The sequence below is a fragment of the Saccoglossus kowalevskii genome, chromosome 21 (assembly GCF_978046115.1).
Source record: "Saccoglossus kowalevskii chromosome 21, keSacKowa6.1, whole genome shotgun sequence".
In the NCBI taxonomy this organism is placed as follows: domain Eukaryota; kingdom Metazoa; phylum Hemichordata; class Enteropneusta; family Harrimaniidae; genus Saccoglossus; species Saccoglossus kowalevskii.
The window spans coordinates 11539463-11683641 of record NC_140661.1 but is presented as its reverse complement, the minus strand read 5'-3'; the positions used below and the strand labels follow the sequence as shown (position 1 = coordinate 11683641).

The 144179-nt window shown below is 35.7% G+C and overlaps 8 protein-coding genes, 2 long non-coding RNA genes and 1 other non-coding gene across 11 annotated transcripts in view; 3 read left to right on the top strand and 8 right to left on the bottom strand.

Moving 5' to 3' along the window:
- The window catches only part of LOC102807735 (disintegrin and metalloproteinase domain-containing protein 10-like), a 21731-nt gene extending 19484 nt beyond the window's left edge, over positions 1 to 2247 (bottom strand). Inside the window, exons 1-2 of the mRNA XM_078011197.2 lie at positions 2076 to 2247; positions 896 to 1037 (exon numbers count right to left, since the gene is read on the bottom strand). Of these exons, the coding sequence (XP_077867323.2) occupies positions 896 to 1037; positions 2076 to 2166 (233 nt within the window). The 5' untranslated portion in view covers positions 2167 to 2247. The remainder of the gene's footprint in view (positions 1 to 895; positions 1038 to 2075) is intronic.
- Positions 2248 to 10039: 7792 nt separating this feature from the next.
- On the bottom strand, positions 10040 to 19172 carry LOC100367376 (transmembrane emp24 domain-containing protein 3-like). Its single transcript, XM_002737060.4, has 3 exons — positions 18886 to 19172; positions 14309 to 14557; positions 10040 to 10470 (listed from the first exon to the last, which is right to left on the bottom strand). Exons 1-3 carry the CDS (start codon positions 19036 to 19038, stop codon positions 10237 to 10239), a joined length of 636 nt encoding a protein of 211 aa, XP_002737106.2. The 5' UTR covers positions 19039 to 19172; the 3' UTR covers positions 10040 to 10236.
- An 8120-nt stretch (positions 19173 to 27292) lies between these two features.
- LOC100367224 (cysteine dioxygenase type 1-like) lies at positions 27293 to 47909 on the bottom strand. The gene is made up of 5 exons (XM_002737059.4): positions 47617 to 47909; positions 41124 to 41201; positions 38535 to 38695; positions 37623 to 37789; positions 27293 to 27487 (listed from the first exon to the last, which is right to left on the bottom strand). The coding sequence occupies exons 1-5, from the start codon at positions 47799 to 47801 to the stop codon at positions 27440 to 27442; spliced, it is 639 nt and encodes a 212-aa protein (XP_002737105.1). The 5' UTR covers positions 47802 to 47909; the 3' UTR covers positions 27293 to 27439.
- Positions 47910 to 52069: 4160 nt separating this feature from the next.
- LOC100367076 (AP-3 complex subunit sigma-1-like) lies at positions 52070 to 57887 on the top strand. Its single transcript, XM_002737058.4, has 6 exons — positions 52070 to 52249; positions 53448 to 53539; positions 54017 to 54128; positions 54353 to 54424; positions 55239 to 55346; positions 55915 to 57887. The coding sequence occupies exons 1-6, from the start codon at positions 52181 to 52183 to the stop codon at positions 56020 to 56022; spliced, it is 561 nt and encodes a 186-aa protein (XP_002737104.1). The 5' UTR covers positions 52070 to 52180; the 3' UTR covers positions 56023 to 57887.
- A 2498-nt stretch (positions 57888 to 60385) lies between these two features.
- LOC102807625 (UBX domain-containing protein 6-like) lies at positions 60386 to 82425 on the top strand. Its single transcript, XM_085495200.1, has 10 exons — positions 60386 to 60587; positions 62737 to 62891; positions 63238 to 63302; positions 63969 to 64103; positions 64494 to 64591; positions 66115 to 66269; positions 73379 to 73598; positions 74350 to 74480; positions 76061 to 76206; positions 78505 to 82425. Exons 1-10 carry the CDS (start codon positions 60496 to 60498, stop codon positions 78637 to 78639), a joined length of 1332 nt encoding a protein of 443 aa, XP_085351326.1. The 5' UTR covers positions 60386 to 60495; the 3' UTR covers positions 78640 to 82425.
- A 537-nt stretch (positions 82426 to 82962) lies between these two features.
- On the bottom strand, positions 82963 to 83044 carry TRNAL-AAG (transfer RNA leucine (anticodon AAG)). The gene has a single exon. It is a non-coding gene; the product is annotated as a tRNA-Leu (tRNA).
- A 7578-nt stretch (positions 83045 to 90622) lies between these two features.
- Positions 90623 to 92211, top strand: LOC146729626 (uncharacterized). The gene is made up of 2 exons (XR_014928078.1): positions 90623 to 90708; positions 91695 to 92211. It is a non-coding gene; the product is annotated as an uncharacterized LOC146729626 (long non-coding RNA).
- A 5940-nt stretch (positions 92212 to 98151) lies between these two features.
- On the bottom strand, positions 98152 to 100336 carry LOC144356498 (uncharacterized). The gene is made up of 2 exons (XR_013421437.2): positions 100139 to 100336; positions 98152 to 98455 (listed from the first exon to the last, which is right to left on the bottom strand). It is a non-coding gene; the product is annotated as an uncharacterized LOC144356498 (long non-coding RNA).
- A 1931-nt stretch (positions 100337 to 102267) lies between these two features.
- Positions 102268 to 111846, bottom strand: LOC102807488 (ribitol 5-phosphate transferase FKRP-like). The gene is made up of 3 exons (XM_085494855.1): positions 111712 to 111846; positions 105663 to 105986; positions 102268 to 103634 (listed from the first exon to the last, which is right to left on the bottom strand). The coding sequence occupies exons 2-3, from the start codon at positions 105935 to 105937 to the stop codon at positions 103199 to 103201; spliced, it is 711 nt and encodes a 236-aa protein (XP_085350981.1). The 5' UTR covers positions 105938 to 105986; positions 111712 to 111846; the 3' UTR covers positions 102268 to 103198.
- Positions 111847 to 113053: 1207 nt separating this feature from the next.
- LOC102807363 (uncharacterized) lies at positions 113054 to 130165 on the bottom strand. Its single transcript, XM_085495439.1, has 14 exons — positions 130032 to 130165; positions 124626 to 124730; positions 123150 to 123188; positions 122677 to 122768; positions 121435 to 121533; positions 119843 to 120831; positions 119598 to 119695; positions 119252 to 119400; positions 118349 to 118602; positions 117900 to 118032; positions 117383 to 117550; positions 116650 to 116927; positions 115025 to 115210; positions 113054 to 114471 (listed from the first exon to the last, which is right to left on the bottom strand). The coding sequence occupies exons 1-14, from the start codon at positions 130034 to 130036 to the stop codon at positions 114337 to 114339; spliced, it is 2730 nt and encodes a 909-aa protein (XP_085351565.1). The 5' UTR covers positions 130037 to 130165; the 3' UTR covers positions 113054 to 114336.
- An 8476-nt stretch (positions 130166 to 138641) lies between these two features.
- On the bottom strand, positions 138642 to 143960 carry LOC144356497 (uncharacterized). Its single transcript, XM_078011190.2, has 4 exons — positions 143942 to 143960; positions 143488 to 143709; positions 141092 to 141160; positions 138642 to 140899 (listed from the first exon to the last, which is right to left on the bottom strand). Exons 2-4 carry the CDS (start codon positions 143633 to 143635, stop codon positions 139053 to 139055), a joined length of 2064 nt encoding a protein of 687 aa, XP_077867316.1. The 5' UTR covers positions 143636 to 143709; positions 143942 to 143960; the 3' UTR covers positions 138642 to 139052.
- Between the last annotated feature and the right edge of the window lie 219 nt (positions 143961 to 144179).

Genomic DNA, 144179 nt, shown 5'->3' with positions numbered 1-144179 from the left:
TAATACCCTATAATTTACATGTAGATTGCATGTTATATTATGAAGTACCGGTACAGCCACAACATACAACGTATACTGATATACTTTTGAAATCACCTACTGAGAGTTTGATTTGGGAGCAGCCTATGCCATGGCAGAGTGTGCTTTGGCCTGAAGTTGCAATCTCAGAACATTCACAGCTTTATAGGGAACCTTTATTGCATGAAATATTTGATGGTCTGAATTTACGCAAACATTGTGGAAAAAAATAAAACATAAAAATTTCAATGCTTTTAAGTACGTCTGAATGCTGGTGCTAGCTTCCCACTCGGCTGTGCGTACCTTGATTCACAATGATTCATTTCTGTTCTGAGCCATTCAATAAGGGGCAGTCTATCATTACAACCAACGCCTAGAAACACAGGTAGTTTAATTTTGGGGAAGGGTAAAAGTTAATTTTGTATTGCATGTGTCATAATTGCAATACAATACTATGCAAACAGACATGTTCATGTGTCATAGTCATCACATACCTATAACACTAACATGTATTTAGGTTCTGAAGATGATAAATAAGTAGGGAGCTTGACATGATGAATGCCATAAGTTGGAAAAACACAGCAGAAAAGTTCATTTCTGCTACGGAGAAGCCTAAAAAGAGGTATTTTTGATCTTTTCACAAGGATTTTCTTGGAAAGTATGTTGGATATTTGAACACAGCAATTTATACCACTAAACATGTAACATGCCCTGGCATATTTACCCCAGTCTAATTACATGTTTTTTTCCTTTAAAGTTGTGTACCAGACTTCGAGTTGAGTGGCCTTCCCAGAGTTTGCAACTAGCTGACATTTGTTTGAATATATGTTGAAAAGACAAAACAAACTCTTCTGAGTCTGACTGCTTTTAAACTTACCTACTGAAAGCAGTGAATTGCACTTTTATCACAGAATCCCTTGCTGTGTCTCTCTTGTGTCGCGCCAGATTGGATGGGGTATGTATGTTCTTGTAGTTGACAGGTTCATAGTATTTTATGTAAGGATGAATTCTATTATTATCTGTATGAATATAATATGATAAAAGTATTACATATTTTCAATGTCTACGAAAGGAGCCTTGACTGTTGCAGCAACTTTTCAACACTGCCTGGGAATGATGGCCAGTTTATCGTATTAGCCATGCGCAAATATATACACAAAATTGATGGTCTCAGATTCGGATTCAAGTTACTAGTATTTTCCTTGTTAGGGTTAACATAAACTAAAAGTAATGTTTCTAATTTTGGAATGCTTTAGAAGGAAAAACACGCCCGAGGCGCATAGTTCAAAATGATGCGCGCGGAAACGAGAAACAGAGATATTTTTTTCTCAGCTTTAGTCATTGATTTTTTTTTCCATACTCAAAAATCAGAATTCTAGTATCATCATTATTTATATGCTTAAAACGGGTGGGTCGTCACCTGCGCACACACGGGAATTGAGTTCCAAGCGACGATAACAACACACGCTAAAAACACAAAGGCTCATGGGTAGACGCTTGTTTGTAAACAATGATACGCTATGGCCATCTGACGCATGCGCAGATGACGACTCTCCCGCTTTAATACTACACACCATCACTATTAATGATTGTTTTAGCTTATTGTTATTAATTTGTACCAAACGCCAGTGGTTTGACCACAAAAAACTGCAGTGTTTTTGGTTTGTTGAGTATATATTGATTAGTTTTGATGTAGTTAATAATTGTCATCTCTCATATTCTAGATACCTGGACAGTTAGTAGATTATAATAATTTATAACAATATAGAGTGTTACTAATGGTAACCAGAGTGTTCTCCCTCTCAATATTGTAATTTTCAACGTTGTTTTGTTTGGAGTCATGAAGTGAAGCAGATAAACATAGCAACAATAGCTCGCCGACAATTTGACGTAACGTACACATCCTCATCACGCGCCTGTGACGGTGGATGTTACACATCATCCTAGGCTGGCGATTGTATATCGTCTGTAACGTAAGCCGTAACGTAGAGCCGGTGACGGTACTGCTATTTATGTAAAATAAACCCAACATGAACACGGTTCGCTCGTTTACTAACCTTGTGACTTCACTACACTGCAGAACAGGAGCAGGACTGTGTACAGGGAAATGTCACAAACAAAACTATGGTTTGAAGTGCGGAAAAGCATAGTTATCAATGAAGTAATATGACAGACGACTAACACAAAACAAAATCGAAGGTAGTGACCGGTGTCAAAGACGAAATTTTGTGCATAAGTAGAATAATTTTTGGATCCAAAGCTATCCAACAACTGTTGCTCAATATTGTAACACTCTGTACGATACTAGAGTAGAGCAATACATGAAAACCGTCGATATTTGAGCAATCATCTGTTTGCTTCGGTTTTAAAAATCATATCACAAGTGCACGCATGCGCATCTCGGTTACCCAGAATCCAGTGCAAAAAGATTAACTTGTACAAAAATAACTGAGGTGAGGGCGGTAATCTACGTTTTCTGTCAAACTCAACGCCGAACGGGTTTGTGAATAGAGGATAGGTGTAACGGATTCCATATTTTCACCCAAAATTGCATTGATAATTTCAAAAAGCCACTAAAAGTAAGAAAGTAAACCGTTGCTGTACAGACAGGTGACTTATTAGTAAAACGGGAACTAAAAGGCCCACAAAACGGCCGTTTTTCCGCTAAGACTAGCCACTAAAATAATAATTTTGCTCACTAAAATAATAGCTACAAATCATTGTTAATGAAACAGTCCCCGTCCAAAATTGTGTGATCTGACATATCAATTTGATGCTGATGAAGTCATTGAGATTACATTGAAATAGGAGATGGATTTGTAAAAAATTGTGATTTAGTGCTTTTACACGAGAATCTATTGGTATACTGTCTTTGTACAAAATTTAAACAGAAATGTTCATTGCACTCATAGGAAAATAGGCAGGAGTATCATGAAAAACAAAATGGCCACCAGTCAGCCATATTAGTTTGAATCACAGGAAAAATATGACATGCAACTATAACCCAATATGTATGATCAACATACCAACTTTGATCCAAATTAGCCTAGTCATATCTGAGAAACAGCTCCGGACATGTAAAATAACGATTTATAGTTCTTTTACATGACTAAAAATAAGACAGGGTGGATTTTCACGTACTTTCAGTAAGCTTTCCTATAAATCGCGCCCTCAAGTGACAAAGCATCCCGATGACATAAATGCGAGACACGAATGACGTTCAAAGCATTGATATCATAGGTAGTCAATGAACGTTATGTTTTTGAAAGATTTCACTATGTTCTAGGTGAAAAATGACTACAAAACCAATTACTGCCTTCACCCATGTCCTTTTGACATCATTGAAGTAGAGGGCGCAATTTATTTATTATCATCAGTAATAACCCAGGATAATGTATTTGATCATTTACTTTTGATGTGTTTGTGTACAATATATGTAAAAGGTTGAGTAGCAACTAATTGTTCCAAAAATCTAGTGCTCACAAACATAAGAAATTGACTTTTTTTTTAATAAATAAGATAGATCACCTACTTTTCAGTACTAATATGTTGTTACATACTATAATAGACTATAGGTGTTTGTACAAATCCATGCAGGCTGGGGAAGCAGTTCACTGCAGTGACTATCCATATGCAATATTAAGTATCAGTATCCTTTAAAACATTCATAGCCACAGCATAGGGGCAACCATTTAAAATGGGAGTGGCTGGAATAATCTCAAGGGCATTTTTTTTTATTCATGGTATCTCGTCTGTGTTGAATGTGCCAACCATATTTTCTCTACAACACCTCACACGCATCTTTTTCTCTTAGTGTCTAGCCAGCATGTCCAACCAGCCTTACGATTTCAAATGGTGAACCCTAATAACATTACCGTCACCTTCATCATTTTATGTTAAATCACTGAATTACATGTGTTGAAATTGGACTAAAATAATATGTTGACCCACGACCTGTATCATACTGCACATCAGACTACGATTCGGTGTTATAAAACATATCAATACTCAATAACAACCCACATAAATGATCATGTTGCACTTCAGTTTATTTACTTTACAAAACTGAAATAAATAGGGCCTGAAAACAACCATTACACACAAAGTAAAATTTCTTCCTCCAATTATTACAACCATGTTTCACATACATATTTTATAACAATTCACAAATACAGAAATAATGTGCATCTACTGCTTTTCATATCACAGAAACAAACCATCAAAAAAAGAGGGATAATATATTGAAGATAATATTTGGTAATCGTAGTCCTAAATAACTATTAAAAATAAAAATAGCTAGACGTTTCGAGCATAGAAGCAAGTGATAAAGAGCCATTGCTCGAAACGTCTAGCTATTTTTAATAGTTATTTAGGACTACGATTACCAAATATTATCTTCAATATATCATACTTATCAGTCCGAGCAGCGTTTATTTATTTAAAAAAAAGAGGGGTTAGATTTGTCGACTACTGAAAGAGCGTAGCACGAGTGTAAAGACCGCTTCATATGCAAAACTGTGTATAGTTGTTATAAGGAAATCACTGTTTTGGCAGTCACTGAGCCAGATATAACTATAGTGGTGTGCTCTCAACTGTTTCTAATTTGTTCTAGTAATGACCATTTTCCGTACACTGCGAGAATCACGCGTTATGCGTGAAATCGAACGTAAAAACAGGACAAACAAAGGTCATAGCGTCGTAGTCGCGTCAAACATCGCGTGGGATTCGACAAACGCGAAAGTATTTCGGGGACATTTCCATGCTTAATAATGTGCTGTCCACATTTGATGATAGGCAATTTCGATTAAGTGGGGGTATTCGGAAGCAATATTCCTCTGTCGAAGATCGGCCGGTCAATGTAAGCTACGAAATTAAGAAATTCTAGTTCAAAATCAAATCGGTCTATTTTTGCGGCAGACGTTCGACGCGCGTCTTTCATGCATCTCGCGAGATCTCGCAATTGTTTGGAAAATCACCAATTGTCATTGGTAACGAGGCTCGTCACAATAATGCACCTATCCACAGCTCTGTGATAAAGGCGAAGGAGTGCGGGCTGAATAGGAGAATTTGACATATGTTACTTTGCATATCGAATTCCACCAAACAAGGGTTATTCTCCTACACAGGCAAATAAACGCTCTATGAATCCCAACTATAGAACACCATTTTGTAGCCAATTTCCCCCCCCCCCCTGTAGCCTCGCACTGGTGTGAAAGTAAACATCATAAACCAGTCGTAAACTATGTGGTTGATAACAAAACAAATCATGAACACTATCGCCTGGTCTGCTCTCACAGATCAAGTTAAAGTTCTAAGCTAACAACTAGATATGACAAGAAACTCGAATACTCAAAAATACTAGAATGAATGTTACATACTTTTTTTAGTTGCAAACATATAAAAATAGTTGTCCAAGTCGTCACAATAAATTGCTACTGGAAATACCAATTTCATCATATGCATTTCAAACAAATATAAACAGCTTGATAGCAATAAATTACATCTAGAATGAAATAAATTACATCTAGAATGAAATAAATTACATCTAGAATGAAAAACTGTTACATAGGATGGGCATTAACATTGTTTTTTTTTTTTCTTTTGAAAATGTACTTAAAGGCTGCCATCTTGTCATGTTCGATACAGTTTCAACGCGACATATTACACATGCAGGAAATACACTGTCTTACACAAACGAACTGATACAGCATGACGACCACAGGCTTTTAAATGAATTGAATGAACGTAAGCCTAAACTTGGGCAACCACACAGCTTTAGTCAATATACTACAGAAGATATTTCATGTAATTTGTTTTATAAAAAAAAACTGCTGGAATACCAATCCCTTGTAAATTTCTCATATAAAACTCTGCACAAACCAATGCAATACTGCAACCCACTAACATTTGCAATTTCAAAATTTGAGAGCAATTATGATAATCAATTTTCTCAACCTTTTCACCACCAGACTTTCTCACCCACATTTTTCTTATATATTTTTAAAAATTTCTAGTAATGAATCCTAATTTTGGAGCCAACTGACAAAATTAGAGTCAATTCTTTTTTAGTTTTTACAAAAAAAGTTTGGTAATTTTTATTCCAATCTTCTGAAGGAAAGTGCAGACTATAAACAGGACTATTTTGTGAATTTGTGATGAAAAGAGGGAACTGGTGGTGAAAAGGGTAGTCGCAGACTCGTTTGGTGCACAATGATAGCAACCACGACTCCCTCGAACCAATGAAATCGCAGAGTCCCAGTTATTACCCAAGTGCAAACTGAATTCCTACAGTATCTCCTAACACACCTCCAAAAAAAAATCTTAAAAATTGTCTGCTTCAAAATGAACAATCAAAAATACAACTACTGGTACAGCTCAGATATTCTACTCTATTTGAACATCTCTTCTGAACACCCAATGCAAGCCAAACAGTTTAATGCTAACATATCCTTACATAGATATATGCAATTCTTAGATATGGCGTTTCTGTTATGAAAAATTACAACAAATAAAGGTCTCTAAGAAAATGTTATGTTATCACATTTCAATATATTACCTTTAGCATACCCATCTGAAGAGATTGACCATAGTGTCAACAATAATTCTAATAAACAGGCGAGAGTCATTAGATGTATAGTTAACCTTGTGATTCACACACAAAACTGTTTCAACATGTGCCCAATGTATGCATACTACACTATCGCAATTACAGCTTATGAAATCCAACCCAACTAATCCAACACACAATGGTATGACTTTAGTGAAAGCATGTCAACTTTTGTAGTCCCCAAATGGATACAATTCCAGTCAGTCAACTGGGCTTAATGATCAATGCGCAGCAAACATTTTAAATGCATCTGGAAATGTACCTATCACTTTGGAAATTAAAACAAATTTTGTTTTCAAATATTGTTCACATAGTTTACGCCTACTTGCAGGGATGACCAGAAAGTAAACAGTTTAATTTTTGCTTCTAGGAATTGGCCAAATTTGCAGATTTCATGGCATTCGAGAAGACAAAATGTTGCGAAGATCAATGACATAAGTGTTGAAGGACACAAGGGAAATTTTCGCTGAAGGAACGATTCAGTGAAAATAAAATTCAGCGAACATACCTTTTTTTTTTCTACATCTTACATTAAAATCGATGAAAATTAAATAAAGTATTGTACAGTATACTTAATGTTATACCTGGCATACCATGATAGGGGAAGGTAATGTTCCATTATCTTTTATGCCATGAGCGACTGAACCAGATTAATTAAATAATAAAATGTGAAAATTTGAGAAAGTAGAAAATTGGACCACATATAAAGGTACCACAATATGTTTGTAACTTTAGTTTCTACCTGTCAATCCATTAATCACTCAGGTACGTCTGCACTGTGAATAACACATTGATAGAATTATTTTAATTCAGACATATTTAAACACTACACGTTCATGGAATACAGCAAGTAAACATTATAGCCAGTCTTAAACAAACAATTCCATCCAAAGCTTAGTAAGAGTGCAGTATTATGGTTTCCCAGAGTTAGAAAATACACGCGATATACAGTATCGCAGGATTTACGAACCCTAAAAATACCAGCAATCAAGCAACGGCAGACATTGCTCATCATGTATACGGTACTCATACGAACATCAGTTTATGAACGAAAAGTGTCAACCAAATAATCACTGTTGCTATTTAATAAATTTATTTTGCACATCGGAACTGAATCAAAATAAATATTTCATACAACTGTGAATATGAATTGGCTTCATAACAATTACATCACATTGTTCAAAACTCCCCTCTTATTATTACACATTTAATTTGGATTTAATGCTATTACTAAAAAAATATTGTGCATACTAAGACATTCATATGAATTCTACGGCAGAAAAATACATTTCAGTTTTTCAATGTCAAACAGTGATGGCTTTACTTTGGAGTTTCATTTCTACAGTTAATGCAAACTCTACAGACATCTTTTAATATGGCTAGACAAATATCTAGACTGCTCCACGACTAATAAATATGAAGACAAAGCTACAATACAAGCAGCATGATAAACATGTATGCAAGGGGCAGAGTTCAATGCAAAATGAGAAAAGTTTGAACGAATAGAGTGTTTCTGTAACGTTTAGTACTACCAGTTGGGTGGGTTTCACAGATTTCATTTTTATCATACAGTATAGCGACTTGACCCTGTCATGTTCACATTCCATCATACATAGATCAATTTCACGTCTCGTCTCAATTGCATTTGAGTTGTGTATTTAATTTCTTTCCATTCTGTTTGCATCACATAGATGGGATAGTGGCGATTTAAGCTTGCATAGGGATACACAAATATTGCCGCCTGACAGGTCTAAGGCCACCCAAGTCTTCCAGATCACTTCTTTGAAATAAATTATCAACAATTAAATTCCCGGGGTTGAGCCAGTCTGTTCTATCCACAGGATTCAGGGGTAAAATATGTAATGAATATGTTCAAAGTAAGTACAACAGATGAATCAATAATGAATACAATAAATGCAGACGAATGGTTGGCCCACTTGTTTAAACTAATCTTGATAAATGTTATATTGTCCAATGACTTTGCAGCTTCTCAGCTGATAAGCAAACACGTTGCTGACGGTGAATATTGTTCTGTATAGGAGCATTTCTCAAAACTTTCCCCAAGTGCACGAAGAATTGGTCTAGCAACTAGAAAAGTAAAGTGAACATCACTTTGTAGTTCGAACATACAACGGATCTGGTCAGCACTAGCAATCTGGTTACTATGGTTACCAGAAACGAACCATTTATTTCATACGACATAATTTTCATACACTACATTACTAAATTATACATAAAACCAGTTATTAAATAAAATACCTATCTACAACAAAACCGTCTTGACACTGGTTATAAATGCGGCATACGGATTTTGCCAGTAAAGGAAAATCTAAATTTGGCATCAGAAAACATTTCACAGGAATAGTTGCACTAATCCTTGTGAATGCCATAAAATTATTAATTCTACAATGCATCTGATTGGTTCAAATTAGACACATGGTGTATTTTGCATATGTATTGTGCAGAATATTCAAAATAACTGCACGGTTGTATCGTATAAATTATCACATTCAAATGAAGCCCATCCAACCAAAAAACAGGTCAAGCAGATTTAAAGTAAACGAACTCTATACACCAACTATTCACAAATTGTACACACAAAAAATACCTTTTATACAATTGCAGACAGAAAGAAAACGAGTAGATGAGCAAAGTGAAAAATTGTAAAACAAAGATTATAAATTCTGACACAACACGCCAATAGTCAAATGTCAAAGTGATGAGATACAGTGAAGAGATTGGTCAAACTTAACAGATCTGGCACAGAATGGTAGGCACTGTACTCTCAAGGTAACTGGAAATACTAGTTACCCGTAACTTGGGAATCTGGTCCCTTGTATCGTTGGAATAACTAGTTATTTTTACCGGCTGTGCACGAGTCAGCAGTCCATCGCAAAAGAGTTTGAAGGGCGAATCAAAAAGTTAGATGACCGTTTTAAGGGTCATCACAGACCATGCATGCCAAGGAATTGGCAGTACATTGTATTTTACAATGTGCATCACATTCCCGTAGACTAGATTGGGTTTACACGCATACATTTAATAATATAGAACAGATATGTCAAACATTATAGCGTTAACACCCAACTTGTATTAATGCTCAACTTTCTTATGGCAAGCTCACCAAGAATATGCTTTTGATCAAATCGCAACCATATTTGCTCTATTAGAAGCACAACTCAAAAAAAGTGCAAGGCCAAAATACTGTTTTTTTTTGTTTGTTTTTTGTTTGTTAGTAGCATGAGAAAAAACTTACGATACTAGAGTAGAGCAATACAGGAAAACCGTCGATATTTGAGCAATCATCTGTTTGCTTCGGTTTTAAAAATCATATCACAAGTGCACGCATAGGTCAAATGGTGGCGTATTCAACATGGTATTTACATTAGCGCATACACTTGCCAATAGAGCAAATACGGTATTTGAACATTTATTTTTAAATACTAGATAATAAAAACTATTTTAATAGCGGTGACCGATTATGGAATCTAGTTTGCGCTATGCCATACCATACCATCTGATTACATCATGTTGATTGAAACTCGGATGCATATGAAAATAACGTTTTTTCAACAAGTAAAAAAAATATGTCAAAAAAGTTTGTATTTTTTTTAAATCTTTCCTGATGAACTAGGCCTCTTCTCTGTGAAAAAACTTCTTAAAATAAGAATTTGTCCTAGTGAAGTAACGAGGATCACCACTGCCTGGCCTACCGACCAGTATTGTATACGTTCATTCATGTGTTCCGCTCGCACACGGCTCTGTGCTTCTCGTAACCTAAAATGTGTTTGATAGTCTATGACAACTTTCAGTGCTTCATGTACTCCAACACAGGATGTCTCCATCTGAAAGAAATTAAATAAATAATTCAATAAATACATGATTGGAGAAATTATATTTTCATTTCAGAAATATACACACTTCCTACCATATTATTACAGTGCCGTAAAATCTGTATTAGAAACCGCATCCCTAATATAAGTTGCACCCATTCTTTTTGAATAATTGAGAATCAAAAATTCATCATTTGTCATATGTGCACATTGCTCTAATAGAAGCCACATCCCCTCTGTTGCATTGTACGATTTTAGTAGAAGCCGCGGCTTTTAATACAGATTTTACAGTAATATGGGAGAAGTTTTGCAACTTCCCTGTGGCGTGTAGTTGACTGGAACATTACATGTGTATAACATTATATTATCATCAATGGACCCAAATGTTGGCCAATGAACACTTTCACAGTTACCACAGAAACACAAACACATTGACACCCAAACAAAATCAGCTGAGGCATCCCAGATAACTGACTCAGAGCAGATGCACGGAACAGTATTAAAAGATAGGAATGAGAAGCACTGTTACTACAAAGTGCCTACTATAATACGAACATGTACTAAATTAACTTAAGTTCGCAATTCTAGTTGTTGGATGACATCATCACTTACTGCATGCAGGGATCGAAATTAGCAAAATTTCAAAGGTTGGTGGTCACATGTTGTATTGGGTAGAAAGGTTGGTGGTCACATGTTGTATTGGGTAGAAAGGTTGGTGGTCACATGTTGTATTGGGTAGAAAGGTTGGTGGTCACATGTTGTATTGGGTAGAAAGGTTGGTGGTCACATGTTGTATTGGGTAGTCCATTGGTGGTCACATGTTGTATTGGGTAGTCCATTGGTGGTCACATGGTGTATTGGGTAGTCCATTGCTGGTCACATGTTGTATTGGGTAGTCCATTGGTGGTCACATGTTGTATTGGGTAGTCCATTGCTGGTCACATGTTGTATTGGGTAGTCCATTGCTGGTCACATGTTGTATTGGGTAGTCCATTGCTGGTCACATGTTGTATTGGGTAGTCCATTGCTGGTCACATGTTGTATTGGGTAGTCCATTGCTGGTCACATGTTGTATTGGGTAGTCCATTAGCCATGAACATTTTTTTTAATAAACTTTAATAGCTAAACAGAAACATAGGTTTATGTAAAATCAAATTGTAAATTGTACATTTTTTTTGTAAATTTCTATAGCTAATTTTGAAAATGACACAGTCCCTGTTAAGTTCTCTTTGTGCTTGTCATATTAAAGCAGAGGGGTTGTCGCGTGCGTGTCCTTGAAACTTGAGTTCCAAGTGGCGTATACAACAGATTGTTTATTTACATCAAAACATGTGTTCTGTGTAGTAGTAATATGGGCAAAAATAAAAACAGCCGTTATTCGGTCATCTTTGATCTGATTATGAAACACACTGATATGTATGATGTATGAGCCAAATACGAATGAAAATAGTACATAAATTGTGGAAATATAGTAGTAAGGCCAAAAAGTCAGATGGCTGTCAATCAAATTGTCATGGACATGCATCCTAACATGTATAAAGTACATGTATGTGCCAAATTTGAATGAAAACTGACAGAGCACTTCCAAGATACCGCATAAAAAAAAAACAAGATGCCTGCCAGTCGACCATCTTTGATCCAACTGCGAAATAAATCGTCATGGACATGTATTCTAACATGTATAATCTATGTACCAAGTTTGAATGACAACTGACAAAGCATGACCAAAATACAACATTTTCAAAAAACAAGATGGCTGCCAGTCTGCCATTTTGAATCGAATCGCTAAACCACTGCATGTGCATATGTCCCACATAAGGTACTAGACAAATGCAAAAAATGAACGGAATCGGTCTAGTGGATTCTGAAATATGACTCTGGACAGACTGACGCACTTCGTCCGAACGGGGACTAACAAGCAGACTTTCGGCCAACATAGCTCCGCTGATAGCAATGCACATTTCAATTCAAAGAAATCATCACAAAATAAGAAAAATCTAAGAGAGGTCCACCTGCAGTACCTATATGTACCGTTAAAGTCATAATATAAACCGCGGTTTATATTACAATGTATCAATTTAAAAATTGGGATCAAAAGCTCAAGTTCGGGGTGCGGTTTCTATTACGTACATATTGCAATCACTAAATGGGCGTGGTCATTTTTTGTCCACAACACATGCACAAAACAAACAATACACCGTACAATCTCTTGAATAGGCGTCGGGGAAGAACGAGAGGCTTTACTTTGGTTCTAAAATAGGCGTTACGAAATGTTACAGTTACAGTCAATCAAAAAAACTGTACACATGATAAAAAAATACTCACTATATTTAATGTAATAATTTTTTTTTTTAATTTTCTTGTTAACGAAAAGTATATTCTAACAGAAGTTTCAAGTAAAAACAAACACGAATGCACTGCTTAGTAGCACATGATCACAGAACGGTAGCGCAATCCGGCCATGCTGTGGTTCACAAGTGAATAACTTACTTGTTTTCGAAGTGTTTAAATTGGCAATTATTATTCATTAGTGATTACAATAACGCACGAAAAATAAATCCGTTGAATTGTTATGAAATGCAAGTAGTTTCACCGTAAACGAATGATTTCAGTCATATGTAAACGGTCGATACGATACCGACCATGTTTTTGAATGCACACGTGACGTTTTATTGACCAAATAGGTCATGTCGCTAATTTAACCAATCAAAATGCTGGATGGTGCCCACGTGTCTAAATTACATAGTCATTTAAATATGTTAATGAAAGTTCAGCGACCTCATGGTGAACACGGAAGAGATTTACCGATAATGTAGTGCGATGTCTTGGCTTTGATTTCCATGGGAAAACAACACGATTTTTTTTGTAAATCAAGAAATTATTTGTTTTCGAAAGATAAACTGAGCATTGAAGAAGAATTTAACACTTTTACGGTGATAACAGCTCATTGTCGAAAACTTACGAAACACAGACGTATTCAGAAAGAGTATTGACAGAGGTTGCCGCCGGGGGTTGCCGCCAGAACAAAAGCAGTTTCATTGCGTGTCTGACATCCTATCACCGCTGAACAATCAATAGGTGTGAATATTTTTAGGCACGTTGTCGAAACAAATGAATAGGTTTAGGAACAATGCCGTTTTGGACCAGCTGGTTGAAACAATGAAGTCAGTCACGGTCTTGTTGAATTGGGGGTGCGGTTAGTAATAGGTACTTTTCAAGTTTTCAATTTTTGTTAAGAACTCTTCAACCCTGAAGCCGGAATTGGGGGTGCGGTTACTATTACGTATGCGGTTTATATTAGGACTTTAACGGTACAATGTATAATATCAAAGCAATCAGACTTGCTATTTTTAACAAGTCAAGAATATTACATTTTTTCAAAAATTTTCAAAAATATTCACCAAAAGTAGGGAATTGTACATATAAACTAATTATCAAAGCAATATGGCTTGTAGCAGTTGGAAAAGTAAAAAGTTGATGCCGCCGATGGACAAGGACAGACAATCACTCATATGATAAGCTCCATTCGACAAAGTCAACAGTGAAACTAAAAAGTTGGTAGATTGGAGACTTATTTCGTCCAGTGAGAAGACAAGGCTAACAACATAATCCTCCCAGATAAAAGAGCTCGACAAATGTAAGAACACGCAATTTACAGTTTTTTACCCATAATCCTTTGCTTGAGAATCAAGATGGCTGACTACATAGTACTGATGAACGGTTGGATATCGAGAGAATGAAAAGTGTAAAAAAAAAAACTGTAAATTGCATTCTCCTACATTTGTGGAGCTTTTTCTTGAGGGGTCATTATGTTGTTTGGTTTGACTTTTCCTTTGAACAATGCACTTACCAATGTTAATGCAGTTGCATGTTTTCCCACTTCATTTGAAAGAAGATCGTCATCACCGACCATAAAATCAAAATACACAACTTTATGTGCAAAAGTTGAAAATTCATTACTAAAACAGAATTTATAAACTCCTTTTCTGTCCGTTTTCCAAGTAAAACTGTCATATTGTTTCTTGGTTTCTTTGTACAAAATGCCTCCTTGGGGAGATTCTACAATAGCATCTACATCATAACGACCACCTGTCACAACCTGGTAAAGAGAAGATAAGTAACCATCAGTTTATTTGAAGACAATGTTTAGCGTAGACTTGCATACAGTCTCTTGTTTATTTTTTCGGTGTTTTTTTAGTAAAATTAAATATGGGAGTGAATAAATGGTGAAAGCCGGATTACCACAAAATAAATAAACAAGGGTTCCCATGCTATTAATATTAATGAAAGTTTCAGTGACGTCACAGGATTTGATGGTTGGAGCATGCATACATACAAGTTTACATTCATTCAAGATGGCCAAAAACCGGGCAAACGATCGCAAGCACGCCAACAATGTTGATGACTGCATGACATTTTGTTGAATACTTGAGCAGAAAGGTGAAAAAAATGATGTCACAGTGTGCTGGCCTAGTACATGTTGAGATTGTCATCAATGATGTCACCAGTTGCAAGAACCAATCAAATTACTGGGATATATATTACATTGTTCAAGCTCTGTCATTTGTCAAGGTATAAACTGCAGTTGAGTCAAAGCATATTTTACAAGGAAGAATTTGATTGGTCAACAAACCTGTCAAAAGAACAGCCCTCCGATTGGTCTGACTTAGTTTTTAGGATTGGGTAAATCAAGACTCTTTCAAAATTTACGAAATCTTAAGATGATTTAGCAAAAATGACATTATGATGTGATTAGAAAATGTTTGCCATTCATTGTTTTTTTTTCAAAATTATCATATTTACTACCCCGCTGAAAAAAAAACAGCCTTATTACTCAGAAAAGCATTGATATGTAGGATATACATGTCTAAAAATTTGGTTAATATAATACATGCAAGTATGAATACTAGAGTGAAAATATTCTTCATTTATTAAGGATGTCTCAGTGAAAATATAATCCCGTGAATATACCTTAATTCCTATATTTTACATTCAACTTGTCAAAGATTGGTAAAAATAAATTCCATACAAAACACCCCAAATGCTCTTTTAGCAAAAAATTCACACCAGCTAAAACATCAATGATCAAACAAAAGACAGTGACCACCCCAATCAACCTCCAATACCTCTAATACCACCACGACCACCACAACAACCTTGGGTGAGAGAGATGTGTTGGAGGTTTACAATTCAAGGTAAATAAATAATATAGCAACTGATTTTGATAATACAGTATTTACTCTAATAGAAGTGCACAAAATGTAAGAGTAACACCTCAGTCATACAAGTGTATGCACTAGTAATAGTGTAAATATGGCACTGCCTTGTACATGTACCAGTAAATTGTGCACATGTACGTGTTGTTTTCCTTTGTACATATAATAATAAACACATTTACTAAGGTTTACACAGCATTTTATGAAACAGAACAACTACTACTACTACATGTGTTTGTCAATTAACAGAAGATTATCTCATTTTGTTTATTTGGTTTTGGCCGAAGTTGGTTCTGATTTAGAGCAGAGCTGGAAAAGCTCCCTTGACTGCGGTTTCTTATTTAGTCGGTCTGAGGTCATGTCAGGGGTCAGTCCTATTGGAGTTCAACCCGAGGGTTTATTTATAGCAAACTCGGCTCAAGCTTTCGAGTAAACAAATACTGCTTGTATATTATATAACAACAATACTAATGATAATTCCACTGATAATTCAAAAGCACAAATTTTGGAGAGGCATATTAGCGAACTAGTAAACACAAACTGGGGACTGAATAACTGCTAGTACTAAAACTGATTGGCAGGTGTCTTGTCTCCATCTCAAAGGATGTTCAGTTTGTGCGTGCTGAGATCAGTATTCAGTGATTCATAAATGCTTGCTAAAAGTAAAAGTAAACTATTGTACACTAACAAGATCTAATCAGTGTGCGGTATTACACAAAAAAGACATTTTACCGTATTAATGGAATTTCCTACAATAGGGGTCTTGTGAACATAAAGAACTCCATGTTTATTTAAAATCAAAGTTGTCAATTAGACTATGTTGCTTTGTTAATTTCGTAGTATATCAGACTCACTGCAAGGATTTGATAAGTAAGCTATACAGAGCCTGGTACTAATTACTTGTGCATCTCAGTGATTCAGATGCTCACTGGACATCAGCAAATTTTTTTACAAAGCGTTCAGTTAAATTTGTTGTTGTACATGTACACCCAAAATATGGTGAATAATAAAAAAATGCCTCATGCCACATGTAGTTTCCATTTCCCCCCCCCCCCCCGAGTTAATTTTGAGATGACTAAATCCTTGGTACATTTGTATCTACAATCCTATTCTAAGTGATAAGGACAACATGTACAGGATATTTTTCACAATATTGAGTAAAAAGTCTAGGTGAAAAATTAAAAATGTATTGAAAGTGAAAAAAACAATTACATGGACAAGAAGTGAAACAAGTATATTTTCGACTTGTGCCAGAGCGTTCAGGCAAGGATTTTGATACATGCTATTCAAAAGGCGCCAAGAGAATACCAGGGGTACATTCTGTGTTTTATTTCCATGTCCTCCAACATGAACAAAATATTTATTTATAATGCTATCACATGATCACAATTTAGACAACAATCTACAGTCATAACATCACAGAATTAATATAATTGTAATATCAAAACACAAAGCAAAGATTGCCATTGAGTGTATCACTTTGTTCAATTAGTCTTTCCAATTTTTGAATCAACATGTTTGGGATAATGACACATGTACCTAAATCCGTCTGTTCGCCGTTCATTTTTGTCTGTATGTTTTTAGCATTTCTACATACTTTTTTGTGTTACTCCAATCATTGTTGCATCTTTAGATCATATTTTTGCATTAACACATTGCCTGCGTACGCCTCACTGATTTTGGTATGTATGCACTGTTAGTTAATTAACGTTATATCTCTGTATAACATCCATTGGGTGCACAGTCTCAACGTATGAATTATAGTATTGTTAAAACTCAGCATTATGACAATTTACTGTAAATCCCTTTACTATAAATGCTACCACAATAATAGCATCTCCCACACAATATAGTACATTATATTTGGAACAATGCATAATTATGGATACCTTTTGATTGTGAATTTTAAGCAGGCATTGTTGTTCTCGTTCTAGGAGTTATGGGTTAATATTTGCCACATGCACGTACCAGCAACTTAGTTAAGACTGTGTACACTATACACTATAATTTCACTACACAGAGCATCTAAATTTGCAATTAGAACAGTCAGTCAGTCAGTCAGTCAGTTAGAATGAAATCTTATGCATGTTTAGCTGAATAAGGTATCACTTATCATAAGTAGAGCAGTTTTCCTGATATTTGCTTTATATGTAAGCTTTAATTTTTTAGGTGTGCGAATAAAACACAAGAAGAAATACAGTATTCTCTGTGTTTTGGAGAAAACAGTACAATTGTTTAAATTTGATTATTCACCAGGTTTTAATTTTGTGCATTTAGCTATTGGAAAAATAAATGAAAATTAAATAATATTAACATCATGAATGTTATTATTTGAACACAGGGTTTGACGTTGACTCTAGTCTATATATTTACTACTGCCCATTGAAGCAAGCGAGTTACTATTCAGTTTTCCGAATGACAATTCTACTTGTTCTGGGCTCCAGAACTACTATTTGTGTCTAGACGTAGAGCAACATTTCCCTTCAATTTCATTCAATTTGCAAAATTTTATAATTCTCACAATGAAATATATATGTGGGGCAACAATATTCCATCAAGCCAGAAAAGATGAAACATGAAGGCAGAAACATGAAGTACTTGTATTTTGTTCCTCTTGTAATGGATATAGTATCCTGAAATGTTTAATATGAAAACAGGTTTGAATTTTTATTTCATTTTTATTACTGGTAACTGTTACTTGTATTTCCAAACATTTCTGTTAGATAAACCCGATACAAAATATCCATCATGAGGCGAATATCTCATGTCCGGTGAGAAAACAGAGTGTGCAAACATTTAATTTGATTTTGAGAAAATGGTGAGTTGCTCAGCTCATGGAGGTAATGCTCAGCTAAATCATTGATGTGCTCAGTGCTAAATTTGCCGAGACATGCGGGATAGTCCAGGAGTATGTTTGAATGAACATAAACAGTGCTCGACTGGTCATGCAGACTTGGGATATGGAGTAGTGATAAAAGATCTATTTGCGGAAATTTTAGAAAATGAATAACCTCTTCTGACATTACTATTGTATTGTAGTAATAGGGTATGCAAATCGAGGACGCTGCTGCAATCAAGACACTAAATCTGAACAGCTGTGTTGAACAATAATACGGCAATCGACACTGTGTCCGTCGTCACCAAGGACACGTAGCGCGACACGTGGTTCTCTTGGTGGAGTTGTACACACGTTGGAACAGGACAGACTTACCTGGAATTCTAATCTGACTTTGACACCTTCGTCTATTTCTTCGTGAAAACATTGTCTTGCATTGTCTGGCAACTCGAATGTCAGCTCGACTGCTCGCGAGAAGGCACACGCAAGCAGCAGTACCAATAACCAAATACTGCAATTCCTAAGCATTGTCTACTACGTTTGCCCCGATCACGCAATACCAAAGAGCACAACTCGAATCATATACGATGATCAATCTCGTAAACCATTCACACGAATCAATTTCCACCGGTGTTTTCCATTCAAAATGGCGGTGAACGCAACGTGGCAGGTGAGAAAGATACCCGGATGTTGACCTCAAAGGTCATGACCTAAATTTGCTTGTTATAGGTCTCACTCTATGAATAATTCTGTGGTATTATGATTTTTTCCGATTTCGATAAATGCTTGAATTTTTTACACGGTTATCGCATTTTTACTGACATGGGATAACTAGAACAGGCGGCGAAAACCCATAACATCATGGTGATTAGTATTTCGTTCGTTTTCACGGGTGAAAACTCATATCTCAGAGAACCAATGGTGGTATGTTTTTGTTGATTCTCAAAAGCGTTTGATATGACAAATCATTCAATAATAAAGTGTAGATATTAGTGAAAACGTGCTTTGTATTTCTCCTTTGTTTCAAATTATTTTGACGATTTCTTTGCCAGTGCTGCATACTAAGCCCAATTTTATTTAGTTTTTGCTTTCAAAGGTACAGGACACATGCTCATTACTTTTATGAGTATGGAGGAATCTAAATACTGTTGGAGATTTCGAATCATTTTGTATTTCTATAATGTTGACGGTGTTAGTATTTTTGGTTACTCTGTTTTAAGCAATTTAAAAAGTTGTGTATTCAAATTAATCTATGAAAATTGACAAAATGAAAAGTGTATCAACACAAGTAAAACTTGATTTTAGAGGTCGATTATTAAAAAAGGGAAGATGGTGGAATTTTTTCTTTAGTTTTTGGATTTTCGGAAACAATATTGCGGTGCTTTCCTCGGTCCGGTGTGTGCGAATTTGCTCATGATACAGGGAGTGCATGTTTAGAATAGACTTGGAACCCGACACCACCACCAGTCTACAGCGGTTTGACCAACTCGAAGATCCGGGTGCAGACTAGGCTCGACACTAAGTCTGACGTAATTTTGTGATGTTTGTTGTTTCTGGAGAGGGGACTAAAAGCCAGGTAAATTTAATTCAGTTTTAGAGGAATTGTACAAATTATTCTGTAATTTTTAACCAATTTCAAAATAGTATCACAGAATGTGACGATAAAAGTGATGTCTCCCTCTACCGAGAGAATGGTTAACTCATTCATTTGTGTGAATGTGCATGTGTGATAACACTTCCTCGTTCAAAATATGGATGGGGTAAAGGAATTTTTGCAAATATTGTATTTACATATTTGAGATACAATTAATATATAATTTGCCACATTTGGTGAATCATTGCTCATATTTTGTATACAATGTACCCACCCACATTAATTAACGAAATGAAACAATTGAAAGGTAAGATGGCAATTGGATTGATAAAATATATGGCCCGGATGATGAAAGTAATAAATTTAGAGAAGGTACCAACACAAATGAGAATCCCTCTTGAATGAATGCTCAACGAGACTGCATATTAAAAGGACAGTTAAGATGACATAAATTATTAGTTCCCAGAATATAACAGAGAATCAAACCTGTCCGAAGGGAACATTATTTCGTCTCCGAAGTATCTCCCAAACCAGTTATCGTAAAATTCATTAACATATAAATATAAAATTAAAACTAAACAACGCCGGAAGAAATTTGGTTACACGGATAAATTTCGAGTTTCAGAGGACTACCAAACCATTCGGACTAGGGATTCACTGTTCGATCAACAAGGTGCACTATACACTATATTATAAAAGATAAGTCTGAAATGCACTCCATGTCCTTGATACTTATAGTATATAGCAAGTGGTAGTTGGTAATTGTAGTTTCTGACAATTATTAAATATAACCATATGTTTTGAACATAGTTTTTTTTCTCAGCCGAAATTTCTAGAAGTTTCGGTTCTAGTAAATATAGACGTTACGGTCCAAAACAGGTTGTTCGTTACGACCCTGGTATACGTCAGTGATCATATCTCGTGTTAACGCATAACGAACGTTTGGCTTTGTTGTTCACCTCATATCGCTTTGTTTGTCTTTTGTAGGACATTTTTTCAGACTTCATGGAATTAACACTTATATTTTAGTACAATGCAAGAGTCGCACATACGAATGTAATTTATATCAGTGCCAATATGTTTAGGGTCGTAACGTCTTTTATTCACCAGGCCCGAAACGCCCAGCAACCGTGCTTGAACGATGCTTGAAATCCAATTAATCACAACCGAATCACCGGAACTGCTCGGAAAAGTTTGGCTATTGGCAAGAAACTTCTGATGCGGATATCCTGGGAATAAATGGGCAAAGTTCAATTTTTTTAGTTGATGAAATTGTACAATTATTCAATATACGGTCAGGAATACTTGTAATGTCGCCCTCTACAGGACGACTGGTAAACTCGTTCGTTTTTGTGTAGGACTGTCGAGACATTGCAGGAGAAACCAGTTCATACCAGTAATCTATACTAATAAAAAATCAAATACGACGAATTGAAAACAAAAATACTATTATGATTGTATCAACACTCATTCTAAGCTCAACTTTGTAGCGTATATCTAAATCCCGGGGGAGGGGGGGTACTTGCAAAAAATACTGACAGGGATGTGTAGCTGGTTGTTTGAAACCCCTACCCCTTATCAGACAAAAATAAACTCAAATTGCCTACTCCTTTTCAGACAAACTGTGGATATTTGACAGCCCTTTCCAGACAGTAAGCATACAAGTTACCAAGGGAAAAGCAGGTGGACTCCCGGGGATGGACTTCAGGGACTTCGACTATTGAAATGAAGTTACAGAAAGAGAAAATCAGCTTCATTCTCCCGATTGTTGGAACACTTAAGCTCTAGAGACAGTCTTTGGAATATATGGCCCCCTTTTCAGACAGAAATAATGAAAAAGGATACCCCTTTTCAGACAGACAGGGTAAAATAACATACCCCTTTTCAGATAAAAATGGTGAAATGGTGAGTAACCCCCCCCCCCCCGATCTAAATACTGATTACAGGTGTTTGTGTTCGACCGGGCCTGGTTGACGCCAGGATAGCGCATTACAAATTGCCATTTGACAGAGAGATGGCCATACAGCCCTGTCATGTAGTCCCAAACATGAATATGACTTCTGTGGCAAAATGCACTATGTGTCGTCACTAGCACTTGCAATTTGCACATACAGAAAAAAAAATAATTGATTACATCGAATAATTTAATTTCATGTCAATACAAGGTGAAAGGTGAATAAATTAATAACCCATGCTATATTGATATTGCAGAGAAAGTCACCATGTCAAATTTCCTATCAACACCCCTATACTAACTGGTTACTAAATCACAGGGGGCAAAAATTGGGCACTCAAATTTGAAAACCAACGCTGGATGGTACTGTAAACCCTAAAATATTGTTAGCGCTAATTTTTACCAAATCTACCTCCCCTAGTGTTTTTAATGGTGAAGTTGCGTAAACTGCTAGCCTATTCAAGATACCCGTTTTTTTTTAAAAGCATATGATTTATTCATAACAGAAAAGCTGCAATGACAACTACAATAAGTTGACACAATGACACATTCTCGTGATACACAGCTGTTGTAATAAAGAGACAAAAAAACAGGAATAAATTATTTATTTAGTACAATCGTACCTGTGCACATCACCGAAATACAAGCATTGTCAATTGCCAAAGTGAGACAAAATACATAGCATTGGATTTTATAATCCAAAAATAATAAATGTATGCCATTTCAATATTTACAATGTAATTACTTAATTAACATATATAGGCAGCCTGATCGACCATCACATTGAAATGTACATTATCCTAGCATTTTTAAAATTGGGAATCCATCAGTTGTTTGTATAGCAGTCATTGCTTGATATTAGTAAAAGACACCTGTTTTATAAAACAGATTGGTTTAACATCGATTTGTAAATAATGTATAAATTTGGTGTTAATCTCTAATTGTTTATTGTTACCGGTAATTTAGAACAATGGTAGCCCTACGACAAGATTTTAGCTATAATCCAGTTTGAGCTCTGTCATGCAGATGATGGTCATGCATATTTTAGTCATATGATATGTAAATTTTACTAACTAACAACTTCAAGAAATTTTTAGGATTTGTGAATTAATTATATCCCAGTATAATTTTTTGCAATATTTATGCATTTTTCATTGTTTTTTTGGATCAAATAGATTTCATTTTCATTTGCCTGCAGATTGTGGACAAAACAGTAATTATGTAGTTTTATTTTGTGAATGGCATCAAGAATTGACTTTTTGCACTCAAAGCGTGCACATCACACATTCAAATTTCATAGAAATGAACAATGCATTAAAGACATGTTTTGTGCATCTAAACATGTCAAGCACAATAATGCGTTGTGACATCTGTGGTTTGATACCATGTAAAACAACATACAGGTTATTTATTTATTTCTACAACTTGTATGTGATATAATGAACTATCATAAAACAGATTAAATAAACAAATTGACATAGATATAGCCACATTATGCAGAACATGATGAATAGTTCTATAGGGCACCCTGATTACTTCTAATAGTACTATTTACAATGATCGAAGCAGATTAAACTTTACAATCTGCAAAAAATAACAGAACCGTAAAAACTGTATTAGAAGCGGTATTCCTAATAAAAGTCGCACCCATTCTTTTTAAACAATTGAGAACCAAAAATTCATCATTTCTCATATGTGTAGATGCTCTAATAGAAGCCGCATCTGTTGCATTGTACCATTTTAATAGTAGCCGCGGTTTCTAATACAGATTTTACAGTACTACACAAGAACAAAATTTATACATACTGGGTATTCAATTCAGCTGCATCAAAAGTTCAAGCAGAGTTTAAAATTTTTATAATCTAACTGGGGATCAAATGGTGTCAGCATACTTGTACTTGCTCTCAATAGCAGCACATATAAACCAAATATGACATTTTCTGTATGGTGAAAACATTATTTTGACCATAAAAACATCACTGTAATTTACACAAGTGCAAGCACTATTTATAGAGCATATGTGAACAGGCTCGGTATTGCATGTAATGATAATTACAGTCCCAGAAATCTATATCTACTAGAGAAAAATGTATTTGACATTAAATTCAGAAGCAAGACCTCGTAAAACAAATCATGTTGTGCTACAGAGAGAATATTAAACCACTCGCAGTAAAGAAAGAAATTAAAGACACTTAATAGCCATTTTAAATTTTCTGAGCATGGTACCATAAAAACGGTACAATTATTTTGTTAAGGAATACTGTACTTTCGATATTAAAGGTCACACATCCTGGTTTTATCAAAGGTGGTGTGTCCTGTAGCATGTCAACGACTTTTTCCAACCTCAGAAAGTACCAGGATGTACAAACTTTAGGGGTCATGCACAGGTCACATTGTATTTAACTTGCATGTATATCAATCACAGTGTACACAGCAATTTGATTGGCTGAAACCTTAAATTTGCAACAGCCATTTCATTTGTTACCTTACATACATCGCGACACTCACACTTGTGTTTTAAATGCTGTAAACATCACATGATCACAATTTAATAAGTATGTAACATATTAAAGACTTAAACTCATCAGAGTCACTGTGCAGCAGTCTGAATTTTGTGAAAACACGCAATCTATGATAGCAAAGTCGCAATTGTCAATTTGAAAGCATTCCCTACATGCATCATGTACATTCGTCAAAAAATAATTTTTTTAAATATACACAGTACAGTTTTAGGTAATTAAAAGTTGATGTTCACAGAAAATAACATGTTCGAATTTTAATTTGCACACGCATCGCATATATAATGGCAGTAACGCAAGGAGAACTGGAAGACATCTTTCCATTACAGTAGAATAGTTATTCGCTGGGTTTAATTTTAATATTGTGGAATACTTTATTTTCGCTGGAATTAATTTTCGCTGAAAAGGCTTTTCGGCGTTTTGTATGGAATTTATTTTCACTGATTTTTGATGAGTTTAATGTGAAATATAGGAAAAAAAGTATATTCGCTGAATTTTATTTTCACGGAATCATCTTTTCAGCGAAAATAGCGAAAATAAATTCCAAGCGAAAATAAAGTATTCTACAGTAGATTTGATGTTGCAGTGCAGTGATATTCACTAGGTTTTAAATTCATTGGTTAGTAAAGAAAATATTATATTCTATGGCTCACTTTGCATATTCACTGTGCTAGCACATTTAGTTATCAGCAGAAATAAAACCCAACAAATTAACCCAGAGAGTGCCAAATAGTATTTTCATCACCCATCAGAAGTTTTTTTTCAAAATGTGAAGGCAATAAAATTGTTAAAAACATTTAATGGCACTGATAGGGTACAATATTTATATTACTGTAGAATACTTTATTTTCGCTTGGAATTTATTTTCGCTGAAAGGATGATTCCGTGAAAATAAAATCCAGCGAATATACTTTTTTCCCTATATTTCACATTCAACTCGTCAAAATTAGTGAAAATAAATTCCATACAAAACGCCCGAAATGCCTTTTCAGCGAAAATTAATTCCAGCTAAAATAAAGTATTTCACAGTATTTAAGATTTATTTTATAAGATGTCCTGTAATTATGTAATATGGTTTTATTTTTTTTTATTAGAGTCGAGGGACATTAAAATTGCATGCAAACAACACATTTTCCAGATTCCTATATGACACATGGCACCCTTATTTAACGCTATGTAGAGTGAAACTTCAACTATATTTGTTTTTAATTCAAATTTTGTGCAAGAGCTATACTTTTGATACAATGTACACATATATTCATAAAATGTTACCGTAATTTATAAACAAATATTTATGGCAATAATCAAAGTCAAATAATATCTGAAATCATATCAACAGTAGATAAATGGTAAAAACCAGTCAGATGAAGACCCATTGATAACCTGTTTGATAAAGAAGTTTAGCACACATGTTAGTAAACTATAAGCATGGAGGTATAAATAGAAGGAGTTACAACTGGTTTAAGATCAAAGGTTCCATGATCATTTCCGTCGTTTACTAAGTGATTGTAACGTTTGCTTGTTAATCTAGCAGCAAACAATAAGTTATCGAATTAACATACTGTAAGACGAGGAATTTTCACGCAATAAAATTTTCGTGTGAAAGAAAATTGCGTTACCTCCATGCTATAAGTAATCAATAGTTCACCCATGTTATCAGTACACTAAGGGACGACGTCAAAAGATCAATGACGGATAAAAAAACTTAATTCCTTTAGTTTTTTTCCAAACCCCCCACCCCCCACTGAAACTTAATTGATAAATATTGGTCATGGCGTCAGACTACATTCACCATTAAATACAAATTGATAATCGGACAGTGGTATTGCATAGCAGTTGGTTGTCGGGTGGGTGTAAAAAGATTTTACAAATGCACCTCATTTGACGCACAGATTTACAGTCAAACCAAACCATTTTTCTGTTATTTTCCCTTTTCGGTTATTTCTGTCCATGATTGGATAGAAAAAAAACGAACTACAAATACTCCAAGATTGTTTTGACTTCATTAAAAAAATAAAATCGTTTTTGTCGGATGGAAACTTTTTGAGGTCAAACCCCCCCCCCCCCCACCCCCAAACTAAAGGAAATAAGTTTTTTATCCGACATCGATCTTTTGACGTCGTCCCTAATAAAACAATGTTAAAGGCACCTTCATTAGTAGCCATGTAAACACTTTAAATTCGTCAGAGAAAAATTGCCGTCACTTGATCAGCTACCAAGAGGGACCTATACAATTACATTTAGGGTTTTAGGGTTAGAGTTTAGGTTAGGGGTGGGGGGGGGGAGGGCCTTAAATTAAAGTCTTCCTAACACAAATGCTACAAAATTCTGTGATTTTTTTAATTGTAACCGAGAAAATAATTTAATTTTCAGTTAATAGCTGATTTTAGATTTGAAACTATTGAGGACTTTATATGCTTGGTATTTCTCAAGGGTTTGAAAAACAAAAACATCACCAAAAAACACACATGTTGGTATTAAAGGGTGGTGGACGTTGCGTCGCATCATGTTTGATATGGGACTCAGTGATGTATACATTGTGTGTGGGATACATTGATTGTTTACACGAAATTCAAAACACTGCTTGACGGCCACCGTCCTTTAACCCATCCTGATTAGCATAGAGTATAAAGTGACGAGACTAGTGTGTATTAAAGGAAGTATTGGTTCTGTGTAAATAAAACTCGTGTAAAGCTAAATAACCATTTCAGATCATTTCATTTATACCCAGATTGGGTATAAAACTGATTTAATTACAAATTAGTCTACAGCCATCCACAGGTATCGCTAATCAACAACCAAAATCCCAGGTTTTCGATATGGAATTATTTTAGCCAATGTTTATAGTTGTGGTCAAGTGGACTAGTTGTTCTCTGGCTGGTACACAGCAGACTTGCACGCACCGACTCCCTACAAGATAAAAGAACAAAACATTAATGCTATTATTATAATCTGAAGATACTAAAACAAAGATTTAGATGGGTATGCCACTGGTTGCGACATATGCGACAAAGATCTCATTTGAAGTCGTGCAAATTTCAAGATGAACACACAATCAACAAATGTGCATATTTTTGGACAAAAAAACAGGTACATGTATTTGAGAAAAAAAATGGCTGCCAGACGGCCATTTTGATCCAACAGTGACATAAATCATCGTGGACATGTATCCCAACGTGTGTAATGTATATACCAAATTTGAAGAAGAACAAACAAAGTATGTCAGAGATACGATGAACGAACAGACAGACAGACAGACAGATGGATGGATGGATGGACAGACAGATAAATAAAGATTGAATTATAAGTCCCTGTTTTGAACTTTTTTCAAAAGGGCCCTAATAAAATCAGGAACAAGAAATTTTGTTTAGTGCTTAAAATTATCTATACAGTCAAATACAATTTAATTTTTTTTTTTGAAGACAATAAAGCTGACTCAACTTGATTTTGTGAAATTGATTTTGGCTCAGAATCCCTACAAAAACAGTCCCGTTAGAAAACATACTGATGGTTTGAATGACTAATAAAGATGTGCTACAAATGAGGTACCAGTAACTATAAATAGAAACTCATTTATAAATTGGCACAATGACAACCATCTTGTTAAATGTCAACATTTAGGTCACAGTGTCTCCTGCCCTTTTACGATGAAAAGACAGCAAGGGAATTAAATTAACATGAGTATTTGACCAAAGGTCACGTTATTGTCATACAATCGACCCAGTTATACTGGTAAACAAGATATTTGGCACAAGACCAGTTCCATAACCTTTCAAGCAAAACAACATTGTTGGGCTCAAAACTTGTTTGCTCTAAGCTATTGTATGTTTGGTTTCACACTACAACCATATGTTACATGTAGCTGTTCTTAAAAGTGTATGCATCATGCCCACTTTCAGGAGGAAATTTTGGAAATATATTTCACAGAAATATACAGCTTGGACAATGTACCCCGGTATTACAGTTAGTGCATGGAGGTAAAAAGAGAAGGAGTCACAGCCAAAATAATCCTCCTAAACTTCTTTTGTTTTAACTAAGTTTAATCCTATAATTCCCTTTGTCTTATCGTCCTTTCACCCCAGGATCGTCGCCGACGCGTCATTTCTCTCAAGCGTTGCTGCGTACAGTACGCACTCCAAGGTCTTGTTTTACGGTGTCGCAGTAAAAGCCAAATGACACAAAGCATGTGCAGATCTTTTATACGTAGAGGAATCGTGTTTGTGAGAACGGGAAAGTTAGAATTTTGAAAATCGGAGAATTTCTTGTTAAGTTTATGTAATTTTTCGTTTTTCAGCACATTTTCCGTTGTATTTTTGAATCGGTAATATTGTAATGTTTCGAAACCTTGCTAGTACTATTTTTTAGTCCAAAATAAAGATCGTTTAATGTTCCTTGCAATGGTGCATGACATGGACCGCACCGCGTTGTACCAGAGACTGAATTTTGAGGTTCGAAATGACACCTTTTGAAGTTTATATCCCGTGTATGTCCTACTTCCTACGGCAGTGCGTCAACAAGAAAATCGCTGCATTTTTTGTTTTCGAGCAATCATTTCGTTCACAGCATATGCAAAACAATTCTTCGTCTATAATATGCTCTTCGATTTCGTTTACGTCTTCTGAATTTAAGGACATAACAGTTTCAGCATCGTAGTCAAACTCGTGCGCGTTATCGATCGTCGCCATATTTGTTTATAAGAATTTGACTAGAATTGTCACGAAAATCGCCGAGTGCTGCCGAAGGCGTCCGTAGTATGCTAATACGTAGTAATCCTCACTGCGCTAAGAGGAAACTGTCCTCCTTGATCCGTTCGGCAAATATACTCCCTGATCTATGTACAAACAGCGGCGACCATCCTGGTACCTCTGATCTAAGCTTGGCTGTGACTCCTTCTCTTTTTACCTCCATGGTTAGCGTGAGCATGATGTAGATAACACTGATTCACATCTACCGGTAATTAATATTAATTAGTGACTCTGAACAGGAAGGGCTTCCTGTTTATAATATAAAGGTCAAAATCTCAAAGTCTCGTCAGAGTGGACACAATAGACAGTTTTGACCATTTTTTAGTTCAAAATGACCACCAGAGAAATGTTTGAGAAATCGCCTGCTTGTGCAGTTTTTCATTTTTCCAACATTTTATCCATACAGCGAAAATTAATTCCAGCGAAAATATAGTATTTTACAGTATGTTAAAACTATAGAGGAAAGTTAATGTTTCTACATGTACGGAAACAAGCTCATTGGCAGCATAGTGGTTGCGCATCTAGGTTCATCTAGGTTGAACATTAATTAAATAGGTCAACCCCTACCCTACAGACTCAATAGGCTGAAAAGAAATATACCGCCGCCAATAGGATGGCAAAAGCCACTAGCCAGGATTCACTCTGTAACAAATGTGACTTTGGAGGAGGAAGTGCTTGTGTTTGACCCTGGCTGGTCGACGCCAGGATAGCAAATTAAATTACAAAACATGGAGTATGGTTTCTACACACTACATGCCAGCATCCTATTTCTTATCTCGTCTGGAAATGTCTGAAAATGTTTAAAACTGGCTCAAAAATATTTAAAAAAATAAATAAAAAGTACTACAGCATTATGATGTACAAGAAGAATCAGGATGTGGGTAGGTACCCTTTAAAGTGCATGCGAAATGCCCACCCACACATTTCCCATTTTAGATTTACGTTCCACTGTAATTATTACCGGTACTCGTATCCAAGTAAATTTGAGATATTTTTTTGTGCTGTAGCTACGCCCACCTATCCTGAAACGATTTACTGTTTCTAGATTTCTGACTCTCGCCGAAATTAAAGTGTGCCACAAAAAGCTAAAATATGTGAGGAAGCTATACTCTTGAGTCGTACTTTTATAACACTGCGTCATTCAACATACTTTTAACGATATACATTTTTCAGTTAGCATTTTTTTAATTTTTCTTGAGAGAGTTTTTAGAAGTTGTTTTTACAACAAACATTTATGATGGTTAAACATTGTGTCGTGGATGCAGTACCGGTAATAAGTATAGCCGCAGTGTTTTCCAATCTATCCAAAGGTGCAACATCAGTGGATGAAAGTCATGAAAGCAACAAGAAAACATTTGGGTTGACATTCTCTTTACACCGTCATAATGCAGTGTCCAATTTACCTCTGATTCTTTTGCCAAACAACTGTCCTCATTTATGAAAGAACAAGCCATGCATGGCACAGTCCACATTAGTTATCAAATTTAAGATATATAGTTTTGTTTATAGTAATATAGCTGGAATATAAACATGTCAGGAATATGATTATGATGATTGTTTAACATTTAAATTATTGACATTTGTATCTGATCGTCAAACGAGTATTGAGAAATGTTGCTCTGGAACAGCATTAATTAAAACAAAATCAGCCATTTTGGGTACATGTATAATGAATATATAAAATTTGAACATAGTCAGTCAAAGCATGTCAGAGATATGGCTCTGGAAGCCCCTTCATTAAAACAAAATGGCAACTAGTCAGCCATCTGAATCTGATCTAAAAAAATAAAATAACATGCATTAGGAACCCGTAATGTCTAATGTATGTACCAAGTTTGAACAAAATCCATCCATAAAAGCTTGATATTTGATGATTTTTTTCAGCACAAAAATGGCCACCATTCAGCCATTTTTAATAGGATCGTCAAACCAATATATCTGTATATCTATGACATGATGTATAATGAATATTTAAAATTTTAACATAATCAGTCACAGCAAGTCAGAGATATGGCACTAGAACCACATGGATTAAAACAAAATGGCTGCCAGTCGGCCATTTTGAATCTTATCTGAAAAACAAAATGATGTGCATCAGGGTCCTATAATTTCCAACGTATATACCAAGTGTGAACAAAATCCATCTGTAAAGAGTCGAGAAATGCTTGATTTTGATGATTTTTAGAACAAAAATGGCCGTCATTCGGCCATCTTGGATCAGATCGTGTAACAAATTGATGTGCTTATGTATAATATCATGTATGATGTATGTGTGAAGTTTGATGTGATTGGTCAAGGCATTTCTAAGATACAGGTCCGGACGCACGCACGGAAACACAGAGGTTTTGTTATCCAATCATACGCCACCATTCACGCACTTGTCCTCGTCGTAAACCGACGTGTTCATCCATTTCAACAGAATTCATTTTCATATGTTTTTTTAAAATTATTTCTCTATTTTATTGATCACTATAGTTAAGTGTTTAGCATGTCAGAATATGTTTTTTTTATTTTGATTTTTTTTGTTAACTCCGACGATGGATGGAATAAAACAGTGTAGTGACATGCGTAGTAACCTGCTAAATAATGAGACAATTCATGCATCAAATTTAATTTTGACAAACTCTGTAATGATCGACTTAGATGTAGAGAGTTCCGTGGAAATATAAGTCGACACTTCGGCTGACTACCATACAAGTAATTGTGCAGTCCAGTTTAACTTCTTACAAACTCAATTGTCGTCCAGTGCCTGGGTCCAGGGACAGAGTACAAACGTGCACCGGTGGTGGTGACAATCAAGTAACAAGCTACACCAGAAAGGACATATTTCGCATCTAACTCAACCCTATGCGACAAACTTGATATTATGTGTTAATCATAGTTCATTCTTTCTTGATGAACAAACTCACGAGTGGCAATTTAGTCAAAGACGTGAAATTTGTATAAAAAATGTGCCTTATATACAAATATCAGCAATGCAAGCTTCCCAGCAAGTTCCCTTTCATATGTCATCAGGGGTATTTCTGTATGCAAATGAAAAGCTAATGAGGAGCCTTGTTTAAAAATACACAAAAATAAAGTTGCCGTAGAGTTGCAAACCCATTTTTTCACTTTAAAAAAAGTATTTATGCTTAAAAACAAAAAAATTAATAGCATCGATGTACCAACAAACATTTCTAGGCGAGAAAGTAGCAGACATTTCACAGGCGATAAAACGCTAAAACATAGTATCACCCAGGGGTTGCATTAGTGTTCGATAATGTGGAGTCCCTGGGACCCACCCCTTATAAAATGTGTGGGTCCCTTAAAAATATGTGGGGTCCCTGCCGCTACCGCACTTTATTTTTTAAAAATAGTTTTTTGCACGAACTATTACACAATAAACATAAACAGGCATTAATCACATTTACATATTGTACTTTATTTACATGTTCATTCCAGCCTTTACATGTCAGCAATCTGCATTATTTGCATGGTTTACTTCTATTTTTACTGTTATTAAAATGTAATCCTGCTTGTAAAAATTTTAAATCATTACTGGGTTTACCTTCAAGTTCTTCATAAGCCAAGATAAATGAGCTGGTGTCAGACTTAACTTAGACTTAACATGGAGGTAAAAAGAGACTTAATAAGATTCTGACAAGAAAAGGCATGGCCACATGGAACCTGCTGGGGAGGCGATCTTGCAAATAACGAATCGATCCATGGCTTCTAGAAAAGTGATTTTTTTTCTCCCAAAGTCACTTGTGTTATATAATTAAATAGTTCATTGTTTCGATTAATATTGTCCCCAGAAAACAATACACCCAAAATTTGTACATACTAGTACTCAGTAGTACTGCAGTAAATTCGCCTCTGGGCAGTTTAGGTTTTTTTAAAAAATAGGACCAAGAAATCGGCGAATTTTATTTAATATTTGTTATTTAAATATTTTGGTGTCCTTTTTCGAACATTTCAATCTTTCCTGGTGCCTAAGATAGAGTTTAAGTTTTTATTCAAGGGTACGTTTTTTGTGACTAGCGTGAATGCGTAAACTTCGTTTCGGTTCGAGTTGTTGTCACTGTAAATGATGTTAAATTAGTCTTCAAACGCTCAGTTTATATTTTGAAAACAACTATTTTTTTATTTGTAAAAAAAAAATCATGCCGTTTTCCCGTAAAAATCCAAGCCAAATGATCGTACTACAACATTGGCAAATCTCTTCCGCATTGCGTTAAAAACATTAACATATTTAAATGAGCTATGGTAATTTGAACACGTTGGCGTTATCCAGCATTTGTATTGGTTAATTAGAGATTTGACCTATTAGGTCAACCATGCAAGACAAGGAACATGGCGGATACTCGACAGCATCTAGCGTTAATTTGCGACCGGAATTATTTGCTTACGACGAAACGAAGTTGAATTTTATTTGCATTTCATTACAATTCAACAAATTTTTGTTTGAACGTTATTATAATCACTAGTGAGTAATAATCAACAATTGTGAAACGCAGCATGACTGGATTGCGCAACCGTGATCATTTGTTGCTCGGCAGTTGTGATCGTTTTTACTTTGTTTAGAATATAATTTCGTTACCAATAAAATTAGGAAAAAAAAGTTTATTTTACGTACCAGGTTCGTTAAAGTGATTTTTTGGAAAAAAAAATTACCCTGGGTGACATTGTAAGTTTTAGGCGGTTAAATTAGCAGGTCACAGTGCATTCTACTTGTCTCAGTATTGACTGTCTCGTCGTACTTCAGACGGACTTCACACTTTCCATTGTGACATGTAGATGCTAATAGGTGTTTTTGAAGACAATGGCACAGTGTTGTAAGTGAATTTAAGGTAGCGGGACTATTATTTGCATACTTATTTTCATCTTCTAATTGTGACCAAATGACTACAAATAGACCCAGGAAAGTATATATTTTTAGAATCGCCAGACTTCAAGCTTTACAAAGGTGTGTTTGCCATGCCCATATATGCATTCTATGACCCCTGACACAATCAAAGGTGAAAAATTACTTTTTCTGTAAAAAAAATAATTACGCATTTATGCTGGCGATAAGAAGTATTTTTTTCATTTTTCCTAGTTGTTCAATAGTCTGGTAAATTGAATGTGTCTGGTCAGTTTTATGCAAGCAACGCGTTTTAAAAAATAGTGTGCTGAATTTCAATTACTGTTTTAGTCGTATTGCCCCCAACTCAAACCACAACTCGTTGGTAAATAATCGATGAAACAGTTTGTCTGGACACATTCAAGTTCCTCTCACTGTCACCTTAAAGCTGTGAAAATTTGGTGTTAATCCGACGACAATAAGTATACGTTATTTTTTGTTAAAGACCTTGTATTTTGAAAAACATAAACTCCTAGAAAACGTCCATGAAGTAACAGCAAAGATTTTCAAGCTTGTTTATCGGCACAATCAATTTGTTTTCCCATCAAGGTCTGCTTTAACATGTGTAGGGACATCCAAATGTGTAAGGCTATTGGAAACCAAAAAAATAAAGGAATGGGATAGCTATAATTGGATAAATTCGGCATATGAAAACACCAAAATCAATGATTTTTTTCAGTGGCTCTGTGACCTTGTGTCTGACACATTCACATGCAAATGACTAATCTGTGAAACAAATAGGGGCGGAGACAAACCACTCAAATGTTTGGAAACACTAATTGTGTGTCAGATAGCTACTGATAACACATCCTAACATTGCTTTGTCTTGAGTTTATCTTTGAAACTTATAGGCACACAGATTAAACCTGTGTTGTTGATTTTGGAAAACACTACTGAGGCTGCCTTGCTTCCCTTCAGAAAATCTACATTTTAACCAACTTACATGACATTCTATGTTATGTTGACTTTATCATATGAAAGTTTATAGTGCATTTCATCAATTAATAAATAAATGTGAAAATCGTAATTTTCAACACAAATAATAGTCTCGCTACCTTAAAAGCTCTATGAACTTTGTATGCGGGACAATGGCATCGCAAACGCACACAATGCCTTTAGACCTATCGTAATACGACCGAGACGTGTGCTCACCGGATGCGTCCCAAGGACTCACCAGTTGAAAAATTCATGCGTCCCACATAAAAACTATGCTTCCCGGACGCGGAATTCCGCGTTAACGCAATCCCTGATCACCATTTCTAAGAGGAGCACCATAATTATAGCATGCAAAATCTTATTTATAATATAATCAGACCTACATTTTATAGTTAGTTTCCCAAATGTATTATTTTATACATATTCACCAGAGTCAAATATTGCCACTAAATTTACATTCAGATTTATCAATCAAAATAAAAATATTTAATAATTTTTAAATCATTCAAGTCATAAGTTGTATAGAAATATAATGGATAATGAAACCATACGTGGACTGTTAAAGCTGCAGGATATGGAATGAACATGCACAATAACCTGGATCAATTGAATAAACCATGCTTTCTGGATTTTTTTATTATCCTTAAGTACATTTCAGTAAGAACATATGGTAAGCTTGTAATTTCAACTGGTATAAATGACGTATGGTGGAGAATTATGAATGTAATATTTATAAATTCAATACAAAGCAAAATATTTAAAGAATTTGATATTTAAATCTCTCATTATGTTCCAGGAATAAGTGTGACATTGCAGTAAACAAACTATCAACCTGTAAGCTGATATAACTGTTGGCAGTCTGTATGAAAGTAATATGATCCATTTTAGAAAAAGTAAACTAGAGAACGGAATATATAAAACTGTAGTATTATTTTTCACTAGTATTAGATTTCACTGTAATCAATTTGTTAATGGAGCATATTGACTGTATTTTAAAATCACAAATTTTCCAGTAAAGTTCTATTATAATTTTACGCGTTCACATGGGTTTAGTTTAGTGAATTTCAATTGTCAACGAAAATACCAAAATTAAAAGTCTGTAAAATGAAAGCAATTCGATCCACAGTTTAGAAAACAAGAGAACAGAATATAGAATACCGTAGAATCATTAAATTTCACTAGTATTTGATTTCACTGTAGTACCAGTATATTGTTAATACAAGGATATTCACTGGATTTTAAATTCACAGATTTGTCAGTAGAACAACATGAAGTATGGTGATTTTACACATTCACATGAATTTAAGGTAGCAAATTTCAATAATCAACAAAAATAGCAAAATTAAAGGGCGGCAGTCGTCGTGCTGCTTCCACTTCGATATGGGACTCATAGCGACGTATACAACACGTGTAAAATACATTGTTTATTTACATGAAATTCGACGACCACCACGCTTTAAACCCAAATGTTTGCAGTATCTGCTTCATTAGTTGCAAATGCACTATAATTGATACAAGGTGGGACTATTGTCAAAATAAGTCGTACTTTAATGATCCAGCATACAGTTCTCGCATGAGATCCGTGGTGATGTTAAGTGGATCACTGATGACTTGACAGTAAAAATTACAATTCTTTATATTGAAACTCTATTTGAATTCATCTGTAAATACATTTAGAGAGAGTATTTACATATGTGTTCATTCTTCTACGAATGTATTTCATGTAATACTATGCAACAGTAATTGAATCGTGACAGTCTGTCTTTATTTTTTATCAGTCACAACAACACCACAAGGTAAATTGGGTGGGGCAACTTACTAAGTGAACTAAGATTCAGTTAGTGGTCCATTAATAGCAAGTAAATTTCATACTGGCTCAAAATTTTATGAACAACAGTGCAATTTAGACCAATTTTGATCAGTCTCTACCGACATGTTTTAATTAGTAGCTTATTTTAACCATTTCACCGCCAGACTTTCTCACCCAAATTCTTGTGCACTTTTTTCTTAGATTTTTCAATATTTCTGGACACTACAAATTTCTGGAAAAAAATCTGGAAATGAACCCATATTTTAAACAGACAACATTTGAGTCTATTGTCAGTTTTTGCTCAAAAAATTTGGCTATTTTTGTTGGAAGTGCAGACTATAAACAGGACTATTTTGTGATGAAACGAGGTAATTGGTGGTGAGAAGGCATTATTCCAATCTCAGTTTATCATGTTAAAATTGAAGGGTAAGATTTAACAACCACGAAAGTTTTACATTTTTTATATATTTGGCTTGTGAGTAAAAAATGACAATTAGTACATTTAGCTGATTTCGTTAAAATCTGCCTGTTTGAGACTGGTAAAAACTGACTATATTTACCCCTGGATTGCTTGCATGTTAGATCAGATACCCGCAACTTTCTGACTCTCCATTTTACTAGCTGAACGCCTGCCCCAGGATAAGAAATTCCACGAAAAATATTTCAACTTACGTATGTCCTTTCACCGAATTTACTCCAGAAGGTGATCTTCACTGACTGTTTTTTACCGGTCCTCTCATCAAAACAGTCGCACGATTCAAACGGTGGTGAGTACAAGTGAAGACTAACAGCTGTCTCTACATTACTGGTGTTTTCAACCCGATGCACGCCATAGGAATCTGTAACAAATAAACTGTTACCTACAGTATTCTCTCAGGATTTTTTTTAGCAAGAGACAAAAATAATGAAATACATTTGATGATATTGTGGTATGGGATGTATGTGTAGCATTCTATTCAGTTATAAACTTTTACTAGAAAGAGGAACTGTTATTGTGCTATATGTACCTTCCTAATGTTATTATTGCGTCATAACAACGAGTTGTAAATAAAAAAAACAAGAATATAAGGTCATCAAACTTTTGTGCATTATTCTATGGTAAAAAGTTCACACCATACTCAAAAATTTTGTTTGGTCAATATATACCATGAAATTTAGTTACAAATTATTAGGAAATTCTTTTTCAAAAAGCCATTTGTAAATGTACAATGAAAAAAAGAAATATATAAATTAATTATTAAGTAACACTTTTAAACAAAAATAATTGTTGATCAATTTTTCATTTAAAATGTGGACATAAAAAAATGTTGCGTGAAATATTACATTGCTTGAACGGTTAAATATGTGAATGAAAATCAATTGAAATGTGAGAATAAAAAACAAAACACAGACATGTGCATTGATAACATTTAAATGTGGACATTTCCTGTCAGATGGTTGAATGGTAAGTGGAAAATAAAAAAAAAGAAATTATGATTTTAACAAAAATTAGATGGTTCAAAAAATAGATGGTCCAATAAGACTAAATAATTCGATAGTACTACCAATTTTGATCAAAAAATTACTACCATGAAAAGTACTCACCATTTATGTATGCTACTTGGTCCATTTCACAGTCTGCAATTTTTTTTACTTTCATTTTCGTTCGACCTTCTGATTTTGACGGCCATTCATACAGAGTCTCACGTAAAGTTCCATCCATAACTTTCAAGAAACAGTGTGCATCAGAGTGACTGTGAATACCACTGAAAAAAGACAAGAAATAACAGAATATATTATTAAGAATAATTAATCAAGAGCCTGGCAAAAAGCAAGATCTCAGTACTGAATTATCAACATGACGAAGAAACTAAAAACAGAACTAAACTCGACAAGCCATGCATGGTACAGTCCGCGTTAGTTATCAAATTTAAGATATATAGTTTTGTTTATAGTAATATAGTTGGAATGAAAACATATCAATATATGATATGATTTTTTAAAGCGGGAGGGTCGTCACCTGCGCACACGTGGGAATTGAGTCCCAAGCGATGATAACAACACACACTAAAAACACAAAGGCTCATGGGTAGACGTTTGTTTGTAAACAATGAAACGCGATGGCCATCTGACGCATGCGCAGGGGCACTGCCTTACTTTAACATTAAAATGATTGACATCTTGTATCTGATGGTCAAACGATTACCTGTCTATATTGAGAGATATTGCTAGATGGAACAGCATTAATTAAAACAAAATCAGCCATTTTGAATACATCTATATCATAATGTATAATGAATATATAAAATTTGAACATAATTAGTCATAGCATGTCAGAGATATGGCTCTAGAAGCACATTAATTAAAACAAAATGGCCCCCAGTCAGCCATTTTGAATCTGATCTGGAAATAAAATGACGTGCATCAGGAATCCATAATGTCTAATGCAAGTACCAAGTTTGAACAAAATCCATCAATAAATGCTTAATTTTTGATAATTTTTTTAGCACAAAAATGGCCGCCATTTGGCCATTTTGAATCAGAACGTGAAACAAATTGTTGTGCATATGTATGATATTATGTAAGATGTATGTGTGAAGTTTGAATGTAATTGGTCCAGGCATGTCTAAGATACAGGTACGGATGCACGCACGGATGCACGAACACACAGATGCACAAGGTCTATCCACTGGACTGCATCCGAACAGAGACTATGGGGCTGCTTGACTGTTGACTTTTATATATTTATTATATACGCCTATACTACGTTTGTTCTATTAGTATCACATGCACTTACATCAATTAAAGAAGTGTGGGTCTGAGGTTAAAAATATTTTAATGACTCAGTATACTACACATGATTTTAGGTTTATATGTGCTTCTATTTGGAGATGTACTTCTAAATACAGAAAACAAAATAGTTTTAATTAACCCTTTGAATGCCATAATTTTACCTTTTTTCAAGTATTTTTTTTTTATAATTTTGAACCAATCAAACATAATTCTTGATCTAAATTTTGAAAAAAATCTGTGGAAAATGTAACATTTTATTTTGTGATACATAACACACAACGGTTGTTCCAAGGCACTGGCATATATTCTATTCACCGCATGTACATGTACACTAATCTTACCAGGAACATTTACACTTTTCAGCGGCCACAGGTATGCATGACTGCATTGTAGCTTATCAGTACATGCAAACTCTACTCACTGTGGTCATTTACTCATCATTACATCTAGCCATTCACTACCAAATGTGAAACAACGAGACCAGATTGAATGTAGCTCTTTGATAATGTTTTTCTTCTTAATGTTTACTTTTCGTCACTAACAAAACCATGTTTTGACATAGCACAGTCATCATGTTCCATTTTGAATCAAAACAAATTCATGTCAATATAGTTTGATCCAATCAGTCAAGGTATATTCAAGATATTGTTCTGGAACAGCATTCAATAAAACAAAATGGCCACTAGTCAGCCATTTTGAATCCAAACAAAACAACAACGGACCAAAATGTCCAATGTATACCAAGTGATAGGTGAGTGGAAGTCTGTGATGCCTACATAGATAGTAGCACATTTTGTGACTTTTGAATACAAGTTTTACGGGTGGTTTAGGACAGTTGCAGTCAATTACAAAGTAACAATATAAACAACATGTCATTGACACAGGTGCCCTATTGGTACTTTTTCAAAGAGATTTGACCACTACACCTTGGCAGATGGTACATATCAACGATATATTTAAGTGTGCCCTCTCTGGCAATACACAAGATATTTTATCAATGCATTGTCCAGCGAAATTGCTAGTTACTGCAGCATCACAGGCAAAATTGTACAGTAGAAGTTACTCGAGGGTTAATCAAACTAATGAGATCAATTCAATTTCTTCATTTGTTTGCCCATTTTTCACTATACTAAAGAAACAGAGTTATAACATACGGCCACCGTAAAATGCACGGTAATATTTGTGTGCATGATGCAAGCTATATACGCTCTCAGTACAAAATGAACATAGATTTTTATCCGACCATTAGAAAACATAGCAACTATATGTCTGAGGGGATGATTTTAATAATTTGCACATCAAAGCTCGCGAAACTGTGCGATTCAGACGATGTGTGTCATATATTGAATTCACCCCCAACCCCCAACCCAGTAAGATAAGAATAAATCATATTAAACTCACCTTCCCTGACCTTCTCCCCAACACAGTAGGATTAGATTATATTTACCGTTTCCTTCGTCGACCAAATTTCTTGTATACCTGCAACCAAAAAAAAAATGCCTTTCAATAAGTGGTATGAGAGATATCTGTGGTACACCTAAAAAAATGCAAATTTATTCAAATTAGGTAATTAGAAAACATGTACATTTGTAATAAGAATTTCAACACAAACTTTTCACATCTGTGAATAGACCCCTGGGTCCAGAGCCTACAGTAGAACGTCACAATATAGTTAACAGGTTTCCGAATATATCAGCTTGGATAGGTTTGCTCCTTATCAGACTGTCACTTGTAAAGTGATAAATACTATCCAAAATGACAAATTAACAAAATTTAACTTTAGCCCATCAAAACTGCATATTAAATTAAATGTATGCAATTTTTTCAACTTGCAGGTCCTGTATTCCATTAACTTTTTCTCCACCAGACTTCCTCACGCACATTTTTCTGCACTTTTTCCTTGTATTCCACAATATTTCTGGAAATGAACCCTAGTTTTAGAGCCAACAGACAAATTCAGAGTCAGTTTTCAGTTTTTAAAATTTGGGTATTTTTGTCCTAATCTTCTGAAGGAAAGTGCAGCCTATAAACTATTCAAACTAGGACTATTTTGTGAAAAGAAGGAACTGCTGGACGGTGAAAAGGTTAACTCTTTGATTTTAACGACAAATATGTGTTGTAAATGTTCATTCCACACATGAAATGATTACCTCCAATTTTAGCTTTCAACAAAAAGTTACCTCTAAGGCATAGTTGGGCTACTACCTAAGTATTTTAATGAGACAGAACCTAGCAGCCAGCTATCTGTCTGCCTGTCATTTTACACAGGTATAGAATTTCATTTGACAGGCAAAATCCTTTGCACTGACGCAGGGTCAAGCAGTCATTCAGTCAAAAATACTGGGGTCATGAAAATTAGATTTACAAGCTCAAGGGATACTATAGCAGAGCTATGACCTTTTTTTGTCCTGTTTTTATATTCGATTTCATGTATAATGAAGACCTCACAGTGAATGCAAATAATCCAAGATGGTTGACATCTTCATTGTAAATGCAACGTAATTATAGTGCTAGCAAGATATCTAAGACGTACTGTAGAATACTTTATTTTCGCTTGGAATTTATTTTCGCTATTTTCGCTGAAGGGATGATTCCATGAAAATAAAATCCAGCGAATATACTTTTTTTCCTATATTTCACATTAAACTCATCAAAAATCAGTGAAAATAAATTCCATACAAAACGCCTAAAAAGCCTTTTCAGTGAAAATTAATTCCAGCGAAAATAAGTATTCCACAGTATTACAAGCAGCCTAGCGTATCTTCATATTACATCAGTGAATATTCAGGGCAAGGACTTCATATCTACCGGTAGTCTAGAGCACGCTCGTAATTTCAAAGCCAAAACCACGCGATAACTAACATAGAAAATATCTGTATTTTGAACTAACGATATTAGCACATTGCCTACTGAAAGTCTCTATAAATAGTCACAGATTGTCAATATTCTTTGTAAAAAGAATGCACCAGCAGGCGACATATTGAATAAACAATCTAGACAACTGTAACTCGCACTGTCAACATATAGTAAAATACTTAATTTTAGCTCGCTATTTTCGCTGAAGGGATGATTCAGTGAAAATGAAATCCGGCAAATATATATTTTTTCCTATATTTTACATTCAACTCATTAAAAATCAGTGAAATTAAAATCCATACAAAACAGCGAAAATTAATTCCAGCTCAGTATTTAACAGTAATTAACTTATTCCCCGGTACCCCACAAATTTGAAAAGTTTTGTAACATTATAGATATGCAACGCATAAAATCCTAGTACTAGCATCTGGAAACAATTTACTAGCATTATTAATATACATGTACTTCTTTTAAACCTACAATAAAGCTGCCAATAAAGCATTTGTTTTGTTGTTGTTGTTTTTGTTTTATTCTGTACTATTTCCTAACATAACATATACAACAAGGATCAAATAAATTATTACAAAATAGTCTTAGTCCACCCCCTCCCATATAATGGACTGTTCTGTTTTTTAATTATTATATCACTGTGCATATGATTCAAGTTCACTATTCAGGTCACATGAATCATAATGTTGTTATGACCAACAAACATACCCAACTTGGATTTCAGCCAAAAACATTCCCTAAATGACGCAGTTTGTAAAAGTTGGAACAGAAGGTACATAAAAGCTTACACCAGAAACATCGATTCATGCATATATACACGTAAGTTGGTTAATAAATGCACTAAATAAACTAAAGTATTATAAAATATAGGGGAGATAGCCAGCATTTACCATATTTGTAGAAGCACATCTTTAACAAAAGTACACTTAGACAAAAAAGGAATTCATTGTACAGTAAACAATAAGAATTAACCTTTTTACCACCAGTTCCTTCTTTTCATCACAAATTCATAATATAGTCCCAAGTATAGTCAGCACTTACCTTCAAAAAATTGGGACAAAAATAGTCAAATTTTTGAGGTAAAAACTCAAATTTGGTCTGTTGGCTCTAAAATTAGGGTTCATTTCCAGAAATATTGAAGAATATTAGAAAAAGCACAGACAAATTTGGGTGAAAAATTCTGGCTGTGAAAAGGTTAATGTAATTGATCTGTCACATCTGTCATTTACCGTACAATGCAATCGCTTGTAATATACGATATCAGTATATGTCATCCATATGTACAAGTTGACAGGATACTTAGCGACCAAAAAACATTCCATTTTGAAAATCACACACATACGGTATTTGATCTATTAGAAACCCATCTATGATAGTCCATGATAAAAACCAAAAATCATATTTAATGTATCCTGTATTATTAAAATATGGTTTATTTTGGTATCAGAAATACCTTAATTGACGTAAACACATGTGCTACTAAAAGAAAAAATATGATTGTGTATGTGAAGAATGAAATGCCGAAAGCACATCCACAATTAAATGGCTTAAATATTTTCTTTGATTACTTTACATCACATACTGTAAAATACTTTAGATGGAATAAATTTTCACTGAAAAATCTTCTATGGTGTTTATTTTCACTGATTTTTGATAATAAAATGAACTGATATGAAAATATTTCTAAATAGAAATAAAGTACTTTAAAACAGAGGGACTGTTTCAATTTTGTAAATACATTACGCTACATCGACTACGATTTACGCTATTAAATTTCATATGTTTGTATATTGGAACGGACGAATTGCCAGAAATGAGACAACCAATTGAGCAGCTATAAATAGTAATTTTGGCGCTTAGCCTGAGCTGAACTTTTGCGCACACTTTGTTAGCTAGTGCCAAGTGTCTAGACCGAGTCTTAAGAACAGGCAAGATTTTACCTGTACTTACCATTTCTTAGCCTGTGCTAAACGTTTATGAAACGTTTCTTAGCATGGGCTGAGGTAGCCTGGTGTAGTTGCGCCCTCGCCAGGCCAAATGGCAACAGACCTCACTGGGTTTAGAGCACCACGAAGGGTGTAACTCACGCGACTCGTTAGGCTATAGCTAAGGTATTTGACCTATTAGCTGATGCTAAGGAGCTGTGCATGAATGCTACTATCGAAATACAATGTACATGTTTGCTTACAAGTTACATATTTATATGCATGAAATACAAAAAACTGATTCAAATCTAATGTAGGTACTTGTTCAGGTTAACATGTGTAAATGTGATATACCGCCACGATTTTCGCCAGCCACCTGTCTGTCATTTTGGACAGGTACCATTACTCCACTTTTTAAATAAGCACAGAATTTGATTTGAAAGGCTAATTCTCTACAAACCAGGTTCCAGATTTTACAAAATAGCTATAAATAATCAAAAGAGCATAGATAACAAGTCTGTGGATAAAGACCAGCAACTATTATTTTGCATTTCAATATAGATTTCATTTTCTGGTTGTAAACCTCAGGGATTCTTTTAAACAAAGGAACAAGGGTGCAGCGCCCTCACGCTATGGCCATGCACCTCCTTACCCTGGGGAGCAGATGCTCTGGCAACCATAAAATTCTGATTGACCAGTCTTCAATTGTGATCTGCCTGATGGTAATTTTGGTCTCAAGGAAGCCATAGAATGCTTCATTTTAACTTGAATGTACCATATCTCCTCCACTTGGTGGCGCCGCTGAATTGCAGTGCTCCCTCCCTTTTGCAGTTTTTTTCTAGAAAAACCCCCGAAAACCTGTATACCACAAAAATAATAAGAAAATGCACCTTGATCAAAACTTCTTATACAGTGTAGCAGCTATTTAATTATACTATGGTATGATAATTGTAATATGTACATGTATATAGCTATGCTGTGTACATCTGTCCATGGAGCTTTTTTAGCTCCACGATCTGTCCTAAATAACCAAATAATTAAACCAAGTTTATATGACACAGAATACTGTCAAACATTTGAATTTCGAAAGGGAAAAATTTTCATGAATTTTGCAAGCCATTATGTAGAAAATGTTAAAATGAATGACAGACCACACATCCACAAAAATGGCATCACTGGCGTTACATCCACATGTAAGGTGTAACTTTGTTTTTAAAGTCTGTTGGCCCTCCCCCTACACTGCGTGTTTAGGTGTTTACTCGTTTCATCCTGATAATATATTTAAATCGCTGACTAATCACAAGACACTTACTGATTATTTGAACTTTGGGTCACCTGAAATCAAATCTCCTGATTGAATGACAACTGACACATGACCTTTGTATATTACCAGACAAGATTGTATGCATTATACTACCATAGTAGTCAGTACTTGTAAAGCTTGGTAATTGTGCAAAGTTGTTGATCAATTGAGACAACACATTCTAACAGTGAAATCAAAACTCTCCATGCAGGTGTGCAGTTTTTGATTGTTTCTTGTTTTGTTAAAACTTCCTTAGGGCCCCCCTCCCCCTCATTCTAATCCTAACCTTGCTTCTCAGTGCTCTTCCCCTTGTATATGCCCATCAGGATGCCTATAGTTATGAATTGTCTCCAAACCTGCATGATCAATTTTTCGGCAGTTTACAACTATGAATATCAAAGTACTGATTGTACGCCAAATTTATGATTTTGTTCAAACCTAGTTAGATTTGAGGGCAGAGAAGAAAAAGTCAAAGTCCTCCATGAATGACCTCTTGTCACTCGCTGTTACATAACAGTGGCTCTTTGTTACCCTGTATATGTTTATGAGCAGGCTTGCTTTATTTATGCACTGGATTATTGAAACCCTGTGCCCCTGTATTTCACCACAGGGAGCTGGAATAGCTTTCTATTCTTCTGCAAGCACTTTCTGTTTATTTCTGCATATCATTAAGTGTCCAGGAGCTTTCAGGGCGACCTATGGACATGGTTTGCAAGAAGTTTAACCCTTGTGTGTGTGTTTTTTATAGTAATCTCAAACAATTTATTAGTTGTCTGAGTAGTAATAAAGGTATGGTATAATCAAGGATAAAAATTTGCATTAAGTAAGAGTTGCAAATCTGAAACGTAAATACCAACTGCTGATAACATCCGTTTCATAGGAACACAGTCCCTGGGGACTGTAATAGGAACAAAGGTTTAGTGTGATGAAAATGAGGGTAGAAATAAAACGAAAAATATTTCTTTTTCTATATTTTCCATTAAAATTTCACTCAAGTTATTCCAATTCCCTGTGATCACACCCACCAGAGGGTGGGGTTTTAATGACTAGACTGGTGCATATTACTTATACCATGGAGCTCCATGCTTATACACATTAACAGACATCTCTGTGAATTCAAATAGCCACGCATCCATAATGTCGTTTGTGAAAGCATAGAGGTCTTTTTTACATCAATGGTGAAAAGCTTCATGTATGTGCTGTACATTAAGAAAAGCAATAATTATATTATTTAAACCGCCAACATGAACCCAACACAAATTCAGGACTGGTTTCAGTGTAGATTTAATTAATTTAATTTTTTATACAAAATAATTTGTTTTTTAATAATAATAATAATAATATTGCCAGTCTTGGTCGCCAAGAGATTGTAATGCAAAGGTTCGATAATTAGTAGTATTTTTCTGGAAATTTCCACTGAAGTCAAGTGAACTGTCACCCATTTACGACTGTCCGAGTGTACGTGCACTCGTATATAAAATGTGTGACACATACAACGAAAATTCAATTCCAACCATGTAGTGGTTATATTCTATTTTCTTATACAACGACATACGCAGTTATAATTCATATATTTGTTAGGCAGTGGAACACGTGTGTGTCCTTCCATTCTAGTGATTATGCTAATACACTCAACCACACGTAATTATTACAATGACAAGTCCCACCCGATGCCGGCGCGCGATCACTTACAGGCCGCGTTGGCGTCGGTGTTGAGAGGATGTTTTCGACTCGATTGACTTTATGGTCATAATAATAATACCCCATTCCATAAAAATCCAAATTTATTCATAAACCCTACCTGTTCGGGTCAAATTTTGCAAACCGGCGCCAATCACTTTCCTTGCTTTTGAAGTTTTCCATAACGGACTGTACTTCTTCCACGTTCACGCAGTCAGACTCAAAGAGAGTGTTCAGGGTTTCGATTAACTCCTCCATACACGAAGGTTCTTTGAAATATGGTTTCCCAACCCTTGAATCACACATTTTGCTTACTTCTGTTAAGTCAATTAGATTTACAAACCGCGAACACAAAAAATAAACAACACGTTCGATCGTCAGGAGACGGCGTCAATGAACATACGTCGTATCGGTAGTACGTATCTACTTGTGATCACGTGATAGCTATGCCTTTCCTGATTGGTCAAAATGGAGGTGTGTTCCACTAAATTATCATAAAAACAAAAGGATTCGTATCACTGTCGCTAGTTTGTTTACATTTTACGCATGTTTTAAAATCAATATACTGTAACGTACTTCATTTCCACATGGATTTTATTTTCGCTTGAGGGGTGATTCAGTGAAAGTAAAATCCAGTGAAGATGTCCTTGTTTTCTATATTTTAAATTCAATTCATCAGAAATCGATGAAAATAAATTTCATACAAAACACCAAAAATGTCTTTTCAGCGAAAATTAATTCCAGCTAAAATAAATTTTGCAGTATTACATCTGGTGCATCGTTTGCATTATACCATCTGTTTTCTACCTCCATGATTATACTATATAATCATATTTACTGACACATCACTGTCTTTGGAAAGCACAGTAGTAAGGTCTGAAAAAAAGATTAAACAAATGAAAGTTAGATAAATACTAGTATGTAAACTCTCGAGAATAAGGTAAACGTTCGGGTCGGCCATGAAACTAAAACAATGGTTCGGTCTACCCCACTTTCAAACATCATCAAAAACGTGGACACTCTCCAAAGTTTACTACTTGGTCGTCGCGCCACTTCCTGCTCGATATGGGACTCATAGTGCTGTATACAACGCGTGTAAAATACATTGTTTATTTGTACGAAATTCGAACACGCGCTGCGTGACGACCACCGCCCTTTAAAATATTGTTGCTTTTTCAGGAAATAACCCTAAAAGGCAGCCAAAACATGTTTTCATGTTGACAAACAAAAATACGCCAAAAAATGGCGCAGTCATCAACCGCCAAAATGATATAAGTAGAAAAACAAGTCATTGTTCGTGGTTGTAGAGTACCACAATATTTTATTTGTATCTCAAGGTCAAATTTGATTGACAGGCAAACACTGCATACAGTAGGGCCTCGGGTAGATTTTAGAAAACAAAATATGCATCAACGCCGACCGTGAAATATCTCGAAGTAATTAAAAATCCCACCATGGGGCTAAAAAGGATTTAGCTCCAAAGTCCGTCTTTGTTCCAGGTTGTTTAGCCTGTCCCTAACATTCCATAAACTGAGCGAATATGCAAATTGTGTGATGCATCAGAAATTGGTGACGAAAAGCATTACATAATGCATTGCACTAATGCTAGTATTGTTTCGTATGAGAGTACGTTTATTTGACAAAATTAGCTTTCCAGACTTTGAAAAACTGTATGAAGAATGTAAGTTCATATATTCATTAAGTGCTTTAGACACTTATTCTGTTATACCTTTTGCCAAATATATATATTCTATTCTATAGACACTGTAATAAATGTAACACTAAAGCATTAGGAGATGAAAAACATTTCCTGCTATTTTGTACTGGCTATATAGAACAAAGAAAAAAACTGTTTGATGAGTGTGCAATAAATATTTACACAATGGATGTGAATTCCATATTTAAAAAGATTATGGAGAATAATATAGCTTTAGCAAAATACTTAAAGAGCACATTTTTTTAAAACCACAGAAAGTAATTAATTTATTTTTTTCTTTTATTTTACTAACATTTTATTTTTATCTCTTATGTATTCTATGTTTTTTATGTTCCTTACCATACAAAAACCCTCTGAAGGTTTTTAGTATTGTAATAAAGTTATTATTATTATGAAAGTAGTTGATAGTTATATTTCTGTTTAGTGACCTTACTGCTGTATGAACCATATATAGTGTTGTGTCAATAAATTGTTGTTTGTTTAAACTGGGACACGATAATAATCGTCTTTACGAACTTTAAAAGTCACTTACGTATACAGATCTGAATCCAATAATCAAATTAAAAATCGGGATGACATCACACTGGTTTGAGAGGTACAACATCACAGACTATATCATAAGAAGTTTGAATAACGTATGTAATGTTCGATAAAAGCTCCGTTAACATAATTATGGAGACGTGTCTATTCATAGTATAGTATATTTTGTTTGGCACGAAATAATGCATTGAATTACATTATCTATGGTCAATAAACATACAATAATCTCATATTTAGCGTGGTAAACGACTGTCTACTAAATGACCAAGCTGTGTACAACAGACAGAATACAACAGACCTGCCCAAAACATATAACAAAATGTTGCTTACTGTTACGTAACAGAGATTGACAATAATTTATTCACAAGAAACTTTTTCTTTTTCTTTTCTATCTTCGAATTTGACCGGGATATCTTAAGAAAATGTTAATACGTGTACACGTAATCATTTGGTACATCTTTTTAAACACAGGAATGAAAGTTGTATGAATTCACCATGAGATTTATTTTCAAATTTAATTTTTACTCAGGATCAGATATGTACAATTTTTCTCTTTTCTTTTCTCTTTTTTGTTTTCTTTTGTTGCCGTTCCAAAGGCTTAATAAATATTATTATTATTATTTTATTATTTACAAAATCAGTAGTGTAATTCATTGTAAATCTTAAAGTCATGGTTTTGGTATTTGGCATTGTGATTGTCGATGCGTTACTGTGACAATGAAACTACATGGTTTGTAGTTCCATGCTGTGACGCATGATGGAGGTACTGCGTTGTGACTCTGCTTTGGACTCCGAGTCAGTCACGCCGCTTGCAGTGTGTATAAAAATGGCAAGTACCGTTGGTGGCAGTATAACACTAACGGCAACTTTGTACGAGTCTTCGAGTTTCGTGCAAACAATGTGTTTTACGTGTGTTGTATACGTCGCTGCACGATGACCACCACCCTTTAATTGCCAAACTTAAATCCATCAAATATGTATTCCACAACGCTAAAATACTATTTCACTCTGACATGTACGTCGATTTATGCAAACATTTTAGCATTCCTATACTTGAATCGCGTAGAAATGTTCTAGGCCAAATATTGTTATTCTAATGTATTTGTTACACGGTCACGGTTCTGATCGAGTTCTCAAAAAGAACATCTATTTTAAGTTAGAAGCCTACTTATGATTTCAAATACCCAGAATTTATTCATTTTCTAATAAATTGTACATCCGGCAACATAGGGATATTGACTTAAAAAAAGTTGGGGTCACCAGCTTAAAGCGCGGTGGTCGTCGCGCAGCGCGTGTTCGAATTTCATGTAAATAAACAATGCATTTTACACTTTATGAGTCCCATATCGAACAGAACGCGGCGCGACGACTGTCGCCCTTTAATTTTCGAGAAAATGGTGATAATTATATTTCTGGGGATAGTGCCATTTTGGCAGTATTATAATGATTTTATGCTATTTCTCAAATTGTAGCCTGGTGAAATTACCGGTATATATTGTCAATGATGAAATACTTTTTGTTTATTTATTTTAGTTGCATGATTCTCTCACGCCTATACTTTTATGTAAATATACAATTTTCGACTTTATGCACCGTTATTTTCCTAATTGCGGAGGATATTCAGGATGTAAAATAAATGATTAAAATTTGAATAAAGTTGAGAGATATACACATAATAAACTACCACTGGCGGATCCAGAAATTCGGCAAGGGGCGCTCCCATTGACGTGGGCCAGGTTAGTCAATTGAAGGGGACGTCTGGCGCTCCCTATAAGTGATTACGATAAATATTAATAATAATTGAATAATTTCGAGTAATTTTTCAATTGCTAGGAAAGAATTACGTTATACTTCAACATAAAGAACCCGATCGTTAAATTTCTCGTAATATATTGAATATATATTAACTTCAAGTTGAACGGACCGTACCCGGAGTGATAGTGAGTGTTTGCTCGTGATGAGATTGTTTATAGGATTTGGAAATGTACTACTTTACATGGTTTAGGATAAAGAAACATTGTTGACATATGTTGTTTTAGATTTGATATGTTGATAAGCATCACTGCTAGATGTATAGCAACGTTGTTAGCAAACCACTTTGACTAAGACCAAATTTCCATGCGAGTAAAACCATAGATTCTACATTTTTTAAGATACCGCCAACAATGCGCTAACAATAAATTGTATTTTTACGTCATCCAATAATTAATAATAATTAATTTTCTCATATATCTCCCCGGGTGTAACTCCGCAAAAACTATGAGCACGATCGATCTCCTCAACATCGCCCTCACTGGTCATTTTCGTCTTTCCAGTTTCACTTCCGGTATATCCGCCATTTTACACGTACTTCACTTCTGCTTGTAGTATTTTACGATTTCGTCTTCGACATAGTGTTTTAAATTCAGGATCAAAATAACAGAGAAGAATGATTAAGGCAATTCTTGTTTTCAACAACCATGGGAAGCCGAGATTGACGAAGTTCTTTGTACATTACGTGAGTAAATCATCGGAGATTTGTTATTGTCCATAATGTATTTGTAATTCTGGTTTTCTGTGCATAATTTCGTGAAATCTAATTTGTAAGCGCCGTATACAAGCACCATATATTAATCAGTCATGACATACCGGAGGTTAAGGTGTGACACGTTGATCCCGCAACAAGGTCTTGGATATTACCTCGTTTGATAGACTCAAATGTAAATAAATAAATACACACATAAAAAAAATAATGTTTTAATTAGAAAAGGCATTAATATTATAATTGAATTTGAATGAAACTGATTTCATATGAATAAATTTATAAATATTTATAAGGCAAACATGAATTTGTTGGCTCAAGTGTACATTGCACTAAAATTATTAATTAAGTATAAAAAAAAATCGCAACCTTGACTTTGCTCAGCGATCATTGACTAAGCTTAACTAGAGTTTTGTGACTACAACGAATTGAATATTTTCTACCCATTTAATTTTCAGTGACTAACTGCATAACAAAATGTTGGTGATCTTTCAACTTTGCACTATATTGACTTTTAAATTTTGATGTAGATTACTTGTTAATTTCATTTTCTAATTCTATAGAAGATCGTGTTTTGACATGTAAATAATAATTAATTACTGTCACCGCTACTGTCACGTCAATGTAGCACTGCAAGAAAATACAGATTGCAGCAACACATGAATATGCAACACTGACGGTGGTTTGATTCATCTCCTTCATTAGTACAGCATCTGACCCTATATATATATATATATATAGCTGCACTTCCCTCCATAGTCATTTCACACTAGTAGAAATCAGTATACGTTCTCTTAAATTCAACCACCGAGAGGGTGTGATTTCAGTTCGTGTTGAGCATTCAAGCAGCAAATCTTGGCATGTGCAGAGTTTCGGCCCCAAGCATCTATCGGAACTGAGATCGATTTTTTTTTGGCATGTGTTGACTCTCGGCTCTCAAAAACACCAAAACTGCAACATTGCCAGCTAAGTTGCTGACCTGCTTGCTATGCACACCTGGAGATCACCTGATTAGAACAAGTTAGGTCAAACCAACCTCAACAGGAGTCGTCAACTTGGTGTCAAAATGGAATTCTGAGTTGTCCCTCAGTAGGCAATGTCAGCTGTGTTTTGTGTAATCATGTACGTGTCGTGTCATCAACAAGTCATCTCATTTATTTTCTTGATTTCACAGAATGAAGATATGCAGCAACAGATTATTAGAGAAACCTTTCATCTTGTGTCAAAAAGAGATGATAATGTTTGTAACTTCTTAGAAGGTGGAAGGTAAAACTATTTGATATGCGTGAACAAACCAATGATAATTGAGGCACTGAGCTTTGGAATGTGTTGTTAATATCAGATCTTGTGTGTGACCCCAAAGGGCTGCAGATCATGGTACTCTTTTGGCAGTTTCATAATATATGAGAATTTTTTGAAATTTTCAAATAGATAAAACGGTTGACATTTAAGTTCAAATATCAGTTTAACCATTGACCTCAGAAAACATGTCGGCCATTGTGGTGTAATTTTGTTGGAGATAACAGTACCCTCAGAAAGTGCTAGAGGTAACAGTACCCTCAGAAAGTGCTAGAGGTAACAGTACCCTCAGAAAGTGCTAGAGGTCACACTTCAAAACTTCATGTCAACATATGCTTGTATATTGTTCAAAAGATGGTTTTTATTTATTTTTTGTCAGTTTATTCGCTGATTTATTCATTTTTCTCTCTGTTACTAATCACTTGTCTTTCCTTGTTTTATCAGCCTCATCGGTGGTTCAGATTATAAAATTATTTATCGTCACTACGCTACTCTGTATTTCGTATTCTGCGTTGATTCATCAGAGAGTGAACTGGGTATTCTAGATTTGATACAGGTTAGTACCTTGATTTCTTGCACGATTTATTGGAGCCACTCCACCTTCACGGATCAATTAGACTTATAGGCTATTGTCTACAAAAAATAGTGTAGTCCAGGCATGAAAAATTAGTAGAAATGACCAACTTCATGTATTATGTTCATCAATGCCATAATAAATCTGTTTTTGATTTCCATGTGGGTATTTGAGTTCACCATGTCTGTGTGTATGTTTTCTTCTAGGTGTTCGTAGAAACATTGGACAAATGCTTTGAAAATGTCTGTGAGTTGGACCTTATTTTCCATGTTGATAAGGTAGGAATTACTAGTATACAATACACATGATTATGTTTTTACCAGTATACATTTACTTTCTTGACCCTATATGGGTTGCCTACTGTGATATAAAATTGCCTATTCACTGCAAATATTTGTGGTTTTGAATGCCACCCCCCCCCCCCATTCTAGTGATGATTTTCCCTGAATCACAAAATCTAAGATGGTCGACCAGTTTTCATTTTGTTGTAGATGATAATGTGGCTGATTAGATTATCACATAGAAATGACAAAGCACTAATATGATCATTGTTTTGCTTTGCAATTTGGTAGTCATTTCATACAAATATACGTGTTGGCAGTATCTAAGCTATGAATCTATGTGGTCATATGTCACAGCATAGACCTTAGAAAACAGGTCTATGGTCACAGCGAGTCAATCCAATACCTGACTGATTCTAGCATTGGCAATGTGTGACACACAGGATTGTGTGTCCACCTAGGATCTGCTATTAGGGAGAATGTAAGTTTGACTCGCATAGTCAGCTACAGGTTTATCAGTTAAAAACAAACATTCCACCTAGATGGGAGAATAATGTTCTGTCAGATGATATGTGAAGTCATGAGTGTCGATGAAAATTGCATTTTCACTGTGACGAGTAACAGATTTTGCTCGATAATTAGAATGTTGTCTATTGGAGTGTGAAAATGAAACATTTGATTATTTGTTCATTGTGCAAAACAAGTGAATCCGTTAATATTTCCTGTAATTGACACATTTTTATACCCTCCTAGGAAGGATCTAAACTCTAAAATATAGTCTAATTAATGTTTGTATTGTTGTAACTATTAGGTACATTATATTCTGGCTGAGTTAGTAATGGGTGGCATGGTATTAGAGACGAATATGACAGAAATTTTAACACGAAATGAAGAACAAAATAAATTAGAAAAGCAAGAGGTGAGTAATCATTACCAAGTAAAAATAGAAGAGCCTGGTTGCTATGACACCGAGCAAGGGTAGTGTAAATTTTGCCATAGAAAGAGGGGATTGATGTTTTTCACACATTTAATAGATGTTTTTGGCTGTTGCCCTTCAGAGATATCTTGTAATCTACATATAAATACCAAATATCAGAAATTCATATTAGAAAAATATTTTAAATATTTTTTGAACATAATATAAACTGTCATAGACAGCCTTGAAGCCTACAATATAAATCAACATGTTTGATTCGAGACTGAAGAAGGGTCATTCTCAAGACACAATTTTACCCCACTATCATAAAGCAATTCTGGCATGTATATTCTGTATCCACAAATTACCATTGTGTTGTAATGAATTATTGACCTTGAACCAAGAAATAAAACATTTGTACATCGCTGTACAAAACACTTGTGTATTGCAAATTGTATAGGGGCATATCAGCTGAACATGTGATTGTAGTTACTAATATTCACTCATGATGTTATCTATTTCGTTTCTAATACATCATACTTACGTTTATGTTATTTCTCACTTCACACAGGCTGGCATATCTGCTGCACCATCCCGAGCTGTGTCCGCTGTTAAAAACATCAACCTGCCTAACCTGCCATCCAACATACAGCTTCCCAATCTGCCATCATTTAGATAAAGGCATTATGTCAAGACGTCCTTCTGGTATTATTAAAATTAGCTTATTGTTGTCAAACACAGTGATGAACTACTAAATTTACTTATTTATGTGATGTGCCAGATGAGGTTTACTAGTTTGGCACTAAAGTTGTTTCTGTCATTGTATTTCCAAAGAAAAGTTTCTGTGTTGTAGCTGGAGTATCCAAGGCTCTCCATAAATGAGTGTTTTATATAAAGGATATTTTATTAAAAGAGCATCTCCAATAGAAGTGGATATAAATAAAAAAATTGCATTGGCTGTGCTATATACTATATAATTAAAATAGTACTTATTTTGACCATAAATGTAAACGCTATAATTGTTTATGTAAATGTAAGCGCTATAATTCAAGTATTTTATTCAGGCTTTCAGACAGCCAGACGAAGGAAATAACTTTTCCTCCCCGAATAAAAAGGCATGTTTACCTTATCCATTCTGAAACACAACGAGGTTGTATACAGTATTTCAGTTTTTGCATTCAGTATATTTTATTGTATTATTTCAGTTTGTATCTTGACAGACAAACAGTGTTCAGTGTTCAATACCTTCTGAGACGTCAGTCTTTCTTTATATCTTCTTTCCTCCAATTAAATATACATTAGAGAACTTCAGTTATTGCCGTATTTACTTCTATTAGTAGTGCATTATTTTGTGTATTACAGTGACAGTATATTTTGAAACAATTGCTATTTTTAGAACAATTCTCTAGAAAATTTCATTTTTCAATGCTTTTTAAAACCCAGATTTTTGAAATTCAAGAAAACAAAAAATACTCCAATCTTCTGAAGAAAAGTGCAGATTGTAAACAGGACTATTTTGTGAATTTGTGATGAAATAAGAGAACTGGTGGTGAAAGCGTTAAAGTGGTTTACATTAATTTTTTCAATCAAGTCTTAGTAGTAAGTCTGTCTACAGTAATGAATAACCATGGTGACATATTTGTGTTTTTAGCTCCTACTTTAACAACAGATGATATCCTGAAATTGAGGAGATTTATTCTGTATCAATACTTCTTGTATGTGCAAATCCCTGAATACATACTGTAAATGCATTAATTATTCACTGGGTTTCAATTTAGCTGGTAATTGAAATCCACTGAATTAATTACACACAAAAATGTAATGTTACAATAGTACTACCGGGGGTAATTGTTTAGGTGGGTAGTTCATAGATTTAAAACTCAGTCAATTAGTACAAAATAATGAAATTTAGTGAAATTTACTGTAAATCATTTAATTTTCAATGCTAGATATTTTCGCAGTTTAAAGCGGGGAGTCGTCACCTGCGCATGCGTAAGATGGCCATAGCATGTCATTGTTTACAAACAAGCGTCTACCCATGAGCCTTTGTGTTTTAGCGTGTGTTGTTATTGTCGCTTGGGACTTGATTCCCGTGCATGAGCAGGTGACGACCCCTCTGCTTTAAGATTGAGAAAAGGTATTACAACGCTTTCGCAGCAAGGCAATAGAATTCAGGAAAATTTCTATCAATGTAAATTAATTGGTTTAAAGTATAACTTAGTTGATGTTATTCTGTTGTAAATGTTTGTGCAATATTTTTAACAACTCTTGTATATTTAGCATTTTGGTCGAGAACGTCAAACAAGTTTTGCTTCATACTGTATTAGCATAATTTGGCTGATCACATTGTCAAATTTATTAACTCCAAAAGATGAAAGGTTTCGTTTCCCCCATTTCACTGTGAAGTGATAGAACACAAGAGCCACTCTTCAATTACAGGACCAAAGACTTTTCAAAAAATCTTTGTAAAAGTAGCTTACTTGGGTTTGTTTAGTGTTGTATATAGTATACAGTAATAAACTTATTTTATTCCTTTGTAAAGTGCATTCTATGAGATTATTGCGAGAACACTGCTAAGTATGCAACATACGAGGGGCGCTCAATAAGTAATGCCCTTGACCCATTTCCCAAAGCAGAAGATTAATGAAACTCGGCACAGTTATTAGTCTTTCTCTACATAGGAAGCACCCAGAGTTATGCATTTCTCCCATTGTTTGATGCAGCTCTGGACACCGTTTTTGTAGAACACCCCAAGTTGGTCCTCCAACCATGTTGAACTTCAGAAATCAAGGCTGCATCATCTGAGAAATGCTTTCCTTTCAAAAACAACTTCATGGCTGGGAAGAAATGAAAGTCAGAGGGTGCAAGGTCAGGAGTGTAAGGGGGATGGGGGAGGATTTCATAGCCACATGCCCGTGCTTCTGATCTGGCGACATGCGAGTTGTGGACCGGAGTGTAGTCCTGCAGGAGGAGAATACCTTTGCTGATCTTGCCTCGCGTAATAGCGTGAATCGTAATAGGCTCCTGTAGTTGTGTTACCCTTTGCCTGGAAATTTGTCATCACTACTCCATCCTGGTTCCAAAAGACTGGTGAGCATGACCTTGCCAGCGGAGGGCTGCACCCTTGCTTTCTCTGAAGGTGGTGAGTCCAAGTGCTTCCACTGCATTGACTGGGCTTTGGTCTCTGGATCATAGTGATGGACTCAAGTTTCATCCTGTGTAACCAGTCTTTTGAAAAACTTTGACTCATCTTCTTGGCAGATCTCCAAATTCATCCTCGAGCACTTGACTTTGCAATGCCAGCGTTTTACAAGGTCATATCATCATCACCATAAGTTTTTTCATTTCAACAAAAGTCTCCGTTGGTGAGCATCCTTTCAAATACAAAAAACGATTCACTGCGTGACACTCAACTGGCCCCATTTCACACCTGCCTCAGTTCAAACACCTGTAAATCTGAAACCACAATTAGTTCAGATCTGTTTCTTGCAACATCCTTGGAGATGTAAATCATTACACATGCAAGTTTCATTTCGATCAGACAACTGGAAGTGGGTCAGGGGCATTACTTATTGAACAGTCCTCATATAGTTTGTATCAATTGACACCAAGTGGGGGCAATCCCTTAAAGTATGTGTCTTGGCATTAGGATTAGGACTGTATATCAAATTAAAAATTATCTTATTCATGTTTCTTAAACTTTTCAAAGTGAAAAAAAACAATTTGATGTCTATATTGCTGAATCAGAACTTCCTTAAAAAAGTCACTTGATATATTTTGCACAAAACTGTGTACAGTGATAGAACTGTCTGTCACATGATATAACAAATTATGGTGTGCATGAACTGGCATCCTTTCCCATTTAAAATATTTTTTCACATGCATTAATATTTGTAATGTTGAAATTATGATTTTACTGCTGTATTGGATTGTACAAGGATGACATAGAAGCTGCATTTTGATTATTTGATAGTCAAATTTGATTTGAGAAAATGTAGCAAAGTAACAGTAACATTATAACAAAGACTTGCCACTTTTTTGTATATAACAAAAAGTATGTAGAAGAATCAATATCTGAAATGACAAGTAATTATAAAACTATTAAAACTATCCGGATTACGGACACTGACTTCTCAACTCAGGTATGAGGAATAATTTCAAATTGATTTGACCGGTAATATAATAAAAAGTAACCAGATAAATTATTGTAATTTGTTGTGAAGCGCAAATCAGAATCTGTCAAGGGTGATGTTTATTCATATAAGAGTTGAATGTGACATTAATATGATGCACATTCCCCTTATAAGGAGAATGTTGATTACATAACTTACATTTGGCTTGCTTATCATGAAAAAAATGTGACCCAATGGACTGATCATGAAAAAAACACTTTCAAAAACGCTGCACTATTGTATTTTTCAGCTATTTTTATCTTCTTCTTTTTTATTTTCAAAAAAAAAAATAAGACTTGTAAGTCTAAATTTCCATGGATATTCAAAATAAAGGCACAATTTTTATGACATTTTTAAAATCAATTTTTTTTATAGTCCTTACAATGATCAAATTAGTTGTTCGGAACATTGTTAATAATTCAATTATGCAGGTAGATTTCCTAATATTATGTCATTGTCACAACTACTAATATTATACATTATTGCACAAAAAAATTGCAAATTTAATAAAAACATCATATGATAAAGTATGTGCATCTAGGCTTGAACTGGGCTATACTACGTTATACAAAATATACTACAGGTAGTTCCGGTACTTGGTTTTTAGTGGTCGGTGAGGGCGCAACTCACTTAGTAAATCAAAATGTTGGCAGCATCCTTATCCTACCCTTGACAACTAAATTTATTTTTCTCCGTTTATATTTCATTATTATTGTGTAATACCGCAAAAATATGAAATATCAAATGAATGATATCAATAATAAGTATGTACCAAAATAGAATACTTTGCATTAACCGGAAAAAACGATGAGTGACATAAACCATGGATAAACATACACCTCAAAGGGAGAAAGAAACTAGCAAGTTAGAGGGCCCAAAATCCAAAATGGTGGTAAGCTGAATCAAAATATTTATTTGATAGGAAATATACAGACTTTATCGATTTTACTTGTGATTTGTTTTCAAATAATCGATGTAAAATGAAGAAGTTCTTTGAAAAGAAGAAACTCGACTTTAAATTTAAAAAGGCTGGTACTGGGCACAGTTTATCCGATGAAAGTCCGTCAACCAGGTAAGGGCAACCGTGAAGCTCTATATTTTAGTCTATATTGCTATGGTTCAGTGTTCAGATACACCGGTATGCGGGATCCAAAGACCAGACGTAATAATATACGCAAGCATAACGTGATGTACAATATTATAATATATATATATATATATATATATATATATATATATATATATATATATATATATATATATATATATATATATATATATATATATATATATATATTTATATGTATTTTTGCTAATTTGTGAAAATTCAGACAGTTGCTTTAAATAATCTGGAAAACAAACACTGATGTTGGTTGATAATACGTAAGCCCTGACGTCAGCTGGCTTGTTTTGTAAATTAAATCACTTTGCAGGCCTGTGAACAATAACTTGAAAATGGTAGCAACTACACTTCACCAATCAAATTAAGGCAAATGATACATTGTGGTCATGTTTGAATCTCAAGTCAACAAACACTGTTTTACACACATTATTAAAAACAATTTTGAGTTTAAAAATTATCTGAAAAATATAAATAATTTCAACCTTCGAAAATTGTTAAGTAAATTTAGACTCATTGATCACAATCTAGAGATTGAACTAGAGAGAAGGAACAAACCAAATATTTTTTTAGATGACAGAACATGTAAAAGATGTAACATAAATTCTCCTTAAATGTCCTTCTTTTAAAAGTGAAAGGAAAAGACTTTTTGAAGATTGTGATCTCAAGTCTAATTTTTACCAGATGATATTTTTCTTGAGGTAATGAAAAATGCAAAAGCCCCTTCACTATACCTTAAAGATACTACTAGTATCTATACATCTCCTGATTAAAAGTTCCAAGAACATTGAAATTATTATTTTTATATTTCTTTATTTTTTCAGTTTTATTGTTAGTTTTCATTACATTTTATTTATGTCTTGTTATTCTTTTTACCTTACTAAATCCTCTGATGATTTAGTTGTGTAATAAAGTTATTATTATATTCCGTGCATGTGAACTTACCAAACATAACCTTGCTACGACTGTGGCAATTGAGTATTAATTAATTAAAATGTCTGTATGCGAGGTCTTGAAATATAACTTACCATTGAGCTCCTTGAACAGACCTATTATCTGCACTGTACTACCCAATATTAATGTTCAGCTGAATAAACAAAAAATTTGGAAAATCTACGATGAATTTCATAAAAGAATAAATGTTTTTCATAGAATTTTAAAAAGTATTTACCCTGAAAGACCCTTATGCTTCATTCAAATAAAAAAAATAAACTTCTAAATAGGCTGTAGAAGCCATTAGGTAACACCCACTACCCACAAATCTTTTGACCCATGATGTTTTTTCAGTTAATTATTGGCCCACTTTCTGTTATACATTCATTAGTGTATTGTGATTGGTCAAGTTGTTTTCAACTAACTGAAAGTTATAAAACATAACTGTTTGTATGGGGCTTTGCTTATAAACATATTTATAAAAATCAGTGGGTCATCAGTTTTCATCCAAATTCAAATATTTAATAGTGATTGGCTTAATAGCTTAATAATGTCGATGCCCATAATGTATGCGCATTCTTTCATATGTCATAGCAGCTGCAACTGCCCTCCTATTCAAATTGAGGTGCTTGCTGCATGATTAGATGATTTTGAACTGTCTCATTAATATTAATTAACAATACCATTTCTGGATTGGTCAACTTGAATTCAATCATTCATTTTGATTTATAAAAATGTATATTTTAATTATCAATGTATCAACAACAAAAATCAATATTTTTCCTGATTATAATTGTTTATGAATATCACAATTCAAACTGAAATGAGAGGATGCTATTGACCAATGGCATAACATTAGAACATTTTCAAATTACGTCATTGCACAATATGCTTGTTGATTGGCTGCATGGATTCTACTGCCATCAACACTCACAAATATTGATTTAAATTGTTTTTAAATGTGAATTCGTGAAATATTCTCTGACAAAAACTGCAGAATTTGTGTTCCCTTTACGTTTTTTTAATCGTGTTACATGCAACAACTCAGAAATCCGTACATAATGTCAGTGGGTCCTCGCTGCCATGCTCAATCTGTTCACCCATTTATGAAATTTGCATGCGAGTCCTTGTATGTACATGTCAAATTGATCTTGATACCATGATTTAGTTCACAGGGTGTCATTACATCACAGCCTGTCGCAAAGCAACCACCACCTCCAAAATCAGCCGGTGCCATGAAGGCTGGTGAAGCTGCACTGACAAGAATTGACCAAAAAAAACAGGAACCAATTAGTGCATCTAGGAAAGCGATACAAGCACAAGGTAGATAACAGCATATTGAATATGAGATTTATGGTGTTTGTCATGGTTATGAAAGTTTGGCTGTCTCTATTTTAGTTTTTTCAAATTGAATGTCTTCCTGGTGTAATGCTGAGTGATTTTATCTGAAACAAATGCTATTAGTAGTATGAAGCTATCAGTACTACATCAATACAACTTTGTTCTATGTCCACAAGTTTTTGTTTTGTAATGTCTCATTTGTTAAAAGTCTGCATGCATACAACAAAATCTACATATAGTTTTTTTTTGGCGAGTGCAATTATGTAATTTAATGCCATAACTGTGCTCTTAGCTTCTCATGTGAACTAACATAAATTTTTATTTTCAGTGAGACGAGAAATGGAGCAAGAAAAAGCTGCCGCAGAAGCTGCTGCAGCTCTGTCTCGGCAACAGGTTTGTTTTGTAGACAATGACACTGTATATGGATAAAGGGTCTTCATCTTGCTTTCAGTAATTACTTATAGAACCTTAATATATTCTAGGTCTTACTGAGAAATTTCACTTGTATGATCTCTGATGATGAACCTCTACCCTAAATGGCAAGAAATTTAACTTGGCACTGAATATCACTATTAATTCAAAATATGAATCAGCTGTGCGCTACAAGAATGAAGCTTTTAGTTAAGATAAATCATAATCCAATGTGTTCACCGACACACTGCATCCAAAATATCACATGGCTTCATCCATATTGTCATAACCTCTCTTCTTACCATGTACCATATTGTATATTAGGCCCAAAATAAAAATTAATTGTGATTGTGGCAAACATGTAAAATACTGTCAGCTTCTTGTTGTTGGCCATTTACATTTCATCAAAAATGACTATTATTTGTGAATCAAGTGATTAAAAAGCAAAAAAATACAAAAAAGAAAATGACTGAAAAAAAGCTCTGATATAAGCACACTCAAGATGTTGATGTGTATACACATGCACTTGTATGCAATGAAATCAATAAAATGCTACTCTGGCATTATTCAGTAATCTAGTGACCAGTGAACTCAAAACTTGATTCAATATTTTATGAGTGTTCTGAATATTGGTGTTATATTTTTCAGTCTGGTCCAGGAGAAACAAAGCTCGAGAGTGCACCACTATTGTCAGTGGAGAAAGTACAATTCTATTGTTCACTCAGTCCACAACGTGTTCCGAGGTCACAAATAGAATCACATATCAAGGAATGCCTCTTACTTGTAAGTATCTACTTTGACTATAGGTGTTACTTCATGATGTTTAAAACTTGTTGCAATTTCAGGTTAAAATTTTGCAAAAGTCTTGAAGACTCGAAACAAAAGGCTCACTGCTTAAAAAATTGTCATGGTGTTTCCTGACTTCCCTGATTGAATTTGCAGTTTAAAAGCTTAGGGTGGTGCTCAGGGTGAAGCTTAAGATTACCATTAGATACCTGGGTATTTAGACAATACGCGTCATTGTTGTTATTGGTTTCATCCATCATATCGATATAGCCACAGTATATGATTGTATCCATCACACATGGTTGCATCTGGCATATTGACACGGTCAGTGTATGCATCATGATCTTGTACTTTTAATTACCCCCCCCCCTTTTTTTTTCTTCTTAGAAATTAGCTGAAGACCCTATCCAGGCCTCCTGTGCAATGATACATTCACTGAACAAAGACAGAGAAAAAATGAAAGTAGGAATTGACACGATATGCAAGTAAGTATTTTATCTGAAATTTTTCATATAAGTGGCGTTCATGTTAGAGATCTCAGCACTTGCCGAGACTCAAGATCGAGTTGACACTTGCCGAAACTTATGTGTGAACGGTCGGGGCCGAGTCGACATGTGCCGAAAAAATCTCGATCCCGATAGATGCTTGGAACCGAAACTCAGCACATGCCGAGTTTTGCTGCCTGAACGCTCAGCATGAGTCAAAATCGCGCCCTTTGTGGTAAATTTAAGAGAACATATGCTGAATCATACTAGTATGAAATGACGATGACAAGAAATGCAGATATACTAGTATATGGTCGGTTGCTGTAGTAATGAATGAAATCAATGCAAAGCATATTTCTGTGCTGCTGCAACCGCTATTTTCTTGCAATGCTAAATTGACATGAAAAAAATAATCGTTTTTCGAATCATGTGTTCATGTGTACGATGACTCGTAATAAATACCATATCAACAAATGGATATAATTTCAGTATAGCAATTATTATTATCATCATATGTGTATCGTTTTCCATGTTTGGGCCAAATAACAGATCATCGAATGAGGGCGTGATTTCGGATTGAGCCGAGGAGTTCTAAATGGGTCCCGAATAACGTGAACGCAACTGCTGTAATTCCTCTGCAAACACAAAGGATTAAAAATTTTGGCATCTGCTGAGATCCCGTAACGTACGTGAACGTAGTAATAGACTAACATGGTGGTGCATATGCTTGTTTGTCTAACAGATTACCGGTTACAGATTACGGGTCAATTTCTTTAATATTCCTTGAATCCCATAGGATGTTCAAAAAGGGCATTCAAAATGTTTTTAAATATCATTCATGACTAAGGCATTTCTAAAAAAGTTGGCCTAGGAATTGGATGCTTCTGAAATACCAAATTCTAATAAAACAAATATACCAGTAGTACATTTATTATATGAGAAAAATAAATATCTATTCATTTGTTTTTCAAAATTCAATGTGTTTTTTTATTTCCATTGCTTTTAGTTTTAATTTGGACATTCTGAGACTACTAGTAGATTTTAATTAAAAGATGCAAACATTTTACATGGGAAAGAGCAGACTCTAGAGTAAACTGTTTTGTAAATGCTGCCAAAAGTTGACAGTAGCGGGAAAGAGTTGAACGAATAATTTAATTTCAATCACTTTAATGCAACCTTGTCCCCACACTGTATATATATATTCTTCAAATTTTATGATTATAATGAGATTCAAAATAACTTGGGTAACCCAACTTGCTCTTTCTGTTAATGTTGGTGTTCAATGAGTTAAATTGTTGCAGCTAACTTTTAATGCAAGGATTTTCTGTAAACTTGCTAAATTATTCTTGGTGTCTAGCTGTTTGAAAGTTACCATGGAAACCAGTTTGGGTACTGGTATCTTCGGTTGAAATTTTTCTTTGTTTGATGGAACAATTTATTCAGCGAATAATCTATAATTCATCATACTTTCCATTTTTCAAAATCAATAAAAGTAACTTGTCATGCCCTGTGTACCTGTCTAGGTATCTTGACAATATCATCAGTCATCCTGGTGAAGAAAAATACACAAAGATCAGAATACAGAACAAAGCATTTCAAGATAAGGTAGCTTGTATTGAAGGTAGCGAGGAATTTCTGCAGTCAGTGGGTTTTACAAGACAAATGATGCCACATCAAGGTGAGTTCAAATAAAGCGTTTCTTTTGTTTTTATATTTAATGTACTTCTTTTCTGTATACTTACTGTACTTACTTATATGATGCATGTTATTCCTGGCCTGGTCCTTGTCTGAACGCTAATTCCTTCATTTTGTACAATCTTTCATTAAGTATTGTGTTTAAGTTTATAAAGTTCCTAAACAGAATACAAAATACAACTACATGTAGTTGTAAATGAAGACAACTAAATTGCAGAGTGCTTCTAAAATGTATGCAATAAACAACAAAAACATTGGGAACAAAAACCACTTAATAATTATCTAATTTGTATATTAATGGGTAAATTTTTGGCTTTTTCACTGATAATTCAAATACTAATAATCACATTTCAATGAAACTTGGTTGTGTATATCAATTAGTTGTCGAAATTGCATAAATTGGCCTATGTTTAGCTTTTCCTCAGTTAATCTCAGTAACCAGTTAGCATATTTCAAAGAAACTTAATACATGGATCTATAGAAGTGATTAGCTTAGCGTTGAAAAGGTAATTTCTGATATCTCGAAAAAACTGATTTATATTAAACATGTTGCATAAGTGCTCTGGCATAAATCAAACTGCAAACCACAGATGTACAATCAAATTTATTATCTGTGAGTCTTATAAACTTCAACACTGTGGATCACATTGTTTTCATGTCATGCATGTTAAACAGCCGATCTTCATTAGTCGCTCGGACAATCTTAAGTTTTAAATTAAGTTTGATTTTAGATTAATGTTAAAAAGGTCAAATTTCTTTCGCAGTGTGTGATCAGATTTACCAGTCTGGCAATTTACAGGTGCTATAAAAATGCTGTAAATCTTTGGGGAATATAATCACATAAGTGCTCACCCTCATCATCTGCCAGCTAACATGTAGATTTCTTTGTTTCATCCATTCAAAGACACAATCAGGTGCTGGGGATTTTCTTAGTTATCTAAGGGTTAGACAGCTTGATTAGAAAGTTTTGGTTTACTGTCAACAACAAACACTATGTACTTACTACCACTAAACATCAAACTATTCAAAAATTCGGAAGAAAGAAGAAAACAAAAATGTACATTTTCAGAATGGAACCACATAGCATTGTGGGTAATCACAGACACTATGTACAGGTGTGATTGGGAAAACGTACCTCATTAAGGTACAAACCACATAGGATTGTGCATAATCACAGACACTATGTACAGGTGTGATTGGGAAAACTTACCTCATTAAGGTACAAACCACATACGATTGTGCGTAATCACAGACACTATGTACAGGTGTGATTGGGAAAACGTACCTCATTAAGGTACAAACCACATAGGATTGTGCGTAATCACAGACACTATGTACAGGTGTGATTGGGAAAACTTACCTCATTAAGGTACAAACCACATAGGATTGTGCGTAATCACAGTCACTGTGTACAGGTGTGATTGGGATAACTTACCTCATTAAAGTACAAACCACATAGAATTATGGGTAATCACAGACACTATGTACAGGTGTGATTGGGAAAACTTACCTCATTAAGGTACAAACCACATAGAATTGTGGGTAATCACAGTCACTGTGTACAGGTGTGATTGGAATAACTTGCCTCATTAAAGTACAAACCACATAGGATTGTGGGTAATCACAGTCACTGTGTACAGGTGTGATTGGGATAACTTACCTCATTAAAGTACAAACCACATAGGATTGTGGGTAATCACAGTCACTGTGTACAGGTGTGATTGGGATAACTTACCTCATTAAAGTACAAACCACATAGGATTGTGGGTAATCACAGACACTATGTACAGGTGTGATTGGGATAACTTACCTCATTAAAGTACAAACCACATAGAATTGTGGGTAATCACAGTCACTGTGTACAGGTGTGATTGGGATAACTTACCTCATTAAAGTACAAACCACATAGAATTGTGGGTAATTACAGACACTATGTACAGGTGTGATTGGGAAAACTTACCTCATTAAGGTACAAACCACATAGGATTGTGGGTAATTACAGACACTATGTACAGGTGTGATTGGGATAACTTACCTCATTAAGGTACAAACCACATAGGATTGTAGGTAGTCACAGACACTATGTACAGGTGTGATTGGGATAACTTACCTCATTAAAGTACAAACCACATAGGATTGTGGGTAATCACAGTCACTGTGTACAGGTGTGATTGGGATAACTTACCTCATTAAAGTACAAACCACATAGGATTGTGGGTAATCACAGTCACTGTGTACAGGTGTGATTGGGATAACTTACCTCATTAAAGTACAAACCACATAGGATTGTGCGTAATCACAGTCACTGTGTACAGGTGTGATTGGGATAACTTACCTCATTAAAGTACAAACCACATAGAATTGTGGGTAATCACAGTCACTGTGTACAGGTGTGATTGGGATAACTTACCTCATTAAAGTACAAACCACATAGAATTGTGGGTAATTACAGACACTATGTACAGGTGTGATTGGGAAAACTTACCTCATTAAGGTACAAACCACATAGGATTGTGGGTAATTACAGACACTATGTACAGGTGTGATTGGGATAACTTACCTCATTAAAGTACAAACCACATAGGATTGTGGGTAGTCACAGACACTATGTACAGGTGTGATTGGGAAAACGTACCTCATTAAGGTACAAACCACATAGAATTGTGGGTAATTACAGACACTATGTACAGGTGTGATTGGGAAAACTTACCTCATTAAGGTACAAACCACATAGGATTGTGGGTAATCACAGTCACTGTGTACAGGTGTGATTGGGATAACTTACCTCATTAAGGTACAAACCACATAGGATTGTGGGTAATCACAGACACTATGTACAGGTGTGATTGGGAAAACTTACCTCATTAAGGTACAAACCACATAGGATTGTGCGTAATCACAGACACTATGTACAGGTGTGATTGGGAAAACGTACCTCATTAAGGTACAAACCACATAGGATTGTGCGTAATCACAGTCACTGTGTACAGGTGTGATTGGGATAACTTACCTCATTAAAGTACAAACCACATAGAATTGTGGGTAATCACAGTCACTGTGTACAGGTGTGATTGGGAAAACTTACCTCATTAAAGTACAAACCACATAGAATTGTGGGTAATCACAGTCACTGTGTACAGGTGTGATTGGGATAACTTACCTCATTAAAGTACAAACCACATAGGATTGTGGGTAATCACAGACACTATGTACAGGTGTGATTGGGAAAACTTACCTCATTAAAGTACAAACCACATAGAATTGTGGGTAATCACAGTCACTGTGTACAGGTGTGATTGGGATAACTTACCTCATTAAAGTACAAACCACATAGGATTGTGGGTAATCACAGACACTATGTACAGGTGTGATTGGGATAACTTACCTCATTAAAGTACAAACCACATAGGATTGTGGGTAATCACAGACACTATGTACAGGTGTGATTGGGATAACTTACTTAATTAAGGTACAAACCACTTAGGATTGTGGGTAATCACAGTCACTGTGTACAGGTGTGATTGGGATAACTGACCTCATTAAAGTACAAACCACATAGGATTGTGGGTAATCACAGACACTATGTACAGGTGTGATTGGGAAAACTTACCTCATTAAAGTACAAACCACATAGAATTGTGGGTAATCACAGTCACTGTGTACAGGTGTGATTGGGATAACTTACCTCATTAAAGTACAAACCACATAGGATTGTGGGTAATCACAGACACTATGTACAGGTGTGATTGGGATAACTTACTTAATTAAGGTACAAACCACTTAGGATTGTGGGTAATCACAGTCACTGTGTACAGGTGTGATTGGGATAACTTACCTCATTAAGGTACAAACCACATAGGATTGTAGGTAGTCACAGACACTATGTACAGGTGTGATTGGGATAACTTACCTCATTAAAGTACAAACCACATAGGATTGTGGGTAATCACAGTCACTGTGTACAGGTGTGATTGGGATAACTTACCTCATTAAAGTACAAACCACATAGGATTGTGGGTAATCACAGTCACTGTGTACAGGTGTGATTGGGATAACTTACCTCATTAAAGTACAAACCACATAGGATTGTGCGTAATCACAGTCACTGTGTACAGGTGTGATTGGGATAACTTACCTCATTAAAGTACAAACCACATAGAATTGTGGGTAATCACAGTCACTGTGTACAGGTGTGATTGGGATAACTTACCTCATTAAAGTACAAACCACATAGAATTGTGGGTAATTACAGACACTATGTACAGGTGTGATTGGGAAAACTTACCTCATTAAGGTACAAACCACATAGGATTGTGGGTAATTACAGACACTATGTACAGGTGTGATTGGGATAACTTACCTCATTAAAGTACAAACCACATAGGATTGTGGGTAGTCACAGACACTATGTACAGGTGTGATTGGGAAAACGTACCTCATTAAGGTACAAACCACATAGAATTGTGGGTAATTACAGACACTATGTACAGGTGTGATTGGGAAAACTTACCTCATTAAGGTACAAACCACATAGGATTGTGGGTAATCACAGTCACTGTGTACAGGTGTGATTGGGATAACTTACCTCATTAAGGTACAAACCACATAGGATTGTGGGTAATCACAGACACTATGTACAGGTGTGATTGGGAAAACTTACCTCATTAAGGTACAAACCACATAGGATTGTGCGTAATCACAGACACTATGTACAGGTGTGATTGGGAAAACGTACCTCATTAAGGTACAAACCACATAGGATTGTGCGTAATCACAGTCACTGTGTACAGGTGTGATTGGGATAACTTACCTCATTAAAGTACAAACCACATAGAATTGTGGGTAATCACAGTCACTGTGTACAGGTGTGATTGGGAAAACTTACCTCATTAAAGTACAAACCACATAGAATTGTGGGTAATCACAGTCACTGTGTACAGGTGTGATTGGGATAACTTACCTCATTAAAGTACAAACCACATAGGATTGTGGGTAATCACAGACACTATGTACAGGTGTGATTGGGAAAACTTACCTCATTAAAGTACAAACCACATAGAATTGTGGGTAATCACAGTCACTGTGTACAGGTGTGATTGGGATAACTTACCTCATTAAAGTACAAACCACATAGGATTGTGGGTAATCACAGACACTATGTACAGGTGTGATTGGGATAACTTACCTCATTAAAGTACAAACCACATAGGATTGTGGGTAATCACAGACACTATGTACAGGTGTGATTGGGATAACTTACTTAATTAAGGTACAAACCACTTAGGATTGTGGGTAATCACAGTCACTGTGTACAGGTGTGATTGGGATAACTGACCTCATTAAAGTACAAACCACATAGGATTGTGGGTAATCACAGACACTATGTACAGGTGTGATTGGGAAAACTTACCTCATTAAAGTACAAACCACATAGAATTGTGGGTAATCACAGTCACTGTGTACAGGTGTGATTGGGATAACTTACCTCATTAAAGTACAAACCACATAGGATTGTGGGTAATCACAGACACTATGTACAGGTGTGATTGGGATAACTTACTTAATTAAGGTACAAACCACTTAGGATTGTGGGTAATCACAGTCACTGTGTACAGGTGTGATTGGGATAACTTACCTCATTAAAGTACAAACCACATAGGATTGTGGGTAATCACAGACACTACGTACAGGTGTGATTGGGATAACTTACTTAATTAAGGTACAAACCACTTAGGATTGTGGGTAATCACAGTCACTGTGTACAGGTGTGATTAGGTTATTATTTAACCTAATTAAGGTCTGACCTAGATAGTTGAACTTTGAATGAAATGAATGAGTCAATGACCTAGTTACATTTGTATGTTAATATCAGGTCGCTGTGTCTGACTGGTCATTCACCTCATCAGATAAGTTATTGTAAAATTTTTATTTTTGCTTGGTATTAATTTTTGCTATTTTTACTCAGGTACCTTTTTCCCTATCGCTTACATTCAACTCACCAAAAATCTGTGAAAAATAAATTCTATACTAAACACCCTAAAAGTTTTTGCAGCAAAAATAAATTCCAGCTAAAATAAAGTATTTCACAGTACATAGTGATGTAAATATTCATGTATTGTTATATTTTCACTTCCCTTGAGTGGGAAAAATTTGAAGGAAAAAAATTATTTATAATCAAAAAATGCACAGAGAGTAAGTGAACATACCCTGCCTGTTTCACTGCTATCTTAAGAACATCTTGTTGGTTTCAGTGTTTAGTTTGTGGTTGTGGTACTAATTAACAGTTATCCTGTTGTTCCTGGCAACCATATTTTGTGTGGGATAACCACATGTGAAAACTAGTTGTCCGTTGGGATAACCATGAAAATAAATCAATAATACAAATATAAAATGTGCGTTTCCTTTACAATATCGTTACCTATATTATCGCTGAAGAAAAAAGACATTCTTTTAAAAAATAATGATGTTATATGGAAACTACAGTGACCACTATTTGTGAGATTTCAGTGTGTGTGTGATCGATCTGTGAGGGAGCTATTTGCCATACAATTTGTGAATATGCTTTCTTAGCAAAAGCTTTCCAGCTTGAATTTATCTTAGATAATCCCCAGAGCAAATTATTTCATGATTGTTATCCATGAATATTCATTATCTAATATGCATAAATGTTTTCCACAAATATCTCCATTACTACTCATCAAATTTAAATGAAAATTAGTGAATGAGGTCATAATCCACATGCATGATTTCAGGGCTGAAATCCAGTCTTAATTCATAAGTTAGGCAATTTTCGGATATCTAAATTACCGGTACTATTTATCAGATTTTGTGCATCTCAAAGAGCAGAGCTCTATTAGCCAAGAAGCGTCTTGTTTAAAATAATTAATTAATCTTAAAATTGTAACTAATTTAAATATTACTCATTTGCACTTCATGGCTCGCATACCTCCTGGGACACAGGAGTTCTTTCAAAGGTTTCTAGTAAAGATATACTTCTGATAAAGCAATTACGGTATGTACACCAGAAAAGATAGACTTCTAATAATAATTCTGGAAGTCTAAATTTTTTCTATTTATATATTATTCTTTCAGACTCTGAAGCTGAATTTTTTGTTCTTGATCAAGAATACTGTAGTGACACGGACAGACTGCGAGCAGTACATGAATCATTAGTCTCCACTGAGCCCATCAGGCCTATATTGGATAGAAATACACAAATATTTGAACCATGTTCCGGTGCTAGTCAGTTTCATTTACCGGATGAGTTTTACAATCTTACTGCAGAAGAAATAAAAAGGGAACAACAGCTGAGGTGAGGGTCCACTTGTGGTTTTAGAAAGCATCATTTATATTTTTTTTATTTACTTATTAAGATTTACCAACATTACAGTAATACATTGGTGAAAGGGAGGGTGCATCGGGTAAGACATCTATACATGCCACTTTTCCCTTCTCACTACAATACTATTTTCTATACCGTAAACCTACTAGAATTTTCAATATTTGTAAAAGGCATTGTGACTCCTTTACTTAAGAACCTCAATGAAACCGTCACTGCTACAATAAATTAAAGCATGTTCATTAAGCTATAGTACATCATTAGCGGTAGATTAGTGTAGACATTCTTTTTTAGGTCGCAAGTGTCCTTTGAGTTGCTCTTCTAACAGAGCCAGTACAAAACCATGCTGTGACTAATGTACTAACATATACATGTGTAAGCTACTCTTTTACAAGGATGATGAAAAGTGAAAATAACAATTTGGTGTCACCTTACTCAGACAGCCACTCCATCTTTACAAATGTCATTTGATAAGCAAATTTCTCGAAACCAGTCCAAGTTTGATTGAATATTACCAGTCAATTACAAAAAAATCTTAAATAATCAACAAAAAGTCAATTGTAAGTTTGTGGTTACAGACCACGGACTACTATCTTTCATTTTGATAAAGTTTTTTGTCATGCACTTTCTATTTTCTGGTTATAACTCTGTCTTGATGGATTTTCCTTTTTTTTAGTGTGATATTTTAAACTCAATAGATAAATGCTTTTTTTTTGTACTGCAGGACTGACATGGTAGAAAGGAATGCTGTGTTGAGAACAAAAGCCATGAGAGAAAAAGAAGAGCAAAGAGAAATTAGAAAATACAATTTTACTTTAATTAGAGTGAAGTTCCCTAATGGAATTATTCTACAAGGTCAGTTTGGAGTGCTGAAGTCAACTTTTTTCACCATTCAAACATTTTAAACCCATGTACTGTGGAATACTTTTATTTTTTTATTTTCGCTGGAATTAATTTTCGCTGAAAAGGCTTTTTGGGCGTTTTGCTTGGAATTTATTTTCACTGATTTTTCATGAGTTTAATGTGAAATATAGGAAAAAAAGTATATTCGCTGGATTTTATTTTCACGGAATCATCCCTTCAGTGAAAATAGCGAAAATAAATTCCAAGCGAAAATAAAGTATTCTACAGTAATTTTTTTCGAAATTTTAATTATGATACTATGTCTATTTGGTTCAAAATTATCAAAACAGTTTTAGAATTGTACATAAAAATAGGCGAAATGGTGCACTTAATTTTGTTGATAAAATTTCAGTGCTCAAAGGGTTAGGTCGTCTCAGTCATGTCGTATTGTGCTGAATCCATGTGGAAATCTTAAAGGCCCAATTCACTTGCCCCGGGCAAGTGTGAATTGGAGGTGTGGCTATGCTAATGAGTGTTGTTAATCACTTGCACAGCCTATGACACATCCTGTTTCAGCGGTCCAACATCACATGACTTTGATTGACAGTAGTTAATTATTCAAGATTAGTAGCGTGTCCCTTTCCCCGGTTTGAGTTTTTGACTTTTATCCGCCAAAATCTCAGCTCGTACACTATTTATTGTCATAAATACTACACACAGTCACTGCTGTGATATTCATAGTCGCATGCATCCACTTTGGCATGACATAATCGACCTGTAAGTTTGAGAAAAAACGTCTTTACTGGAGCTTGACTGAAGCTGTTTACTACAGCATGACAAGCAAGGAAATAATCCCTATTGTTTAGGACCGTATTTATAGTATACCTGGGCTTTTAATATACTAGTATACTGCAAATCAGGTTATACAACTCATAGGTGTTTTAAAAAAGCCCTGGTGCTTCAGCATCCATTTCAATAGTAGTATAACCACTACCAAATACCCTTGGTTTTCATTTATAACTTCTATTTGCTGCACAAGGAAATACACCACTGAAAATGTTCCGAAAATTTTACTAAAATATAGAGTTTATAATAAATCACATGAGATGTATAGAATTAAAAAAAACGGTCACTTGTAGCATAGTGGTTGTCGCATCATGATCGTTAGACCCAAATCCTATCCTCAATGGGAAGGCCAATTCCACTGACGAATGCAACTTTAAGGGAACCTTGGTTAAGGTCCACAGGTGCATGTGTTCGACCGAGCCAGGTTGACGCCAGGATAGCGCATTAAATTACTATTTGATAGGTAGATGGCCGCACAACCCTGTCAAGTAGTCCCAAATATGAATATGACTTCTGTGGCAAAAATGTACTAGCACTTGCGATTCACACATACAAAAAAAAAGTCAGGAGAGACAACAGTGACATTGAATGTCCGGAACTGTCGCCTGGCAGAAAAAAAAAAATACATGTATATGATATTCATTGAGTGGAAGTGTCACATCTGAATTTTGTGTAAACAAACAAATTATATAGTAGACACAGCAAAATGACTGTGTTGCCTTAATCATGAATAAATTTTTTTTTAGGGATTTTCCGATCAAGAGAAAAAGTCGGTGCTTTAATGGAGTTTGTTAGACAGAGTTTGGAAAATGATTGGATGCCGTTTATATTGAGTACATCAACTGGACAGAAAATAACAAATGAAGACGCTTTCTTAGTTGAATGTCAACTGGTAAGTATGTTTTGTCATATACTCGCCCCATATTTGTTTTATCCTACCAGAAACGTGTCAGGATATATATAGATCACATGAATAAGGCCATGAAAAAAATATTCATATGGGTGATTGTCGTATGTCTACTCATTGGATTTTCATGAAACTTACATAGCTAATATCCATGCATAAGTATTTGATTTGCATAATTAGTCAATTTTCAGCTTTTTCGCTGATATTTCAAGTACTATTGCAGGGGTTTTTCTAGAAAAATTGAACAAGAGGAATTGAAAACACCGGCGAGGTAGGTTAGGTTAGGTAGGTTAGGTGTGGAAGGGCGAATCGACCTGGAAACGCCATATCGGAAAGTTTCTGTGCTGTTTTAACAGTGTATCTAATTTTAGTGTATTCGGTGTCCAGACACATTGTCAGCTGGTGTTGCTGGGAAGTTTTCACGGAGAAAGATTTCATGTTGTACGGCAGCACGGAAGTGCGCAGCTCAAGAAATATATTTATGACTTGAAAGTTCAATCGGCAATTCGTAGAAGGTGCCAGCCGAGAGTATCAGGGCGTTGCGCCTGGTTGATAAAAACCCCTGCAACTGGTAATCATTACATTTCAATGAAACTTGGTGCATATATGCTCTAGGACAATGCACAGATCTGATTAGTTTGGGGTTAAAATCTGAACATATCAATCAACTAATTTGCATAATTATTTAATTTTTATTTTTCACACTGATATCTCAAGTACTACCGTAATTATTCCATTTCAATGAAACTTTGTGCATAAATTCTCAGTTCTGCTCAGTTTTGTGTTAAAATCTGACCATATTAATTGCCAGAAATATTAATGCTCAAATATTAGTTGCTAAGCTTATAAAGGCTTATATGCCGAACATCTGCAGAAAAAATCAAATGATTTGGTTTTGAACTTGATTTTTTTAATTTCATAGTTCAGTGTTGAAATACTGATCTTTCCGAGGGGAATATAGCATTAAAATACTTTTATTTCCTCAAAATTCAACATCATCAGATGTGTAAAGTACATTATATAACAATAAATACCCCATACCCTGTTTTGACACTATTGCAATGCTTCAATCTGTGTTTTTACCTTTAATTTCACACGTAACGCATGGTCTTGAGGAGTTTGGATGCTAAACCAAATATTAAGGTAGCAAGACTATTATTTGTGTTGGAAATTACGATTTTCACATTTGTTTATTAATTGATGAAATGCACTATAAACTTTCATGTGATAAAGTCAAATTAACATAGAATGTCATGTAAGTTGGTTAAAATGTAGATTTTCTGAAGGGAAGCAAGGCAGCCTCAGTAGTGTTTTCCAAAATCAACAACACAGGTTTAATCTGTGTGCCTATAAGTTTCAAAGATTAACTCAAGACAAAGCAATGTTAGGATGTGTTATCAGTAGCTATCTGACACACAATTGGTGTTTCCAAACATTTGAGTGGTTTGTCTCCGCCCCTGTTTATTTCACAGATTAGTCATTTGCATATGAATGTGTCAGACACAAGGTCACACAGCCACTGAAAAAAATCATTGATTTTGGTGTTTTCATATGCCGAATTTATCCAATTATAGCTATCCCATTCCTTTATTTTTTTTGGTTTCCAATAGCCTTACACATTTGGATGTCCCTGCACATGTTAAAACAAACTTTGATGGGAAAACAAATTGATTGTGCCGATAAACAAGCTTGAAAATCTTTGCTGTTACTTCATGGACGTTTTCTAGGAGTTTATGTTTTTCAAAATACAAGGTCTTTAACAAAAAATAACGTATACTTATTATCGTCGGATTAACACCAAATTTTTACAGCTTTAAGGTGACAATGAGAGGAACTTGAATGTGTCCAGACAAACTATTTCATCGATTATTTACCAACGAGTTGTGGTTTGAGTTGGAGGCAATGCGACTAAAACAGTAATTGAAATTCAGCACACTATTTTTTAAAATGCGTTGCTTGAATAAAACTGACCAGACACATTCAATTTACCAGACTATTGAACAACTAGGAAAAATGAAAAAAATACTTCTTATCGCCAGCATAAATGCGTAATTATTTTTTTTACAGAAAAAGTAATTTTTCACCTTTGGTTGAGTAACGCGTCGTAGAATGCAGATACGGACATGCAAAATACACTTGTGAAAAGCTTGAAGTCTGACGATTCTAAAAATATATACTTTCCCGGGTCTATTTGTAGTCATTTAGTCACAATTAGAAGATGAAAACAAGTATGCAAATAATAGTCTCGCTACCTTAAATCAATTTCTCTTCTATATGTTGCAGGTTCCAGCGGCTGTTGTTAACTTTAGCTGGGATCCCTCGGTGCTTGCTGATATCGCGGCAGCCCAAGGGAGTGTCGAAGAAACAAATTATCTCAAACCAGAACTCTTATCATCAATTCATTCACTTTCGCTATAGTATCAGCTTTATCAATTTAGCAAGTCAATGTTAACACTTTCACCACCAGACTTTACGCGCAAATTTGTTTGCACTTTTTTTAGCTCCGCTGTCGACTTTGTCGAGCGGAGCTTATCATGTGAGTGATTGTCCGTCGTCGTCCGTGTCAATGTTTTACTTTTTTGACTTCTTCTTGAAAACTACAAGCCTGAATGCTTTGATACTTGGTGTATATGTACCTTGGGTAGACCTCTCTTAGGTTTGTTCATTTCATGTTGATATCTTCAATTCTCTAATTTTGGTGAATATTTTTGTCATTTTTGGTAAAAAGTGATATTTTCGACTTCTTGTTAAAAACTGCAAGTGCAATTGCTTTAATATTATATATAGGTACTACATGTGGACCTCTCTCAGATTTGTTCATTTTGTAATGATATCTTTAATTCTCTAATTTTGGTGAATATTTTTATCATTTTTGGTAAAAAGTGATATTTTCGACTTCTTGTTTAAAACCGCAAGTCCAATTGCTTTGATATTACATATTTAGATACTACCATGTAGACCTTTCTCAGATTTGTTCGTTTCGTGATGATATCTTCGATTCTATAATTTTGGTGAATATTTTTGTCATTTTTGGTAAAAAGTGATATTTTCGACTTCTTATAAAAAAAACAATAGTTTGATTGCTTTGATATTACATTTATAGGTACTACATGTGGACCTCTCTCAGATTTGTTCATTTTGTGATGATATCTTCAATTCTCTAATTTTGGTGAATATTTTTGTCATTTTTGGTAAAAAGTGATATTTTCGACTTCTTGTTAAAAACTGTAAGTCCGATTGCTTTGATACTATACTTATTGTTCATTTTCTAATGATGTCTTCAGTTCTTTAATTGAAATGTGCATTGCTAACAGCGGAGCTATCTCAGCCGATAGGCTGCTTGTCTTATATTCTTAAATATTTCTGGAAATGAACCCGAATTTTGGAGCCAACAGACAAAATTTCAGTCAATTTTCAGATTTTACTCAAAAGATTTGGCTATTTTTGTCCCAAACTTTGGAAGGAATGTGCAGACTATAAACAGGACTATTTTGTGAATTTGTGATGAAAGGAGGGAACTGGTGGTGAAAAGGAATATATTTGCTGTTAATAATGTTTGTAGTGTACTGTACTTTCATATACTGTTCAGAACTGCTTTGATATATCGGCTATTTTTCTTTCTTTAACTAAATAAATAATAACTTGTAACATTGTGCTAGTTCTGCACCATTCTGCATGTTGAATATCTTATGTTTACCATATTTTTTTGTATGCGATGGGCCAAAATTTCATAAATGGATAACTTGTAGAGAATTTTGCAAAATATGTATACCTCTATCAGACAATAATTCTTTTGGGATATGTGCATTATCAAGAATTTTTAAGATGAGGAATACTGTAGAATACTTTATTTTCGCTTGGAATTTATTTTTCGCTATTTTCGCTGAAGGGATGATTCCATGAAAATAAAATTCACATTAAACTCATCAAAAATCAGTGAAAATAAATTCCATACAAAATGCCCTAAAAGCCTTTTCAGCGAAAACTAATTCCAGCGAAAATAAAGTATTCCACAGTATGTGATCTCACTCAAATTGAAGAAGTCGTATGAATTGTGAGATGATGTAGACACCTCTGCATTTCTAGAAATTCTAATGTCAATTAGTTTTCACTTATGATTGTTTTAGGTAGTGATACAACAAGCATGTAATAAATGTGTTTTTCATTTTTTGATACGTCTTGCTCAATTCGGTTTACCCAATCTAACTTTTCCGTGTGTTCACTGGATTCTCTGATGCTATTGGTTAGAAATATTTTGGATTGATTTGCATGGAATGGAATTGTTTTCCACGCTAGCAAAGAGTGTGAATTCGTTTTTCATGAGATCTTCATTTCATACTCAGTTACTTTTAGTAACCGTGTTTCATATCACCATACATGGTATATGAAAGTTATTTATGAACCCTTATTATTTTAAGCGATGAAGAAAATTTGCACCCCTATTTTGACGTTGTGAGGTTTACTTGAGTAGTTTCTTGTTTGTGACAATATTATTATATGTAAAATCATCTCAACTGACATAATTTCAAAGAAATACAGATTCTGATTAGTGCCATACGCATGATTATATTTTGATGGCCGTCAAAACTTCCAGGTTCGCAAGCGAGCCACCTTTATGAGTCATCAGATGCTTGATATAAAACTCTAGAAGTTTATTCTAGTTGGACACAACTTGGAAACATTTAAAAGTATATTTTGAATAACACCATGTCTTGGCTCTTATTTCTGCAGGAAATCACATGTGATACATCCACTGATTGGCTTGGCTATTCATGCTGTCAATCATTCGGTCAGTGTATAAGGATTTGAATAATTGCCTATTGTCTATTACTAACAAACACTTCCTATATTGGACCTGATAGTTTTTTCCATTTTAAATAATGAATTAGGATTTAGAAATACACTGTAAAATACTTTATTATTGCTGGGATTAATTTTCTCTGAAAAGAGATTTTGGGTTTTTTGTATGCAGTTGGAGTTGAATGTAAAATATAGGGGAAAAAATACACAGTTTCATCCCTTTAACGAAAATTGCAAAATTAAATTCCAGTTGAAAATAAAGTTAGATCAGTAGATGTAAATTAGATACAAACGGTATTCAAGTTAATTTTGAAAAAATGTATTTATAGTGTATTTATTATATTCCTGACAAGAGTATGGTGTAATTATTTGAGGGGTGGACCATTAAAAACTCTGTAGATGACATTTTGGAGAAAAAGAAATCGCACAAACAATTTTAAGAACAAAAATTATGTTTACACACACAATTGCTTGAGAAAAATAAAATAACAGCAACATCATAAAAAAATAAGTGAAGGAATTCATGTCATCAGAGTTCCCAATGGTAAACCCTTAGTTGCATTATTATTTATTAATAATGGTTTAAGAATTTATGAATAAAATTTTGTTAATTCTAACAAAAATTACATTAAAGCCAGTGAGTATTCAATTATGGTTTTGATGTGCCGTTTTATCATTGTATCAATATGCCCATACCACTTGTCTTGTCTGTGTCTGCTGACAGAGTCACACTAAGGAACAAAGTGAAATAGAAATTTAGTTGTGCTTTTGACGAATGATTTCAGAATGTATACTGCAGTATTTTGCTGCTGTACAATTTTTTGAGGGATTCAATTGTGTTTCATTTATACTGAATTGATTTTGCACTGTTTTTTCAGCCATTTTCCCCTGATCTTGCTTACTGATGGGTAACTCGTGATCAAGGTTTTTTCAGCCATTTTCCCCTGATCTTGCTTACTGATGGGTAACTAGTGATCAAGGTTTTTTCAGCCATTTTCCCCTGATCTTGCTTACTGATGGGTAACTAGTGATCAAGGTTTTGGCTGATGAGGCTTTATACAGCTCCGTAGGCTCTAGATTTGCCTGTAGACATTCTAGTATAAACTGATTAAAGTCAGATGTAGGTATAAATCTCCATTTGTTGTTGTTGTTGAAATTTCCATATTTATTGTTATTTTTGTTTATTTTTGACTACTGTAAAATGCTTAATTTTCGCAGTCAGGAACTTTTTTTTCCATGTCATGGGCCCCAACCGAATCATGAAATTTAATTTTCCTCTTGCAAAATTAAGTCAGTTTACAGTATTGATTTTCGAGCCCCCTTAACTACTATAAGATACAATATATAAAAATACTGAATAAAAAGTAAAACAAACAAAAAATAAAATAAAATATGAAAAATTGAGCCTACACCTACGTGAGATTTTATTCAGACTGAATATTTGTGTAACTAGGTAATCTTAACTGGAGATGTCATTATAACTGTCTAAACTAATGACATTAAATCAATAGTATTCATCTTTTTTATGTCTGATGACAGTTATTTATAGCCTTAGTGGAGAGGACTTTGGTCCTTAAAAGTCCGCAGGTGGATGTGTTTGTCCTTGCTTCAAAATAATTTGTCATCTAGCCAATGTGATATGAAAACCCCCAGTCTAACGGGTGAAAGTTCAAGTTAAGACAAATCACACAGCAAATTTGTTAATTGATTGAAAATGAAAAAACAACAAATTAAACTACTAGTATAACTCATTGTTTTGCTAAAACATGAAGAATATGCTATATGTAAGGGTGAAATTAAATACCAGTGAAAAAAAATAATGCTTTAACAGTACATGTGCTGTAATAAGTACTGCCTGTTCACGTCAAATTACGAGAAAAAGTCGTGATATTCGTGTAAATGCATTGTGATAACGTGTTGACTGTATGAAAAAAATTCATATGGCAGCGGTGGGATTCGAACCCACGCCATCGAAATGACTGGTGCCTTAAACCAGCGCCTTAGACCGCTCGGCCACGCTACCTGATGAACTTTATCTGTATATTTCAAGGTATCTACAATTATGCATAATTTATGTGCATACTGAATCGGTGACTTTACATTTTCAGGTAATTATGTGAAAATGATTATTAACATAAAACAGATTAGGACGATGTGAGCATAAGGGAATTCATTTTTGCTTGCGTAATGCGCCCTCTATCGCCGCTTAACGCCAGCATAGTTTCGTATGTGACCGACTCGATAACAATACTAGAGATACGGACACTGTACTTGTGTTGTTCATGTTACGTCTACCCAAAGGCATTAGAAAGAGATGTCTTTGGTCTGCCATATGTAAATACACCTATCTCCATTTGAAAATTTCGTTTTGAGAACTTTAGTCTGTGGTTATATCATTATTTAGGAACGACGTCAAAAGATCGATGTCGGATAAAAAACTTAATTCCTTTAGTTTTTTTTCCAAATCCCCCACCCCCACTGAAACTTATATATAAATATTGGTCATGACGTCAGACTACATTCACCATTAAATACAAATTGATAACCGGACAGTAGTATGACATAGCAGTCGGTGTCGGGTGGGTGTAAAAAGACTTTACAAATGCACCTCATTTGACGCACATATTTACACTCGGACCAAACCATTTCCTCGTCTTGGGTGTTTTTTATTCATTTTCTGTTATTTCTGTCCATGAGTTGACAACGAACTACAAATACTCCAAGATTTGTTTGACTTCATTAAAAAATAAAATCGTTTTTGTAGGATGGAAACTTTTTGAGGTCAACCACCCCCCTCCACCCCCAAACTAAAGCAAATAAGTTTTTTATCCGACATCGATCTTTTGACGTCGTCCCTTAGTAGTTTTCCTTCCGGGGGGGGGGGGGGCACTTAAAGTGAAAGTCAAGGCTAACAACATAATACTCCTCGATGGAAGAGCTCGGCAAATGTAAGAACATGCGATTTACAGTTTTTTCATATCACTTCTCATTCTCTAGATATTCAATTTTTCAACAATTTATGTAGACCGCCATCTTGATTCTTCAGCAAAGGATTGTGGGTAAAGCAGGACATCATAGAGTCTGTTGTCAGAAATTGAGAAAATGATTTCATCTATAACTTCAAAAGTTGAACTTTAAATTGGCTGAAAGTTTAGAACAGGGTAGCATACATGTACTGGTGCCAAACATGCTTATAAAATAGTTGTCATGGAAACAGAACTGAAAATATTTATTTTTATGTTTTTATACCAAATGCTCAAATTTCCTTATATTGTATACAATTTACCGATGTGAGTAGGTTATATAGGTGTCATATTACTTGTTGATCATAAAAAGTGGACAAAAAAGTGTCATTCTATATTTCACAACGAAAATAACGATTTTTATTTTTTTAAAGTTTTTGGCAATATCTTCACTTCATGTGTATTTGTAACATTCTAATTTACATTACTATAATCATATACAAGAGTTATATGCATAACGAAAATTTGAACTAATTCGCATCAGTAATTCCCATGTTATAGATGAAATCATTTTCTCAATTTCTTACAACAGACTCTGTGATGTCATACTTTACCCATGATCCTTTGCTTGAGTATCAAGATGGCTGACAACATAATACTGATGAAATGTTGAATATCTAGAGAATGAAAAGTGATATAAAAAAACTGTAAATTGCATTCTCCTACATTTGTGGAGCTTTTTCTTGGGGGGTCATTGTGTTGTTTGGCTTGACTTCCCCTTTAATGCAAATCGTATTATAGGAACGTGCCGCCCTTTGGGGTCTTAATTTTTTGCTGTTTGGGTCTAGAATCATGGGGGTATAGATTTGCTTGTCTTTTGGTCCAATATCAGTTTGCCAGTCTAGAATGGGGTATGTCTTTCCACTTTCCATGTATTTACTCGAGTTTTAGTATTTTTATTGGTTTTTTATTGGCATATTTTCACGTAGCGGATCGTCTTAACCGGGCACAGAAGTCTGTAACTTTAGACCATCATTTATCCCGTTAATGAGCCCCACAATGCAATGTGTTCAGTGTGTACGAAATCAGCGCATGCGTAGTGAAGTCATCAACATGGCGGGAATTGACGGTGTAGACATATTTTTACAGCGAGTTCTTGGATCAAGTGAGAGAATCTCAGAAATTATTGACAAGTTTAAACGTAATTTTACAAATGTTTACTTGAATTGCGTATTGTATATTCATTTTTATTGCTGTGGTGTTTGACATGACCCATCAGATTTGTAATTTCCTTTGGGGGCCTGGATCAAGGGACTGGATATTCGTCTGGTATAAAGTTTGGATGAAAACTACCCGGGGAAAACTGTTATTGATTTTTTCAATCGCAAATAATAATGATGTATAGACCGAGGGTATAGAGCCAATTTTGGCGCTTTTCCGTGACTTTTTTCGGATGGGGACCATTGTCTCGAGTCAAAGAACAGCTGACATAGTCGTAAAGTGGAAATGAAAATTTGCAATTTGTGTTCCAATAAAGATATTGAAAATGAATATCATTTCATAATAACTGGTTCCAGATACTAGACACAAAGGAATGACTTATTTGAAGCAGTGGAGAAAAAAAATATTGGGAATGAAAAGAAATTCATAATAATTCACAAACTATGTATGGAAATAAGACATAATAAGTGTTATAGTAGTACATGTTTTTTTGTCTTATAATAATAATAATATATTATTATTATATTATTATTATTATTGTAATTATTATTATTTAATTTTATTTACTTTGCTTAGTTCTAGGCCATTTTATAGATTATTTTTCTTGCCGTTTATATGTAACCCTGCTCAGACTAGCAAAGGAACTGACTGGTCACTTGACCTGTCTGCATAAAAACTTGCTTTACTCCAGTGTAATTGTTTTTCACTTCCTTCTCTCTTTTACTTCATGCTTTAAAGATATTTGATGTGTATTTATAATATTATAAATTTATAATATTAGCATATCTCCTGTATTTTAGACATATAAGCAAATGGAAATGTTAAATTCTGAAAATATTGTTTGTGAGCAAGTCTAATACTGATCATCTGCTGTTGGCTAAACATTGTGCTTTAATGACACTATCATACAGCCGTGCTGACTTCTATGTGCAGCAAACTAAATTGGCTGCTATAATATCCCAATTATTTTGATTTGATGAATACCATGCTGGTGACTTGTCTGATATCAAAATTACTGAAAAATAAAATACTATTTTTAAAATATTTAAATTCTGTTCATGATACCTGGTATGCCATATGGGCATTAAATTTAGTTCATCAAATTATCAAAGCTGTAGATATGATTCTAGCATGGCATTATGACAGTGGTACATTAAAGCTTTGTGTAGTGTACTACTTGATGTTGGGCCATAATAATAAACATAATCAGTAAACAACAAAAAAATATACTATAAATGTCCACTAAATAGTTGTTGACCTTGAGTTTACTGATTATTTCCTAGTTCTCTTTTCAGTCTCTGATCTCTTTGTCAAACAACTTTTTTGTGAATCAAATACTATTAAAATGCTGTGTGTTAAAAAGTAAGTGCACTCTATTTGTTCTTATTTTCCTTGGGTGATCATTCATTCATTCAGATTGATGAGTCTGGATGATGAGAAAATTCAACCTATAACTGAATAAATTTATTAAATGACAATTTGGTCTCTGATGGGATATACAAAATCACTATTTGGTCTATGATGGGGTCTGGGGTTTTATTTCCCGGCCGCACACCCGTACCAAAGTGAAAGGCCAGTGCCCGCCCCCGGGTTTTCCTTTCACGACGTTTATGCGCGGGAGTTTATGATCGATATTGCCAATCTCTCAGGCAGAGTTCTATTTCTTCGAATATATTCGGCGATCTAACCGCAAGGAAATATGGGAAGGAGAATGCGATATTGCGCCGACCTGATCATTTGCAAGACGCCGTACCCCCTCCCCCAATGCCCCAACAACTAATAAAGTGAAATAGATAGACGAGTTCACGTTATGTTCACGCTCGATTTTACGATTTTACAACCGGTCGTTTGACAGCCTGTTCGCCTCAGTTCTGGCAAGTTTAATGATTTTAATAGCTTCGTATGCGTAGTTGTCCATTTGTCGGTGCGGTGATGTCACGGTTCTCAAACCTTACAGGGGCCTTACGGATAGCACTAAGTTTATAGAGTTTTCTGAAGTCTGTTCTGGGTGTTCCCCAGGGTTTAATTTTAGGACTGCCTTTGTTTTTACTGTTTATTTATGACATGTCATTATATGTCATTTCCAAGAAAGGTATGTATGCTGATGATTCTACCAACCACACTTCAGCAAATTAAACAGTATCTGAATTAAATAGGCTATTAAATAACGATGTTGATTAAACCTACCACAAAATGATGCGATACAAATAAGATGGTCTAATGAAAAAAACGAACAAACTATTTTCAACGTCTCATTTCTCATGTTTGTTTATCTGACAGACATCTCAATATCTCAAACAGTAACACTATTAATTCGGCTACATGCGAGAAACTTATTGGAGTGATTGTTAACCTGAATTTAGACTGAAACGACCATGCCATAAAGGTCTGCAAAAACGATAATGCAAATCTTGCAAATAATACTTACCTGACCATTTATCGACCGGGACTTTTTTTTTATATATAAAATTAAAAGAATTGTATTTTTTTGAGGGCCAGAAGGCAATAAATGCAAACTCACCATGTGACGTTCGTAAAATAAAGTTTAATACTGAAGTAAATACATTTAGTAGGCATTAGAATGTCTAAAAATGTGGATTTCTCGGTGTTTCGCTTGCGATGTGACCATATCGCAATTAGTGTGACTATTCAATTTGCGTGTGGTCTTCATCGCATACTAGTATATCACACCTTTACAATGCCCTTATATGATAAATCCTTAGTAAAACTGTAGTATTACTTATGACTCAAACTGCAGTATTAGATCGACGTCACAAGACGGCAAGAATCATGGTCGCATGAGAACATTCTATTCTATTCTATTCTATTCTATTCTATTCTATTCTATTCTATTCTATTCTATTCTATTCTATTCTATTCTATTCTATTATGAAGATTATCGAAATCAAACCGAATAAAGTATCATGTCGATCTATAACCTCGATACTTACATGTTTATATAAGTAATACTTTAATTAGTAAATAATGCATGAAAAATTTGCAGCGTTGTTTTTTCACTGTTGCATAAATACTTACTGATAGGGAAGTAAAATGGCGATACACTGCATGTACAATATTTCGCGATAGGACAATGACGAGTATGCGCGAAATTGAACGATTAATCAGAATTGATGAATTATTGAAATGCTCCAACTATTCCATTACTAATAGGAATCGGGTTACTTGGGGCTTATGATAGTAACCTTAAGTTGCCTCCACCGACCCCTTGGGACAAACATCGCGTGGAAACCTATACATCAGCCGCTTAATTGGGGAGTCTTTAGCTGCATGGCATACGAGTGTATTCATAGACCTTAGAATGAGATTCTAAGGTCTATAGTGCAATACAATAAATGCGATTAATTTGTCGATATTTACTTAATGGGACCGGCGGATCCAGAAATTCGGTGAGGGGGCTGGGTTTGTCAATTGATTTGTCAATTTTCTATTTTGCGGCTGAAAGGGTGCGCGCCTCCCGCGTGATATTAAAAACTGTTCAAACCTATAAGAAAAAGATAAAATCAAGCCGTGTTTAATATGGCGGCCCTAAATATTGTGGATATCTCTGAATTAATCGCGTTTATTGTATTCCATTTGTACGCTAGTTGACTGTGGGTGAGTCCACCACAGACTCGAAGTGGTGGTCAGAGTCATTGGCCGCAATTCGCGGTCAGAGTCATTGACCGCAATTTATTCACTGATCAGACTAATCATGGTTCGCACAGATGTGTGTGCGTGTTTTACGCTGAGCTCAGTCATAACCCGGGGTATCACATTAAATCAACACAATGCTATTATGACGGAAACGTTAAGATGGTCTTTGTCATGTACTCCTGAATATGAAATATACATATATTCATATATGTATATGTAAATCCCAAGATGAAGGAAAAAACAACGACTTCCAAAATGTCGCATGTCACAAAGTAATTTTAAATATCGCAATAAATTATAATAAGATTTTAATAAGCGTGATTGAAGATTGTGATAACCGTTACGATAATTTAGGATTTTAATAATCGCGAATACGATGCATTAAATTGCACACATTACATAATCGTACCATTATAAAATTTGAAATGATTACTATTAATTAATTCAAACAAGAAGTCAGTAAAATTGTCACCTCGTCCAGTTTGACTAAATGGATGGTCCTTTACTGAACCTGCCGATAAACGTGATATCAGACACGACCTACCACTTTGTCTCAGTTTAATTTATAATAAGTTCACCTATGACCGTGAATAAATAATACGCAATGTGATCCACGATGTCTTGTATATTTAGCTCGTAGCCTTTGCTACTGTTATAATAAACAGTCTCATAAAATGATTTATCACCTCAGTTATCTGTGTGGTGACTGTCTTAATTGACCAATGAGAGTTCGAGGATTCCCACGATTATATTACGTAGTTATGATCACGCGACATTGGGTTTTTCTCCGTCCCTTCTCGAGACCAGAAGAAGCGTGCAATGAAGTTTCGAAGTTTAATGACCTTACCCTGGTACATGCTATGGAACGTAACATTTATCTCATAAATGTTACATGTCGTAGAAATCGATGCACTGAATCGAGATTAATTTGCATCAACTGGTTATTAGTAATAAAAAACCGATTGAGTCGAGTTCATATTTTGCACTACTTAGCATGTTACTAAAGCAATGCATTATGGGATAACTATTATCACCCTGGAAACTCACCAAATTATATGTTAATTTTTTTGTTTGTATTTTCACAATATTTTAATTAATATTTCACAATATTAATATTATGTCACCGAGCAAAATTTTAAAGGGCGGCAGTCATCGTGCCGCATCCTGTTCGATATGGGACTCATAGCGACGTATACAACGCGTGTAAAATACATTGTTTATTTATATGAAATTCGAACACGCGCTATGCGACGACCACCGCGCTTTAAGATGTAAAGAAATAGCCCCACCATAGAAACCAGTGTCAAAACGACAATGCCATTTTCCACGTATTTGTATTTTTGGTATTATTTGGTATTTCCGGTACGAACTCATAATGATGAAAGTATGACGAACATGACATATAATCTTGAATTTGAAATACTTTAGTAACCTGTCGTGGCCTATATTATCATTTGCATCGTCTTCTGCAGTTTACATGTGAGTAAAACGTAAATTTAAATATAACTATTGATAAATGTTACTGGTGTGCTATGGTATAGTATAATTTACATCGACTGCCACCATAAGCGGAATACCTAAATTGATAAACTGTATTAACCCACTAGGTCCTAGAATCATTTGCATGGGCTGTCATTCTGTGTCATGTGAGCAAATATTAAATATTACGAGGTCGAGACAAAGCTACCTATATATCATCTCTGCGAGCTGTGAAGACGTGTCTTTTCAAATTACAGAAAAAATATTTCCTTTGACGTCATCATGACAGGAATTATGGCAACAAATCATGCAAGGATCTTATTGGTTATGATCTTCGTGTTCTCTTCGTTATGCTGGAAACTTACAGAAGGTGAGAGAACGTTGATTGCAATCATCTTTTTCAAATTTTTAAATGAGTGCGTGTAATATAACGATTCCCCTTTAAAAGAAGACACTCTGTAGTTATAAATATCACAAATTTGGCTGACATTATTCTGTGTTGAACGTAATTGTCAGTTAACTTCGATTTTAGATGGTATTAAACTTGATCGGAAAGTTGATCTACATAAAGCTAGATGAGCTAGTTGTCCGCCATTTTGTTCAAGACGTTGACCACAAGACAAATCACGCGCGAGCGTTAGGTTCTCAAGAGAAGTGGCGTCAAATACACTTCAGTCAGTCAGTCAGCCAGTCAGTCAGTCAGAGTCAGACAGTCAGACAGTCAGTCAGTCAGTCACTTGCATGTATAATCCTGGTCGACTGGTTGCTTTTTAAAGAAAAAGTTTAGTCTAGAAATTCTATATTTCTATTTTTTCACTTTATTATATTTATTGACGACAAGAACTTTTACCGCGGCTCGATTTTGGTGATCACCGCTAGTCAGCCTGCTCTACCCTCTCTCAGATCAGCTATATAGCGCGACATATACACACACGGTGTGGGTATTAATGCATACATAGTACCCAAGGCTTATAAACAACTTAATAAATCATTTTATATCTCTTATCAACAGTTATTTCTATTTGGCTATGCCATCCATCTCTGTAAATGTCCACATTTATTTATTTATGGGCCACAGGAATTTAGGTCTCTGTTATGATGAACCGAAAACGTACTAAAAACTTCCAAATACACAATCAAATGTAGTGATACGTAACAATAGATTTGTAAGATTGTTACGACTAAATATACACTGCTTATAGATGAAATGCCATCTTCAGTAAGAATAAGGTAATATATGGTGACTACTGACGCCTCCCACGTACTCACAGGTGCACTTTGGACAGATGGTCCAGATAGTAAGACACTTATACTGCTATAATAACTCGTTTATTCATTTGATTTATTTATTTACAGGCGCAGAAGACACTGTCTCTACCTCAAGCTGGGATGACCTGGATGTCAATTTAAAAATGGTAGTTGTCTCAACCGCTAGCTTCCTGGGGGTCCTTATACTGTGTTTTATTATATTTGTGTATGTGGTATATACCGCCAACCACACACAGATGGGACGAATGTATATGGAAGACGTGAAATAGAGAAACTTTTAACCATGGACTTGAATAAACTCTGAAATCATGGTGTACTGCATTTCTGAACAACAATGCAATGTTTATAAATTCGTTTTTATAATATCACTACTCAATTTCGTAAAATAGCTTTTTACTTATTTATAGTTAATTAAGCCAGTCTTGCCTGTCAACTTTATTATATCGTCTCAAAAGTGATTCGTCACTACAGGGCGCGATTTGATGGACATGTATATCAGAAATATTGGAACAATAACTGCAGCGCAATGATGGGATTTCACATTTTAATGTAACATATTTTCTCTGAACAAATGCAATAAACATTAAACCGGAAATGAAAGAAACGTCGATGTGTTTTATTATACTGTCAACCCCCACCCTCTAGCCTGACATGTAGGCCTGAGTAGTGCCCTCGCCGGCCGAACGGCATCAGACCTCGGGCGTGGAGCACCGCAGAGGGCGCAACTCACGCGACCTCGGCAGGCTATCCTCGGGGGGCGGACATCCGGGCATTTTCTACCGCCTGGCAACCCTCGCGGTGAAAACAAAGACCAAAAACTCGCAGAAAACGGTACTTTGCGATGGTTGTTGAGAGTCCCCTGAACAGTGTAACAAGATTAGCCCTACTTACGTGTGTAACATATATGAATTTGGTTGTTCAGGATTACTTCAAAGTTGAGTTTGTGTTGTTTTCTCGAGTTTTCACCGGCTCCACCGGCGTTCCACAGCAGCGCGCACAAAGTCTATAGAAATACGTGGTACAGTGGTACGCGTCTTTGCAACGTAGAACGTCCGTGACGGAGCACCGCTCCGAGGATTACCCGCCTTGAACTAGGTTCCTAGTGTGTGTCTTCGGCTTCCCTTGCCTTGAATCGAGCCTGCTGCCTCAACAATATTTGTTTGAAACATAGCGGGACACCGAACGACTAAATAAACTGTATATACAATTTAAAAACTTCGAGGAACGATTAAAAACAAGCCTCGTTTAGATTCAGTATATTCCGCGTGTTTTTGACATACTCATAGTTTAAGTGACAATATCGCCCTCACCGTCTAGATGTGAATACATTCTTCAGAATAAACAAGAGCTTACCAACAAAGATCAATAACAGCGTGCCCCGTTAACAAAATAGGACTTAAAATATAAAGATGAGAGCCATGAGCACGAAACACAGTCAAATATCAATATTTACAAGATACATTCATGGTCACGGCTCAATGCAATATTGACGGTTAGTGAGATGTGTTCTGTTGAATCCGCCCAATCACTAGACAATACTAATTCATTCCTGTACCCGTGTATTTCACTCAGCTTATGTACCTCTTTCTCAACGACGTAGCTACGTTACTTCCCTGAAACTCGTCAGAACCCATGGGGCGAGATCCAAAGTGATATAGAAAAGCCGTACGCTGCACTCCTCTTCAATTGAGGAGTCTTTCATCTGCCGATTATCGTGTTGTAAGCATATACTCTCCCTCCAAATTGAACAATAACTTATAAACGTATAAATATTAGTAATGTAATGTAATTAAAAAACAGGAAATTAAATTAATTAACTGTATCCTCCTGTCAAAGTTTAGTATGATTTGCATCGGCTACCACTCTGTACATGCGAGTAATAAAGTTGATAAACTGTGTTAACCTACAAGAACTTATCATCATTTGCATGGGCTGTCATAAGAGCAAATATTAAATATTACGAGGTCGAGACACAGGTACTCATATATCATCGCTGCGAGTTGTGAAGACGGGACTCACTCGTTCAAATTGCTGAAAAAAATTCCCTCCCTTTGCCGTCATCATGACTGGAATTATGGCAACACATCATGCAAGGATCTTATTGGTTATGATCTTCGTGTTCTCTTCGTTATGCTGGAAAGTTGCAGAAGGTAAGAAAACGCTGATACCGATAATCTCTTCAAATTTGTAAAGGAAATCGTGTACCAGCACGATTTCACATTAAGAAGAGACTCCGAGCAAATAGGTTTAACATTTTCAGTTGAACACGACTGTCTCTTTAGCTCCGACTTTAGACGGTATTAAACTTGAAAGAAAGTTAATATACGTAACGTACGATGAGCTAGCTGTATGTTGTTCAAGACACAAGACAAATCTCGTGAGATTTTATATCCCCAAGGGAAGGAACTAGTGATGTGATACACCATATTTAACTAAGTACTAGTAGTATTCAGTCCAGAATTGAATTAAATACAGGTACCATGTTGTGTTTTTGTTATACGAATGTTATAGAGAATCGCTATATGCAATCGATGTTATAAACATTAACATTTATTTTATATTAATAAATTGGTTAAGTTTTTACTGTATTCTAATTATTGACGGCGAGAACGTTTGCCGCGGGTAGATTTTGTGATCAGCGCTAGCTGAGTCAGCATGCCCTGTCTCCCCAGATCAGTTACTCGTATATAGCCCGACATGCGGTGTAGGTTTCAATGCATACCTAAGGCTTGTAAGAAAATTAATAAATCATTTTATATCTCTTATCAACAGTTATTTCTATTTGTCAATACCTCCCTCTATGTAAACTCCACATTTATTTATTTTGCCATTTTAATATAAGTTTCTGTTATAAACTTAATAAATTTAATCAGATTCATTTCTTGTAACAACAGACACAGTATGCAATGCTAACATAGTTATAAAGTGAAATACCATCTTCAGTAAGGCTAATATAATTTATCAAAATTAGTGACGCGTCACTCACTTACTCACTCACTCACTCACTCACTCACTCACTCACTCACTCACTTACTCACTCACCCACTCACTCACTCACCGACTCACTCACTCACTCACTCACTCAGTCGCCACTCCCTTACTCACTATCTCACTCACTCCGTTCATTCTTTTATTCAACCATTCGTTCGTTCACAAATCTGCCAGTTCGTTCATTTATTTATCTATTTAATTTATATAACAGGCGCAGGTGAGAGTAGCTCTATCCCGAATTGGGAAGACATCAACATCAACGTACAAATGGCGATTGTTTCAACCGCTTGCTTGCTAGGGGTTCTACTTTTATGCACCATTATATTTGTATATGTGCTATATACCGCCAACCACACACAGATGGGACGAATGTACATGGAAGACGTGAAATAGAGAAACTTTAACCATGGACTTGAATGAAGCCTGGTATCGTGGTGTATTAGACAACTGAATTACAATACAATGTTTATATATATAATTGATAAATTATTAGATCAACTAAATACTTTTCGTTCAGCATTTAATATTACCAGTTATGAGTTTATATACTGTTTTTTTTTTCACAATTTTCTCAATATGCTGTGTATTCTTTAAGTCACGCCCTCTACCGACAAAACGCTTCAGTGACGTAACTGGCTGTCAGAGACGCCATATTGTTTTGATATGTGGTTTTTCGAAAATAACAAAATAGTGTTTTTATAGATTTGATATATTGCAATTGACGAATGAGTTGCATTTAAACGATAATGTTTCCATTAACAGTCTTACAGAGGTAAATATTTCTCAAAGTTAAATAGAATTTATTTTGACTGATTCATTATTGATTAATTATTAATTTAATTCCAAGCGAAAATAAAATATTTTACAATACTTAGTTAAAAAAAAGTGTTTACTTATTTATATCATTTATTTATGGACCCTATGTTTATAGTAACGTTCGTCACAAAGGGTTCAATTTATTGAAAAATGAAATGAAAAATAAGTGGGAATGGCTTGGACGAAACATTGACATGTTTTAGCATATTGTCAGTTGTCACCTTGAACTAGGTTTCATGTCTTTGTCCTGCCCCGTCGGCTGACTGTGCACAGTATTCAAGTTTGTGAGTGCTGCCCTCAACGGTATAAGTTTGAAACTGGACACAGAAGGCAGAAAAAAAAAACTTTGTATGCAAATTAAAATCTACGTAAAACCATTTAAAACTAACCGTGTTTAGATTCAACATACTTTGGAACAGAAGCATGGCAACTGACGGCGAATTCCCTAGTGCGAGGTTATGCAGGAGTATCGATGTCAGTACTTATATGCGCCGCGATAACAAGATAGGATGCAAAGTATACATCTTACTTTTTATTTTTACTTTCGTTTTGTAATCGGCCTCAGGGTATGTACCCCGTTCTCAAGATTGAACTACGTCACCGTCCCCAAATACGTCTTATAAACGCTATTTTATTTCTCTGATATCCTGGAATGAAACGCATGCTGTTAATCAATAAACGACCATACTGCATATACTATCGTGAAATTCACCGTCACTAGCGTTTGAAACGTTTGCTTAATGTCAGTCCACTATATGGAGTTGGATAAGTACCGTGGCAGACATGAATTACCAAGCGAAAATTGAAATTTTCAAATATAAACTCTTGCACATATTCAACACCAGACAATGGAGGAAAGCGTCATAAGAAAGTGATACAAACGCACATCAAGTGGACATCAGATCAACCAAGAAAGACAATTTTTTGAAGTAATTGGCAGTAAAATTGGAGAACACCTGTGATGGGTGCTCATCAACCACTTTATTGCCAGTCGAATCAGCTTTTTATCGAATATTGTCTAGTTCAAACAAAACAAAAAATAATAAAAATTCTCACATAGTATATTCACTGATTTTCATTCAATTTAGAATGCGAATTTTAATATGTAAATTGTATTAAAAACATTATGTTAATTAACTGTTAATTTATTTTGCATTATGGGACATTCAGTATAGCGTAATGACTTTGAATTAACATGTTTTTTCCAGAGAGAAATCAATACACAGTGTCCAGTGATTCGATGTTTTTTAATTCCTTTTTTGAGTACATATGAATATGAAGTACATATATACATATGAAGAATCAAATACCCCTTTCAGGAAGTAAAATTCACACCTTTTCCTATAGAATTGTTTTAAACCATGTATAATTATGGATAATATTTTCATATTATGATAAAATCGGTGTTATGTTATATGTAAATTTCACTTGACTGCTAAGTAAATAAATCCTTTATTGAAGTTTCAAATTTGCACTGTAGAGAAATTAAATTGAATGCTCCATTTTTCTTCGTGATATAAGTCTGAATTACTCACTCGAAAGTGTGGGTTTAATCCACTGCTGTGATCGGAGTCGAATAAATTGCACGAGGGCGCCATTTTCTCGCAGTGTATGTTATGATATATTTTCTGCATCCATCTTACGGATGTACATTTCAGTATGAATTATTTTAACAACAGCACAGGAAATACAGTGAAGGACACAAACCTGGAGCTTTGCCTGTAAAGATGTTTTTACTACCAATATGTGAATAATGAATAGTGATTTGACCAGCAGCTAAAAATTGCCCTTAACGCGAACATATGCATACACATGACCGCAATGAAACTTGCTGATTGGATAATGTTGAACTAACTCATTAATTTAATTAGAACTAACGATGATGTCACAATATAATTTCTGGATTGGTCAATTTGAATTTTAACATTCATTTTGATTCATGAAAATGTCTATTTATAAAACGTTTATAACGACCTCAGCTTTCTGCCATCCACCGTATTTTCAAAACGACATTGTGATATAACAACTTACCGTTGAATTTTACGAAAATCTTGAATGTGTTCAAAGTTGGACTCGGAGATTTACTGATATACTAAATCCAATGGCGAAGCAGGACACAGACTGGGAATCCATACGAAGGAGAAAATTGACAGTATGATAAAACACATCGACGTTCTATCAAAGCCATTCCAGCATTGTGTTTATTTTATTTGTATCAATAAGGTCATATGTTGCTATGAGTGTAATCCGATCACTTGTCACTACAGTAAATATTTCTGCTGTAATATAAACATATCCTAATAAATCGCTCCCTCTATCGATGAGATGTTTAGATGAAGTCAAAAATGAGTTAACACTCTGAACTTACTTTAGTCTTAAAGATTAACTTTTGTTTTACTATAAACAAGTGGGCACCCTTTTTTAAACAAAAAATGAGTACTTGATTGTGAAGTGGTGGTAAATTTAACAATTGTGAGAAACTTAAATTTTCATCTACGTGTAATAAAATTCAGTTTGTTGATGTTAGCAATATCTTTTGAAAACAATTCAGTTTGGTTGTTAAGTCATTCATCAATTGTAATAAATCAAGTTAATAAAAAAAAGTAATTTGTTATTGACAGACAGCCACACTTCAAATCAATATGGCGTCTCTGACACCCGCTTACGTCATTGAGCGTTTTGTCGATAGAGGGCGTGAATTATAACGTATATAGCACACGGGTACCATAAACTAATATTTAAAGAAAAAAAAGTTTAGTTGATCTTTTAATATATCATTCATATACACATGACACTGCTACTCAGTAATGCATTAGACCACGATGACAGAGTTTATTTAAGTTCATGGTTAAAGTTTCTCTATTTCACGCCTTCCATATACATTCGTCCCATCTCTGTGTGGTTGGCGGTATATACCACATATAGAAATATTATAAAACAGAGCAGCAGAAGCGCCAGCAATCCAGAGGTTGAGACAACTACCATTTTAAAATTAATATCCATGTCTTCCCAGCTTGAGATAGAGGCAGTGTCGTCAGCGCCTAAATAAATAAATAAATAAATAAATAAATAAATAAATAAATAAATAAATAAATAAATAAATAAATAAATAAATAAATAAATAAATAAATAAATAAATAAATAAATAAATAAATAAATAAATAAATAAATAAATAAATAAATAAATAAATAAATAAATAAATAAATAAATAAATAAATAAATAAATAATGGAAACTTAATGGAAACGTTTAATCATATGCAAATACATTTATTGATAGATGAACAACTCATATAAAAAATAGAATGACTCAATGGGAATACAATATATCTTGTCGGAGCGGACATCTAAACGAAAATATCGGAGGACTCACTTGACTGGCGTAATATCATTTGACATTGTTACCTGTTTTTGTTTCTTTATAATATTCATAAATTACTTTTTCGCTTAGAATTCGCAGATATGTTCTTGTAATGTGATCATTGCGAAATATGCCCTTATATAAATATATCGTATAATTTTCCTGAAACTGAGTGCGAAACAATAAAATGGAATGACATATAATATATTGTTTTCATCGAAAATAAATCTGAATAATGATGACATAGTAAGTCGATATTATGGGATGTAAACTACCGTGATATTATTTAGCGTCGAAAAAAAAACCGGCGTGTCAATGTCATTTAATGTGTTCCAACTGGGGTGTATAAACTTGTTTGGGATTCACGAAGTTCCCTCGTTGCTTAGCTACTGTGCGCGCGAAGGAAGGGAGTGAATTCAACATGGATTAACTTCCGGTCAGATATTTCACTACACCAGCTTCAGTTTTGCACCGCACTTATTGATTCTGTATTGTAGACATCTTTTGAAAGCTCACACACTTAAAATATTGAAAATTTGTTTTACATTCAAACACTCAAAATGAAAATGGAAAAAAATATTATTTACATTCCCATGGTATCCGTAAATGCCTCTGTAAAGTATTTCTGGGGACAACATATAAACTTGTATATTCAACTGTTGCAAACAGTTTCACAGACGACCGGATGTAAATTCTAACCTCCCTTTCTGTCGTGGGCGCGTTCAGTATCATGGCAAACACAGAACACGCCCTAGAACGCCAACATTATTTTGATAAAAATGTGATAGCTCCGGAAAATAGTAAATTTTTCATCTTGTCAAGAAATAGAAATGTTTCATACTCCAAATATGTGGCGCATGCGCACACTGCAGCACTGGGTATCAGTACACCGAACCCAAACGACGGATAACTAATATCAATGTAAACAAACATGCGCCACTTCTACAAACATTTACATATTTACATAGTTGCTGCTCATCTTTTTTTATATGTTTCGAACAATGACCAATTTAAATGAAAAAAAAACAAAACTTAGTTGTTTTTGTCCCGTTACATTTCTGAATACCAACGGAACCAGTTGACATAGATATTAAAGTCCCCTTCTTCAAGTTCATATTCAGATCTGCTGATCGACCATGAACATGCGTACGTCGTCTTGACAATTTCTTGAACTCAATGGCCGACAATAAACTTCGTTTTAAATGCTAAATAGTCGCCCGCTGAAATTTGGTTTCATCAGAATTCATAAGTGATAAAGAGAAGTAATATTTTTTAAAACAAAGATAATAAAGCTAGCTTATTATTTATCTGTACATTCGATATGTTACACATTGATAAAAATAATTATTATGAACTTTTCTCACCTTCTGCAAGCTTCAAGCATAACGAAGAGAACATAAAGATCAGAACCAATAAGATCCTTGAATTTCTTGTTCCCATGATTCCAGTCATGATGATACTAACAAGAATGATTGCGACAAGTGATTTATTGATCTTCTCCAACAGTTCACAAAAATGATAAATGGCTGCTTCGACTAAAGTTCATAACTTTTAATATTTGCTCACATGAACACGAGGGCGACATAATGACGCTAACAGACCACTTCTGAGTAATACAGTTCAGCAAACATGATGAACAATTTAACAAATATTTTAAATGTTTTGGGAAATGTTCATTATAGGGTATCAAACATAGCCTTTCTAATGACGGAATGTTTGCCAAATAATAGTTGGGAAATCTGAAAAATAATGAAAGGTAAAAAACAGAAAGGTAATATATTATATACTGTATTAGTCCCCAGGGCCTGAACACACTGATAAAAGAATGACTGATAGGCGTCGCTTAAGGTCACGGTTATCGAAACATACACAAGTTTAAGCGAAGCTAAGACGAGTTTAAGGCCCAGTAAAAGGGGGAACAAATATGGCTGGTCAATTTTATCTGTTTTTTTAATTGCCATTAATTTCACCAATCATCCAAAAGATCTACTAACAAAATAAATAATAGCTGTGACGCGCATAGTTTTACCAGGTAACCAGAAACATTCCTATTTTTGCAGAGCCTAACAAGACCTTCCTACTGATAATGTATCTTTCTTAAAAGCCGCGCCCTCTATCGTGCTTCTGTGACGTAGATCGTTGTTAGGTACGCCACTCACATTGTCGATGTAGGTTTGATGGGTGGTCGCTCGTCAAGTAAATAATAAATGTTTTACTTATTTTTTGTTTATTTTTAGATATTTATTTTATTCTAAATTTCGTATGACCACATAACCAAACATGGTTGTTTATTTAAAATAATATTGCCCTACTCAACTACGCCACTTTTACGTCACAAACGTAGATGTCCCGGCAACACTAGTAGATGACACGACTGACGAAGGTTGTCAAACTGAATACAATGTTCTTTGAATTTAAAGTTATCATGTTTGTGTGTGTATGTGTTTCCAATCAACAAATTGTGTTCCAGAACAGACAGGGAAGAGCAAACATTTGCACCACGAGGTATAGACGTATCAGATGGTTTCTACCAACACATCCCTGCATATCACTATCAGTCCATCAGATGGCTTGTAAATATATCATATAAATACGATATCCTCGGGGGCGGAGCTACGTCACAGACGTTCCACGTTGCTAAGACGCGCACCACTGTACCATGCATTCGAGAAAACAATACAAACTCAACTTTGAAGTAATCCCGAACAATCAAATTTATATATGTTACACACGTAGGGCTAATCTTGTTGCACTGTTCTGAGGAGTCTCAACAATCACCCCAAAGTACCGTTTTCTGCGAGTTTTGGGCCTTTGTTTTCACCGCCGCGGGTTGCCAGGCGGTGAAAATGCCCGGATGTCCGCCCCTGAGGATACTGCCGAGAGAAGGCAGTCGATATATTTACACTCGTTGTATAGGCATTGCCATTCATCTCGCCCTCTCGCGGCGGCTGCACCATAAATCATAACCAATCATAAGATTGTGCTTACATCGGCCGTGATACCTTTTTTATTAACAGAGCTTTAAAGAGCGGTAGTCGACGCGCAGCGCATGTGCGACATTTGTGTTGATAAACTTCGATTTTTCTATAATCCAATACGCTTTTCTAATTAAATCACGAGTACGAATTTTGCCCTGGGCGCCACTCTCACTAATTACCGCCGACGACTCCATCGATACCTAACTTCTCAGTATGTACTTGTTGATGTGCGCAACAGTAAAAATCGCCATCTTTGTTTAAATGAGACCCATATCTCGCGCATGCGCGACGCAACGACTACCGCCATTTATGCAATTGAACGGTTTATAAGAAAGTGTCGTAGGCCATTATGACGTAACAAATAGTATATTATTTGCCTTGAAAAAGAAAAAAATGAAATAATTTATCTCGTTTCTAAACATGAAACTGAACAAACCAACTTCTCGATCATGTCAATTTTGTTGCGAAGTACAACAATATATTGTGTTTTACATAGTTTAATTTGGAGTAATTCACAGATATTAAAATGCATTTATTCAACTTATTTCCAGTAAGTTTACAATTTAATTCAGATACAGTTTATTTGATGTGCGGACTGTGAAGTCGTCCGCTTACATATCAATATCTGTGTGACAAACTAAAGGTAGAAGACCATTCATAAATATACGCAATATAAATACGCTTTTCCAAAATGTTGGAAACCACTAACAATACATAAGAGGGGCGATAATTATTTAGTTATATACTAGTTTTTTTTTTCTCGTCTCAAGCATTGGATATAGTGTTACCCTTTGCCAGTTTCCAGGAATTTCGGCAGCCTGCCAATGATAACACCATCCCCAGTGGCATTATTTAGCTTTAAAGTATTTTAATAACTAAATAAATTTGTATGCAGAGTGAGCTAACGTAAATATTTGTTTCATGTCTTTGTCATTAGTATTGGCATTTGTACACCAAATATGTGAGACCTAAAGTAGAATACACGAGTTGGAACATTACTAAGTTGTGACAAAACAGTATGAACAGTCTCTGCCCAAGAAGCAGTCATCATTTGTCCAATCAGATAAAACAATGTTAAAATTCCAAGCAAAAATAAGTGCATAGTTCTCAGCATATGCTTATTCTATGACGTCATCAGACATATATAAGTCACGTTCTCTATATATAAGTCGCGCACTCTAGCGACGGAGCACACCTACGACAGTAGTTGGATGAAATCAATGGCGTCCAAAGCGATAAATATGTTTAGTTTTGTTGTCGTTTGTCATTTACAATATAATGAATCTTTCAAAACATTACTGTTTATAGACGGACGACCACATAAATATGGCCTCTATTTTACCTACGGACGTCATAGAAATGATTCACCACTAGAGGGCGCCACTTATATTCATCGAGCAGCATAGGTCTCTGCCCTGCAGACAGGAAGCTAGACATGACGACGATCTAATTCAAGTACGGTATCCAACATTTCCATTTGTAAGGAAAAGAGACATTTAGTCTGTATGTAAGTGCGTATCTGTTTAAAAGAATGGCGTTAGTATTATGTGGAATCTTTGCGTTAACTCCTACGAATTGCATTCGTTTTGTTGGCAGTAGCCACGACAATGGAAACACCAGTTTCATGTTATGCCAGTCGTCGAGACGTGAGTTCATATTTTTCAACCACGTGGACAGCCACTTTTTAACAACAATCTGTATTTTCCCATCAAACTCCTCTTCGTGTAAATCCCATGTATGAAGTTCAACGATCATACCCTTGTAATTAGCAACAGTCGCATTTGCTGATATCTCTCTTTCTTTCAATTTTCTTATGAATTTTCCGTAACTGTATTTTGGTCCTTCTGGAACGATCCTTGAAATATCCGCATCATGGTCGTACCTGGATTCAAGAAACAATCGTCAAAGCGGGGGAGTCGTCGCCTGCGCATGCGTCAGATGACCATAGCGTGTCATTGTTTACAAACAAGGGTCTACAGATGAGCCTTTGCGTGTTTAGGGTGTGTTGTTACCATCGCTTGAGACTCAATTTCCGCGCGTGCGCAGGTGACGACCCCCTCCGCTTTAAATTACTGTCCGTACATGAGCTGTTATTCCAAAGGACTGGGGCTAGAAATCAAATACCCTACGTTAGAAAGGAAGTACTTTCCTTGTTCGGTGAAACAACCTCCCGTTTTAATATGCAATATGTTTATTAAATTCATCCGATATGTGTCGATTTCCCTAAAATCAACAACAATTATTGTGTAGTGAGAAATTGAAGTTAGATTGTGTAAAGTAAATTTTGTAAGAAAGTTGCATTATGGGAAATTAAAGTTGTTTTTTGAAAAATTAAAATAAAATTCAAAATAGAGTAAGTTCAGGTTGTGTTGTGAAAAATTAGTTTTTCCTATGATAAGTTGTGTTGACAAAATTACAGTTGTGCTGTGAAACATTTAATTTGTACTGTGAGAAATTGAACATAAGTTTGTGTTACATAAAAAAAAGGGTTGTGTTGAGAGAATACATTTATGTTTCAGTAGCGAGAATTCGAAATTAAAGGGCGGTGGTCGTCGCGCCATGCAAGTATCAAGGGTAAATCTTCTACTCTCTCGGGGTCTCCACACGTGTCAGGGGGAAAACTCGTCTCGTCTCTCTATCTCGTCCCCTTGAGGTACGGGATCGGGAAGTCACTTTAACTTTACAGTCAAATAAGGCACACACAACGAAATACGTTCCAGCTCTCGTCTTAGTCGGTCAATCGAGCACTCTACCAGACACAGCGCCCTGGGGAAAAGTCCCCAAGACTCTCACAAGGCTGAACCAAGACTCGCCCAAGACTGGACTGCCTCAAGGCTCGCCCCTGGATTGGACTCGACTCTCCAGGACTGCTCTCTCTCTCTACTGCGTCTGTCGTGGAGTATTCGCCAAGACCAACTCAAACTCTCTTTATTCATTTTCAAAACTCTAACCAATTACAAAGCAGTAAAAAGACTCTAGGGCGTAACCTTCAATCATAAAGCCAATCACACTAAGTACTGAATACGTCATATCTTTTGATTAATCGTTCACTACATTAATAACTACGGATGTCAGAATAGCGACGGTTATCTGGTAATTAGTTCCAAATCACTGAGCCAAGTTCCGTCCAAAACTTCAATTAGGCCTAGACGATGACAGACATAACACAGCAATTCAGCTAATAATAAGTTAATTAAGTCGGTCAACAGATACGCGAAAACAAATTCATGACACAAGCGCGAGATGCGTGTTGATAAACTTGGCACTTTTGATCATATTCAAGACATTTTCAGGAGTCAGAAGAGTCGTTAATATAGTGTGTGAAATGTGGCAATGGTAAGTCCATTTTACCATGACTTCTGCTGCGAAAAAGTTGAAACGACACCATTTGCGGGTTTTACTTTGTTTATCAAAATATGGGTATATGAGGAAGTTTGTCTCCCGGACCATGATTTTCATAAAAGTTTGTGCCTCGCCTACCCGCGCCGTATACATATAAGTGATCCCTGGGTATTACAATGCATGGCGACACATTTCTGGTGCATATCTGGCGCGAAGACTACAGACCTTTGTAGTTTTATTATTTAGTTTAAAATTGAATTTTGTTAATTGTAAGTTTTGTTGTGTAAATAAGCGTTAGTAATCAGTCAAAATAATCGAGAACAAAATCATAATATACAACTATTAGCAATAGTGTCAGATTCATACTCAAATATCCCTAAATATTGGCACGTTAACATTGGATTTCGACATTCTCGTGATGTATCCTTGGAAGAAAAATAAGGTGATTACGAGGATACCTCAAAATATGCACTCAGACAGTACGCCGTCGCATAGACCTCCGCGCTACCTCCGCTGTACTGTCTCCGTACACAATTTGCAGTATCCTTCTAATAACCTCATAGTATACCTTATGATATCGCCGTTTCTCACCGCACCCAACAGAGTACCAAAATCCAGCCAGTACGTGACGTTCATATCTTCATATATTTCAAGAACATTTCGTATCACGTATCGCAGGTCCTCTAACTGTTCCGTGGTCAAATTGCAAGGGTCGTTATAAGATTCATTGATACTCGGGAAAAATACAAAGTGGATCAGTGCTGCCATAACCAGCATGGACACCAACACAATTCTGGTTTTGGTGCAACACTTGATGACATGATTCGGGTGCAGTGTAACCATGGTTTCAGTATCCAGGGTGAGCTGCCGCGATCACGAAAGCTTAGGATAGCTGTGGAAGACAATAATTAGGAAAATCATAAACATGACTCACTGTGATATTTTGCAACCCCCCCCCCCCAAAAAAAAATCCCGGTTACAGATGTGTAGAACATGGCTTTTTTTTCACAATTATGTTGCTGTACATTTTTTGTTTCAATATTTTTTTCTGTGATTACCCGTTTTTAATTGTTTTAAAATTCCTCTGAGCAGAATCATGGTTCTGTTTTCATAATCCACCATCATGTCTGTCGTCCATACTTTCTAATGGTCAAACCCCTTCAGACCGCAGTAGTAGTAGGTTGACCTTGTTTACCGACCTCGAACAAGTAGTTGACCAGAACAACGAGTTGTACATCACATTTGCCAACTACTCAGGAGGCACTATAGTGACACGCATCACATACCTTACAGTTCCAGCAATACTTCAGAACAGAACTGAAACGGCAACATTTTCAATAGTACTTTAAAGGGCGGTGGTCGCCGCGCATGTGCGACATTTGTGTTGAAAAAATATTGATTTCCCCACAATCTAATGCGCCTTTCTAATGAAATCACGGGCTTTTTCCTGGGTATATATCTTCCAATCACAAAATAAAAATACCTAATTAAAGCTTGGTAACGTCTCAGTTTATACCCGTTGGTCTGCGCATGGACCTCCATGGTCTGCGCAACAGTCAAAGTCGCCATCTTTGTTTATATGAGACCCATATCTCGCGCATGCGTGTCGCGACGACTACCGCCCTTTAATCGCTGATATGGTGGTGATATATTTTAGGTGAAATGTTTTATTTTGTCAAAGTTTAATTCACCTCAATATGCCGTAGAAATCAACTTAACTTTACCCAGGGTGGAATAACCAAACATTATATTGCATTTTGGGGAAAAACTTATTCGTGGGGAAAAATCTAAGAACAGGTTACGAGGTCATTTGGATCCGGATAGCTATTCAACCAGAATTCATACCGATGTTTCGAGGGCGTTATGTATAAAACAAGTGCATTTCCAGTAATAGTGTTTTTTCATTACGACTAGAAATACTTGACAATTTTCAACGATCATTTGGTTCCCCACCTCACTCTATAGATGTGAACACAGTCACTTTACTATAATGTAAATGTTAAAACTGTCAAACGCCTTTCCACACCTTTTTTACAAAACGTCTGCATTTTTTAAAGTTTTTAGTAGTAAATCCAAAACTGAATATTCTAGGGATTACGGAGGTGCTAAAATCGCCGAAAAATCACGTATCGTCAGTGACTTCACAGTGATTGACAGTTCATAACATGCTCAACGCGATCGAGTCTGTCCGATATTGTGTTGCTATTGTGAACTCCCTAGGCTGATGGGAACTGGCTCTAATACAGAGCACCGGAAAGACGCGGGTTGAATCGGTAACGATCGGGAGACGTCGGTTAGTTGTGTACCGCCGATGAATTCACTGGTAACCAGGTTATGGACGGTATCTCGCTATCCGCACATTTTCACAAGCACAAATACCTCTCAATAGACTCTATATAGTGAGTTTTAACAGCATTGCAAAGATTGGTTCCTGTCTTATTTTTATTTTCATGTTTTTAAATCAGAGGAGTCGTCGTCACCTGCGCATGTGGCAGACGGCCATAGCGTGTCGTTGTTTACAAACAGGCATCTACCCATGGGCCTTTGCGTTTTTAGCGTGCGCCATTGTCGACGCTTGGGACTTCGAATACTAGTATATATTCTTTTTTCTCACCCATTAGGCTCAACACGCCTGATGCTTTCTCGGACTCGAAATATTGTTACTCACTGATCTCTGCTAGTAACAAACCATGTAATCATGTCATGCCTGTGTTTGGCAGTCGACTGATAATATCATGCACAGTCCCATCTTGTCGAGGATCAGTCAACACAGCATATGCTGCAACAGAAATGCCATAATACGACATTCGTCGTCCTATGGTTTCTTTGCTAACACCTAACGTATTAGATATTGTTGGGATAAAGAATCCCTCACCTAAGACAACTGTTCTGCGAAATGTCGGCCGTTCTGGCTCACCAGAAAATACTTTGCCCGAACATGGAGACAGTGGACGATGCGGGCAAGCCACATAGGGGAGGTTATGAGCGATTGGTTATTACAGGTTGGTAACGCGTGTGGATTGGAGAGCAACAGTGACGTGTTTATATACTGTAGAATATATATACTTTATTTTCGCTTGAAATTTATTTTCGCTGAAGGGATGATTGCGTGAAAATAAAATCCAGCGAATATACTTTTTTCCCTATATTTCACATTAATATCACGGGGGAAAATCTTCTCTCTCGGGTTCTCCACACGTGTCAGGGGGGAATCTCGTCTCGTCTATATATCTCGTCCCGGGATCGGGAAAGTCACTTATACTTTACAGTCAAATAAGACACACACAACGAAATACGTTTCAGCTCTCGTCTTAGTCGGTCAATCGAGCACTCTATCAGACACAGCGCCCTGGGGAAAAATCCCCAAGACTATCGCAAGGCTGACCCAAGACTCTTTTAGACTGCGTCAACACTCACCCCAAGGCTCTCCAGGACTGGACTCGACTCTCCAGGACTGCTCTAGACTGCGTCTATCGTGCTGTGTTCCCCAAGACCAACTCAAACTCTCTTTATTCATTTTCAAAACTCTAACCAATTACAAAGCAGTAAAAAGACTCTAGGGCGTAACCTTGAATCATAAAGCCAATCACACTAAGTATTGAATACGTCATATCTTTTGATTAATCGTTCACTACATTAATAACTATGGATACCAACTGTCAGAATAGCGACGATTATCTGGTAATTAGTTCCAAATCACTGAGCCAAGTTCCGTCCAAAACTTCAAATAGGCCTAAACGATGACAGACATAACACAGCAATTCGCTAATAATCAGCTAATTAAGTCGGTCAACAGATACGCGTAAACAAATTAATGACACATCCCTTCACCCAAACTGAGATTGTGCCTCCTAGCATAACACGTTCATAAATCAAAGATACTGTCCTCTACTCTTCGTCATACAGGTTAAATACAATACTAATAAAAGGTATAAATCAAAAAGAGTAAAACACACTAATTAAGTACAATGATTATAAAGTCTAAATACAATGGTTATAAAGTCTCAAATATCAACGGTTATAAATAAAAAAAACAAGGGAAAGGCTACCAATCGACTCACTTTTCTCAAACAGTTCGCTGAGGTAACCCTTCGCTGCACTGTCTCTTGTTACAAAGGTTACAAATTCTATATCAAAAGGTCAAAAAAAACTAAGGCATGGCGGTGTAACCAAGCGATCAGCCAATCGCTGCAGTCGACAGCATGATCACGTGATTACCAGGGATGCGTCTCTCGGTTAAAGCATTGCAAAGCGGTAACTAATAAACGATGAATAAAAATCTATTAATCAAACTCCTTTCATATACGCTTATAAACTTCAACTGAACTCACAAGTCGTTAATCTAAACAAAAGTCATACAGCGTGGAAACAGAATGCAAAGACAAAGCTATCATAACACATTACTCCTCTGGCAAAAAAGACGGGAAAGGCAAAACGATAGAAACTATTATGTTACATATAATCCTGTCAATCATGAAAAAAAAGCTTGCGTTATCAAACAATACATATATAAGCGCACCAAACTCTCATCCCAAAAAGACATAAAAACGTTACAAAGTGCTCTCAACTCAAAAAGCGTCTGAAGTATTCCGGAACAACACGTAAACAAAAACAACTCTTAAAACGTCGGTATCTCTGTACTCGACAAATCTCAAAACTCTGAAAAACTCATTGGGGCATTACTCTCCCGTCATATTCCGTACTCATAAACTCATTAAAACACCATAAAACTTCACAAAACTCATAACACTGTGTTGCAAATAGTTGTCCACTGAGGCGCGTTTAAATCGTTATAAAGGACCTCGCATGTCACCACACATCACTTCAAAACAAAGATCTGGGCGCTTACACACATACAATTTAATACCACAAAAAAAAAACGGTAAGAAAAAAGATAGAAAAAGCAAGCAATACATTACATTACTGAACAATAGGGTTAGGGTTCTGGAAAAGGGTTCAACTTCCTGAGTTACACAGTGTCAGTTACAGTGTCCAATGAGCGGTTCTCTAAGCAATACACAGATAGCTAAAGTCAAAGTCTATAAGCGTCTCCTTCTTGTCATCGCGTTAGTCCGGGGTCGTTCTTTCATCTTCTTGTCTTTAATGTCCCTCAATTCTTAATTATACAGTCCTATCTGGTACTCATCCTTCGTAAGGGGTTCAGAAGTCTTCATCTCTTCAGCGTTGTTCATCGGTGCCATACTGTTAACGGTGTTAGTCGTCAAGCGCAGTTTGGTCTCTGCCATCAAGCCAGTTAGTTCGGTTCGCAAGAAAGACACACCTTCGCCATTTCACTATTCTTCACAGGATGTCAAGGTGTGTTAAACACCTGCCCGGATTCTCCACCACGTATCACGGGGGAAAATCTTCTCTATCGGGTTCTCCACACGTGTCAGGGGGGAATCTCGTCTCGTCTCTATATCTCGTCCCCTTGAGGTACGGGATCGGGAAAGTCACTTATACTTTACAGTCAAATAAGACACACACAACGAAATACGTTTCAGCTCTCGTCTTAGTCGGTCAATCGAGCACTCTATCAGACACAGCGCCCTGGGGAAAAATCCCCAATACTATCGCAAGGCTGACCCAAGACTCTTTTAGACTGCGTCAACACTCGCCCCAAGGCTCTCCAGGACTCGACTCGACTCTCCAGGACTGCTCTAGACTGCGTCTATCGTGCTGTGTTCCCCAAGACCAACTCAAACTCTCTTTATTCATTTTCAAAACTCTAACCAATTACAAAGCAGTAAAAAGACTCTAGGGCGTAACCTTGAATCATAAAGCCAATCACACTAAGTACTGAATACGTCATATCTTTTGATTAATCGTTCACTACATTAATAACTATGGATACCAACTGTCAGAATAGCGACGATTATCTGGTAATTAGTTCCAAATCACTGAGCCAAGTTCCGTCCAAAACTTCAAATAGACCTAAACGATGACAGACATAACACAGCAATTCGCTAATAATCAGCTAATTAAGTCGGTCAACAGATACGCGTAAACAAATTCATGACATTAAACTCATCAAAGATCAGTGAAAATAAATTTCATACAAAACGCCCAAAAAGCCTTTTCAGCGAAAATTAATTCCAGCGAAAATAAAGTATTCCACAATATTGTTTATTAGAAAAATTAATTGTTTATTTTTTGGTCATGACAGCTATGAGAGATTGGGACGGAGAGCGAGCGGGGGTTAGGGGTCGAATGATTTTTTTTAAAGTGTTTGTTGTTTTCTGGTTGCTAATTAAAATTCAGAAAAATAAATTTAATAATAAAATAACATTTTTATTTTTGGTCACGGCGGTTGTGAGAGGTTGGTTCTAAAGACTTTTAGGAAACCTGGTTCTATTGTATTTGTGTTTAGCTATATTAAAATTTTCCAATCATAAACAACAGAACTAAAACAGCGAGAAAATTTGGCCAACAATTAATCCACCTGTCTGCATGTAGCTATCATAAATGCACGCCATTTTACACGGCATACAATGCATTCACTCGTTTGGACGCACAAAGTTAAATTTGAACAAGATTTACATTGATTACAAAACAAATTGTGAAACCCTTAGCTCATGACGTCCCTTAAAGAAAAGTATAAAATTGATTATACGTACCTCAATGTAAGACGGAGCATTTTGTACTCAGTATCGGAACAAAATGGCAGACATACCCGTTTAACCGTAGCTTCCGGTGTTATTTTGGCTACATCCATAATCCGTTGTAGGCGAGGATGGATGTAAATTACGCTGACACAGCCCCCACATGAACTGGCCAGTCACATAATTAATTCCACGACAAATAAGGTATAGGCGAACGAAACGGGATAGATATATTGACATCATCCTTGCACTTATGTCTGCAGAAAAGCATACTAAGTAGCCCAATATATCTGGAACATTATAGTAAAACAACACAAATGCCAATCGATTCTCGGGGTCGGAGCTACGTCACAGACTACGCACCACTGTACCATGCATTTATATGGGCTCGTATGTGTGTGCAGGTCGAAGAGCAGGTGAAAACATCTAAAGTCGAGAAAACAGCACCATTTAAATTATGGGTCGTCAACCTAGTATCTAGAAATGAATTGAACTGTAATACACACATGAAATATACTAGTAATCTGTACTGGGATTAATTTATAAATAGCTACATGAATTTATAAAATCCTCTGCTATGAATGAACGTGCTCCGTTGCCGATACATTATGGAATAGTTCGCGTACGTTGAAGTGCAAATATTTCAGAAACAACTTTTTCATCTGACAAGCGTATCCACAAAATCATTACGAACGCGGTACCAATTTAAAGGCGAACATGACTCGTAGACTTTTAGAAAAAATTGCTGTATAACTTCGTTAGAATACCTCTACTTGTTTTGGGATATTGGTCTGCATCTTGGACATCGTACTATACATTACGGCGGTAAAATAGTCACAGACTAAACAATAACGGTGTAAAGATAAGACAATATTGTTTTATTACTATAAATACTGTAGAATGTTTCAAATCTGGAAATTGACTTGATGAAAACAAAATTAGAGACACACATCAAATGAAATTTATAAGTGTTTTGTGCGAACCTGGTTGAAATAACTGCAGATTTCTAATTAGACCTCGGAACATGAAATTATTTTCCTAAATTATGAGTTCCCGCATTTCATGTTTTCTTTGAGAAATAGAACATTTGCAGGTTTCTGTGTCACATGGCATTTTTGTTCGAAAATGTGTGATAATAATCCGCCATTTTGTAGTCCTTGTTCGTAGCTGGTTGTAATAAAGATAATCCTTCAAGTGTCAATTTGATATACTAGTACACTAAATGTACACGACTTGTAGTACAGTAAACCCCTTTGGAAATGTGCATGCTCTTTTTAAAAAAAATGAATAAGTATGAGCCGTTGACAACCCACAAGAAACTGTTCATTATCCCTGTTACAGTCTAGAAAAGCATGAATATATTAACGAGAATTTATTATTTCTACCCACAAAAGCAACAAAACTATAAATAAAAAAATAAATCATCACATCATATCACTCGACAAACAGATCTGTAAATATAAAGCAATCTGACAGTGGCAAGAAAATGTCACGAATTATCATCTAAAAAAATACAAAAGTCATTCTGAATCTACTTCAATTGTATACACATGTAAGTAAAACTGCATGCACACACAGATTTTAAAGATCACACATCCTGGCACTGAAAGCATTGACGGAAGTGCTTGTTGTGTCGTCACAGGAAGCGCTGTTCCAGCACAGACGTGTAGAAGACGCCGACCTGCAGCGTCAATGCGGAAGTGCTTTCATATTAAAGCAATAGATTCCACTATTTAATTTTTTGCAACACTGCAACGCAACTGGAAAAATGTAATTCATTTATAGTGATTTAATATCATTCTTGGAATATGCCAGGGTGTGAGACTTTATTGAGATCAACGTAAAGCCTTATAATCATTTTTGTTTAAAGCGGGGGAGCCATCACCTGCGCATGCGTCAGATGGCCATAGCGTGTTATTGTTTACAAACAAGCGTCTACTTTGCGTTTTTTGGACTCAATTTGACAACCTCCCCTCCCGCTTTAAAATGAAAGAAAATAAAAAATCGAACAATGTCGAATGACATATAGTCAATATCACAATGATTGGCATTCGGATAAAGATTGTGATTGATAATGTTATGTTAGCGGACTATGGTCACTGCGGATCTGTTGTCTACGACTACATTCAATACATCGTATTCGACACAACTGCATTGACTGACCCAGCGTGCATGACGTAAATTCTTTCAAGTTTTGGGATACATATAATATCAATCAACAAAAACAATCCACAATTTAAAACATACATGTAATGTAGAACATATAGTATAAGAGGTTTTTATGAAATTAGTTCGAAAGTTTTTTCACTATTTAAAATATAAATTTACAAATCAGAAAATAGAATATTAATAACTGCACAGTAACAGTTACTATATTCGGTTGTAGGAAAAGAACAATTATAGTTGCCCCCCCCCACTCTCGGCGCGGTCTCGCGTTTTTTGCCTTTAATGAGGTCTATTATCCAATGACATTGCGTTTATACATCGTGATTATGACGTAGCATAATCGCTTCATCACTATTCAAGGCGCTATTCAAAGGAAGTTCGTGTTTAAAAATTAGAACATACACTCAATGATACAAATATTTGTACAGCAACAAAGCGTATTTCTAGCGGGACATCATTTTCTTCCTTTTCATATTACAGACCAGTTTCTCTCATCTTCTTTAATCGTCTTCGGTATTTCTGGGCTATATTGGCTGCCTCTTCACTTTCGCCCTCATCGGCAGTAAAATCTCTAGCACGCATGACGACTTCGTTGGACATTCCACACAACTAAAATCAGAATAAAAAAGATAAAGACTGTCGTTAGTGATCCATGCCAAGTGATTCGAAGCAAATGTCAATTTCGGAAACAGAGGGCGAAGTTATTCTTAGCGGTGAAGTGATTATTTCCACCAGAACAATTACACATATATTGTAGCTCTCAGCTAAATAATATATTTACTATTTCTCGTACCTCTGTAAAAACAAGCATTACATAGATTATGTTTGCGAAATATGAAAAATCATTGTCAATTAAATGTAAACTACAATCGAAAGATAAATATTAAACTGCATTATATCAGCAATTGTGATTATCGCGGTGTCCTACGGTTTTAGCCGCGGCAATATTTTGCGGTATTTGGTACGATGTTTTTTTTTACTTTGTTTTTAAATTAGTTTTAGCGGTTTTAAACCGTCTGGTTGTTTTGGAATGGTGTTTGTGAAAATGAGTAAAGAATAAATGGTTGGTCGGACTGTTCCAGTGGCAACATCCTGCAACCTAACTATACATCTATCGTGTGTTGTGTGTTAGTCTGGTGAAGACGTATCTTTTAGAACTCACCCAGATATAGAATGTTGTAGCGCCCGCACTGACGTCTCTCACTTGATCCAATGTTAGTTTTCCAAGAATCTTATTAGCTGTCTGTGCTCTCCACGCAGGAATAGTAGCTATGTCACAGGTCATTATAAGGTACCTCAGACTCTTTCTTCCAAGTTTACCCATCAACACTTGAACTTGTTTCCAGTTCTAGTCAATTGAAAGTATGTATCTCGAAATTAGAAGAGCAAATACACTCGTATGTTAGCGCCCTCATCGGTGACAGTGCGTATTTAAAATCGATGTGCATAGTTACTGTAAAACTGACATTTAATTTCACTATTTTGAGCAATGAGTTTTATTGTTATTTTACATGTTCATGTAGATTTAATTTAGCAGATTTTTTGTATCAGCGAAGCTAGCAAAATTAGAACCCAGTGAATAATTAATGGATTTATAGTAGTCTGGTTGTCCCAATTTGCTCCTAGCTGTGGGGTTGGAATTGTTGCTCATTGTTCGTTTGACCACAGTACATATAAATATAATGTCACGGTGGTATGTCACATAAAAATGGTGAAGATGCATTTATATGAAAGAATATCTAAGACATCCGACATCCTACTGTCGAAACAATAAACCCATTCCCTTGATTTTTATAGTTATTGAGATTGTAATGAAAGTATACTATAACGATAACGGTTCGTTCTTTCTTGCTACCCCTGTCACATGGAGTTGTTTGGTTTTCCATTGCCAAACACTTGGAATCTTTTTCGGGAATAGAAGCTCGTGCACTCCAACGACTATATACGCACGATATGTCCAGTCTTATGTTCATCCACTTCACCCATTTTATCAACTTTTTTCAACTACTTAGTGAAAGCGTGTAATTTGATACTTAGTCCTTACTTAGACCCCGCCCTCTAAAGTTACACTAGCCCGCACAGTCAACTTACACAGATATTGTCTATGGACATCAAAGTCATCATGATAATTTAGTGTAACTGTTATTCCACCAACCAATAGAAACGTTTCTGATATTTATATAACTCAAGAGAATGGGTTTGTTGTGTTGAAATAGACAGAAAATATCTTAACTCTTTTCGTATGTCCGATAGCACAAAATTGCTCCGGGTGACAATGGTTGATAAAGCTAGGACGAGAACGAGAACGCTAAGCTAATGACGTCACTATTATACAGGAAGATGAATGTGTACCGGTATATTCAGGGTATATTGATGAGAAGAACATTTGTCGTCATTACAATATTTTGACGTAATCGTAGAAGGTCACTCAGCGCGTAAAGCAGATAAACGTGGATAACATACGATACAATTGCCACTTTACCTGCCATACTCCGCTGTGACTTCAGGTGATTTGTTGTGAAGATGTTTTTTGACTAAAACTTCGAGAAAAAAATCATTTTAACGCCATAACCAATATAAATACGTCTGTCGCTATTTTAGTTTTTGTTCACTAATTTGTAGTGTCCGATTCGTTTTCACGAATAAATAATGACGTATTGCCCCATTAGTTTGACCCTATACACAGTTCGCAATGACGTCATTTAAAACTATTTCAATGTAACTTAATTTATAAAAAAAAAAATCATGAGAATGGGTCTGTGGTGTCGATAGTGAAACTGTATATACCTTAACGTCTTCTTCGTCTTTACCCAATAAGACAAACACAGCTTTCATCACAGAATGCACTTCCGGTTTAGGTGTTGGGTATTTATGTACTTCCCAGATACTCTGCTTCAAATTCAAGATTTCGCGTCGGAGTTTCTCAAGTCGTCGCAGCGTGCATACAATCTGTACTGCTGTAGTTACTTCCTGGTGGAGGCTCTCTGTGAATCCATTTTCTTCGACGCACCTCAGAGCCCACTCGAGTTCTTCTAATTCACGCCTCGAGATGGCGTCGAGAAGGCCTGTTAAAATACACGTTTGGTTTAAATTTTCAGCTCTCGTCAAACACACATTCTAAGTGATTGTAGTATGGCGCTTGTCACAGCTACGAGATCGTAATTTTAGAACGTATGAAAGAGTTCAAATACGGACATCGTGTTAAAATTATTCACCAAATGTGTGTATATTAGATTTTGTCTTCTTTTACGTTCAATCATATAGCGGTATTCAAAAAATTAAGAAATAAAACGTGTCATTTTTTTCTTCTGAGTTTGATTCAAAATGGCGGACTGGTGGCCAACCAGAAAACATCATCTAACAACTTGAAGATTTCAAGATGTTTCATAAGCAAGTATTTATAACAAAGATACTCGGGAATAGAGGGATAATTCTCTCACAAATTTACCCCTGACTTACCAACCATACGGATAAACGCGATATAATCCTAAATCTAGATAATGCCATGTAATAATCTTACCATCTTTCACTTTGAATTCTTTCAGAATTCTCTCAGCTTTCACAAGGTCATTGTCCGGGTCAGGAATCTTCGCTGCCTTGAAATCTCGCGCTGACCTTTCTAGTTTTCCCCGATCACGAAGTTTGATGGCGTATTTCAAATTCTTCGACAGTCTCCGTCTTCTCTCGTCTGAATTAAGGATGTTAAAATTTTTGAGTTTGAACATATTGAACATTAATAAAAAAAAAATGTCGTTTTGTAATATTTAAAGTTGGTTGAACAAAATAATCGAGCCAGTAAATCATTTTCGGTTGGGTACACTACTCAGCGAAACCTCATGGGCCAGTTAAGTATGACAAATCGGCGTTCGTCCCTTCGTTCGGAAACCATTCGCTTCATTTCAAACCATATTCTGTTATTATAACCTCCTTATTTGAACCATTTAGTCATGAATTATGATCAAAATAAGAACATTAGAAGTAACACAATGTGGTGGAACATTTTGGGTGAGAACATCTTTTTCCATTTTGTCACCTACCTTTCGCTTTCATACTAGCTCTACGACTAGCGTTCAATGCCGCGTATTTAGAATGATCGTCATTAGCCAATGACGCAACAACGGACATGCGCAGTGCTTCATTCTCCGCCTCTTTTTCATTCGCGGTTGCTTCCTGTATGTATATATTGGCTAGAGTTAGAGGCAGATCTTGTGTTGTGTACGTTTAATAACCGTGATTTCTTTGTTTACATATAATGCAGACAACTACTGAAAAGAGCGTTCCATTGTTTACGAGGGAAAAATCATTGTTTATAACATAGCTTGAAATAATACGAAAAACAAAACGAAAATATTCTGCGTTTCACTATACGCGGTGTATTTTGTTTTCAGCTCAACGTGAAACATTTTCATAAACTGACATTGACGGATTGTGCACTTATACAAATTGGTATTTATATGACTTCCCAGAAATCAAGTGATACTGTTACCTCTATCTCTTCCAATAAAGCCATCAAATTCTGTGTTTCATCTTCGACGTGTCCTTGTGTCTCCGGTGACAGTGGTAAGGCTGCTATGGTTTCCTGCTCCTCTTCATTTTCCTCCTCCTCCAAGTCGATTAGCTCGTTCTGTTGACCGTCATCCGTCGACGCCGTCTGTGGCCTGAGAGTATCATTGCTCATGAACACGCACTCGTTACTTTGATAGGGAGGTGGCGGACTGTAGCTTGGTGGCAGGCCTCTTACTGTAGCGCAGAGAAAGAACCACAACATTGATACAGAAGTGAAGATATTGAACGCCTTGCACGTGAATCGTAAACTAGACTATGTATTCTATGGGCGCAGAAATCAACTGCACTCCAGCTCTAAACTCGGATTTTCTCACTGTATCAGCCGAGCCCTCAATCTAATATACATACATACTTATAAGATGCAATACGATTCGAACCGAATTCACGACCAGTGAAAACCGGCAACTCGCTATACCACTGTAACCGTCACAAATCGGCTTAAAAAATCACGTGTAACAAACACAGCCCACAGTGACGAAATGGACATGCGCAAATGTAATCTATGACGTCACAAACAACATGCAGAATATATGTCTGCGACCTATTCTGAACACCTTATACAAACGCCTGATTGGGAGTATTATAAATTACGTAACACGAGAAATGCTCAACTTAATCTCTGAAATCAATGATACTTGCTGATAGATTGCTCTGAAGTCGTTCGTCTGCTGGAATACAGTCAAATCTCCCCCAAAAATATTTCTTCATCGATGGACGACTGCAGATCTGAACGATGTCACGCTTTCAACGGCGTTCGTGTGATTTATTTACATCTTAGACACGCTAGAGGGCGTGATTTAAATAAAAGGTGTGTAGTACTTACGGATAGGTTGATCGTCGGAAACCTTCTTGTCAACTGCATATTTAAAAGCTTGCTTTGGTCTGTAATTTTTATGGTCTGGTGTGAGAGGTTTTTTGATTCTTTCGAAGATGCCGATTTGTCTAGGCGTGACGGCTTGTTCATTTTTCCGCCTGAATTAAAAATAGAACATAGAAAATTGGAAGATAAAAAATATGTGGTTACAAACAACTTTGTTTTCCATCACTATTTAATGTTCACTCTCTTTATTTAAGAACGTACATGTTACTTCTCCAACAAGTCGCGTGATGGCGCTATGTTTGTTTTGACGACAGCGCCGCCACTGTACGTTGAAATGAGATTTACTTACTTTTTATACCATGCACAGCAAGCACACATCGCAATAAAGAAGCAAGGTAATATTGACAGGAATAGTATGATTCCAAATAGTAGAGATACTATTAAGATCTGAAACGAACATATGAAAGTGGTTACAATTTTGATGAGTAAATTTTAAAAAATGTTTTCATGCGGATAATATGATTTGAGATTTTTTATAATTTCAATTATCGGCAAAAGCTGGAAAGTTTAACATCAAATATAAGTGATGCTCACCCAGTTATATTCGCAATGTGTGCCGATGAAGCCATACTGGCAGGAACATTCACCGTTGATATGGTGACATTCAGCCTCGTTTTGACAATGACACACTTCTGTGCAATGCATCCCATAATATCCACTACTGCATTTATTTTCACAGAATGTTCCATTATATCCAACCGTACAGTTGCATTCACCGGTATACACGTCACATGTTGCGTTATGTTGACATTGGCAGGTGCATGTTCCGTCGATATGGTGACAGCTGGACTCGTACAGACACCGGCAGACCTCAGCACAATGCATCCCATAATACCCACCGCTGCATTCGTGTTCACATGATAGTCCAGTGTACCCTACTGCGCAGTCGCAAGTGCCGTTTATTATATCACATGATATTGCGTCATTCTGACACTGGCAGAATTGGGAGCAATCTCGTCCGTAACTTCCGGCGGGGCATGACGTCATACATAAATCTCCCATCAAGCCCGCGGTACATCCGTGAACGCATGTGCCATTGACGTTATTGCAAGTGGGCGCGTTATAGCAATTTCCACATTGTTCTGAGCAGTTAATCCCATACGTTCCAATCGGGCATTCCTCGTTACATAAAATGCCAGTGTATCCCGCCTCGCATCCCGTTGAGCACGTTCCGTTAACGTGGTCGCACCCCCCTCCGTCGCAGCGCCCGCACACACCGCTACAGTCTTGTCCGTATGATCCTATTTCGCATATTTCGTCGCATTCATCGCCTTTGTAACCCGGAGCACAGCCGTCTACACACACGCCGTTTTCGTTGTCACACGTCTCACCATTAAAACAATTCCCACTGCAGTTCTGCATACACCCTACCCCCCATGTCAAGTACGTACAGGGAGTATCGCAGTAGACACCCAGCCACCCGGACGTACATTCACACTCACCGCTGAAACGATCGCATTCGGCGCCGTTCTCACAAAGACAAGCACTGTCACAGTTAGGACCCCAAGTATCATCGCTACACTCTGAAAAAACAATATTAGAACACGGTACAATCTATTCAAACATTGCCAAGTAAGAGATATCTCACAAAATCGCGCGATTTCTATATAAATTAATTTTCGTTGTGGGCACTTGGTCCACGTACGTTGTCATGGTCACAGTGCGTCTCTAGAAGAAGTGATTTCAATAATCTAAGCGGATCATTATAGCGGGAGGATCGTCACCTGCGCACGCGCGAGAATTGAGTCCCAAACGACGATAACAACACACCCTAAAAATGCAAAGGCTCATGGGTAGACGCTTGCTTGTAAACAATGACACGCTATGATGGCCGTCTGACGCATGCGCAGGTGACGACTCCCCCGCTTTAAATAATTTAAAATTGATTGAAACATGTGCAAGGGAAAGATGAGGCTAATGGCTTATAAGAAAAGATGCATATCAGGAAAGAAATAGATGGCTTGCGACAGTCTACAATACATGTACACCTCTCAATAAATCAGAATAGATTTGTATCAGACAAGCTGCTCGCTGATTGTTAGATGTTAAGGTTGGATAGCCAATCAAACTAAATCTTGCGATTCCCACAATTCATGTAACCCGAATGTAAGTTGTATGTTTCTCACCTTCAGTACATGTGGCACCAGTCCACCCTGAGATGCAGTCGCATACGTCCGGTTCGATGCACACACCTTGCACTACGTGGCATGATGGATCACAGATTGCTGAAACAAAATTGGAACGGAACGTTGGCGTTAGGCACAGATAGAGTGACTCTCAATTGTTCACAACATTGGATATGATGACTACCCATAATCCTTTGCTGGAGAATCTAGATGACAGACAACATAATACTGTAGAAAAGTTGAATCTCCAGAGAGTGAAAAGTGATATAAAAAAACTGTAAATTGCATTTTACTACATTTGTGGGGCTCTTACTAATAGAATATTACTGTAAAATACTTCATTTTAGTTGGAACTAATTTTCGCTGAAATTACATTGCGGCTGTTCGTATTTTTGTATTATTTTTCAATGTGAAAATGTAGAAAAACATATTTTCTGAATTCACTGGATTTTATTTTCACCGAATCATCTCTTCAGCAAAAATATCGAAAATAAAATCCAAGAGAAATAAAGTACTTTACAGTAGCATAACATTTTAATATAGATGTACTTTAGGAAGAAAATGGTCACCGAAATCTCGATGAGGTCGAGAGCCACGAGATTTGATTGTCATTCAAGTGTTCCATTCCAAATACGAGTCGTGTTCGATTCTTTTCCGGCATTGTATGCAACGTTTCCCCAGCCTATCAAGTTGATACGATGGGTGCGATAACGGGGAGAATTGAATACTATATGAGAGTGTGACGTTTTGGGACTACTGTATACATACTTTTGTCATGGTGTCACCCGAGTGTATTGATATGTAAAAAAGTAGTGAAAATGGCGGAATAAACAACTTAGTTAAAGGGCGGCAGTCGTCGCGCCACGCATGTGCGAGATATATGGGTCACATATAAAAAGAGATGGCGACAGTTGGGCAGATCAACGAGTACCAACTGAGACGTTACCAAGCTTTAATTATGTATTTTTTAGGTGATTGGAATATATTCAAGGAGTCACCGGCGGTAATTAGTGCAAGTCGCGCCCAGGTCAAACCTCATACTCGTGATTACCATTAGAAGAGCGCATTGAATTGTGAGAGAATTAATGTTTATCAACACTAATGTCGCACATGCGCAGCGCGAAGACTACCTACTGCCCTTTAAACTTGAAAGCTCTCTGGATTATTTGGTGTGTGTTCACGAGTCAACACAGAGAGGCAATATAAAAACAAAAGATGGAAATACGTGTTCTGCATACGTACCTATGTCACAGTCAGGAAAGGTCTCCCACCCATCACAGCATATGTAGCCTGTGTACGATTCTAAACGAGTTTCTGTCGTGGTCTCTATTCCGCTGTAACACAGAATAGACATCTAATAAACAATGATCACAAACTCAATGCACCATTCCTATAAATTGCGCCCTCAAGAAAACGACGTGTATGAGTAAGATACATTTCGTTCGAATTGACAGCGGTGATTGGATGTGTAGTCATAGTAACCATAGTAACATATTAATATAATTTATGATTTCTGATCCACGCGCAAACAATGTTAACAATGTGCGTTTCGCTGCATTACAGGCACGCGAACGTCTGACTACAGTCTTCTGCCCTCACACGGCGTAGACAAAAAACGCAAACACACTGACGGTATAGAAAAATATAATAATATTGTAACAATAGAAAACAATACTACAGTTGTTAGTAATGAATCAAGCAAACTTTTCACTTACTTTTCAGTGTTTATAATATTTGTATATTCGACCGTTTCACTGAAAATAATTAAATGTTAGTATCAGTAAAATCCACTGAAAATTTGTAAACGGCAATGTAGATGACATGAACTTAGAATTATGTGGAAAATTACGTACTTTTATAGTAAATAGTGAAAATTACGTACTTTTATAGTAAATAGTGAAAATTACGTAAATGTTGATATCTGTAATGTTAGCTGTACTCAAACATTTTGCTCATCATGTGAAATATTCGATTTTATTAAAATTCGTTTTTTCAACTTTAAAATAGGTTAATGTTTGATTAAAATAATGCTGAAGTCGTACAATAGGACCGCGTTTTATTCACCACGCAATTATTTTCAAAACATCAACACGTCCTATTATACTGTCTATGGTGCAACTACCTCAACTGACCGTACTGTTTCGTGTGATATGTTCCAATGGCAAAACTACTGTTCAGTCTGTGTAATTAGAAGTTTGGAATGATTTCAGTGGTAAACCTAAAGACCGAAATGTATCTACCATGAGATGGGCGGAGCTTAGTATTTTAATTTGACTGATTATTCAGCGACAGCAACTGTCAATCATTCCTTGTATACAGATAGTCAACGTCTCTCAGTGCGCTAATCTCTTGTATTTTATGTGTATAATTACTGATCTGTGCTGTAAGATAAAAGTAAAATAAAATAAACAATTCTGGTCCAAATACAATTCGGGTATATGCTCAATTCCTTCTGAAGTGACGTGGTCTATGCTGCAATGTTCAATAAATATATTCACAGACATTAACCACCGTGACTTTGCGTAGAGTAAATAAATACACTGTAATTCTAAACCCGGTCTCAACGATTGGTTGTTTTCCATTCTGTCTTGCAATGTTTTCTTCAAGATTACTTTCTACTTAGACAACTATTACAGAACTGTAATTACTGAGATTACATGTACATTCATGTTGATTGCCCTTGCATCATATAATGCGCTTGGAAAATCCCGGATCGACAAGCGTGAATCCTCAGACCGAGGTGAAACAAAACACATCCGTTCACGGATTTCACCTCCCATTATCTTCCATGATCTCACGTGCAACAGCAGCTTGTATCGATCGCCGGGTCTTTTTTTATCGTAGGGAAATGGTTAGTTTTGCGTCACACATTCACGTGTTGCTACCATTACTAGTGATCATGTTTTGTTTGTTTTCTTCTTATTTTGGCTAGGCTGTGCAACAACAGAAGATCCAATTTAACGCATTTCTTGTCAGAGACAAATGGTCGCCGAGATCACGTTTAGCGCGAGAGAACCACGAAACTTGTATTTGTTTCTTGAACAGTGTTATATTCTCACCCGTCATTGCCATGATTACAAAGGCGGGGAGAATGAAACACTATTTGAGGAACCGAAATAAGTCTCGTTGCTCTCTCGCTTTCAACGAGATCTGGACGGCCATTTGATTCGATATTGTTTGGGAATACTCACTATTTCGTGACAGTGCAAACATCGGATTTGCACACACGGAGTAGGGATATGACTAGTATTAGCAGAAATATGTCAGCAATCCAGAACTTCATGACTGATGTTGGTCTATTGAAAACAAAATTAACATCAATTGCAATTAATAGTTTGATCAAACTGAATATAGATTGAAAATGAAAAATTGAACTTTAAAAATAAAGATTTGTTTAATCATGACAAAGAGCAAACAAGTATGCAGTGTTTGGGTGCCCCTACGTATTTCGTTGTTGGTCTTTGAAATATTCGGTCACAGAGAGTAATTAACCACAATCGCAATAGTATTATTTATCAATTATTATACATCCTACTATATAAGGAAATACGAATTCCAAATATGGAATGATAACGCGCGTAAGCTTCCTCTAATAATAAAAACAAACATGGCTACCACCAGGGTGTGACCGGACTCAACACAAAAAAGTTTGCTGATTCTGTTCTAAAATTTTTGGATTTCAGCATCCCCATGATGTATCCTTGGAAAGGAAAGATGTATAATGATAGACATTACGCCTCCGCTGTACTGCCTTCGTGCATACTTTGAGGTATCTTCACAATAACCTCATATCCCATTGCTTCGGTGAATTAAATCGCACAACGCGACTTTATTTGTACCGTGATAGTTGATAAAACTAAAACATGTAAAATGCGTGGAAACTCGTGAAGGAGTGTGACGTCACAGCATTTGCAATCACCCAAATAAGGTACAATTGGCGATTAGAAAATTCAAAACTATAAGTATGTTCAATTACTAAAATGTTATCAACGTCATAAAACCTGATATACGTGAAATATAAACCCAAAGCCGTTCAGTGTTCACTGAAAAAATTTACACAGGAAAAATATAACTGAATCGTTTGTTGAATAACTGGTATACAGTTATAGTGTCCGTTAAAGCGGGAGGGTCGTCACCTGCGCACGCGTGGGAGTTGAGTCCCTAGTGACGATAACAACACACTCTAAAAACGTCGTGGGTAGACGCTTGTTCGTAAACAATGACACGCTATGGCCATCTGACGCATGCGCTGGTGACGACTTCCGCGATTTAACTTTTCGGTGTTTCGTAATTTCATTATGTGAGTAGCTTATACTGATCGTAATATAAAACACATATGTACTATTGTAAAATTTATTTTTAAAATTATTTTTGCTGGATTTCGCTGAAAAGATATTTTGGGAGTTTTGTGTGATATTTATGTTTACTGATTTTTGATTAATTGAATGTAAAATATAAAAAGAAAGGCATGTTTGCCGGATTTTACTTTCACGGAATCATCCCTTCAGTGAAAATAGCGAAAAATTAATTCCAAAATTCGAAAATCGAGTATTTTACAGTATATATTATGTTGCTTAACGAGTAACTTTAACGTTTCAGCTATTACAAATCAAGTGCATCTTCCGAAATCATACCTGACATATATCGACTGATAGCCTGTTGTGTAATTACTTCTCTCTCACAAACACGGCACATAAAACAGCAATTATCAACACAACAGTTTAAATTCAGTAGTTTGCAACCAATCAGACACATTGTTATACCAGCAAGATTGTTTCATAACTAAAAACAAACTGGCGTCATTAAGAGCGTTTTTGAAAATAACTTGTTTGACTTGTTTTTTGTCTTTCAAATAGTGGTCCATTCTATTTCGTCATCACGTCTGTGATCTAAGTACGCATGATCGTTGGTAGACTGGCGCAGTCGGGGCGATTATTTATTTTTGTAGTTCAAATAAAATACAAAATTTCGCGAAATGGAGGTGTTAGCGCGAAATCCCCTGTAACTGTGAAATCACCCCGACTGGTTTATTCTGCATGGCCCTCTATCGACACTGCAGGAACCCGTCGATTTTTCAACGGGTAATTATGTTAATGATGATCTAATTGACAATCATCTAAGCCAATCACAACGTCTCTTCAACTGATCTCTGACCGAGAAGACGTCGGCTGGTTGTAGCAGCCGATTTTTTTTAAACTCTACTACTAGTACTAGTTACTTATTTACAAATTGTGATGAATTAGAAACGACGACCACGACAAACTCGAATTTCAACGTGCCGCCATGTTATGTCTGCAGTGTGACCTTCACCATGTTCACCTCATTTTGCACGTGTTTCCGCGCCCACCTGTGGGCATTCATCAATATTTAATAGCAATGAATGTCCAGCAGAATAAACCAGTCGGGGTGATTTCGCGCTAACACCTCCATTTTGCGATTTATTTTATTTTATTTAAACTACAAAAACAAATTAATCGCCCCGACTGCGCCAGTCTAGATCGTTGGTACAGGGAGCGCGATGAGAATAGAACACTTCTCGGGAAGCAAAAACAAGTCTCGCGATCTCAGCGAGATATTGGCGGCCATTCAGATGATGACGTATTCGTGTTTAAAGTACGCATTTGTTGCGTGCCAGCATGGAAGGTATTAGTCCTTCCCCCTTCAATGGTGCCAGTAACCGGTATTTACTGAACAACCTATTGAGCATGACCACTTAATGCTGTTTGATTGTTTCGTTAGCGTGGAATTTGTGATTTTAATTCTCTCTTACTTAGTGACACTGCTATAGTTCTCACAGACGTGTATTGGTTTATGTGAAATTTTATACTGTGTGAATTCACAACAGAAACCCCCCGATAACGTGACATACACTTGCATATAAAGGAAACTGCGTATTCAACAGGTGGGTTTTGTTCATTTCGTCTGATTTGTTACAATAGCTTTTGTGATTCACAACTAAATAAACACGACTATTAAGTTTGAATTCAAAAGAAATACTCAGATATCCAGCTGGTAATACCATAAATAAACAAACAAACCAGTAATTTACTACTGAACCACAGTATGAACTGTAACTGAACCTTCAATCAGTTAACAACTTTTCGATCCACGGACTTTCCACTTTCCACATTAGAGCAAACTGTCTTGTCGCTCTACCTGACCTAGGGGGTCATGGAGTTAAACAAAAATATGAACAGAAATCCAATTTTAACAGCCACAGAAAGCAAAAATACACTCAAACAAGTACACTCAAACAGTCATACTTTGTATTGAAGTTGCGAATAAAAGAATGTATGTGTGTTAAACATAGTAGAAGTTTATGTTGAAGGATGGATGGAAGTTTTTTTTTTCATCTTTCATCATTTTGGATTTTGTACGTAGTTAACTGGAAAACACCCGTGACTTTTTTTATATAATACGAAAGCCGAGAGGGGCCTTCCTACTTCACAGTTCCAACTTCTGAGTTCAGACTTCTAACTTCCGAGTTCCGACTTCTAACTTCCGAGTTAGAAGACGCAACTCGGAAATTAGAAGTCGGAACTCGGAAATTGGAACTGTGAAGTAGGAAGGCCCCTCTCGGCTTTCGTAATATAATAATCACTGCTTTGTAGATATATTTGTTGATAATTAAATATTGGTGAACATATACCCTCACCATCGCAACAATAGCACAAAGCGGCGTTGATTATTTCAGTGAATTGTTTTGCAGGTTGCTTCTACCCAGTTGTCTAGGCCAGTGGTGACCGTATACTTTTGGTTGAAAGTCAGGTATTTTCACTAATTACACTCATTAATTACTATCATTTAAAATGAAATTATGAACAATCTCTAATAATTAATAATGTTGACACATATTGCGATTGAAAACGTGTGCAATATGTACACATACTACTAAAATGGTAATATTGCTACCTATAAATAGGGTACTTCATGAACTTGATCGAATTTTACAGATAACTTTTATTATTCTCATTAATAATCTATTGAGGCGTGTCAAATTCATGTCTTCAAAACATATAATACCTTGTACTGAAATTACGATTATTACGATGCTTGTAAATTTGAATGAATGTTTGGCATATACGTAGTACACTTGCGGCGTTCAATTCATTGACAACACGTTAATTGGCCTGAGAACATAAAACACTTTGAAATAGCTTAATTTTTGCGAATTGAATGAACATAATCTTAATTTAGCTTAAGTGCCAAAAACCTCGTTTTTGTTAAAAGTAGCTACATATTTTATTAGCGAAGTTATAGAAACGTTTAACAAACGTACAAGCTAAAAAGATTTGTTGCTGTTTGGAGAAAGTCAATGTGAGTTACCATGCCTTATGATGCATCACTATGGCTAAGTTTATGTCTTTTTTAGCTTATTTAACAAAACAATAATGTTTAGCCGAACCAGTTTTCATAAAAATTGCGTTATTATATTCTTTCCATAACGATAAGTTCTACATGGCGGCCATTTTGTATTGCAATCAGCGATATCTACATTTGTGAAGATTTAACTTGAATAACAATTCGGCGACCATGTCTATTTTAAAAAAAAATAATTGTCGTGACGTGAACTTTAATAGGCATGTGATTGTATGTTAAATAAGGGAGCAAGAAAGAATGGAACTTTTTGATGAACGTATTTTAATCAAAACCGAAAATAGTTCTTAGCAACTGGCATGTCAGTGCAACATTCACACCATAAATTACCATAATCATGCTAATTTGGAGTAGCCCGATTAAACTGTCTTCACTTTTGATATTAATATTATTTTTGTGATTCCAGATTAAGAAATAAATGATATTATCAGTACATATCACGGATCAATGGAATGTAAATTATGACATAATGTCATACTCTTCTACTTAATTTATTCATAGAACCTAAATAAGAATGATAGGTAACTACAGAATGTATATTATACGGTGTTCTTTTGCAAAAGTGATTAAGACCACTGTACGTTCACGGAGACAAGTAAAAACAGAAAATTTATAAATTAGGTTCACAGTGCAACAAAATATTTCAGAATCGGGAGATAACATTTGCTTTCTTTCAGTTACTGTGAAACACAGTTCACGATAACTCGTTTGTTCTACTAAGATAATCTAACTATAAACCCCCTCCCCTCTTTTTTGGCTCCATGGTAATTCCATGGTTATACGAAGGTACCTCGTAAATCACAAACACCGAATTCCGTTGTTAAAGCCTTAGTTTCTTCTCCTTTTCTAGGGTCTATGATGTACTATATTTGTATAGTTGTTACTTCGCCGAAGTTCAAGAGATCTAATTTAAATACTCATCTGTGCATTAGAAGTAGGCACGTTATTTTGACGAACATTTCTTGGATTTCGTAACGTCAATCAGGCCGATCTCCTGTTATTCACGTTTGGTGTTCAGGATGTGCTATGATGTAGAAAAGAGCCGATAGCCGATCAAAATGTAATGTCCGCATAATATTAAGTACAATACCTCCCTTTTTGCTGTTCAGTTTTGTTGGAACAAACTACTAGTATATTTCCATCTTTCACTCTTACTTAAAAACACATCTAACAGTTTAAGTGTATGCGTTAAGTCGTATAGTGTGTAAATTCAAACTCACCTCATGCGGAAAAAAAATCTATTTGAAATAAACACTACTTCTGCTTAGTGGATGTTGCTTGACTCTGGCAAATTCAGGTTTGAATATGAACACCGGCTGACGCTGTGGTGAATAGATGCACGAGACTGTGTGTTCACGAGAAGAAACACTTTATACAAAAAAACGACAAATGCGATTAGCAAATAATCTCGACGAAACTTGGTAAGCGTGCGATATACCAACTACGTCATTCTAAACATCCGTGTCAGTTCGTGACGTAACTTCCACAGAGAGAAGCACAATTCTATCCTACTGTGTGCGTGCGCGGTTCGCAAATCCAAGCGCAAATTGAAGGATCTAGAAATCACGTGACAATTATTTATCCAGACACAATTAATTAAAAAAATCAAATTCTTTTTAAAAACCTACATTGTCTGCATCAGTTGTCATGGTGACCGTCACGCCCTGACTCAATAAATGTAAACAGTGTGTAAACTTTACATAGTTCTCATAACAATAACTAAACTAAAGTACGGACGATGTACACCTGCCGCCGCTGAGATGGTGTCAGTACGCCTTAGCAGCCTGGCCGTGATCTAGATTTGTCACACTTTCGTGACAAATAAAATTGTTGTCAAAGAAAGTAGTCATTCACAGAATAAATGCGCCGTTCCTGGTCACCGCGCGCATTATTTCAGTAGGATGATTGTCGACTTTTTTTTGTTTCTGTAAAATACTGTAAAATGTAAGTAAAAATTACAAAAAATTAAAATCATGAATAAAGAAAAGTCCCGTCACCGCAGAATTCTTTTGGAACAATCATTTTATTTGTTATCCTAAACATGTTTCGTATTCAAAATTTTCGCTTTTACACACTTTGAAAATACAGTGAAACTTTTTATTTACGTCTTAGAATATCTCGATAATTGCATTTTTAGTCGTCGATTCGGTTGTAATTAATAATTACCGTTATTATACATCTGTCACTGTGACGCCATCAGGTACAGCATGCCGTAATTTTGCGGTATTTTGCGTGGTATTTTCATCCTACCATATTAGGAAATGCGAATTCCAAATATGGAATGATTACGTGCGTAATCGTTCTCTAATAATAAAAAACAAACATGGCTGCCACCAGGACCGGACTCCACACAAAGTTCGCTGATTCTGTTCTAAACTTTTCGGCATTTACATGACGTATCCTTGGTCGAAAACGATGTATAATAACGCAGACAGTACGCTATCGCATCGGCCTCTGCTGCGCGTCGGTCGATAATCTCGCTCTACTGTCTTCGTGCATTTCTTCGTAATAACCTCGAGCACTCAGGCTGAAGCTAGCCTGAACTGTTGTCTCATCACCGAATCAAACATTTCACTTTATTTATGATCCTTACAGGGGTCGGGGGTCAATTTGAGATTTTTTGCAGATCATAAAAAGTGGGAATGCATGCAACAACAATAGTAACCCGATGGAATATTTTAAATATAATAATTTTATTATTTTGAATATTAAAGAAATATACATTGGTTAAATGCGAAGCACTGTTTCACGTGTCATTTGGGTAATATAAATGGGAAAATTAGTGCATGTTACGCAGACAACCAATTTGATCGTTTTATGTAATATTATACCCGTTCCCAGTCACGTGTTACAAATTGGCTACTTCCATCATGCTTTGCGTGAATTTTTGTGTTTGCGACGACATTCTAATTGGAGTTTCATCAATTATATTCAATATTGTTGTCTTGCTTATAATATCCACATAGAGTAAATGTTGTGTTCATTGTGTTCTGAAAACTCTTTAATTAAGTGACCTTGATTTAAAATGTTGGCGCGTTCGCGAGGTAGTGGTTGTCATGACACATCAAATTCTATATAAAAAGTTATACCAACCGATGTGATAATTCAATTGAACTTGAATATGTATGAGCTGCAAACTGAAGCGCCACCACAGTCATCGCTGGTCCGACAGAAAAATAAGTGTTTGTCTGAACGTAGTAGGATCAAGTGACTGTGAAACACAGTCTGGACAATAAAATTTGGAAACACATTTTTACATAAACATGCCTCTACGCCGTGTCATAAAAGCATATATACAGTGAGTTGAGTCTCCATAAAAGTTATTAATATCGTATTTGTTCGTATGTATTCTTCATAGTCTCAACCAACCAACTAGTCGGCTCCGTCTGTTTATGCGTGTAACCATAGTAACACTTGTCACAAAAAATGATAAAACGGGTAGTATTCACTAAGTACTGTAAATAAATACGGACACATATTTATGCATATCCGCTTCTAACCAAACTTTTCGGTTTGCATCTGATTGAAATTAACGAGCTTGTAGTGTATATCGTCATGGCAACGCTTTTTAATCTGTTCACAGTTTGGTTTTGTGTTCTATACTAAAGTGACGTCATCATGACGTAACAAGATACCGCTGGTTTCACATCACTATATTAAGTGTATCTGCACGGTATGACCCACATTCATACCTCCTCGTTGCCACGCAACCGGTGCGCATGTAGACTCGGTTGTAGTGGAGACGTCGATCTAATACTGTTATCGGAACTTGCTGTATTTGCCCGCCTTTCGTCCTGGTATTCCATGCGGTCCCAGAAGGCCGGGTTAATGTATGGTGTCACTACGCGATGCCCCTGGCGTGCTCGGTTGATTTCTTCTAGACTTGTCTGACTGTTTTCTAATATCCCTGACTGATCATTCATTCCCACAGATCTCGACTTTCCTCGTTTCTTCTTACACCACTGGCATAACCTCTGGAAATACAAACAAGGATTATACGTGATTATTTATTTGTCTTAATTTTCTCAGATAATGGGGAAATTGATACCAAATATCAAGTTATTGACAACGAACGGCTACTTATTGAGAATTATACCATGGTTTCTACCATAAATTTCAACTTGAATGGCTATATCACTAACATATAAATATCTGTACAGCGCTTGTATAATTACAGTTCGACCATATAGCACTTTGTGATACACAATTGTCACATTATATCTCTAGATGATTATGTATGCATGACATAAATATTTAAATTACAATGGCCAATACACACTTCCAAGTTAAAGCATATACCTTAAGAAAGTATATTGTTCAAGCCGAGACCAAACTGCTGGCTGACGGTTCCGATGCTGAGCGCGGGTGCAGTCAATGAGGAATTATCTCAAAAAATGTTCTTTTCATGAATAAATACATTTTAAAAGTTTAGACATTTAGACTGACTAATTTAAGGGGGGTGAAAGTTATTTATAGCCTGGACTCTGGCTAATGAATTGTTTTACTTCCCTCTAGATTTGTTTGAGTTATTTTGCCCATTGTCCACGTCTTTTCGTAGGTATGGTCCCACGCATGTTTTAGCAAAAACCTGCCAGCGAAATATTTCTGCGAAATTCCCTCTTGCTCAGAAATTTACATCATACTGTTTTCTTATATCAAATTCAGAATTCCCCCCTCAGTTTTACAAACTAACTGGTTTCAAATAGATTCTACAAACGAATATTTAGGCCAAAAGCTGGGAAATTACCACAATGTCGTTAAACTAAACACGTGTCCTCAAAAACTATATTAATTCACCTCACTAAAAAAATCCCAGGCCACAAAAAAAATCTCAAAATTTGTTCCCATTTTCAAAAAAAACAACAGATTTTTTAGCAAATAGCTCAATTTACTGTACCTGTCGGCGAATGTACACATAACAATTCATTCTTACCGGCGCTTGTTCCCATATTACGATGACTAGGAATATAAATAACAACAGTAGTACCATCGCGAACACTAACGCCCAAATTGGGTGGAATTTATTTTTCGACATAGTGTTTTCTACGTGAATTTCACCGTGACTTGTAATCCCCTGGCTTCTGTATGTCAATCAGGCGTGCAGGACTTCGAGTAGCATTCTGTAAAAACAACGGACAGTAGTGGATATCATGTATCTCTATAAGTGTGAGTCACGTATATTGAAAGTGTTTCAATATTATTCCAAGTGACACTGAGAACTAGGTCATCATAGACGTATTCACGAAAAATATGGATTTTAGAAATAAGTTCGTTTGTTTTGAATTTATTCACTATCTCATAACCCGGATTTCAAATTTATTTAAAAAATCCAAATGTAGTACAGTGAATTTCACGCATGCAAGAATAATTTTTATATAAACAATTTTTAAATGCTTTATAAATTTCAAATGAAAAGCATTTGACCAATCATAATATATTAGCTGATGTACTCCGTCAATATATATATTATCGTTCGCGTCACGTGGTAGGAAATCAGCCAATGATTGAATAAAACAGCCAAATACTGCACCTGACACATGCCCTCAACGGGAAATGATAAAAACGCTTTCGTATTTTTTTACTGAAATGTTGGCGCTGAAAACTTGAAAGGTACGTCTCGTTTTAGTTTTAGCGCTTTACGATTGATAGACTGTAGCCGCCAAGGAGATATATTCTTGTTTGCGTTTTTCATTTACATTTGAAGAAGAAAAAAACATTGCACCATTGAATGACGCATATTCTCTCGTTGGTATTCATAACTTTCACAATTTACCCAGCTTCGTCCATCTACAAAATCGTGCGGACCGGTATTTTCAATCGCCGGTCACGGTTTGAATCAGACGCATTGTTGGGTTGTCTCGCGCACTGTCTCAGAAATAGTGTTATAGTTTGCCGAACTACAACATGCCGTGGTTACGTAATAGACCATTTCAACAGCACGTACCCCGCGAATACAGACTTTAGGCATTGCCGTATACATGTACATGTATGTAAGTTGTGGCACAATGGAGTGGTGACGAAAGATACGATGAAAATTAAAACCTATTGTCAGGCAAAAAAAATGATATATTAATACTATTTACATTGCTTGTTGATGTCTCGAAGTATTCGTTATTTTTAGTATGGTTCTAACGACGACGATAAAATATCATGTTATGCAAGTTATTTGACAGTTTTCCGAAAAAAAATAAAAATAAAATTAGATTAAAAAGTCCAATTGACTAATACTAAAACCATGAATTATAGACAGATTTAGACACTAAATACACTTATTGTCTCTACAATAAGCGTATTGTCAACAACGCACTGGTAGCATTCTACTTTAAAAAGTGACCCATCATGATGGTCCGATGCTAATTACTAGCGCTAATGTTGTAAATAGGTGAGATCCACAGGTAAACATCACAAAAGAATGTATATCTTTGGATTTTGTAAATATACAACCAGTGATCAACATATAGTGAAATAGTTATAAATTATATAGTGTAGCCGAAGCTTATATACAAGGCAGATTATGATACGTCGAAATAAGTGTTAACAAACAAGCTGGTCTTTGATTGGTCGGATTGCTAAGTATTATGGTTCAGTAGCCAATCAGACACAAGCTTTGTATCGACTCAAATTATATATAGGTGGAAGTTAATGTTTTTACAGTATCATGTTTATTTCGATTTATTATTAAGAACACAAAAGGTACGATTGAAAACCACGGATACGTGATTTTTGTGTAATGTTGGCATTAGAAAATAATAATCCTTTATATAGTACCGTAAAGGCATTACATGGTATTTATGTGATAAATATTTGATATTTTTATTTATTATCATAATTGTATAAAACTCAAATAATAAGGTTCGTCATGATCAAAGATTTAACACACGTAGTTAACGCGTAAAAATCGTTGTTGTGAACCCCTCGACAACAACGGTTCATGGACACTTGTTTTTGATATATTACCAGAGACAAGTTAAACATTTATTATCGGGGTTGTTGTAATTTGATTTAACACAACAATTTAGGTAACTCGTCTCATTGTGCATTTTTTCTATACTAAATCAAGTTTCGTGTAATGTCACCTGATCAGCTGCCTGATGAGTTTTCGTAAATCAGGATCGGACTACGGGATAGTTGATTTTAGTTGGACGCCAGCACAGCTTTTCAACGTAGGCCTGCTCGAGAGCGTGTTATGACATACAGTTCTGTGCCAAGGCGAACTACCTAATCTGAGAGGTCTCTTAGCAACGTATTACGACCGAAAATATGTAACAATCTTCAAACTGAATAGTCAGTTTTAGAGTATACCTTTTCGGCCGTTCTTTGGCCTAAACAGGGGCGTTCAATTGGGACATTTAAATTGAATTTGGGGTGGCAAGTAATGATCCAAGTATTGCATGAAGGGATAATTGGCAGTTGTAGTTAAATAATGATGAGTCATGACGTATCACCCCTGGTTGGTGTCCGTGACGATTGAACGTGACAATCATTGGCGTAATAATAACCAGACGTCGACACTTACCTTTTAACTTGATCTCTGGTTATCTAATAACAAATCTACGTTGGCGAAGAATGACGATGTCCTGAGACGAAGTACGCCGTGAAATGGCGGCTCGGATAAAATTACATCGACACTATAGCGACACGAACATGCGTTCTTATGGCATGACCCCTCGGCAGTTGGGTTTGATCCACGCAACGAGGTTTGGCCAATGTAGTCAAACAATAACAAGGTATGTGCCTGTCGCCGACGTCTGTTATCTCCGAGTCTAGCTGGCGTACACACACACACACGGGGTGACCTATGTAACTAACGTGACAACTTTGACTTAATGTGATATCCACATTCGAAATGCTATTTATTCTATGTAACTGTGTAGCTGCATATCTCCGTGTCCATAGTAGTAAGCCACTTACAACATCGACATCTACAATCTGCGGTGTATTTGACTGCTGCGTGCTCGTGCTCAGTTCACGAGCGGTCACCTAATATACGCCGCTTCTTACCCTGCTAAGAATTTGCGATTCCATAGTAACAGTGATCATCTGAAGATTGAAGAAAAAATACTCAAGACGAAATAATTGGGTATTTACTTATCACCATGACAACCAACGTAACTGTATTGTATACAGTCATATGTCCGTAATGTTTGAGGATGACGTCATGAACATAAATTTAAATAATATTGCGAGTGACACATATTCAAGAATGAATATTTTTCCAACCGTTAGGAATGTAGGATATTCAGTCTGGGGGTGTACAATGACGTCATTGCCGCATTGCGTAGCGGAATATGATTGTGTATGTGTTATGATTACTATCGGGAGAGTGGCCCAATCTCTAAATCCTGTGCTGACATTGAGTTTCCCAACTTGGGAAAGGTAAAAATACCAACAGATACAATTTTGAAACACTGAGGGTTGGCAAAAAAGGTTATTGAACAAGTTTTTTTTTTTTTTCTGTTGATATTGTCACTTAAAAGCTGCTTAGGTAATTTGTCAATTTTCTTTTCATTTTATCAAATATTTTGTCATATTCGAAATTTCTGTTCCCATGGCAACTGGATCTCCACCAATATTTAATAGATTGATTCCTGACAACCTATCAAAAGACAACCTCTGCTGAAAATTTCCTGAAAATTATTTTTTTTTGAGTTATAAATGTGAAATAATTTCTGAAATTGTTTTTTGTTATTGGCAACCATATTTACCAAAATCTAATCGATTTGTCTACACCAATCATTTCCGAATTGCTGTTTGCATGGCAAACAGAACAACAACGTTATTAAAATTGATCCATTGCCTCAGGTCGAAATTTCAAGAAAATCTACCTTTTGAGTTACAAATCAAAAAATATTCCCGAAATTACTGTTTCAATGTTAACTGGTCCTCATTCATGACAACATTTAATGAATTGGTCATTGTGTCAAAGGCAATTACAAGTTTTTATCAAATTTTTATTAAAATCACTTTTTTAATTCTAATTGACAACTAATTTCCGAAATTACAGTTTTCATGGTATCCTTATTCATATCGCTACCAAATTTTAATGGGCTCGTCCTTGTGTCAAGGCATCCCACTAACATATAAATAACAAATCATTTCCATGATAACCCTACCATATCTGCACCAAGATTTTTATAGGGATGTCTAGTGATCTTCCCCAAAAAAGTCACGCTATCAAAACATTGGCTTGGGTAACAATTATTGTTGGTCACATTATTCTGGAAGGCAGGTCAATCGACTTCCTTAATTTGCACAATACTAGTATTTAACGCCAACCCACAAAATGATGTAATCACACAACTGACACACTTACCCAATTTTGATAATTTTTTCATAAGGTATTTCACAAATTAAGGTATTACACATGCTGTTTATTTAAGTTTTTATAATTACTACCGGTATTGAACAATTTGAAAATTCAAATCAATCATTTCAAATTACAATTCAACTAAATAAACGCAACTCAAAATGCAGAGGATTAGTTACTGTGTTAAAAGAAAGGAAAGCTGTTTCTATCAACTGTACACGTTTGTAATTCAATCACTTAGTGAGGTACAGCCGAGAACAACATAACGTGTCATTTGCATGTACGCCTCGAGTCTGGAGGTGTGGGTAACACATATGTTGTCAGTACCGTCTCTGTTTTTTGTTATTTACTTCCATGTCTCATCTGGGAACAACGTTTTGTAATTTCACATACTTCTTTATTACTTTATAACAAGGCAGCACACAACACACCTCTTTAAAATCACGCTATTCTGTTTTCGGTTGTATCTTATCAAACTCCGGAATGTCAAAATGCGTATTTTGTATATTACCCACTTCTTCGATTTACTGGTTTATTCTGTCAATTTTTACTTCATAAAACCAATATAATAGCAATACAGAAATGAGAAATATCATATCCAACCATAGATCTAATTACACAAGTGACACAGAAAACTTTCCATGTCGAATAATGCACATACATTTATATACAATTACGTACACATAATGCACATATATTACCATTTCAAACAAATAAACATGCTAACAGTACAAATAATTTAATATGAAAAAAAATGAAAGGTTAGATTAAACTTTCTTAAATATAACCTAACTTATATGAGATAAAACTTTGTTCACATTAATTAAATGCCCAAACAGGTGACATCCATCTTATTTTTTTAATTACCGCTAATTAATTGAACTGTTGAGTAAATAGTACAGTAATTAGTAAACAAATTAAATTGTAAAGTATTTCATCCTACATTTTCACTTCCAACTAAACCTGCACGTTCTTTAGGATCCACTTGTGTTTCACTTTTATCATCAGATTCAAATCTGTAATTATCACCCATATCTTTGCTGCTTTCAGTTTCACTGGATTCACCTTCAGCCTGCTCATTTTCTGCATTCTTGTCTTGCTCTTTCTTATCATCTCCATTCCCATTTGTATCTCCATCTCTGTCTCCATCATACTTACCCAGGTCAGTTTGCTCTGTATGCTCACCTTCATCCACAATGGTCTGATTTTCTTTCTTGTACTCTTCATCATTATTTTCTTCTATCTGTGATGTTGTCATATGTTCTTCATTATCACATACAAACTCATTTTGTGGGAGAACATTATTGGTTTCTTCCTCACCATCACCTGTGACAGTTTCATCATCATTGATGTTCTTATTCCCATCATCATCATCACCGCCACCTACTTCAATAGTAACATTTTTGTCAGAAATATTGCTTGTGGTTTGGTCAGAATCTACTTGACTAGTATCTTTATCGACGCAGTATTGGGAATCACCGGTATTGTCTTCATTGGTACCATTATTGCTCATGTTAACTTTTTTATCACATTCATTGTCATTATCTTTATCTCTGTTGTTATTGTTGACATATTCACCAACATTATTATCTTCGTTATTATCCCCAGTACAACAATTTATTTCATCTTTGTTATCACCCTCATTTACAAGACCTCTGTCTTCTACATTTTGAACAACTTCATCTTCAATGCTCACATCCTTTTTCATGATTTCAATTACATCACCATTGTTACTGGTATTGTCATTTTTCATACCGAGCCCTGTGTCTTCAATTGTATCATTACTATCATTGTTAACAGCATCAACAGCCTCTTCTGTTCTGTTGTTATTGTTTACATTTTCACCAGTATCACCCTTAATATTATCTTCTTTATTTCCCCCAATACTGCCATTCATTCCATCTTTGTTATCATTCTCATTTACAAGAACTTCCTCTCTGTCTTCGACTTTTTGAACAACTTCATCTTCAATGCTAACATCCTTTTTCATAATTCCACTCGCATCACCATTGTCACTGACATTGTCATATTTCACACCGTCCCCTGTGTCTTCAATTACGCAATGTTCATCATTACTAGCCTTGTTGACATCATCAACAGTCTCATCCTGGTCTTTTGGACCTTGGATACATTCTTTATCGACACTGTCGAGATTTTTGACTTCCCCACTTCCGCCATCTTCATTACTGGAAAATTCATTATCACCATCAGCATTCCCAACAACATCTTGTCGTTCAGACTGATTGTCATGATCTGTAACATTACGGTTAGTATTGTCGCCACTTAGGTCATTAGTTCCACCACCTTCTGGTATAACACTTGCAGGACTATCCAATGGTTCAATTGTGGGATTCTTTTCATCAACACCATCTTTTAACTCAATCACAGCAGGAGCGTCACCATTAACTCTCTTCTCAGCTTTTTCTTCTTCGGCCACATTCGCCTTCAGTTTTTCTTGTTCTATCTCAACACGTGTTAAATTATCACCATTATTATCTTGTGTCTCTATATCCCATTGTTGACCAGTATTACGCCCAGCTTTGAGAATATCCCCACCATCTTTTGATTCATCAATTGAGTCACACTGTTCTCCGCCAATAACAGTTGTTTGGTTGGTTTTTACTGAACACTGGCGCACAGTCTCATCCATGGCAACTGTATCCTTTTCAGCCTTCCTTTCATAATTAAAAGCTTTTTTACGGCCTACTATGAATATAAAGTATCCCCAAAGAGCTGATCCTGGTATAAGACCCATGAAAGCCATTGATGTGATGATAAGTTCTACATAGAAAGAAGTGAATTACTTAGTTTAGTGATGGCAATCCCTGTCACGGGGTATCAAAAAATGAATACAAACTTATTGAAATACAACATAAATCAAGTGGATTCTAGCCCAATAGGATGTACCAGTATTATTTAACAAATCGTTAATGCCACCTACTTTTTTTACTTAATACTTATTTTAACTCTTACTTGTTTGGAATGACATTGTTGCATTTGCTACAGGTGCTTCTGTCGTTCTTTCTGTCGTCAAAGGTGTCGCTGAAATAGAGACAAAGACTCATTGGAATTAATAAACATGAAATACAATATAATATTATGTTAAAATAAAGTCCAGTTGTCTGTGACTCATACATTTATACATATAATACTAAATGAGGAGTGTCTTGTCGACAGTAAACCATATACACATACACATAACATTACATAGGTCTGTCATCACAGGAATTTAGTCCGTGTTGAATCTACCAATGTTGACCATATAACTGTTATTATTGGCATTTATGTGAGAGATGTGAAACAACTGTTGAAATTGATTTGATAGGTTTCACGATATAGTTAACAATCTTAACAATATTGGGATGGTTTGATTGCCAGGCACTTTTGAATGTAGTTCAATTTGAGTGATGTTGAAACACAATTTTGCTCAGTGATGCCTGTAGTGGTAAATGGAGTACCATATGAGAGTATAAACATTTTCAATTTATAAATGTTGCGTGGTAAAGGATGGTCGTAATCATAAACGTTCTTCAGTTTCAGACATCTGTGCCCTCTAGTGACGGAGTTCTACTATGACGTCAAAATAACGTATATGGGTCAATACCTTGAATATAATAAAATATCTCAAAATCGTTATTTTTAAAGATGACGACAACAGATCAAACGACACCGACGCTTTGAATGGCTTCTCTATTTTTTTGTATTGTAGGATCTTTATTAACTGATACATGGCCATCGGCCCAAAACAGTAAATACAAAATATTTAAATGATTTACAATATTTCAGCTGTTTCCCTCCTAAGTTTCATAGCATTAAATACAAACCAGCTAAACGCCGTAGAAGTACATCATTTTGAGTTTTCAGTAATTCGATAAATTTATTTACAGTTGGTGGGGTGCAGTAGTAGTGTGGGATATAGAGACATCTAATGTGGTTATAAAAATTACAAACTAATAAAAAATGGAACTCGTTCTCAATAGAATTCATATTGCAAAGCTCGCACGTACGTTGATCTCTTTCAAGATGACCTCTGTCTTTTTTAATTCGTAAACAATGTGATGAACATCGTAGCCGAGATAGTGATTGCATATGGGTTCGAATATGAACAGAAAACAAATATCTTTCTGGTTCTATGGTAGTTTTAAATTGACAGTAAGTATCTAACTTGTCTAAAGTACACAAGTCAGCCCGCCATACCAGAGAAAGATACTGTTTGAATCGTTCCACGAATGTATTTATAAACACATTAACATTTCCAACTTCTTGTGCATGCCAAGCATCATTTATATTACAAATGGAAAGTAAATTTTAGATGTCACTGATCCAGGTGTGTTTTGTTCAGGTTCCCCGCCTTTCGATATTGTATAGCATATTGTAACATTTCTTGGGGTACCTTGAATTTAGCATGGAAATTAATTTTGCCCAATATTTAATGCAGCGTTTCGCTGAGTACAGATAGATAGGATATATCCCACATTCTCCTAGAACACTACTATTTGGTGATCTATTTGAAACACCAAGAAACATTCTACAGGCAAGATATTGGACTCGTTCTAAGACATTTGCACTCTCTAAAACCCCAGATTTCCGCCCCATACGTTAGTATTGGTAATATCATTGTATCAAAGACCTTAAAATAAGTTATGTAGGATAGAGGGCGTAAGCAATTCAGAGCTTTAAATGAACAAAATAAAGTTGTTTTCGCTTGCTGCGCCAATAGTTTTGTTGCCATTGACCAGTGTAGTCTACAGGAGAACATAATTCCAAAATATTTGTAGTATGAGACGGTGTGGACCTCCATCCCTCCATAAACCCACTTTTCGTTCCCTGATAAATGTCCCCCGTCCTTGAAAACAATAATTTTGGTCTTCTCCAAGTTTGCAGACATACTCCAGCGCTCACAATACAATTCTAGTTTATCTAATAACTACAGGAGTCCGACAACTGAATCTGATACAATTGCAACGTCATCCGCAAATAGAGGACAGAATAATTCAATTAAATCAGGAGATAATTGAACACCGTGGTGCTCCGAATTATTCAGCTCATTACATAATTCATTGATAAAGAAGGAGAACATTACCTATTCACGTCATATTGTAATTTTGTCAATAGAGGGCGCTATTTATAGGAAAGGTGTAATGGTTTTTCAGTATTTATGAAAGATGCGTTATGTAAATCTAATTTCTCATTACTATATTTAGAAACATGTGTCATTAAGGTTCAACTTTTGAAGATTGCTGGAGAGCCTACGAATTTCATAGCGACACTGAATTCAGCCAATCTTAGATGCGAGTAAAACACATTTTGGTGACGATTTTCAACAATCACCCACCAAGAACATGCTTGAATGAATGAATTGAACTTACTGGTGCGTCTGGGAGTTGCAGTAGTAGACGTTGTCACAGTGGTAGGAACACGTGTAGTTTTTACGGTTGTTTGTTTGGTGGTAACAGTGGTGTGTTGAACGGTCGTAGGCTCGTGTGTGCTCGGTGTTACAGTCGTCATTCTTTCCATCGTGGTTGGTCCAACAGTAGATGCAGGAACAGTGGTGAATGTCGTAGTTACGGGGTTAATAGTGGTGACATCCACTGAAACGATACGACCATGACTCTCATAATGTTGGATATCACTTACGTGCCACATTTCTATTAATCTCTTGAGCATGCGCAACCATGCATAATTCATCATTTTTGTTTGCTCAGTATCCAACGTTTTGAGTTGATAAGCCTATGTGATAACTTTTACATATTATGTTTCCATGGATTATATACGATACAGTGATATTGTAACAAGTGATGTATATGTTTAAAATAAACTTACAAATTTCACAGATAAATCTATTTACTCGCGAGCAGTCTAGGTCCAACCATTGGTAATCAGTATTGCTACAGAGAGAACGGAGAATCTCAGAATTCTAGTGACATCCACCCTCGCGCTTTTCCAGTGATGGTGTTGTGTTTAGATTTTGTTGCAAAAAGTGGATAAAAACGTACATACAAACATTTGTTCGTGAATGGATACGAACCAGCTGCCGTTAAAGCGTGGTCAGTCTTCCGAT

Coding starts and splice junctions, on each gene's coding strand:
- LOC102807363 (XM_085495439.1), bottom strand. Junction 120,832..121,434: donor TGGTGCCACATGTACTGAAG/GTGAGAAACATA, acceptor TTGTTTTTTCAG/AGTGTAGCGATGATACTTGG. Junction 118,033..118,348: donor CTTTATTGGAAGAGATAGAG/GTAACAGTATCA, acceptor ATATACATACAG/GAAGCAACCGCGAATGAAAA.
- LOC100367076 (XM_002737058.4), top strand. CDS start 52,181: ATGATTAAGGCAATTCTTGTTTTCAACAACCATGGGAAGCCGAGATTG. Junction 53,540..54,016: donor AACTTCTTAGAAGGTGGAAG/GTAAAACTATTT, acceptor TTGTTTTATCAG/CCTCATCGGTGGTTCAGATT. Junction 54,425..55,238: donor TTATTTTCCATGTTGATAAG/GTAGGAATTACT, acceptor TGTAACTATTAG/GTACATTATATTCTGGCTGA.
- LOC102807488 (XM_085494855.1), bottom strand. CDS start 105,937: ATGGTTACACTGCACCCGAATCATGTCATCAAGTGTTGCACCAAAACC. Junction 103,635..105,662: donor AGAAACGGCGATATCATAAG/GTATACTATGAG, acceptor TCTTGAATCCAG/GTACGACCATGATGCGGATA.
- LOC144356497 (XM_078011190.2), bottom strand. CDS start 143,635: ATGGAAAGAATGACGACTGTAACACCGAGCACACACGAGCCTACGACC. Junction 141,161..143,487: donor TGCAACTCCCAGACGCACCA/GTAAGTTCAATT, acceptor TCTCTATTTCAG/CGACACCTTTGACGACAGAA. Junction 140,900..141,091: donor AACAATGTCATTCCAAACAA/GTAAGAGTTAAA, acceptor CTTTCTATGTAG/AACTTATCATCACATCAATG.
- LOC100367224 (XM_002737059.4), bottom strand. CDS start 47,801: ATGTGTGATTCAAGGGTTGGGAAACCATATTTCAAAGAACCTTCGTGT. Junction 41,202..47,616: donor GCAAAATTTGACCCGAACAG/GTAGGGTTTATG, acceptor TTTTGGTTGCAG/GTATACAAGAAATTTGGTCG. Junction 27,488..37,622: donor AATTCGGTGAAAGGACATAC/GTAAGTTGAAAT, acceptor TTTATCTTGTAG/GGAGTCGGTGCGTGCAAGTC.
- LOC100367376 (XM_002737060.4), bottom strand. CDS start 19,038: ATGCTTAGGAATTGCAGTATTTGGTTATTGGTACTGCTGCTTGCGTGT. Junction 14,558..18,885: donor AAGTCAGATTAGAATTCCAG/GTAAGTCTGTCC, acceptor TCTCTTTACCAG/GTTGTGACAGGTGGTCGTTA. Junction 10,471..14,308: donor ATGCAACTGCATTAACATTG/GTAAGTGCATTG, acceptor AATTTCTTTCAG/ATGGAGACATCCTGTGTTGG.
- LOC102807625 (XM_085495200.1), top strand. CDS start 60,496: ATGAAGAAGTTCTTTGAAAAGAAGAAACTCGACTTTAAATTTAAAAAG. Junction 62,892..63,237: donor GAAAGCGATACAAGCACAAG/GTAGATAACAGC, acceptor TTTTATTTTCAG/TGAGACGAGAAATGGAGCAA. Junction 66,270..73,378: donor ACAAATGATGCCACATCAAG/GTGAGTTCAAAT, acceptor TTATTCTTTCAG/ACTCTGAAGCTGAATTTTTT.